This window comes from Mus musculus, chromosome 13 (genome assembly GCF_000001635.26).
Source record: "Mus musculus strain C57BL/6J chromosome 13, GRCm38.p6 C57BL/6J".
Classification (NCBI taxonomy): Eukaryota; Metazoa; Chordata; class Mammalia; order Rodentia; family Muridae; genus Mus; species Mus musculus.
The window spans coordinates 7,111,893-7,256,071 of NC_000079.6; the positions used below are offsets into that span (position 1 = coordinate 7,111,893).

General features: G+C 38.6%; 1 long non-coding RNA gene across 3 annotated transcripts; it reads right to left on the reverse strand.

The window, feature by feature from the left end:
• Nucleotides 1-25,957: 25,957 nt before the first annotated feature.
• Gm35925 lies at nt 25,958-63,858 on the reverse strand. 3 transcript variants are annotated; one of them, XR_003950581.1, is made up of 5 exons: nt 63,649-63,858; nt 52,267-52,316; nt 49,201-49,312; nt 48,329-48,437; nt 25,958-27,645 (listed from the first exon to the last, which is right to left on the reverse strand). It is a non-coding gene; the product is annotated as a predicted gene, 35925 (long non-coding RNA). The 3 variants fall into 3 exon arrangements; XR_873114.2 differs by lacking the exon at nt 63,649-63,858 and having other exon boundaries at nt 52,267-53,712; XR_382035.1 differs by lacking the exons at nt 25,958-27,645; nt 52,267-52,316; nt 63,649-63,858 and adding an exon at nt 42,211-42,902 and having other exon boundaries at nt 49,201-49,242.
• Between the last annotated feature and the right edge of the window lie 80,321 nt (nt 63,859-144,179).

Sequence of the window (144,179 nt, forward strand, 5' to 3'; positions counted from 1 at the left end):
ATTTTTTTTCTTTCTATTTCTGGTATTTCCCAAAGCCTAAGTCTGTTCCCTTTGGTACTTTGGGTTTCTCACTTAAAGTTGTGTTATTTCCCCACAGGCTTACTTGCCTACCATGTGGATATTTTCAGAACAGCATGACTTCTTATTTTCCAGCATTTACAGCTTGCCTGCCCTATTGTTTTTCTCTTAATCTGTAATAAAATTACTTTAACCTTTATTCTGAGTCTATTAAATTTTTTTTAAACAAAACTGAGAACCCCAAAAGAGAGGTTCCAATTTCCCTAGTAACATATTATGTCAAGTGTGGGCGTCTCAAAACTTCTAGTGACAATTTATTTCCTCTCATTTATTTTCTTTCTCATTTGTTCCTTTCGTTGAGAACAATGAGCAATGCGCATCTCAGATGCAAGTTTAAGATTTTCTTGAGGTCAGAGGATTTTGACCTTGTGGTTTACCGCAACAGATACTGTACACGTAATTGATTCATGGTTGTGGTGTTAGACCACAAGGGCTGGTCAATATTTTTCATCTCAGGCAACATTGGATTTTGTGGAAACTTTTAGCACATAGTAGTCATTTCTTGTAGTAGTCTTAAAATAAAATTGGGTTGGAGCTCCTATGCATGCTGATTGTAGACTATACAAGTTCTTCTTTGTTAAGCACGTTAATTGAGAAAGATTGGACCATGGTGAGTGAATGGGAGATAAAAGCTTTCTAACTACCCTTTGCAAAATTAACAGAAACGTACACATGGGATACCATAATTTTTTAATTAATTATTTTCTGCATTTACATTTCAAATGTTGTTCCCCTTCCCAGTCTCCCCTCTGACAACCCTTATCTTATCACCCCTCCCCTTTGCCTTTAGACAGTTCAACTCAGCCACCTATTTCTATTTCACCCCTCTAGCATCCCCCTTCATTGAGACAACAAGCCTCCACAGGAGCAAGCGCCTCCTTTTCCACTGATGCCAGACAAGGCAGTCCTGCGCTACATATGTATCTAGAGCCATGGACCTACTCATGTATATTTTTTGGTTGGTGGTTCCTGGGAGTTCTCAGGGGTCTAGTTAGTTGATATTGTTGCTCTTCCTATGGGGTTGCAATCCTTTCACCTCTTTCAGTCCTTCCCTTAATTCTTCCATTAAAGTCCCTGGAGTCAGTCCAATGGTTGGCTGTGAGTATCTGTATCTGTCTTAGTCAGGTAGTGGCAGAGCCTCTTAGAGGTCAGCCATGTCTGACTCCTGTCTGCAAGCACTTCTTGGCATAAGCAATAGTGTTGGGGTTTGTTGTCTGCAGATGGGATGGATCCCAAGTTGGGCCGTCTCTGGATGACCTTTCCTTCAGTCTATTCTCCATTTTTTTGTCCCTCTATTTTCATGTATGTCTTTTTGTGTCTGGGTTACCTCACTCAGGATGATATTTCCTAATTACATCCATTTACCTGCAAATTTGTGAAGTCATCATTTTTAATAGCTGAGTAGTATCCTATTGTGTAAGTTACCACATTTTCTGAATCCATTCTTCTGTTGAGGAACATCCACTTTACACCAATCAGAATGGCTAAGATCAAAAACTCAGGTGGCAGCAAATGCTGGCAAGGACGTGGAGAAAGAAGAACACTCCTCCATTGCTAGTGAGATTGTAAGTTGGTACAACCACTTTGGAAATCAATCTGTTGGTTCCTCAGAAAACTGGAAATAGTTCTACCTGAACACCCAGTTATACCACTACTGGGCATGATATATTCCCAAAAGATGCTCCAACATATAACAAGGACACATGCTCCACTATGTTTATAACAGCCTTAGTTATAATATCCAGAAGCTGGAAACAACCCAGATGTCCCTCAGTGGAAGAGATAGCACTTCTATATTGGTTCTATTAGTATTGAAATCATCTTCTAATTAGCTTATTGGACTCGGGTCACTGAATGTGAACAGAAAGTGGTTGACTTGAAGATGCTCTGGGATCTCTGCTGACACAACCTAGTTTATCCTTTTAAAAACATTCACTATACTGTTGCTTGTTAGGTTAATGTGTGCAGTGTGTTTTCTGGAGACATATGAAAATAGAAACCTTATATTATTAAGAATGGAAGCTATACTTATGGACTCTTATTCTAAGCTATATTTATGGACTCTTATTCATATATATATATATATATATATATATATATATATATATATGTGTGTGTGTGTGTGTGTGTGTGTGTGTGTGTGTGTGTGTGTGTGTGTGTGTATGTGTGTGTATGGCTAATAAGTTCACAAGATTTTTTGTGTAACAACTGTTGGAAGATTGTCAAGCAGAAACTGCCATTATTCTCATTTACATCTATGGAATTCCGTAGTCTGAGAGGTTAAATATAGTATCCAACTCATAGCAAGTGACAGAGTAGAGTCCAGTGACCACAGCATGACAATGAATAGATATTCAGTGCATCTCTTTTCCCTACAGCTCAAGTGGAATGCATTTAATGAATCTATAAATTAATATAAGTAGGTTAGAGGAAAGAGGGATTGACATAAAAGGGAAGTAAGAGAAGATGACAGTTCTGTGTTTTATACAGAGATAACCCCCTCCTTGTCAGTCTAATAAGAGACAATGCACAGACTGTATTGTTGAACTCAAAAGGACTTTGGTGTAATAGCAACTTTTATTCACCTGATGTAATTTTTGCCCTGGAAGTTTACTGTCTCTGTTTGCTAACCTATGCCTAGTCCTGGAAACTTCGAGTCTCTGTACAATCTTATCTGGGTCTAGAACGTTTTCAGCCTCTGAGATTTCCTGATGAATAAGCTCATCTTTCCCTGGTTCTATCTGATCTCTGACTAGCTAATTTGACTAAGCTGTTCTGGCTCAAACTCCCCTTCAAGCTTAATGATCTAGTCTGGCTTCTCTTGTCTTCTCCTGAATTGCTCTTCTTGGCCTAAAACTAACTCTGGCAATCTGTCCTAATCTTCTTTATTCTTCTTCTCATTTTCTGACTCTTTCTATCTTCATCTATGTCTAGCTTGTTCTCTCTCCTAAATCCATCTCTACTCAACTGTCCCTGTAAAACTGCCCTCTCTTCTCTGTACTGTTCTCTCTTAAGCCACCTCTGTTGCTTCTCTATTCTCATGAGAGTTCAGCGTAGCCTATTCTGTCAACTCTTTCTCTGATTTATCCCTTTGTCTGCCACTCAACCATAAATGGCCTTCTACAAACTAACTTTACCTTCATTGTTTGGGATTATAGATGTGTGATGATAAGGGTGTGTCTATAATTCCAGCCAGAGGGATTAAAGATGACTGCTATGGCTGAGCCACACCACAACCAGAAACAAATTTTTCTAGTAAGAAACAAAATCTCAGGGTTCACAGTGTGACAAAATATTGTGCAACACTTTGGAGGGTCTGAAAATATGATTCAGCAGTTAAGATCTGGAGCGAGCCGATAAGGTTCTGAGTATATAGTGTATTGTTGACATCAGAGCTGCTATTTCAAGGATCTAAAGGCTCAGATTCAAAGGAATGACAAAGCCTTCCCTGGGCTTTGTACAGAGATTTACAAGCAATTGATCTTTAGCTAAAATCACTGTATATAGAATTTATCAACCCCGGCTTCTTATGAATGACTGCAACCTGAGACTGCTCCTATGCAGAGACTTCCTACCAACATTAGCTACTCTGCTTCCCCCTCCTTCTTGCAAATAACTAACTAATGAACGAATGAACTAATTAACTAAATAAATAAATAAACAAAGGTGCTGAGTTTTCAAGTTCTTATTAGCACATCTCCATCAGAGTGTGCTGCCTATCCAGTCTCAGTTTTCTTTATATGTGTCTGTAATTCCTCTATTTCTCATCACCTCAGTCAGCTTAGTTCCAAAGCTGTGTGGATTGGGAAAAAGAACTCTCATGTTAGGCAGCTCTAACCTCAAGTGACTCCAGTTCCAGGAATCCCTCGTCTGGTCTTTTCAGGGACCTAGATACAAATGTGTGTGTGTGTGTGTGTGTGTGTGTGTGTGTGTGTATTTACTCACTCATGCAGATACAAATATACAAAAACAATATTTGGGGATGGGCAATTTCATAGTAGTGAGTGCTTCCCTTCCATCTATTAAACTAAATGCTATAAATTTTAATTGAAATCAAGAAAACAAAATGATATGACCTGTCTGAAAGAAATTTCTTGGGCTAGAGTCCTGAGGAAGGTTTGCCTTCTCAGCAGTTCAGCCGCAAGTGCAAGATGCAAAATGCATATGATCCTTGACTCTCCTGACATCCAGTGGGATGTTGCATGGGATGGAAAGAAAAGGCAGGGATATGGAGCAAGTCATTCCAAGGACAAAGTACTGACAGCAGTCCCCGAGACTGCATTATAGGAGACAGGTTTCCAGTGATTCCCGTTGTATCTGAAAACATCTGAATGAAAATAAAGGTAATTTCCTATCCATCTGCCTTGAGGCTTAGCACTCCAGGTTTTAGAGAACAAAATTTAAAGTATGACTTTCTTACTCCTTCTGTTAACTATCCATCTCATTTTGAGTTGCAGGGTCTGGAAGTATATAAGGTAGAGCTACTAATGTACAAAAAATATGATCTAGAATATTTAAATAAAAAAGACCAAATTCATGTTAACAAGAAAGTAGGTCATAGAAAAAAGGAGTCACAACGAGAGTCTGAACTGTACATGGGCAAGGTGTCCAAAGTTTAGCATCTGCAGCACCTGAGCTCTGGGGTGATTTAGTGAAATCGCCTCTACCTAGTTATTTTAAAGTTGCGTTCTGAAAGGAAATCAGTCACAGTCTATGGAAGCCTCACGGGTACACTTACTTGATGATCTCTAATGAGCCTTCTGCTCCAGTAATTTGGAGTCTGTCATATTGGTGCCAGTCCAATTGTTTTTACTCTTAAATGCTGTGTTATGCTTTAGTGCTTAAAGCAATCTTTCTAATATTGCTTACATTTAAATATTTGCTTATCTAACAGACATTCAGACAGATGCAATCCTCTCTCTGAATGTGCAGGCCCCTCAGGAGCTCAGCATCAGAAGAAAGCAACTCAAGTCTGTTTCTCTAATATGAAGTACATGCAGGCGTAGTGGCAGGTATGGGCACAGATACACGCACACACATGCACATATCAGACTAGAGGCACCTCTAAGCAATAACTTCCCCATCTGAAATGACTTGTAGGTTTGTTCTGGTAACTTCCATAACTGCTAATTTTCATAATAATTACCTGTAGAAGTTAGGAGGTGATGGACAACTGGTAGTTATATTGTAGCTTGTAGACAGGGCAAGTGTGAAGGGATTAATTACACCATGTTCAGCGGGCAAAGACATCTCTGTCTAAAGGGAGCTGTGAGTGTGTAGAGTGGGAGCTTTGCATTCTGATCATACTATTCAGGATTTCTAAAAGTAGATTATAAAGAGAAGAATTTTTTCAACTCAATGCTTATTAGAATCAACTATGTCTGCAATAGAACCCAAACAGGTAAATAAAATGTGATTATTTTAATATGCTGATTGTGCACATTATATTCCAAATTATGAGCTTTTAACTCAAGCATCACATTTTGCCTTAATCCTCTTTTGAATAGGTATAAAAGTTTTCAGGAGACATAAGGAAAGTATGTTCTTATTAGGCAACCTAGCAAAGTAGTAAAACTAAGTTCACGCTCTTGTACCCATGCCAATACTTCTTTACAGAGTCATTGTTTTTCAAAGCAAATAAATCATGTATGGTTGTATGTATTTCTTTTCCTGACATAAGCCTTATGTGTATTTAAGCTTTTCCTCGGTTACTATGAAACTTCTCCCTTCTCTGGGTGAGTATGCCAGGCATGCCTGGAAGAATCTCACAGCATGGAGAGGATGTAAGCTAAGGATGCGCCTGAGACATTGCGGCTTCTTCAATAAGTCAAGTGCTGTATTCAGAGTTTGAATTCCAATCTTTAGATTTGAGACACTAACTCATAATACTGTCATGGAAAAGGGCAGGAATATTATATATTTATTCTCCTGAGTTATAGTCACATTTGGTCATATGGTTGAGAAACTGAGCGATAGCCTCATACCCATATATATGGCCAGCATGAATAGGACCCAGTGGGTTATAAAAAGAAATGCACATGAAACTGAGGAGGAAAGAAGTTTGTGTGTGTGTGTGTGTGTGTGTGTGTGTGTGTGTGTGTGTGTGCTCAGGCTCTGAATGAAACTGGAGAAAACATGAGGAGTGTATGATCAAAATACATTCTGTGCAGGTGTCAGATGTTCAAATAATAATAAAAATCTGAAAAAAGTACTTTTGATACAGAATTATTTTTTAAAATAAAATAAAATCACTATGCCTTTAAAGTTGTCTGAAAGCTTTCAGAGTAATCCAGACAGGTTAATATGATTTAGAGGCTAAGACTTCAGGTTGGCCTTTTAAAAAATTATGACAAGCTGATAAAAAGAAATACACATGAAAATGTATGACATCTGCTGGCTACATTACTACTCCCATTAAAACAAATTTGAAGAATTTCATAAAATTATTTTTTAATAGCTGAGTAGTACTCCATTGTGTAAATGTACCACATTTTCTGTATCCATTCCTCTGTTGAGGGGCATCTGGGTTCTTTCCAGCTTCTGGCTATTATAAATAAGGCTGCTGTGAACATAATGGAGCATGTGTCCTTCTTACCGGTTGGAACATCTTCTGGGTATATGCCCAGGAGAGGTATTGCGGGATACTCCGGTAGTACTATGTCCAATTTTCTCAGGAACTGCCAGACTTATTTCCAGAGTGGTTGTACCAGCTTGCAATCCCACCAGCAATGGAGGAGTGTTCCTCTTTCACCACATCCTCGACAGCATCTGCTGTCACCTGAATTTTTTATCTTAACCATTCTGACTAGTGTGAAGTGGAATCTCAGGGTTGTTTTCACTTGAATTTCCCTGATGATTAAGGGCATTGAACATTTTTTTCAGGTGCCTCTCAGCCATTCGGTATTCCTCAGTTGAGAATTCTTTGTTTAGCTCTGTACCCCAGTTTTAAATGGGGCTATTTGATTTTTCTGGAGTCCAGCTTCTTGACTTCCTTGTATATATTGGATATTAGTCCCCTATCGGATTTAGGATTGGTAAAGATCCTTTCCCAATCTGTTGGTGGCCTTTGGGAAGAGAGGCCCTTGGTCTTGTGAAGATCATATGCCCCACTACAGGGGAATGCCAGGGCCAGAAAGAGGGAGTGGGTGGGTTGGGGAGCAGGGTGGGGGGGAGGGTATAGGGGACTTTTGGGATAGCATTTGAAATGCAAATGAAGAAAATATCTAATAAGAAATACATTTGAAAATAGTCTAAAGAATGCCAAGCACATATACTGTATGTCCAGAGCTCTATAACATTAAGAAGCAGACACCAAGTCCTCACTGTTTATTCCCTGCATATTTTTCTTTTATGCATCTCTATAGGATCCAACTTGCTTACAGTCTCCTGTTTCTCTTGTCATGCTGACCTACTGTCATTGAATGACTAGATAAATTAGCTAACTTTTATTTAAAATATGAATCCCATTAGCAGGTAGCAAAAAAAAAAATTAAAGTAGTGGAATTTTAAATATTGACAATTCTAAAGGGGGTGGGAACCACAGCCATAAAAGCAAACAGAAGTCATATCTTCTTATTTAAAACTTCACATACAGGATGGTTGCTTTAAATTATCTGTTTGATACAACCTAGAATAACCTCTGGAAGGATTATAGTTGGGGGATCACTACAACATGAGGAACTGTATTAAAGGGTAGCAGCATTGAGAAAGTTGAGAGCCACTGTTCTAGAAGATGACTTTCTAGGGTCTAGAATCTAAACTTATCTCATAAACTAACTATATTTTCTCTGTGGTTATTCAGCAGATATAATGCAAATATCTTATGTGCATGATATCTGATATGTGACTTCTATGAATGGGTCATTTGACCTTTGAAGACGTCTCAACCCATAATCTGAGAAACACTGTTCTAGAATGTAGAATCACCAAGCATTTTCTGGGATGAGTCTTGAAAATGTGCACTTTCAATGGCTAATTGCATCAACCAAAAATTTAATAGAGATTTTTCAAAGATAATGACTGTAATAATGGGTGGACATTTAAATGGGAAAATGAGCATTGTTGCTAATTGTGCCTTTGAGGGAGCAAAAGAAGAGAATTTTCCAAACTGAAATAGGAAGGAACTCGAGTTCTTTTGGAATGATAATCTGTGACTACAAGGATGGTGGTAGCCTAAGGCAGAAGTCCTTTTCTGGCCATAAGACCTGGCATGAGTATCAGTATTTTCTGCTCATGGGGATTACCTTCTGACCAGGTGCTCAGAGTTGCCACTCCACGTTAACAAGCATGAGATTCCCATGTTTTTAACCTCCAACTTTAATTATTGGATATTTTTATTAGATTTTGACAGAAAGCACTCCAGTTTGATTCTGACAAATGTCTGAGTTGCTAGATCTCCTAAGGAGGACTAGGGGAGGTGTTCTTATATTTTTGGTTGTGAGCCTAGGCTTTTACAGCTGAGCCATTTCTTCAGCCCAAGGGGAGTGTTCTTACTCATGGACTCACAGTAAACAATTCCACCATCCTATACACATACTTCACAGCTTCCAGCATTCTTTAACATTTATTAATTTTCTGAATGGAGCTAGTAACTCTACCACTTACTTCATTTAGTTTAAATTTTTCATGTCTCTAATCGCAGGATAGGGAAGTATTTTTCTTTGAAGCCACATTGGTCTGTGAAATGTTCATCTTTGAACCACAGTGTAGAACGTGCCTGTTCTGTGAGACCCTTCTCTGCTTTGGTTGCTCTTGACATCAAGTATAATTGAGTAGATAAATCATCCATGCTTCTGTATGAATACTTACTACACCTTTTATCTTCCTGGAGACGTTGCAGGAGAAAAAAAAAACTGACAAATGTGTGCTCGCCTTGGCTACTGTTCATAGACATTTTGTCTCCAATTCTTCTTTTGACAATGTGGTGAGAGATTTTTCTCCCCGACTCATACTGATGCAAAGAGAATTTGAGATTCTGCTCTTTTTTCTTCTGAGCTGAGTTTAATTTGTGATCACCATTCCCTCCCCCTGGAAGATGACTGGAAATTGGTCTTCTGAACATTGATGTTTGCTGACATTTTAAAAAGAAAAGCTGTCGAGACAGACAGAAATTTATTCACATTTAAAATAATCTCTCGATGATTCTGAACTTGACTTTTACTTTAAAAAAAATACTATAATGTTGAAGGCCAACTGGAGATCATTTTAAAGTGACAGGGTAGTCTCTAAATCAAGAACTCCTCACTGAGATCTTTTCCACAGTTCCTGTCATCTTGACAGGCCTACAGTGTTGAATGTCCGTTACAAGATTTGTAGGTATAGGTGATGATTTTCTTAGCAACTTTAATGTTCTTATAGGAATATTTGTTTTTCAAACAAGCAACCTACAATCCCTTCTGTCTTTTTTGTGCCTCTATTTCAGAAACCAATCGTGTACCTTTTTGCATTCATGAATATAGACATTTGAGCCTCTTTGGAAAGTTGAATATGCGAAAGTCTTGTAGAAAGTAGTAATGATTTGTTTTTGTTTTTTCCAGACAGGGTTTTCTCTGTGTAGCCCTGGCTGTCCTGGAACTCACTCTGTAGACCAGGCTGGCCTTGAACTCAGAAATCCACCTGCCTCTGCCTCCCAAGTGCTGGGATTAAAGGCGTGTGCGACCACTGGGGGACTTTTGGGATAGCACTGGAAATGTAAATGAAGAAAATACCTAATTAAAAAAAAAAAGAAAGTAGTAATGAGACAGAAACTGTGTGTCTTAATTACTTTTTCTGTTGCTTTGATAAAGTACCATGACAAAAGCAGCTTAATGATGAAGAGCTTACTGTGAATCCCAGTTAAAGAATCCTATCTCTCATGGAGGGAATGTCAAAGCAGCAGTATCTTAGACCATCTAGTCACATGCTATCAACAATCAAGAAGTGAAGCATGTGAATGAGTACTCCTACTCAGTGCCTACTCCACTAAGAGTAGGCAAAGTCCTACTCAGTGCCTACTCCACTAAGAGTAGACAAGGTCCTTCCTCAATTAATGCAATAAAGACAGTCTTCCAAAGACATGCTCACAGTGACTCTAGACTCTGCTTAGCTGACAATTATCATTAGCAATCACAGTGGGATATGTTGAATTTTTTATTTTCAGAGATTTAATAATTATGAACCAATTTAAACATTTGTTAACTGTCTACCAGTTTGGTAAAGTCTTCCTAAAAGTTCAAGGTGTGAGCTGATGGGTAAGAGCCACTGGGATGCCACAGATAAGAGCATGGTACATACATCAAAGACCAGTGTTGACACTACAGGGTAAACTAAGGCAGACAGCAAGGTGTGGCATCAATGGAGGTAGGGATCAATGCTAATAGCAGCTGACAGGGTCAGCACTAGAAGGGCTGACAAGGGTTGGTGCTGATAACACCTGACAGGGGCTGCTGCTGCTGCCAGCCAGTAATTAGAGAAACTCCTCTAATCACATATTTTTCTGAGAGAACAAACCTTGATTCAGTGGGGCAGGCATTCCCTATGGCCAGCAAAAAAACCGAGCTCTTTAACTCTTTAGGGGCTAGCGAGAAAGAAAAGGAAAGAGAAAAGTCACACATACACACACACACACACACACACACACACACACATTGAGTGGATGGAACAACGAAGGCTCTAATAACTTCACACATACATATAGGCAAACATAAATATATACATACTTGCAGAAAAACAGATGGATAGACATGCGTACATTCACACATTAAATGGGTGGAACAAAGTTCAAACAAGCAGGCTCCAAACATTTCACACATACACATATATACTTGTACACATATATACACATAACCACACATCTGGTAGATGGAGTCAGCTCCAACACCACTTTATTTTTTTCTTCCATAGCTTATATATCCCTGCAAAATCTTTCAAGCAGTACAAAATCACAATGTGATTGCATTTCTATTTTTTCTTCTAGTGAATGACTGAAAAAAACATTGTGTTCCCCAATGTCTTTACAAGAAATAACATTACATAGTACAGGTAAAGAAAACAAGTTTTTCCCAAGAACCCACATACATTTGTAACTAAGCAACTTTGTTAATAGATTGACAAAGTATGAGAAAGCAAGGTAGTTTTCTCAGCCAGTTTCTCTATTACTGGCAGGCAGCGATTTGTGATTACAAAGAAAGAATCAATTATTTTATTGTTTATCTTACAAGGTCATCTTAAAAGAATCTTAAAAGAATCTCAAACCTTTTATATAAAACTTTTATATAAAAGCAATTTTATCAGCTGGGCGGTGATGGTACACGCCTTTAATCCCAGCACTTGGGAGGCAGAGGCAGGTGGGTTTCTGAGTTCGAGGCCAGCCTGGTCTACAAAGTCAGTTTCAGGACAGTCAGGGCTATACAGAGAAACCCTGTCTCAAAAAAACCAATAAACAAACAAACAAACAAACAGATAAATAAATAAATAGATAAAATAAAAAATAAAAAGCAATCTTATCTACTTTAAATCCTCAGAATGCATATTTGCTCATCAGCAATTCTTATTAAATCATATCAAGAAGCTGAGGGCAAAATTGAGTACAAGAAGTCCAGCATCACCAGTCCAGCCTCACTGAGAGATATGCTGACCACTGTTGCCATAGATCTTGTTCCCTGACCATAAAAATACCATTGCTTAACTAATAAGAGAGTGCCTTTCTGAACTTCAAATCATTTCCTAAGGTTTTCTCAGAGCCAGTAGCAAAATTATCTTAACATACCTTCACTAAGAATTTTTTTCAAATGCTTTCAAAAGTTGGTGGTCATGGCTGACAATTAACATTTCTAAATTTTCCTAGGATAGTAATTGAATCATTAATCTGCTCCAGCAGCAACGCCTGAAATACATCAAACACTATAATTGTACCAGTGACACTGCCCAGAGAGGGGTTGGAAGTTCACTTAGAGTTTATGGGAGGGCAACAAACTAAGCAGAACTCCACAACAGCATGAAATCCTCAGGGCATTCATTCCTCGGGCCCATACATTGTGGCTGTGCTCAACAGCTGGCCACATTCCATGAGTTCTAAAGCTGTTTGTGTTTTCTTCTGCATGGCCCTCAGCACATGACTTAGCAGTTTATCTCTTTATGGCTTTCTTGAGTCCAAGTAGACTATTTCTATGTAGGAACACTTGTCTCTGGTTACATTCAATTCTATCACTTAGACAAGTGGGATGCTGTGCACAAGGACAATTGTATCTTAGTGTGATCATGTACTTTCTTTACACAGATCTAGGGACATGTAGTGTGTGTGTGTGCGTGAAAGATATGCTATTATGCAATCCACTTTTTATTTATTTATTTTTTAATTAGGTATTTAGCTAATTTACATTTCCAATGCTATACCAAAAGTCCCCCTTACCCACCCACCCCCACTCCCCTACCCACCCACTCCCCCCCTTTGGCCCTGGCGTTCCCCTGTACCGGGGCACACAAAGTCTGCGTGTCCAATGGGCCTCTCTTTCCAGTGATGGCCGACTAGGCCATCTTTTGATACATATGCAGCTAGAGTCAAGAGCTCAGGGGTACTGGTTAGTTCATAATGTTGTTCCACCTATAGGGTTGAAGATCCCTTTAGCTCCTTGGGTACTTTCTCTAGCTCCTCCATTGGGAGCCCTGTGATCCATCCATTAGCTGACTGTGAGCATCCACTTCTGTGTTTGCTAGGCCCCGGCATAGTCTCACAAGAGACAGCTACATCTGGGTCCTTTCAGTAAAATCTTGCTAGTGTATGCAATGGTGTCAGCATTTGGAAGCTGATTATGGGGTGGATCCCTGGATATGGCAGTCTCTACATGGTCCATCCTTTCATCTCAGCTCCATACTTTGTTTCTGTAACTCCTTCCATGGGTGTTTTGTTCCCACTTCTAAGGAGGGGCATAGTGTCCACACTTCAGTCTTCATTTTTCTTGAGTTTCATGTGTTTAGGAAATTGTATCTTATATCGTGGGTATCCTAGGTTTTGGGCTAGTATCCACTTATCAGTGAGTACATATTGTGTGAGTTCCTTTGTGATTGTGTTACCTCACTCAGGATGATGCTCTCCAGGTCCATCCATTTGGCTAGGAATTTCATAAATTCATTCTTTTTAATAGCTGAGTAGTACTCCATTGTGTAGATGTACCACATTTTCTGTATCCATTCCTCTGTTGAGGGGCATCTGGGTTCTTTCCAGTTTCTGGCTATTATAAATAAGGCTGCTATGAACATAGTGGAGCATGTGTCCTTCTTACCAGTTGGGGCTTCTTCTGGATATATGCCCAGGAGAGGTATTGCTGGATCCTCTGGTAGTACTATGTCCAATTTTCTGAGGAACCGCCAGACTGATTTCCAGAGTGGTTGTACAAGCCTGCAATCCCACCAACAATGGAGGAGTGTTCCTCTTTCTCCACATCCTCGCCAGCATCTGCTGTCACCTGAATTTTTGATCTTAGCCATTCTCACTGGTGTGAGGTGGAATCTCAGGGTTGTTTTGATTTGCATTTCCCTGATGATTAAGGATGTTGAACATTTTTTCAGGTGCTTCTCTGCCATTCGGTATTCCTCAGGTGAGAATTCTTTGTTCAGTTCTGAGCCCCATTTTTTAAGGGGGTTATTTGATTTTCTGAGGTCCACCTTCTTGAGTTCTTTATATATGTTGGATATTAGTCCCCTATCTGATTTAGGATAGGTAAAGATCCTTTCCCAGTCTGTTGGTGGTCTTTTTGTCTTATAGACAGTGTCTTTTGCCTTGCAGAAACTTTGGAGTTTCATTAGGTCCCATTTGTCAATTCTCGATCTTACAGCACAAGCCATTGCTGTTCTGTTCAGGAATTTTTCCCCTGTGCCCATATCTTCAAGGCTTTTCCCCACTTTCTCCTCTATAAGTTTCAGTGTCTCTGGTTTTATGTGAAGTTCCTTGATCCACTTAGATTTGACCTTAGTACAAGGAGATAAGTATGGATCGATTCGCATTCTTCTACATGATAACAACCAGTTGTGCCAGCACCAATTGTTGAAAATGCTGTCTTTCTTCCACTGGATGGTTTTGGCTCCCTTGTCGAAGATCAAGTGACCATAGGTGTGTGGGTTCATTTCTGGGTCTTCAATTCTATTCCATTGGTCCACTAGTCTGTCTCTATACCAGTACCATGCAGTTTTTATCACAATTGCTCTGTAGTAAAGCTTTAGGTCAGGCATGGTGATTCCACCAGAGGTTCTTTTATCCTTGAGAAGAGTTTTTGCTATCCTCGGTTTTTTGTTATTCCAGATGAATTTGCAAATTGCTTCTTCTAATTCGTTGAAGAATTGAGTTGGAATTTTAATGGGGATTGCATTGAATCTGTAGATTGCTTTTGGCAAGATAGCCATTTTTACAATGTTGGTCCTGCCAATCCATGAGCATGGGAGATCTTTCCATCTTCTGAGATCTTCTTTAATTTCTTTCTTCAGGGACTTGAAGTTTTTATCATACAGATCTTTTACTTCCTTCGTTAGAGTCACGCCGAGATATTTTATATTATTTGTGGCTATTGAGAAGGGTGTTGTTTCCCTAATTTCTTTCTCAGCCTGTTTATTCTTTGTGTAGAGAAAGGCCATTGACTTGTTTGAGTTAATTTTATATCCAGCTACTTCACCGAAGCTGTTTATCAGGTTTAGGAGTTCTCTGTTGGAATTTTTAGGGTCACTTATATATACTATCATATCATCTGCAAAAAGTGATATTTTGACTTCCTCTTTTCCAATTTGTATCCCCTTGATCTCCTTTTGTTGTCGAATTGCTCTGGCTAATACTTCAAGTACTATGTTGAAAAGGTAGGGAGAAAGTGGGCAGCCTTGTCTAGTCCCTGATTTTAGTGGGATTGCTTCCAGCTTCTCTCCATTTACTTTGATGTTGGCTACTGGTTTGCTGTAGATTGCTTTTATCATGTTTAGGTATTGGCCTTGAATTCCTGATCTTTCCAGAACTTTTATCATGAATGGGTGTTGGATCTTGTCAAATGCTTTTTCTGCATCTAACGAGATGATCATGTGGTTTTTGTCTTTGAGTTTGTTTATATAATGGATTACATTGATGGATTTTCGTATATTAAACCATCCCTGCATCCCTGGAATAAAACCTACTTGGTCAGGATGGATGATTGCTTTAATGTGTTCTTGGATTCGGTTAGCGAGAATTTTATTAAGAATTTTTGCATCGATGTTCATAAGAGAAATTGGTCTGAAGTTCTCTATCTTTGTTGGATCTTTCTGTGGTTTAGGTATCAGAGTAATAGTGGCTTCATAAAATGAGTTGGGTAGAATACCTTCTACTTCTATCTTGTGAAAAAGTTTGTGCAGAACTGGAGTTAGATCTTCTTTGAAGGTCTGATAGAACTCTGCACTAAACCCGTCTGGTCCTGGGCTTTTTTTGGCTGGGAGACTATTAATAACTGCTTCTATTTCTTTAGGGGATATGGGACTGTTTAGAAGGTCAACTTGATCCTGATTCAACTTTGGTACCTGGTATCTGTCCAGAAATTTGTCCATTTCGTCCAGGTTTTCCAGTTTTGTTGAGTATAGCCTTTTGTAGAAGGATCTGATGGTGTTTTGGATTTCTTCAGGATCTGTTGTTATGTCTCCCTTTTCATTTCTGATTTTGTTAATTAGGATTTTGTCCCTGTGCCCTCTAGTGAGTCTAGCTAAGGGTTTATCTATCTTGTTGATTTTCTCAAAGAACCAACTCCTCGTTTGGTTAATTCTTTGAATAGTTCTTCTTGTTTCCACTTGGTTGATTTCACCCCTGAGTTTGATTATTTCCTGCCGTCTACTCCTCTTGGGTGAATTTGCTTCCTTTTTTTCTAGAGCTTTTAGATGTGTTGTCAAGCTGCTAGTATGTGCTCTCTCCCGTTTTTTCTTGAAGGCACTCATAGCTATGAGTTTCCCTCTTAGAAATGCTTTCATTGTGTCCCAAAGGTTTGGGTACGTTGTGGCTTCATTTTCATTAAACTCTAAAAAGTCTTTAATTTCTTTCTTTATTCCTTCCTTGACCAAGGTATCATTGAGAAGAGTGTTGTTCAGTTTCCATGTGAATGTTGGCTTTCTGTTATTTATTTTGTTATTGAAGATCAGCCTTAGTGCATGGTGATCTGATAGGATACATGGGACAATTTCAATATTTTTGAATCTGTTGAGGCCTGATTTGTGACCTATTATGTGGTCAATTTTGGAGAAGGTACCATGAGGTGCTGAGAAGAAGGTATATCCTTTTGTTTTAGGATAAAATGTTCTGTAGATATCTGTCAGATCCATTTGTTTCATCACTTCTGTTAGTTTCAGTGTGTCCCTGTTTAGTTTCTGTTTCCATGATCTGTCCATTGGTGAAAGTGGTGTGTTGAAGTCTCCCACTATTATTGTGTGAGGCGCAATGTGTGCTTTGAGCTTTACTAAAGTTTCTTTAGTGAATGTGGCTGCTCTTGTATTTGGAGCATAGATATTCAGAATTGAGAGTTCCTCTTGGAGGATTTTACCTTTGATGAGAATGAAGTGTCCCTCCTTGTCTTTTTTGATGACTTTGGGTTGGAAGTCAATCTTATCAGATATTAGGATGGCTACTCCTGCTTGTTTCTTCATACCATTTGCTTGGAAAATTGTTTTCCAGCCTTTCATTCTGAGGTAGTGTCTATCTTTTTCTCTGAGATGAGTTTCCTGTAAGCAGCAAAATGTTGGGTCTTGTTTGTGTAGCCAGTTTGTTAGTCTATGTCTTTTTATTGGCGAGTTGAGACCATTGATGTTAAGAGATATTAAGGAAAAGTAATTGTTGCTTCCTGTTATTTTAGTTGTTAAAGGTGGCATTCTGTTCTTGTGGCTGTCTTCTTTTAGGTTTGTTGATGGATTACCTTCTTGTTTTTTCTAGGGCGTTGTTCCCGTTCTTGTATTGGTTTTTTTCTGTTATTATCCTTTGAAGGGCTGGATTCGTGGAGAGATAATGCGTGAATTTGGTTTTGTCGTGGAATACTTTGGTTTCTCCCTCTATGATAATTGAGAGTTTGGCTGGGTATAGTAGCCTGGGCTGCAGTTTGTGTTCTCTTAGTGTCTGTATAACATCTGTCCAGGCTCTTCTGGCTTTCATAGTCTCTGGTGAAAAATCTGGTGTAATTCTGATAGGCTTGCCTTTATATGTTACTTGACCTTTTTCCCTTACTGCTTTTAGTATTCTATCTTTATTTAGTGCATTTGATGTTCTGATTATTATGTGTCGGGAGGAATTTCTTTTCTGGTCCAGTCTATTTGGAGTTCTGTAGGCTTCTTGTATGTTCATATGCATCTCATTCTTTAGATTTGGGAAGTTTTCTTCAATAATTTTGTTGAAGATGTTTGCTGGACCTTTGAGTTGAAAATCTTCATTCTCATCCACTCCTATTATCCGTACGTTTGGTCTTCTTATTGTGTCCTGGATTTCCTGGATATTTTGAGTTAGGATCTTTTTGCATTTTCCATTTTCTTTGATTGTTGTGCCGATGTTCTCTATGGAATCTTCTGCACCTGAGATTCTCTCTTCCATCTCTTGTATTCTGTTGCTGATGCTCAAATCTATGGTTCCAGATTTCTTTCCTAGGGTTTCTATCTCTAGTGTTGCCTCGCTTTGAGTTTTCTTTATTGTGTCTACTTCCCTTTTTAGGTCTAGTATGGTTTTGTTCATTTCCATCACCTGTTTGTATGTTTTTTCCTCTTTTTCTGTAAGGACTTCTACCTGTTTGATTGTGTTTTCCTGTTTTTCTTTAAGGACTTGTAACTCTTTAGCAGTGTTCTCCTGTATTTCTTTAAGTGATTTATTAAAGTCCTTCTTGATGTCCTCTACCATCATCATGAGATATGCTTTTAAATCTAGGTCTAGGTTCTCAGGTGTGTTGGGGTTCCCTGGACTGGGCGAAGTGGGTGTGCTGGGTTCTGGTGATGGTGAGTGGTCTTGGTTCCTGTTAGTAAGATTCCTCCGTTTACCTTTCGCCATCTGGTAATCTCTGGAGTTAGTAGTTATAGTTGACTCTGTTTAGAGATTGTTCTTCTGGTGATTCTGTTACCGTCTATCAGCAGACCTGGGAGACAGATTCTCTCCTCTGAGTTTCAGTGCTCAGAGCACTCTCTGCTGGCAAGCTCTCTTACAGGGAAGGTGCGCAGATATCTTGTATTTGGACCTCCTCCTGGCCGAAGAAGAAGGCCCAAAACAGGACCTTTCTCAGACAGTGTGTTGCTTTGGCAGTTCCCAGGTGGTACAGACTCTCACCTAAGCAGACTAAATTCCTAAGTTCCTTGGAGTCCCGGGACCAAGATGGCGACCGCTGCTGCTGTGGCTTAGGCCGCCTCCCCAGCCGGGTGGGCACCTGTCCTCCGGTCCGGAAGGTGGCCGGCTGTCCCCGGCCCACACAGGGTGCTGTCTCAGCGCCTCTGTGCTTCCGCCTGTTCCAGAAGCTGTCAGGTTCTCTGGCGCACCCTCTCACCTGTTCAGACTAATTTCCTAAGTTCGGCGGGTCCCGGACCAAGATGGCGACCGCTGCTGCTGTGGCTTAGGTCGCCTCCCCAGCCGGGCGGGCACCTGTCCTCCGGTCCGGAAGGTGGCCGGCTGTCCCCGGCCCACACAGGGTGCTGCCTCAGCCCCTCTGTGCTTCTGCCTGTTCCAGAAGCTGTCAGGTTCTCTGGCGCACCCTCTCACCTGTTCAGACTAATTTCCTAAGTTCGGCGGGTCCCGGACCAAGATGGCGACCGCTGCTGCTGTGGCTTAGGCCGCCTCCCCAGCTGGGCGGGCACCTGTCCTCCGGTCCGGAAGGTGGCCGGCTGTCCCCGGCCCACACAGGGTGCTGTCTCAGCGCCTCTGTGCTTCTGCCTGTTCCAGAGGCTGTCAGGTTCTCTGGCGCACCCTCTCACCTGTTCAGACTAATCGCAATCCACTTTTTAAAACCTTTTATTCATTCATGTATTTATCCAAACTATCATATTCATCTGTGTGTGTGTTATCACACATGCTAGTATATGTATGAAGTTTAGAGGATGACTTTTGGAAGTTGGCTCCCAGCTAACACTTGTTGAAATAGGGTATGTCTTCTTCCTTCCTTCCTTCCTTCCTTCCTTCCTTCCTTCCTTCCTTCCTTCCTTCCTCCCTCCCTCCCTCCCTCCCTCCCTCCCTCCTTCCTTCCTTCCTTCCTTCCTTCCTTCCTTCCTTCCTCTATCTCTCTTCCTCTCTCTCCCCCTCCCTCCCTCCATCCGTCCCTCATTCCCTTCCTTCCTTCTTTTCTTTCTTTTTGTTGCTCTTTATACTTCAGACTAGTTGGCCTGTGTGGTAGTTTGATTACGCTTGGCCCAGAGAGTGGCACTATTTGGAGGTGTGTCCTTGTTGAGGAAGTATGTCACTGTGGGGGTTGGGCTTTAAGACCCTTGTCCTCGCTCTCTGGATGTCAGTCTTCTCAGCAACTCCAGCATCACATCTGCCCAGTGATGCCATGTTCCTGCCTTGATGAACCTCTGAACCCAAAAGCCAGCTCCAATTAAATGTTGCTCTTTATTAGAGTTGTCTTGGTTGTGGTGTCTGTTCACAGCAGTAAAACCCTACTAAGACAGCTGAAAGTTACCAGGTGACTATTCTCTCCTCTCCCATCACACAAGTAGGGGGACTGATATTACACATGGCGGCCACTGCATCTGACTTTTTTTTATGAGGGCTCCAGGGATCAAATTTGGGCTCTCAGCACTTTTACCTGCTGATCCATCTCTTTGGCTGGAGCTATATGATTCTTTGGTCAACATATCTTGGTGTCATTCCAGAATGCCAGGGATTTGTGTGGTAAAAATGATAATGAGATGTACAATAGACTCTGTATCTTTCCTCAACATTCTGATGCCATAGGTGCTCTGAATAATATAGAAGAGGAAGGCTTGCTTTCATGACAGCCTATAGCCTCATTTTGCATTCTGAGACCTATCTGTACAGTAATATAACCTCTAAAGTCCCCTACTATGAATTTTGCATATTCAGTAGGTAAGGAATATGGTGATTCCCAGTCCAAAGAGGTCTAGCAAATCCTCTGCCTCTTTTATTACAATGTAAAGTGCAAGTTTCAATGGTTTATTTTCTTATTCAGATAGGAAGTAAAAATAACTTGCTGATTTGGCAGACCCCAGGGTCTTTATAGGATTTAGTTGTCTCCCTCTGAAGCTCATGTGTTCAGTGAAGGGATTAGCAATGTCAGTTACTTTCTGGATACGTTGTCCAATTGTTACAATGTTATTGTAGTGGCGAGACATGATATAATGATGGGCAGGTGGGTGGTAAAGGATATTATATGAGACAAAACATTCTTAAGTGCAATGTGGGATGGTTACATGTCATCGTTTCAGACCCTTGTATAGAATAGAAATGAGTAACAAGATTTTCAGTCCGGCAGCAGCCATATGACCTTTAACAGGACTGTGATGAGTAACTCGAGAAGAAATGATCCTTTTGGCGTGCTAACAGCTGATGAGATTTGTCGCTTAACATTCGATTGTCTCTTTCCAAGATCAATGTGATTTTTGCAGAGGTGTGATGTTCTTGTATCTATGAACTCTTGGGTCAGGAATCAAGGTTGTTTTATTGGGGAGTCTGCTTAATAAGTCATTTGTCATCTTTTTGTTATTATTATTTTTGTTATTGTTGTTGTCACTGTTGTTGTTAAAAACTGTATGTTACCATTGGTGGATAGCCCTACTTTTTGCCCCTACTAGCACCTTATTCACGTAACTAGTCTCGTGCCCCCAGGTGGATTATCACTTCTCCTCCCTGGTTTTGCCATCTTTGTAATAATTTCACTCACCTGGATTCTAGCTGTTAAATGCCATAATCTATCCTTTAATCTTTTATTGCAAGAATTTATGCTTTCTGTCACTACTAATGATACATTTCAGCTTCACTCAAATATAGGAGAGCTTTCTCTTTTCAAGCACTTCTGGGAAGAAAAGTTTCAGTTTTGTCATTGTAGCTCCTCTGGCTCTTTCTCCTTTCCTTTCATTGTATTGAGAGACTAGCCTTGGAAAAGGGTTACCTTTGATTAATTTCCACATAATACCCTTTGTCTATACCTTTACATGAAATAATTTCCAGCAATAAATTAATTATGGGTACTTTTATAATTTATTTTTCTGGCTATTATTTATAACGTATTATCGTGTTTCCTGAAATATAACACAACTATAATATTAACATCATTAATGCATGACTACTAGTAATTAATACTTATTTATGTCAGGTTTTTACATTTACTTGTTTAGTTTGTGTAAATCATGTATATATAAATGCAGTTAACCCTCTTTCTACACTTAGTATGAGATATAAAGGGGACAAAGAGTCATGGAAACTTATCTAAAGATTCTGCAACTTATGTGAGTGTTTGGCAATATCCTAGATTGTGCACCAGTGCCTCCAATCCTCCTGTGCACCGTGTATATGGTTGAGAAAAATCTCTCTGTTGAAAATTTCCCTCTCTCGAAGTTATTACAAAAGGCAAGATCCAAATGCCAGTCAAATAATTGGCTCTATATTAAGTATCTTTCAGTGTTATTCTTTCCAGACGTACAGTCTTTTCACAGCTCATTACATCCTATCTTTTTCTTCTCTTTTTAAATTAATATTTTTCTGAGCCCAGAGTTGAACTCACTCAAGTCAAAAGTTATGAAAAAGCATAATGGGGTTTTCATTAGAAGCTGTGTTTCTAGCAAGTCATTTAAATGAACGAGTTGATCATTTAAAACATGAAAACGAATAGATCATTTTAAACAATAAAAAAGAATGAGTTGAGTTTAAATGATTTCCTTGATCTTTGTAGTCCTTCAAACTTCTATGAAGAGGCAGAGGCTGTTGGGCTACAACCAAGAGGTATAATTTCATAAGTGACCATTGTCTACCTCTGCTGCCCAGACCAGCATTAGAACTGCTCATGTGTAGTGACTTGTTCTAGAAAATGTCATTTATTCTAGTTGGCAAAGACATACTTTTTGTTTTCATTATCATTAAAAAATACTTAATATTAGTCCGAGAATACTTGGCAAAGCAAAGAAATTGGAATGACTCTGTTGTAATGTGCTTGGGCACAGGTCCAGATTATTAGGGTTGCCCTCTCTCTTTCAATCTCTCCATGCCCAAATCAAGATGAAAATTGCCACCTCTGGCTTCTACATACAAGAGGATATCCAAGGCTGCAACCAGAACTGCTGCTTCATAAATCCAAAGCATCCTGTTTTCTCCCTTCCTTCCTCTCCTGAGACTACTGCCACACATGCATATTCTTACACACCCATGCAATATCACACACATGCTCTTCTTTATACATGCACATGCTTGAAAAAGACAGTATGAATACATGCATGCGAGCACACATGATACATATGTTTAGAAACAAACATGTCAAAAAGAGCATGCATTTGTAAGATAGTATAGCATATTCATACATACATGCGCATGCTAAGAAAGCTCTCAGACTAGGAGAATGTAACCTCATTACAGAATGAGACCTTGACCTCTGATGCTGCTTCTTATGAGTTAAGCCTACAGCAGAAGCCCAGAGGATTTCATTGACGACTTGCATCCTTATCCTCATTAACCTTTTTTTTTCTCGTTTCCATGGAGGTAGAACACAGGACTCTCACTCACCCCACTGAAATCAGGATGAAGAATCCACAGGGAGGTGATTTCCCCAGAGACATCTTATTGTCATTATTCTTAATCGACACTTTGCTGCTGTTGTGTGGTGAAGCCTAGGACCTTACTGAAATCTCCCTTCATGACATTCAGAAGTCACCTCGTTAAAAGGAAGTCTTAAAAGAGCTGAACGTTTGCTTGTGTCTGGCATGATAGGAGCAACCCAGTTTGTGTAAGTTTTCATTATTGATGAATTAGATCTTGTTATAATCTTACTAGTAACAAGCCACGCTGAGCTGGGCAGTCGTCTGTGTACCTCTCCAGGAGTGTATCTGTTGCTAGTAGAGGGCTTTCTATGAAGATATATGCTGAGTCAGTCTGTATAGCCTTACATTTGTGGCAACACACAACAACTATTATAGCGCTGCTTTTGGTAGGAGGAAAAAAAAGTGCATTTTTGAACTATGTCCTAACCTGGGCTGGAATTTGAGATGTTTGTTATGCTTTTGTCTGCACTTATATTGTGTGTGTGTGTGTGTGTTTGTATGTGTGTGTGTGTGTTTCTTTACTTGTTGAATTTTATGGCAGTTTGTGGCTTCAAGAATAAGAGAAATTAGCATGAAGAATTCTCAAGTAACTTGCCATGTTACCTTCTCTTATGGTATTAGTAAAATATACTTGTTGAGGAGAGTGCACAGTTTTCATTTGTCTTATAAAACACTTGGTCTATCCAGATGCCTCTAGTCTCTCCATGACGTCCTTTTCATTTTCTGGAAACCCTGCTAGAAATCCTCCTGATTTTCAGTCAGAATGTCTCTGGCAGTTTCTTATACCTTGCTTGAATAACTTTTCGTTTATATCAATACAGTCACAATCATTACCTCTTTGCTGTTTATTTGTTTATTCAAAATATTCAGCTTTGTCTATTGAGAACCATTTCAACTTTCCTTCTTTGATATTGTGTGTGTCAATAAGGGAGTTGATGTTTGTAGTTTGAACACACCTTATTTTCTGAGTCTATAAAATGTCCCATCTTCCCCTGTGTATTTCTTGTCTCATTGCCAGAATTGGCCATATCTTCAAGGTGTCCAGTTCCCTACCTTGGAAAATAATATTAGAAAATACTGTATGGTTTCTGAGCAGGCTTGCTATTTTAGAGTGATATATCTTTCAGGTCCTCTGAGCTAACAGGGCATAGAAATTCACATATATGATCTCTCTCTGTCTCTCTCTTTCTGTCTCTGTCTCTGTCTCTGTCTCTCTCTTTCTTTCTCTCTCTCTCTCTCTCTCACACACACACACACACACACTAAATTTCCACATGTAGCCATATCTATGTGAGATAAACACTAATTCTTCCCTGTTCTTCCTAATGCTACCAATTCATATCTAGCAGTGTATGGAACAATTTCATCAGCCTTTTGCCTGTGCTGCTTTTCAGTCCTCTTCCCTGGTTCTCATTATATGACAAGGCAAACAAGGTTTTAAGCATTCTCAATACAAGGAAAATAATAACTATGGGAGATAGCCTACATGTTGTTTCATTCGATCCTTCTAAATTATGCACATTCTAAAACATTGTGCTATGTAAGCACAACATATACAATTTCTGTCAATTAAAATCAATTGACAAAAATTCTTGCTACCATCTTCCATCTACTAAATTTCCAGTTTGTAAATATACATGGACTGTCATGGGATATGTTCATCTACAGCTGAGAGTATAAATTTATGCATCAGAGCATCAAGTTACATGCAGTTTCATTGCATACAGACTCAATGAAATTTATAGTGCTCTATTAACAATTTAGGTAAGAAAACTTCTGTCTTATTGCTTAAATTGATTTTGGGTAAATTATTTGTCAATCTACTACACTGTTTTTACCCTTTATTGTCACATGTCCTTTGCTTTGCTGGTACTTAAATATCCTTTTCATTTTTTATTCATAAGTTGTTCTTTGCATAAGTGTTCACTGCATTTTTAAAATAAACTACAAATGGTATGTAGTTCATGTTTCCGTTTTATAATTATTGAGTTGATCAAGCATACAGCAAGTCAAAGTAAAAGAATAATTAGCAAATGACAGGTAGATGGATGATAAAAAATGTATATGACAGAGAATGTTAGATGATAGATAGATGATAGGCAGATGATAGCTAGCAGCTAGCTAATAGATAGCTAGATAGTGAAGAATTATCAAATTGAGTATTCACAACATTCAGCAAAAATTGACTGGGGAAGCCTGTTCAATGTGATACAAATATAGAAAATCATAAGTAGCCAGAATATACTATTTCATGAGGTTTCCAATTAAAAGAACAAACAAATACAGAAAGGTATCATCATTGAATCGAGGGCTTACAAACATCTAAATGTGTATCGAGAAGCTCTAGTAAGGCAGCTAGATTGAGCGTCCTGAGGGTCCCAGGCAGATAAGTGCCCCTTAGGGGAAGCTTCTGTGTTAAAGGACATACAACAAATAGAGGTAACTTCATGGATTCTAGAGCTCATAGCATTTTGCAGAAACCTGCTGGAGACAGAGAGAGTTGGCTGAAATTTCTGTTGAGCTTTCTTTTCATGGTTGAACTTCCAAGACTGAATGTTCTCTCTCTCTCTCTCTCTCTCCCCCCCTTTGTCTTTTTTTATTAGATATTTTCTTTATTTACATTTCAAATGCTATCCCGAAAGTTCTCTATATCCTCCCCCCGCCCTGCTCCCCTACCCACCCACTCCCAGTTCCTGGCCCTGGCATTCCCCTGTACTGAGGCATATAAAGTTTGCAATACCAAGGGGCCTCTCTTCCCAATGATGACCGACTAGGACATCTTCTGCTACATATGCAGCTAGAGACCTGAGCTCTGGGGGTGCTGTTTAGTTCATATCGTTGCTCCACCTATAGGGTTGCAGATGCCTTCAGCTCCTTGGGTGCTTTCTCTTTTAACAAGTATGTTCACATCACAAGATAAACACTAGCGATGCCCGTTGGAAATAGCTCATCTTCTAGCTATTTTTTAAAGATGAAGTGTTTTTGACTCAGATTGTTTTGCAAGTCCTTCCTCCCTGCCATGGAGGTGGCAGTGACTGCTTGTCCCCAGACACGAAATCTTGGAGGATACTTGACAAAAATTTTGGGGCCTGAAATAATGTGAACAATCTCACTTTTTGACCTGAATGATGTAGGGGACCAGTTTCTGAGTTGTTTACAAAACACATGACAATTTACTAATATACTCATTTTTATTTCAACTTACCATAATATCTGTATAGACTTTGCCATGTACAAATTATGTGATACTTTCTATATTACACAATTCTCCCAGTGTTATACAAACTGGTTAGTGGTGAGCCAAATCCAGAGTTTTTAATTTTTTGTCAAGAAACATTGAGTGTTTTATTTAAAATTTTCCAGAAAGATGCATACCTAAATATGTACAAAGATATACTCAAATTTTTGTAACTTCATGCACAGCAGATATCCAAATTTAGGTCAGTCCATTTGCTTCCCTAATTAAAAAGTTTTTTTAAACCTTTTATTTACTTTTTGCAAATTTCACAACATGTACCCCAAACCCACTCATATCCTTGCCCCTTCCTATCTGCCCACCACCCTTGTAACCTTCTCTCCAAAAGAAAATAAAAAGAAAAAATTAAATTAAGTTAAAAATACAAAACGAAAGAAAACACAATCTTATCACAGAAGCTGTCGTCTGTCACAGTGTCATAGTGTGTTCCACAGTACACACTGTTGTCCACATATCTTTACTTGCAAATGCTCCTTGAAATGAGTCATTAGTCTGGTTCAAAACCTCTGGCTTCTGCTACACTATTAACACTAGATCATCAAGGGGAATCAATCCTCTTGGTTATCTTGTTGCTGCTCTGTGTCATGGAGACCTTGCAGCTTTGGACTTGAAGGACCAGCTCCTTTGCTGGCTCAGCACTTCATATATGAGGTAGATGTTGGGGTGGGTCAATTCAAAGTCAATCTGGGTCTATGTGGCAGCTGAGTTGGTCAGCCTGCCAGCTCTCCTGTCCACACACCACCATTGTGAGCTCTCTAGAACTACTCTAGTTAGCTTACCCAGTGCCACAGCCATCAAGGGGAAAGGCCACTGTCTTGTCCTTAGGGCTGGCTCACCAGCACCCACACCACCAGGACCAACTCTACTTTGCTACCCAGGCAAGTCACAGGGTTCACTTTCTGAGTGCTGCCCCCAGCAAAACTCAGGGCCAGCTTTTGTGACCCAGAGACCAGCTCACTTGACTCCTGCAGATGGAAGGGGGCATCTTTCTCTCTCCAGTGCTACAGCTACCAAGGTCAGATATTCTGTGATGCCTAGGTGAGATGAAAGGTCCACTCTCTGAGTGCTGAATCAGTCGGGGGTGAGGTTACCTATACAGAGACAGTGAGAGTTGCCCAGTTCTGCACAGCCCTTGGACACAAACATGGTCTTAAGCAATAGCCTAGATCAAGGATGTCTACGTGGCCTTTAATGGTAATATGAACCACAGACATCAACACATACCCCTGCTGCTGCATGGCCACAGACCCAGACATGATGCTCAATGTCAACACAGGATAGTACTCCATCATTGCCTCAGGAGGCAGGGAAGGCTATTCACATCAAGCTGTTCCTCTCCATCTTTGATTCTCCAGTTCTGCCTTTCTTCATAGTGTTCAAATCATTCTGTTACTCTTTCTCTCTCATTTCTCCACTACAGACTCACACATCTTTGTGGCTCCTGCTGTGAGTGGCCCACACATCTGGCAGGTCTCTAGGTGATTCCAAACAATGGTAGCATGGTAGTGGGCTGGCCTCCAGGGTCTTCCATCTGCCTCTGAGTGTCTTCTGCCCACCTACACTGTGTGATGTCTAGAAATATTTTTTTATTCAGAGCAATTGATTGATTTTACATTCTGCAACACAAGAGTTGAATCATTATAACATACAGTAATTAACTATTACAACAATAGTTAATAACGATTAACATTTTTTCTAAATCCTAATGGACTCTTTGAGAACTAGTATAAATGACCATAGAAAATATTTATTATATTCTAGACACAAGAAGGATCCTAGGGACTGGGAAAACAGTTCAGTAGATAAGAGCACTTGTTGTGTAAGAACGAAGATCTGAGTTCAAATGCCTAACACACATATAAAAGTTTGACCTAGCCACGAGTCTGTTTGTAATGCTAGTGCTGTGGATAGAAATAGGAAGATTGCTGGGGCTTGATCATCACCAACCCAGTTACAGTGTCAATGAGAGACTTTGTCTCAAGGGAATAGAAAATGGAGATAGAAGACACACAAAGTCTTCCTCACAACCCTGGGCATGTATAATACTATATAGTTCATTTAGTTTCAGAACAAGTCAGTGTCAAAGGACAAATAACAAAAGATAGATGACAGATGGACACACACATGCACACACTATTTTTCTCTTAGAATCTAGTTTTTATTGCTCACAAATCTTTAATGTTTTATTGCTTTGAAGACTCAATGAGAGTCTATTACAAAGCATTGCTGTATGTGTATCCATTTTTTTGTGTGTTTATATGAGCATATATGTATTTCAAGATGTAGTGGCATGCAATCTTGAAGTTTGGGAAAAAATGTAAAACAGGAAGCCCTAAAATAACTAAAGTACTTATTATTAACTTTGATTAAAAATACAAAAATTCAAAATGCTTTATTAAAACTACTTGATAACTCTCATGTTCCCATATTTAATAAGATTTTAGTCTGCCAATAATCCTGTATTTGCTCTACTGTATCGAAACTTTTTATTAGTCTAATCTTTGGAAGATTTCTAAAAAGATTTCTTGTACACTTACTTTTAAAAAACAATGGTAAAATATTTTCTATAGTGTTGTATTTCATAAAATGGTATATATATATATATATATATATATATATATATATATATATGTATGTATGTATATATGTTCGAATAATTTATAAACCCATCCTTCAGAAAATCAAGTTACTCTTAGATTCTCTTTTGTTGTGTTTGGAGTAAGTAAATGACTCAAGTTTCCCATACTTACCTCTTAGATGAAATACCCTTAACTTCTTTCATAATCATATGCACATAGCTTTATTAAAGAATACATCCTCTGAGAAAAATGTGCAGTGAGGAAAGAGTGGAACTTGAAATTAAGATTACCCTCCACAACACTTACACCCATGCACACACACACTCACACAATAAACCTATTTTCTGCAATCATAATTAATTCTGAGTTCAGGCTCGTCTTGAACTCACTATCCAAGGAGAATCTTGAACTTCTAAACCTCCAATCTCCAGTACCCAAGTTATGGGATTACTGTGCACTTAACCTTAGCCGATGTATGCAGTGGGCGGGGATAGCTTCACGTATGCCTGGCAAAATCTCTAGAAACTGAGCTCTCTTCTCACTCCTAATCTTTTTTTTTAAAGATTTATTTATTATTATATGTAAGTACACTATAGCTGTCTTCAGACACACCAGAAGAGGGAGTCAGATCTTGTTAGGGATGGTTGTGAGCCACCATGTGGTTGCTGGGATTTGAACTCTGGACTTTCAGAAGAGCAGTCGGTGCTCTTACCCACTGAGCCATCTCACCAGCCCCGCCCCCACTCCTAATCTTGATCAACTTTTGTTGAACATTTTGACTCAGTCAGGCCCCATGGTTTTCAGGGATGATGGCTGGGAACTATGAAGGACAGTCAAGCAGAGGCCTTGCTGTGAGTTTACAAAGGGCTCCCAACTGAAACTTGGACAGACAGGTCCACCTTTTCCCTGTCTTTTCCTTTTTATAAATCTCAATCCACTTATGAAGTTAAGTGTCTATATTTGTTCACTATTTACTTAAAACTAATCACATCACAGTTTAAAATGCAAACTGGTGAACAGATAGCTTCAGGATTCAGTGATTATAATCAATGCATGTAGGTTAAAGCTGAATTCAACAGGAAGAATGTGCAGTGCCAACAGACCTTCAGAGGACAAGGCACCAGCATCTACTGGCTGTCATACCAGTACATACGAACAGTGGGCTTCTGTGCCAAGAGATGTCTGTTGAGTGTAATTTAGTTCTACTAGAGTTGCACAAATTTATTTTCCCACTAGCGTCATCTAAAATCTTATATTTAGCCTAATAAGATTTATTGATGTATTTATATGTGTATGTGTGTGTCTGTGTTACACCTGTGCCCATCCCCACACGTTTTGAGAGTTGGTTCTCTCTTTCCACCATCATGTGTCCAATCAAACTCAGGGGCTCTGTGTTGGTAAGAGGCTCCTTTACATACCAAGTCATCTTGCAGACAAAGAGTTACAATAAAATTAAGGATGATATAAACTGATGTAAAATGTATATTCTTAAAATGATAGCTTGGTTGAATTATTATTTATATCTAAAAGACAGCACTTAGAGATGACAAAATTTACATAAACAAATCAACTGAGCAACAAAAATATAAACTAATGGAATGGTTAACCTTAAGAAAAAAAATAAAATTGCATGTAAACTCACTCTGTACCAATAAAAATTATAAAATACAGTAAGAGAATCTGGAAGGATGTGAACAGTTCTCTACAGACAATTCTGAATCATTCTTGTAATACACAGTGACATTTGCAGACTCCTGCAAAAATGCCTTCTTTATGGACCGTTAACAAGCTATATGTTGATTTCCCCAATAAGATATGTTGCTAAATAGTCTTAATTAAGATAAAGTCAAATGATCTTTATCTTTCTTGAAAAAAAATCACCCATAAGTTCACGTAATTTATTTTTGCTCAGAACAAGATATTTAAAACATTCTCAAGGACATTATGTCTTCCGGCTTTAAAATATCAAGTAATTATCAAATCAATGATCGTTTGGGGGAAAGTAATGAAGTATGGAAAATAACCACTTCAAATTATATAAATCATTAAAGCTGATGTCATTAGGAAGGCGTTTTAAGAGTGAGAGTGTTAAATGTCTTCAAAGTTGGATAAAAAACTGAAGTTATATTCAAAAGTAAAATTAAGAAGATATATTTCTCTTTTTATAATTAATCTCTTACAGATTTATTTTTCTCTTAAAAATTACTTGATTAAATAGATAAACATCATAATGTAAACAGGACAGATTTCATCTCCATCATTTTTGTTTGACAAATGTGTATTTCAAGAATTATGAAGAACGCCGGGCGTGGTGGGGCATGCTTTTAATCCCAGCACTCGGGAGGCAGAGGCAGGTGAATTTCTGAGTTCAAGGCCAGCCTGGTCTACAAAGTGAGTTCCAGGACAGCCAGGGCTACACAGAGAAACCTTGTCTCGAAAAACCAAAAAAAAAAAAAAAAAAAAAAAAAAAAGAATTATGAAGAATAAATTCTTTCCAGCATGCTTACATAATTATAGAAGAACCTTTAAAATTAAATTTACACTTTCATCTTTTCACCCATGTCTTAAAATTATCTGAAAATTATTACTGACACTGTTTGATGAAGGAAAATATCTTAGTCTTCTTGTAATTTTTTTCCTTTGTAAATACATAAAGCAAATCTGCATGAGTTTATCTGGTACATTTTCAGCACAGAAACATCTGGATCTGGTAGATGGGTATTAACATTATTCAGCAGTTCTGGATCTGGTAGATGGGTATTAACATTATTCAGCAGTTCTGGATCTGGTAGATGGGTATTAACATTATTCAGCAGTTCTGTTTATTTTGTTCTGAGAGACAGAATGAGCTGGCCTTCAACTCAATATGTAGCAGGGAGTGGGTGGTCTTGAATTTAGGATCCTGTCACCTCCAACTCCTTTGTGCTGGGATTTCAGAAATGTGTTACTACCACACTTAGTTGTATGTATTATAGGAGATTAAACCCAAGGCTTCATGCATGCTATGTGAGCACTCTAGAATATGAACTACATCTTCAGTCCCATTTCTTTAATTTATTAAACTGTTTTAGTAATTTCCCAACCTCACACATTTATATGCATTCAAACACAGATCTAGGATTTCTCCAAGACATCGTTTCATTTTTCTGTGGTTCCTTTTTTCTGTTATCCAACCCATGGTACTTAGTCCTTGCACTATCTGCAGTGATACAACAAGCCCTTGAGAACCAAAAACTCCTTGTAGATCCTGAAGTGCTTAAGGAACACAGTAGCCTTGTACAAGATCAACCATGGTAACTTCTCACCAGTGTGTATAGTTTATATGTCAGCTCCTTTGGAAAGCTTCAAAGGAAGTCTTAAATTATTTTTTTAAATTTGTTTTTATTTAAATACATTGATGTTTTGCCTGTTTTACACATACATGTCTGTGAAAAGGTTTCAGATCTTGGAATTACAGATAGTTGAGAGCTGCCATGTGCGTTCTGGGAATTGAACCCAGAATAACATCCCATACCCTTAACCACTAAGCCATCTTTCCAACCCCCCCCCTTAAAAATTACTTTTATTTATATTAAATTCGTAGTTGTGTAGAAAGTACCAAATATCAAAGATAATAAACCATGAGCCCTATTGAGTACACACCACCTGTGCAATTCTCGTTAAGTTAGGGTTTAGAGCACTGATCCTCAATCTGTGGGTCTTGCATATTAAATATTTACATAACAATTCACAATTAGCAAAATGACAATTATGAAGTAGCAATAGAATGGTTTTAAAATTGAAGGTCACCATTGTGTGAATGAACCACATTTTCAGTATCCATCCTTCTGTGGTGGGACATCTGGGTTGTTTCCAGCTTCTGGCTATCACAAATAAGGCCTCTATGAACATAGTGGAACAAGTTCCATGTGGCATGGCAGGGCATCTTTTGGGTATATTCCCAAGAGTGGTATTGCTAAGTCTTCAGGCAGATCTATTTTCAATTTTCTGAGGAACCTCCAGATTGATTTCCAGAGTGGTTATACCAGTTTGCAAGCCCACCAGCAATGGAGGAGTTTCCTCTTTCTCCACATCCTCTCTAACGTGTTGTCACCTGAGGTAGAATCTCAGGATCGTTTTATTTGCATTTTTATGATCACTGAGGACTTTGAACATTTCTTTAGGTGCTTCTCAGCCATTCGAAATTCCTCAGTTGTGAAATCTGAGCTTAGTTTTATACTCCATTTTTAGATTGAATTGTTTGGTTTTTGGTGATTAGCTTTTTAAGTTCCTTATATATTGTGGATATTAGGCCTCTATCAGATGTGGGGTTCGTGAAGATTTTTTCCCCAATTTGTAGGCTGCTGATTTGTCTTATTGACTATGTCCTTTGCCTTACAGAAGCTTTCCAGTTTCATGAAGTCCCATTTATTAATTGTTGATCTTAGAGCATGAGCCATTGGAGTTCTGTTTAGGAAATTTCCTCATGTGCCAATTAGTTCAAGGCTCTTTCCCACTTTCTCTTCTATTAGATTCAGTGTATTTGGTTTTATGTTGAGGTCTTTGATCCACTTTGACTTGAGCTTTGCACAAGCTGACAAATATGGGTCTATTTTCATTCTTCTACATTCAGACAGCCAGTAAGACAAGCACGGCTTATTGAAGATGCTTTCTTTTTTTAATTATATATATTTGACATATTTGTCAAAGATCAAGTGACTGTAAGTGTGTGGAATACTACTTTGCTATTAAGAATGAGCACATGCTAAATTTTGCAGGCAAATGGATGGAACTAGAAAATATCATCCTGAGAGAGGTAACTCAGACCCAAAAGTACATGCATGGTATGATCTCACAGTTGGATGTTAGCCAAAAGAAAAAATAAAGTACAGAATACCCAAGACACAGTCCACAGAACTCAAAAAGGTAAACAAGCTGAAGGGCCCAAGTGAGAACGTCTCAGTCCTGTGGGGCAATGGGCTATAAACAGTCTGGTCTCCAGTTGAGCTGAGGTTTTGAACCCCGTAGGGCACGGTTGTGGTACTTTTCACCTACATAGGATGGAAGGCATTCTCTCATGTCCCCTAGACCTCTGGCTCCTGTTAAAGTTACCGCTCCCACAGCCCCTACAGGAGAGGCTCATGGCTAGCAGTCATGTACACAAAGTCTCAAGCTTCTGACCTTCAGGCTAGACTCCTTCCAGTTACCTAGCAACAGCAAGATAACAACCCCACTATAAGAGGGGCTGTTTGGCCCCTCCTCACTCTCTTAAGCTTTTACTTTTCTTACTTCCACTAAGCTTTTACCCCTCTCTCTCTAAGCCTTCACCTTTCTTACTCTCTAACTCTCTTTCTCTCTTTCCTTCCCCCTTTCTCCTCTTGGCCATGGCCAATCTCTCTCTCTCTCTCTCTCTCTCTCTCTCTCTCTCTCTCTCTCTCCCTCTCCCTCTCCCTCTCCCTCTCCCTCTCCCTCTCCCTCTCCCTCTCCCTCTCCCTCTCCCTCTCCCTCTCCCTCTCCCTCTCTCTCTCTCTCTCTCTCTCTCTCTCTCTCTCTCTCTTCTCTCTTTCCCCTGCCTTTCTACAATAAAGTTCTAAAACCATAGACTGTCTCTGTTTATCAAGGCCCTGTGCTTGGACTATGGAAGAGGCTTTCTTCTAATGATCCACTTCTAACCTCCTAATAGAAGGCCTTCCTGTTCTCCAGCCACTGAACGGATTTAGGACTCTAGCCTGCATGGGAACCTCTCTCTCTCTCTCTGCCCTCTTCCTGTATCTCTGGGGCTGAGAGTGTCACCCCAGTGCCCCTATTCTTTTCTCAGCTCCTCCACTGTATCCAGTGTGGGATGCTTGGGACTGAGAACCTCCTACCAGGGGTTGTCCCTTGTCCACCCCCCACTGTGTTTGGTCAATGGCTTCACACAGCCAGATGCCCACCCCGGGCTGTGTGGAAAGTCCACCAGTCCTCTCGCATCAGTCTGCCCAGAGCACAGGAACTCTGGCCAAACACGGGCTCTCTCCCTCCCTTCTCTTCCCCTATACTCACAGCCCTACACAGTCCCACTTCCTAGGGAAAAGAAAGCAACCACAAGTGGGTAGGGAGGGGGGACCTGAGAGGGAGAGTGGATGGGTGTGGGGGAGTGGAGGGGGAATGGGAACTTGATCTGGTATTGGGTGAGAGAAAAGGACTGAAACCCTGAGGGCTAGCAGAAAGAATGGAAACAGTCAACTTCGGGAGGTAGGAGGTTGGGGGACACTCCAGAATGCATCAGAGACCTGGGAGGTGAGAGACTCCCAGTACTCATAGGGAGGGACCTTAGATGAAATGTCCAACAGTAGGGAGATAGAACTTACAGAATCCACCTCCACCAGGAAAACAGGGCATTAATTGAGGAAGGAGTACTCTCATCCCACAGTCACAACATAATTGTTCCTATCTGAAAGTATTACAGAGGTGGAAATGGAGAGGAACCTGAGGAAAAGAAGGTCCAGGGACAGGCCCAAAGAGGGATACAGCACAAGGGAAGGTCCCAAGGCCTGACACTGTTCCTGAAGCTATGGACCTAGCATGACCACACTCCAGAAGGCCCAATAAGCAGCTGAAAGAGTCAGAGGCACCCAGCAAATGGACAAAAGCAGCTGACCCCTGTGGTTGAATTAGGGAAGAATGAGAGAAGCTGAGGAGGAGGGTGACTCTGTAGGAGGACCAGCAGCCTCAATTAATCTGGACCCCGGAGATCTCTCAAATACTGGACCACCAACCAAGTAGCATACACCAGCTGATATGAGACTACCAACATACATGCACCAGAGGACTGCCAGTCTGTGTTCATTCAGAGATGATGCACCTAACCCTCAAGAGACTGGAGGCCCCAGGGTGTTTAGAGGTCAGGTGGCATGGAGGGTGAGGACATGCACATGGAGACAGGAGGTGGGGAGGAGTTATGGGATATAGAGCAGTAGGAGGGTGTATGGGGGAGGATGGATGACATATGGAGTGAAAAATAAATAAATAAACTTAAGAAAAGAAATGATAGAAGGGGTAGTGGTGCTTTGCATATTTCATCTAGAAATAAGTAACTGTCAGGTTACCACTGTTAAAGGCAAAGATACATTTTTAATTTAAACAATAAAATAAATCTATTATTAAAATTCAAAAAAAAAATAAAGGTCACCACAACATAAGGAACTGTATTAAAAGGCTGCAGCATTAGGTAGGTTTGAGAACCACAGATCTAGAGGTTGACAGTTCTAGAAATGTTTTGTGCACACACATCAACATGAAGCTATATGTGCATATTCCTTTACTAAACTGTATTGACTGTATTTGTGTGTCTATGACTCATACATTAATACTAGTACTTATTTATGTATAATAAGTTTTTTGTCATATATGCATGTATATAGCCCCACACTAGTCTTTGTGTTAAATATATACACACAAATATACATATTGCTATAGCTATCTATCTATCTATCTATCTATCTATCTATCTATCTATCATCTATTTATCAATCTCTATCTATCTCCTGAAATTCCCTCTGTAGACAGGCTGGTCTCAAACTCAGAAATCCACATGCCTCTGCCTCCCAAGTTCTGGGAAAAAAAGGCACATGCCACCATGCCCTGCTATATATATATTGTGTGTGTGTGTGTGGTGTTGTTGTTGTTGATGAAACACGTTGAAATGAATGATGCAGCAACAACTAAGAACATAACTGTACTTAGAACTAAGAACATAGCTGTACTTTCAGCCATCTCTTTGCAAGCATTGTGAAAGTGCTTCACATAGACCCATTGTTATGATTATCATAAATTTCAGTCAAATAATCACAAATTTATGTTAAATTTCCAGAAGCAAACAAAATGCTCCTAGCTGGTCTTTGATGAGTTGATCAGGAGTTAAGTGGCAAGTCATCCTAGGTTTCTTTCCAACTTTTCTTTTTCAATTCAAAACTTATTAAACCTTTCAAAAACAACAACAAAACAAACAAACAAAAGCAAACAAACAAAACCCCGAAGTTCACCTTTAATTGTTAATGCTTCACTGTAATTATTGCATTGTTAGTTATTATATTACGTTATCAGTGGAAGTTTGATGTGCTTTTGTCTTGGCAAATAGAAGGATGTATCATACTCTGAAAGAGCCGCTCTGCCTCTACTGAAACAGTTGGCAAGGGGGAGCATGCATAGTTACATGGGCATGTGGAGTCAACAGGTCAGCTTCAGAGTTTTTTAGTGCTACTCCAACCTTTTTTTTTTTTTTTTGGCGGGGGGGGTATTTTATTTTATTTTTTAATTGGATATTTTCTTTATTTACATTTCAAATGTTATCCTCTTTCTAGGTCTACCCTCCGGAAACCCGCTATTACATCCCCCTTTCTCCTGCCTCTATGAGTGTGCTCCCCCACCCACCTACTCCTGCCTTCTCGCCCTAGCATTCCCCTACACTGGGGCACTGAACACCCTTAGGCACAAGGGCTGTTCTCCCACTGATGTCCAACAAGGCCATCCTCTGCTACATACGCAGCCAGAGCCCTGGGCCCCTCCATGTGTATTCTTTGATTGGTGGTCCAGACCCCCAGAGGTCCAGGGGTGAGGGTGGGGGTGGGGGTGGGTGACTGAAGGAGCTACTCCAACTTTTTACAATTGCTTTGTAATAGACTCTTTCACTAGACCCAGAGTTCATTGATTTGGATAGGATGTCTGGCCATCAAGTGCCTAGGATTCACCTATATCATCCACCTGATTCTTGCTATTAAGGAATACATCCTCACACCTAAATTTTTATATGGATGCTGGAGATCTGAATTTCTGTTATTTTATTGGCTAAATTATGTCTCCGACCTGCCTATCTTAGCCACAACAACATATGTCTAAGGGTGAACAAAACATGAGAACAGTATTTTGGAGTTCTTTCCTGTCTGTTTACATATTAGAAGTGAGTCAGGATCTTTGGGGAAGGATAATCACTGTCCAACAACTGGCTTAGCTGCCTAAGTCGCTTCCCAAGTATTTCAGCTTTATTCTGTTGGCTCCAAGCACCACCTGGGGAAATTGTTCTAAATCAGTCTCCTAGCTCCACTTTTAAGGTATCCCTGCATTCTTCATGCCTAGCTTAACCTTTGACCTGGGCTCAAGCCCTGCTCTCTATCCTTTTCTCAATGATAGGACTCTGCCTTGGCCTTTCCATGTCACTAATGGCAGGTCTGTTTTGTTTCTGATAATCTCTTTTGACAGGCTCATTCCATTTTTTTCCTGGTGGAGGGTCTCTCTCATCCCCTCCAAATCTGACATGCCTTATGTAATTCCCCCACAAGCATCCTCAGGGCAGGGACTAGAACTGGCATCTATTCCTAAGTAGAAGTGGAACAAATACATTCCACCACTTGCCACATATAGTGAATGGAAAGAGGAATGAACTCCTGAGTAAATGGATGTTACCCACAATGCTAAAATGGATCATCCATACATGGCTGCTAAATGTTAGGATTGTCTGAATAGCTATGAGCACTAGTCATTTTCTGAATGCAGGTAAGGATGTTGAAGCTCTTGGAGGTTAAGAACAGGAAAGTTGTGATAGCTCTGACATTCATCCTGGATGGGTTTCATTGGGTTCCGCCTTCAGAAGGTCAGTTTTTTTTTAATCTCTGTTTGATCTTTCTGTCACCAATTGGACACAAGCCAGCACTGTCTTTCCTAGCCTCCTTGTAAGCCCCCACCCCCCACCCCCGTTCCTATCTCCCGCATGCGCTCAGCCTGCCTTTTCCTGTGCTGCGGTTGAATTACCTAGGCGTTATTTTTAGAACATGAATTACAGCACTCTCTTGCCCAAAAGAATTCAATGAATTTACATCAAGCATGGGAAAAGACACAGCTTATAGTCCAATAACCATATAATTAATCATCTAACCCAAGACAACTCAGAGAACAAAAGAGAAAGTTATTTTAAAAAAGTATTGCCAAGACAAGACAAGCTGATGTTAACTAGGTGTTTTAGTCAACTGCACAGAATACCTAAGATGATCAAGAGTCAGTTTGTCTTGGGTCAGTGATTCAGACTGTGTTCAGTTAGTCTTACTGCCTTTGGATCTACTGTGTGGCAGCACTTCATGGTAGGATCATGTGGGGGACCAAGCTTCTCAACTTATAGAATGGAAGTGACAACAAAAAGCGACAGGAGTCCACAATCCCTTTGGAAGGCATTTTCCTCAATGACATAAATACCTCCTCCTAGACTGCATCACTAAAAGGAGCTATCACCTCTAAATAGCTTCATAGAATGAGGACCACACCTTTCATTTGTGGACCATTGGGAGACATATAAGATTCAAACTGTAACACTCAGGTTTCTTAGGGAAGACCAATATATTTGTTTTGGCCTTCTGTAGGCTCACCCAACTCCATTTCCATTGGTATTTTTTCTGTATCCTGAACATTTGATCATTTTCCTCACTGTGGCCTATATTAAAATTAAGATTGAAATAGCATGCTCACAAAGCCCTACCCTCACTATAATAGTTCATTTAAATCATCTTTCATTGCCTTTTTATGCTCTTACTGCCTGCATTCCCTGACAAATGTGAACTAGTACCTTCAACTTCCTGTGTCCAACTAGAGTGGTTTCAAATCCCTACCATGACCTGCAAATTCACTCCATCTTTATTCCAGATAATCTACACAACTCAAGTATTTAATTTTTCTGAGTGAAACACTAAGCTTCTCACCTTCTAATTATGTAATAATGATTTTCTCACACTTGTTCTCTTGCACATGTTGATGGTGAATTGTTTTTCTCCTTAGAACACCAGCTTGGCTGACATCTTCCCAATGATAGGGATTTTTTTAAGGCCACCATCAATGATGCCATGGTGGCTTACAGTGATTGCCAATTTTACAGGGTCCAGAATTACTTTGGAGACAAATCTCCAGGCATATCTATGAGAGAGATTTTGTTTAGTTTAATTGAAATAGGAAATTATAAGTGTAGACACCAAGTAACAAGCTGGCTTCCTACTCCTCTTGTCTTGTCCTTCCCATCTGTTGTCATGTCACTGCCACGAGAATGGAATGGCCCCTCAAATGTAAACTCTTCCATTGTTAAGTTGCTGCTTTTTAGGCATCTGTTCATAGTAACGATGAGAGTAACTAATGGACAAAATTGGACCTCTGAACTCCTAAAGAGATTGTCTCCACATTATATTTCATCATATGATGCAAAGTCCAACTTCCTTTACTCCTGTAATACTTACCTACTGAGGTTCTCATAACAGGTGATTAAAATAGTGTTTAAAATTTGTTTGGCTTAGTGCCAAGGAATATCAGTATTCAATTGATCAGTATTTTATTTTACTAAGTATCTGAAGAATGGATAAATAGAAGACATTGGTTACAAGTTTGTTTGAGTCTCAGCTGACTCATTTGAATTTTATATGCAACATAAAATTGACAGATTATGGTCCAGTTGTGTATAAAGACTTTGAGGTTTGAAGACAGTAAGGGAAATGCCACCGTGTGGTTCATCAATGGACTAATCATTTATAGAAATGCTGGAGAAGAATTAACCGTCAGTAGCCTATCATGCCACCTTTCCCTCATCTCTCCTCAGGGAAAAAAATACTAATTTAAATTCATATCACTCAGAATTTTTCTCTAAATAAATTATTTATTTACTATTCTTGACACTCACACAGAATAATTATATCTAGATGTAGAGAGACAAGGTGATGCACATCCATTTTGTTGTTGTTGTTCAGATGAGACTACTTTTCTGAATTTCCCTATACCATGCATAAATTTTGTCATCATTGTTAAACTTCTCTGAATTTAATTGAAATGATGAGAAAATAAAGATTACAATCATTATTTCATATACAGCAACTCAGTAGCAAGAGCTTTACTGGGATGGATGGATAGATGGATGAGAAAGTGGGTTGATAGATGGGTACATAGAAGGTAGATGGGACAATAGATAGAAACATGGATAACAGTATAAATGGGTGTACATTTAGATGAATGGGCAGGGTGTCTGTAAATGAAAATATGGGTAAGAAAGTGGATGTGCAGGATAGGTATATATGTATGTGTATGTATGTGTGTATGTATGTATGTATGTATGTATGTATCTGAACATTTTTCTGTAAGGGAGTAGATAAATGAAGATGAATTATAGCCTGTCTTGTTGACTTTCACATGACTACTATTTTAGCTATGGCTCCACCACTACTTTATTTTGAGTTTTACATCCTCACACAAATTCTTGAAAAGTTGGCAAGAACTAGAAAGCTGGCCATGCTTTTGAAAGTCAACAATGACATTGAGAAATATATGGTTCTTCTATTGTTAAGCCCTAGAATTGGAAATGAGAGCTGGAGTCACTTTATACACAGTGGTGTGCTCAAGAATTATTTTCCAGACTTGGTAGTGTTCTGGCAGTCATGACATTTGAGAGCTTCTATACCTGTTCTTCATATACTCTACTATGGAAGGTGGCTGTTAAGCTGGTCATGAAAAGATAAATAGTTTTTTGCAGGTGGCCATTAGCAAGCAGTCAGATAGTTGGAAGCATTTTCTTGCAATGGAACATGAGTAGTGACCCCATGGATGTTTAAAGGATTTCAAAGGATCCATTTCAGGGATCAGTGGCCACTCTATTATAGTTTTCATGGTTAATCAATGAAGCACACACTGTGACCATCCACACTTCCCAGACACATGCCTGCATCCTTCAATTGCAGTCCTCAGAAAGGGTATACCTTGGAGAAAAGATGGGTCAGAAAACCAACTGAATAAAAGGCACAGCAGTGCTCAGTAAATTCTGCAATGGAGAGGAAGTCAGAGCTCAGCATGTTTTACTTCAGTACCCAGGGAGATTAACACAGAATTGATGATATGCTTGGTACCCACTTATACTTGTCTTGGTGTGGCTGAACCATGCATATGTCATATTCAGGAATAAAAAGCCTTGTTTTAAAGAATAAAAAGCCAATGAAACCAAAACCAGGGTACATTTTGAATGTTACAGAGTGTGTAATTTTTAGAATTTCTCTTTGTCTTTGTATTCACTTGGAAAGTAAGTCCCAGTGTGAATTATGCTAAGGAACAAAGTAAAAGACACCATTTTAACAAATATGAACACACAGAATCTAGCTCTTTTTTTCCATCCCAGTTACTATATAATTTGCTGTAGTAACTAATATCCAATTTTCTATTACATAGAGAATGCCAAATTACTATCAGATAATGAGATTCACTATAGAATATTTTTTGGAAATTCTTAACTCTGTTTTCAAAATCTAACATAAAGCAATACTACACAATATTTTCTAATAATTTCAGTCTAGAACTTGTACGTATTTTCTGCAGCATTTCAAGCTTTATTCCCCTATTTTTACTTCTTGATTTCTCTTCTAATGAAATTAAACTCATGGATGATATTTGGATAAGTCAGGACAGAGCTATTCCTGACACCCTCACAGGCAGAGTTTAAAATTTTGATAACTTTATAATCTATTTAAAGAGATTTATTATTTGTGTCTATTAGATAAATAAGACAATATTTAAAATGTTTAGATATTGACTGCATACGAGCTCATATACAATGAATTATTCTAAAAAATTCCCAGAAGTATGAGGTGCTATTTCTATGATGCATGTGGATTATGTCCATTTTGTAGAATATAGTAGTATGTCTGGTCCAGGGGCTATAAAATCTAAATCTATGGGTTCTTTGGCATATTTATAGCATCAGTTATGAGTTTCCTCCAGTGGAGTAGGTCTTATCATCTGGAGCTCAATGGGTTCACAGCTGGATAAGACTATTGACAGCCACCACTATCTAGCATCCTGTATGCTACTATGCTACTAGCCAGTAGGGAGAAAGCTGGATCTCATGACTACTTCTATAAGAGCCAGTTTCATGAGTCTATAAATAAGACTTGTTTTAAAACTCATATTGCCCATGTGCTCTATTTAGTCATGCCTACTAAGGTGTGTGTGTGTGTGTGTGTATGTGTGTGTGTGTGTGTGTGTGTGTGTGTGTGTGTGAAATGCATGAAACCTAGAGACATTTTTAAAAATATGCAAGAACTGTCAGTAAAATCTTAGGCATATATTCACATATTCTCTATTCAAACATATTCTGAATTATTAGGAAGTGATATATTTGTCTTGAAACCGCAGTGACTTCACATCTCACTTCATTAGTTGGTCATTCTTGTGTCGCATTATTTCCTAACACAGCCATTATACTGGGCAAAGTCTGTGGCCTGCTGCTTTTTTCTTGATTCTCTGCCATGTTCACCTCCAGAAACGGTCAACTGCACAAGGAGGAAGATGTGAAAAGAGTCACATGGATTTGTGAGCTTCAATTGAAAGACATTGGCCTCTTGGCCTTGAGCTATACCTCCCTGGTTACTACTATACTATCTGCTCATCTGATCATTTTATATGAAGGCTGCAACATATTTCAGAACATGTGGATACTCTGTGAGCACTACCAATTGTCACATTCTAGAAATAGTTGATATTGATAAATTGTGTCTAATGACCTATGCAACTTTGCTGAATAAACACACCTAGAAGTCAGACCATAAAACATGGCACAAGATTCCATGGTACTGTTTCTCATTTATTGTACACCACCGACTTGCTCATTTACTTCTTCTGCCTTTCTTTGTTATAATAAAAATCATTCTTAACTGAGCAAGAATGCTACATTCCTGTAATCTTAGCACTCAGTAGGCTGACAACATACCATGATTTTCTACCAGCTTAGGATGCACAATAAGTTCCAGGCCAATCTTTACCACAAAGCAAGCTCTTATATCAATAAACAAACAAAAATTTGCAATTTTAATGAGTTCACGTAATTTGCTTTGGATATTTCTAAGTGATTATAAATAAAATCAAATGCATTGTTGGATTAATGAGAAACTGTAATTGGAAATGTCCAGGTGAGAAGACCCTGGAAAGCATGCAAAGCACCCAGATTAATTATGTCGTTTGAACCTCACTGAATTCTGTCCGCAATTTCTTGGTTTCACTTGAGGATTTCTGACCCTGCTACTGGAGCATTGTTTACACGAGACAGGTCAGACTCTCATCTGGAAGAGCTTCCAAGATCTCCATTACTAAGTTCTACATATGATCATACTATGCACATCTAATGCCTGTAACTGAGAAAGCTGCTCTTACAGAATAAACCTGTTCTGCTACTCAAGTTTATGGAGAAGGAGCCCCCAGAAGGAAGGGAAATGTCTATAAGAATTTATATTACAGATCAAAACCTTATTTGGCATCAGTGAAAGAGGATGTGCTTAGTCTTGCAATGAGTTGATGTGCCAGGGTATGTTGGCACCAAGAAGGAGGCCTCCCTATTACCAAAAGAGAAGGGGATGGGATACAGAGGGGCAATGTGAGAAGGGTACTGGGAGGAGGGGATGGGGCCTATGATCAGGATGTAAAGTGAATAAATAAGTTAATGAAATTAAAGAGCATCCATATTACTGATACATTTGGAGGAAATAACTTTTGCTTGTTTTATTTTGCCTTTGTCTCTGTTCTGTTTACCTCTTGGAAGAAAGCCTGCTCAGAGAAAATATGACAGAACGCTTAGCCAAAAATCTTACTTTGATGTGCCCTGGAGTATTTCTTCCTAAATAATGCCTGTACTCATTCTGTTCTCTTGGAGAGTTATAACTGTCCATATGGAAAGCATCAGTAGGCAGCTACTATGAAGGATGTTAGGCAGGGAGAAGAAACCTATATCTCCCTTCATCACTATTGGCTTATTGATCCTTTATCCACTTTGTTTCTTGCACAAAGATATGTTTGCAGTGAAGGCTGGTGGGGCGAGAGCATTGAGAGTTAATATAGGATCAGCAAGATGAAGTATAATTGAGTGGAACTGAAGTGTCCCCCTGTAGTGAGGTTCTATGATATAGATTTATATGTACAATTATTTCAGGGTGTGAATTTGGGAGAAAACCTTGCGAAGATTGTGTATTACAAAATGGTAGTTCATGTGTGAGGAGCATGCCTGCTCTGGGTTAGGTCAGCTCAAAGGTTTACTACCTCAAATCAGGACAGTAGCAACAACAAACCACGATTCTATTCTTAGTTCACACCTTTTTTTTTTTTTTTTTTTTTTTACTATTAGCATCAACAGATGAATTAAAGCAGAATCTCAGGGCAAGGACACTGATATTGATGTCATCTCCAAATGTCTCAGCTATTTTTAAAGCATGTGGTGGGAGTGTTCTCAGAGGAGTTTTGCTGGAATGAACAGCCTTGAGTTGAAAGACTTTCCTCCAGAGACCTCCCATCAGGTGGATTCTGACCTCCAGTGCATCGTTTGTCAGAAACATCTTTCCTTTGTCCTCTCTTGTCAGCAAGATTGCTTTTCTGACTTACTTTTAACATGCAAGAACAACATCTTAAGGTCCATAAACTAGCATGCTCTTTGAGGGTGAAAGTCTGGTAAACCTGTCTCAGGTCACAGAGTGATGTCATGTCCACTGTCCAACAAAGTCAGCCACCTACCTATAATTGTGTTGCTCAACTTCACTCAATTTTTTTTTATTTTTAAATTAATTAATTAGTCTATCTATCTATCTATCTATCTATCTATCTATCTATCTATCTATCTATCTATCCATCTATCTACCGATCTATGCTCTAAGCCATTTTGGGAAGAACTTGGAATGTTTTTATTCCTTTTGTCTCACACTGCTTCTATTTTATGAGTTGCTAACAGTATACAGATGTATAACGAAGTTCTTCTTACTATCATTTCCCACACCTACGCTCCTGTACCCCACTTTATATTTTGTGAGATGGTTGAACTCTAGAAATATATCTTCTTCCCCAAGTCTCTTCTATCAGCATGTAAGAAACCTTACAAAGTGTATGAAGCTACATTCCTTCACCTAGGCCCCTTTAAGAGGGAGTAGGGTTCCCCTAGCTTCCCTTTCTCTGCCCATGTTCTGATGAATATCACCTTTGTTACTCCAATAAGGATTAAGGTCCCAGTGGTTTCAACTGATTTAGTTTCATGTGGTCTTTTGTTATTGTGTTGTTTGGGTTTTTGTTGTTCTTGTTGTTGTTGTTGTTTTGGTTTTTTGGTTTTTTTGAGACAGGGTTTCTCTATATAGCTCTGGCTGTCCTGGAACTCACTTTGTATGCCAGGCTGTCCTCGAACTCAGAAATCCGCCTGCCTCTGCCTCCCGAGTGCTGGGATTAAAGGCGTGAATTGGACTTTGTTGTATTTTTTTCTGAACTTGTCTAGTTTGGGCAAATATTCACATTATTAGCAATTTTAGTTGTTCACATATTTTGTATAGTTGTTACTTCAGTGCAATCAGGTACACAAATATGAAATAAATAAAAAACATTCAAAGTAGTGCAGAAAATGAAAAAATACCATGGGTGTCACCTGTTCTTCTAAAATTCTCACCTGGGAACAATTCACTGGTTGGTGCCATTTGTAATAGGAGACAATGCTGTCAATAGGGCTGTAAATGTTTGTTTCCAATGCTTTCTTGGCTATTCAACAAATGTTTCCTATCTATTGAAGCATGGTGACAATTTATCATATTTCATACAGCAAATTATATAAGGCAATTAAAAGAAAGTGTGAATAATGTTAAGTGTAGATGCTAATGCTTTTATTTATTTATTCTCTTGTCCACTTATTGAGGTTTTGTGTACAGTTAAGATAAATAGAGTCTAAAACAGATGTAGAGCCTAGAGAGATGGCTTGTTAAGGTAAAACACATATTACTCTTGCAGAGGACAGGAATTGAGTTACCAGATCCCAACTCAATGACTCACAACTACCTATAACTTGAACTCTAGGAGGGCCAATGGATACTTCTGGCCTCTGTGAACACATCACTCACTGTTGCAAATACCTCTGTATAGACATGCATGTACACACATAATTAAAATAATAAGTTTTTCAAAAAGAATAGATTGAACTGTTTAACATTAGGATATAATATTTTTGTAGTTAGAGTGGTGGGCTGTTTTATAAGATAAAAAGTTGTGTTACAGTAAAGAGAGAACTCTCTTTAAGATAACTAAGCAATTCAGTGATGCCAGATTTCTCTATCACGAACAAAGTACTAGATATAGAAACTTATGATATATATTTAGCTTACACAGTTTTGGAGAATGGAATCCCAAATGGCACAGCAAAGATATTCTGGAAGAGATTATCCATGGCTACGTCATCTCAAAGCACGTGTAGCAACCATTGAAAGTGTTTGCAAGAGAGAGGTAGCAGGGACAGCATCAGGAGCATAAATTTGTGTTGTACCACTTACTCTAAAAACATCTTTCCAAAAGTCTATGTACCTGTCTCTAGGCCCATTACTTACAGGTATGATACCAAATAACAGTACGGTGGGAAAAACCTCTAGGATCCTTCAGTGAATACTTGGAGAGGTATCAACACATCTAAAACATAGCAGAAACTTAATCCACAAATCCACCCACACTGAGCATGGCTACACATGTACCGAAAACTCCAATTTTCCTGTGGGATGGAAGTAAAAGGATTGGTGAGACTTGCTAGGCCTGCGCCATGCTACAAGTTCAGACTGAGATCTTTTTCCCCAAGGAATGAAGTAGATAGTGTTAGAGCAAGAAACTCACCCTACTTCTCTGGCTTCATCTGTATGCATACCAAATACATACAACTCTCTCTGTCTCTCTCTCTCTCTCTCCCTCTCTCTCACTTTCTCATGCACCCATGCACGCACGCACATGCACAGAAATTGATACATTTTTCTATAATGATTTGAATATAAATTATTGTTACCAGCAAATTCATTTTGAGCAAAAAAAAAAAAAAAAAAACAAGAATCACATTTCCTTTTTCTGCAAGACATTACATATTTTTGCTGAAGGCTATGTTGTGTGGTTCCACACACTTGCTGAAATCAGCAAAACAAAATTCTAATAATTAATTTTACATGCATGATTAAAGAAATTGAGTTATACAAACCTATAGATTCCAAAAATTAATGAACTGAAGTAAAAGCATGCTTTGCAAGAATGAATAATTTAAAATAAAGGAGTAAAACATAAATATACTTTTCTCTAACAAGTTGTTAGAGAATTCCTAGAGGCTTTCAAGATACTATTCAATAATTCTATGAAAAAAATGAGGTCTACCATTTCATCAGGCTTTTCAATTATAGTCTCTTACTTCCATGTTAGCAGAAAATCTCTTACAACTGCTTGTCACTACTCTCAGCACTCTTACTGAAAATAAATTAAATACTTTTTATTTACAAAACAGTTACCTCATTTAATTACAATCACACACCAACATATTTATTCAAGTAAATTTTTTCTCTTCCTAATGATAAAAGTTACCTATGCCAGATTTGTTCACATAGTTTATTTACTTTTCCCCCTTATACATCTCTAGAGTGATAATGAATGTCTAATGAAATTTAAATTTTGTGTTGGTGTGTGGATATTTAATACAGAAATGTATTGCTGGTTTCAACTATGCTGGACGGCATTCAGATCAATAACTGACACCCATTACATTCTTATCTTATTATGTAAACCAATCTCTGATTCTTGCCCCTGCTATGAAAGCTCAGGTAAAATTGATTGCTTCCATCTTTGCACCCTGTGTTTGGCTGTGAGCTACCAAGATCAAGTCTTAATACTTTAAGCAGACATGGAAGTTATTGGTAAAGCCAGCTCGGCTTTTGTTATAACTTACCACTGATTTTTTTTCACTGTTGATTCTTGATCATCTGCCTACCACCAAGATCTCAGCTTTACAGAAGACATGGCAAGTCATTTTCTCAGTCTTGTTATGCCTTTAGTACCTGGGAAAAATGCCACCATTGGCTTACTTGGGATTAGACCCAATAGTGTAACCATTGATTCACAGAGAGAAGATGTAATTACTTTTGGGCTATATTGACTGTCTTTGCTTCTTATATATTAAAACAAACAAAAACCAAAAAAAAAAAAAAATGTGTATGGAGGATTGGAGTGCTCACTAGCCAATGGTGACACAAGTTCAAAATTTGCCCAACCTACATAACCTCCTTTATGAATGTAAACCACTGCTTTTTTCATTTACTTAGGTGGCCACACATTTCACACCTCTCCTAAGGGCAAATATAGTGTCGTGTCACCATGGATATTTATTATTTCTTGAGTGCCAGTAGGATCTTTTTGAAATGCATAAGACAAATTATCAGCAACATACTCTATGTAGAATGCCAACAGTCAGGCACAAACAAGTATGGTACACATTAGTAACATTGCATGAAAGTAATGAGAAAATTATTAACATTCTGAGTTTTATACCATGCTGTTAGATCATGGGATGTCCTAGTAATGTGCCTTTTCCATTATAACCCAACGATATACCTGCATTTGCTTTAAAGGCCTTCAAGATTTGGGAGATAATTTTTTCAGCAAAATAGCACAAATTTGCATTATTGATGATTTCAGTATTAATAGGATTATAAAATATCATCTTTTAGGAATGCTTTGAACACTGGACCTGTCTTACAAAGAAACACTTAGAAAAATCACTTGGAAATATGGAGACAAAGTGTGGAGCAGAGACTGCCTTACCTGGAGATCCATCCCATATATAGACACCAAACTCAGACACTATTATGGATGCCAAGAAGTGGTTGCAGATAGGAGCCTGATATAGCTGTCTCCTGAGAGGTTTTGCCAGAGCCTGACAAATAGAGAGGTAGATACTTGTAGCCATCAACCAACCAGACCTCCCAGAGCTCCCAGGACTAAACACCAGCCAGAGTACACGTGGAGGACCCATGGCTCCAGACACATATGGAGCAGAGGATGGCCTTGTCAGTCATCAATGGGAGGAGAGGCCCTTGGTCCTGTGAAGGCTTGATTCCCCAGTGTAGGGGAATGCCACGGTGGGGAGGCAGGAGTGGGTAGGTTGGTGAGGGAGTACCCTCATAGAAACATGGGGAGGAGGGATAGGATAGAGGTTTTCCAGAGGGGAAACTGGGAAATAGAATAGCATTTGAAATGTAAATAAATAAAATATCCAATAAAAAATACATGTTGAATTAATAAGAGATCATGATAATATATAACATGTATTATTTTGATTTGGCTCAAATATATGTAGGTGGGGCCAGAAAGGAGGAAGATGAGAGAGTGGCTAGGGAAAGAGCCTATGGTTATTATCTGGTCTTATAACTTTTCTGTATATTTTTAATTATTTCCAATGTTAAATGTTAAAGTGAATGAAAGTAAAATAAATTATTTTCATGCTCAAAAAAAAAAAAAAAAAGAAAAGAAAATCACTTGGATATCATCATTATTTTTCTTTTTTTTTCTGTGTGGTAGCAACATGCTTTGTCAATCCTTGCCCCAAATTTTAGTTTGTTTGGAACATTCATGCTACATCACAAGAGAAGAACAAAAAGTCTTCCCACAACTGTATGCAAGTCTACATATGGCTGATGGTCCAGTGCATGTGTAGCATCTACTCTCTGACATTCTTGAATCTGAGCAGGTCTCATGACTTGCTTTGACAAATACAATGCTGTGCATGTTACAGGCTGAGCGGGTTCTGACCACTTGCTCTCACTTTCTTACTTCAACAAATTGTCATATGGCATTTGAGCTGACCTCCAGGAGACCGTCGTTGGGAAATGGCAGGGGCTGGTGTCACCCACCAAGATGGTTGCGAATCCTATCAGAGCTGTCCGATGACTCATCAAGATGACTTGTGTGCTTGCGTTACCCACATGAGACAAGAGGAAGAACTAACAGCTAACTCAACCAAACTTTTAGAGTCAAGGTATTATCAGACTTTGTAAACTCCTGCACTGAAACAAAGCAAAGCCCTGTTCATTCAGCCATATTCATATTGCTGTTTTGTCCAGGGATAAGCAGCTGTTAGAGGCTTCCCCATAGCATAGGTTTCCTTCCTGTGACAAGCTTGAAATCAGTACATTACTAGATCTATGATTTTGCCTAGCTTATTTAAAACATGGAGAAGGTTATGACATATTAACTGGAACAGTATAAGACCAGGGGGAGGGAGTCCCCTAACTCAGGTCTCTTTTCTCTTGGTTCTGAAAAGGAGCAAAAATATACTTTGACTCCTCCAGCCTAGCAATTTTATTTCACTGACCACAAGTGCCAGCCCTGGTGGTCATTGCAGTCATGGAAGAGAAATGCAAGCAGTGTCCAGTTAGGTACCAAGGTAACCATACAGAGCTGCTATTAAAATCCATCCTGCACCCATACAGAAATTGTTGCTTCTTTCTCTGCTTATTCCTTTTGCTTCTCAGTTTGTTCAGAATGCAAGGAAAGTCTGTTGTAAGGTATTGGGACTTATTGAAGAACCCACTCAAGATGCTAGGCAACATTGTGAGTGAATGTTGGGACCAACTGAGCTTCCTTGTGACACTGGCACCAAGCTGGTTTCCCTTGCAAAGACAGTGCCTCTGTGTAGTAAGTGATATAGCCTGGTGTCAACTGTGGGCTTAGCACAGAACTGCAAGTAGTATGAGCCTGTCTGTGAATTGTTCCTTTTAACCATGCAAGAAGAATGTGAATATTCCTTCTTAATGAAATTGATTTATTTAGTTTTATGTGTATGAGTGTTTTGCATGCATGAATGTATGTATGTCAACCTCATACATATCTGGGTTCCAGAAGAGGGGATCAGATTGATCCTCTGAAATGAATTATGGATAGTGTCAACCACCATGTAGGTTCTGGGACTGTGTATCCACGTTCTACACAAGAACAACAGGTGCTTTTAACTACTGAGCCAGGTCTTCAGTCCTGATATTCTTATCAGTAATCCCTGGGTCAGGAAACAGGTGGCAATGGATTTTCTTGGAGGTCTGACAAATGATGGGAAGTTTTGCAAAAGGCTACAGATTTGTCTTTTTATTGCAGGCCAGCTATCCAGAGTCCCATGTGGGCAGGTGAAGGAGCATTACTGACCCCCCCCCCACTTTCCATTACCAGGGATTTCTTTAGCTTCAGGGGTCCCAACCTTATAAACTCTTAGAGCTCAAAACATCACACCATGTAGAACTGAGGAGTTCTTGCTCAGGCTTTAGAAAAGGACTGCTCCTACCTCCTGTATGTGAGCTGTAAATATGAAATAGTCAAGGCTGTGTGTGTGTGTGTGTGTGTGTGTGCGCGTGTCTGTGTGTGTGTATATCCAAGTTTCTAGGTGAGCTCTAACATCAGATGAGAACCTACTGGTATAATGTACTGTATGCAGGAGAAGAGCAGCCTCATGTTCTTTTGTGACACCTGCTTGGGCACCATAGGAGGCAGAGATGATATTTGTACAACTAAAACTGACCAAAAATATGACAGCTGACAATTATAAGAGAAAACTGGATTTCATTTAAGATTAATAATAGTCTTACCAAAAGAATTCCCTAAATATAAACTATGACTTTCTTGCTATACGCAGACAAATATTAGTGGTTCTTCAGTGTAGTACTAAATTTAACTTGACACCATTTTGAAATATTCAAATTTATGGAAAAAAAACATGTTAAGTATTCTTCTAAATCAAGCTGAGACTGAGAAAGATGTAGACAGGAGAGTCTAGGGCTACAGAACCAGATGTGGGGCAAGTCTATAATTAAAATGCTTAACCATTAAAAACAAGCCACTCACCTAAGTCAGAAGAGGGCAAACGAGGATTCTTCACAGGTTTTCCTTCTCATCTGTGGAGAATTGAAAAGACAAAGTTAATAAGTGGCTCCTTCAACCCACCTTGAAGTTGTTATTCTTGATGCTAAAATTAAAATTTGACAATTTCCTTTAGGCCAGCTAAGGAATCACCTCCACGACTTTCATTTGCCTGCCAAGCAATCGTAATAATTTGCTTATTTGTTTATTCTTAAACTGTGAGAAATACATAAGAGGGCCATTTCAAAGGGCTTCACATACATTGTATATGTGTTGGCCCTTTCTCTGCATCTGTGATGATGATTATATGCCTATCAAAAGTGAGAGAAATCGGCAGTGCAAATAGAACTGAGGGCTTAGAACACGGCTGTCAGCAAGTTAAGGAGAATTATTGAGCAGGCACAGTTGTCTGAATATATTAAACTGTAAGTGGATCAAAGTGGGGAACAGTTCACAAAGGTTGGATTCTTAAGAAGCTCATGTGAAAAGCTGAGTTATCTCCCCAACCTCCATAGAAACTGCTGTGTTTGCACGGAGAGTTTTCTTCTGCATTTGTTGAAAGTTGCAGGATAGCTCAGTCCAGGAGAGTCACAGGATGTGGCTTTCTACAGGAATTTCAGATTTGTGCTTAGACTCAAGACAGCACAATCATTTTATAAGACAACTAGACTAGTCCCTACTGTCTTGTATGACAGTTTCATCAACTGCAGTCGAATATACTTTCTTTTCTTTTTCCATTTTGTTTTGTTTTGTTTTGTTTTGTTGTTTTTAATAGGGTCTCATGTAATCCAAGTTAGCCTCAACTGCACTACGCAGCTTAGGTTGACTTTAAACTTCTGATTTATTTGCCACAATCTTTTGAATGTTGTGATTGCAGACACATGCCACCATGCTAAGTTTATGTGGTACCCTGCTAACTGGCTATATCACTAACCCTGTTATGCTTTAATAAGTAAATATAGAAACTTGAAAATTAGGATAGGAAGTTGCTTTGTTTCTTACAGTGGCTTGTCTAATATTCATTCATTCACTCGTTCATTAATTAACTCATTCATTTTTGTTGACCTTGTCCTCTCCCTCTTTCATTTTCTCCTTCTTACATTGTGGGGTAAAACTCCCTTTGATTTTTAAACTAGGTCATTTTATTCTCTCACCTTCATTGAAAACAGAAAGATTCATTAGCTTAACTGTGGCAGGGATGAAAGATAGAGAACTGTGAGGAATCCAGTTTCCCACAATGTCTGCTTTGGATAAACTTTCTATCTTGATTGACCAAAATACAACTAATAGAACATACAAAAAAGAATGCAGAAGTCATTTACTGTTTATGGATTAAGCCTGATTGTCTCATTGGTTTTTGTTTTTGTTTTTAATCTATATACACTCCAGATACCCCAAGCAGAATGCATATGTAGCTATTGTCTCTTTTGTTTCAGAAGGGAGAGTATTTTGGGGGTAGGTGTTATAAATTGATCCATCTTGTGACCCATTCAGCATCCAAATGTTCTGAATGAGATTTAAGATGCAGTGCTCAACTCTGCTCCTCTGGTGGGATTCTGAAGCAGTATGAACATAGAAGCAAGTAGAGTGAGCTGCAACAGTCATTGGGAGCAACAAACATGACAGCTCCCACCTACTGTATCAGTTCATTTCACTAGGCCTATATGAAGGTGATGGGGACAGTCTCTTTTTGGAGTGAAGGGGGGTTATGGGGGTGAAAATAACCTTTAAGTATATAGACAAAAATAGAATAAAAGGCCCCAGACTGAATACCATTCTTCCCTTAAACGAGCTGTTCACACATTTTACATCATAGATGTGCGCAGGCTAATCGACAAGCCTTGAAGGAAACATCCAGCCAAGCAGACTATAATTTATAATAAGAAACCCTATCAAAAATATTTTAATAAAAACCTGATGGAGTCAGAGTTGTGATTCAAGGTTCTGGGATCCATGTGTTTTGTTTATTGAAAAATTCACAAGAGATTTCTATTTTTGTTGTTGTTTTGGTTGTTTTTGTTTGTTTGTTTTATTTTGTTTTGTTTTTGGACAGGGTTTCTCTGTGTAACCCTGGCTGTCCTGAAAGTCACTCTGCAGACCAGGCTGGCCTGGAACTCAGAAATCCACCTGCCTCTGCCTCCTGAGTGCTGGGATTAAAGGCGTGCACCACCATGCCCGGCTCACAACAGATTTCTATTTTAATTTTCTTTTGTTTTCTAAATGTTCATATTATGATAAGCATTCATATTATTACCTTTAAAAAATTTTAAATATACTTATATCACCTCTTCTTTTTCCTCCCTCAAATCCTTCCTACAGTTCATCTTGACTGCCAAAATCATTGGGTTAAGAAACACCTAAAGTACAATCAGCTCTTCTCAGTTAAACAGAGGTGTAAAACCACCCTGAATACATCTTGCAGAACCAATGAAATGGGTACCTATGACGTTCATAGAAGAAAACTGATCCAGGCTCCAAGCACAGGTGTCCTTCTCTCTCTCTGCTTCCTGACAAGTGTGATACAAGCTGCTCTACTCTACTGTGTGCTCCCCACATATAGAACCTGCTCAGGCAAAAAATACTACTTAAAATTTTCTAGAATCTTTGGGAAAAAATGTAAGATTGACATTTACATTTATTATTATTATCATTATTGTGTGTTTGTGTGTTTACATAAATGTACATTTGTGTCTGTGCTCATGCATGTGCACATGTGTAAATACAGGGACACGTATTATACATTACCTCTATGGAGGTTAGAAGTTCAATTACAGAAGTCCATTCTTTCTTTCCACTATGGGATCTGGGGACTGAATTTAAGTCAAAGACATTTTTATTTCTATTCCTGACATTTTAAATTTTAAATATTTCTCTATTATTTACTGTGAGAAGCACATGCATTTTGTTTTGTCTTAGAAATAGAATCTCACTATGTAGCCCTGGTTAGCCTCGAACTCATGGTCTTCCTTCATTAGCTTCTGAGTGCTGGAGTCACAGACGTATGTCAGTAAGTTCTGATAACATGGAGATTTGAAAGGACTTTTTTCGTCACGGTTCAATGTATTCGAATGTTAACATGCAAACAAAGATTGTTTGGCATAAATTTGTTCAGTTTAATAAAAGAACATTGACAAATTCAGGCTGCATAACATCAAGGCATATATCAATACAGTGTGGTAAATATAGAGAGTGGTCTTAATTTCATATTTAAATAAAATGAATGAATAGACTTAGCCATACTGAGATGAGCATGAAGTACTGCAGCAATGTGAAAGACATAAAGAAATCATTAAAGTCTATTGTGGTCAGTGTCTTGCACAGATAAGATAAAGGAAAGAATTGCCGTGAGAAGAGATAATTGATTTTTAGCATGTCTTTGAAGTTGATAATACAGATAAATCTATGTTTTGACTTCTTTAATTGTAATAATGTATAGTCTGCTTTGTCTTGGGCAGTATAATCTAGTCTCATTCTAAATCATATTATTATATGAATGAAAATGCTACTCATAAATTTTAGATATCATTTTATATGATCATATCTGAAATTATGTTCTAGACTTTCAAAACTTGATTCATTAAATTTTTAAAATCTGAAATAAAGTAAAACAAAAGTACCATATATGCATACATATACAAACACCCGTTTGCATATATATGTATATATGTAAAAACAAATCCTTTCTTTGATACCACAGAAATATACTCTGGCAACATAGTGGCAAAAGTTAAATCTGAAAAGTAATTAAATACATCTTGTTTGCAGCAACCTGTACTTTTTAAATGCTATTCTAAAAAAACAAAACAAAAAAACCCAAAAACAAAACAGAAAAACCCCAAGAAACAAAAAACAAAACAAAACAAAGCTCTCCAGATTTATATTTAACAAAGAAAGGACAAAACTAAACTCTACATGGAAAATAACAGTTGATTATTTAAAACTCAACCCCACAAAAGTTTTTCTAACATATTCCAGACATGCAAATTCTAAATTATGATGACTTTAAACTGATAAATAGGAGCAACCAAATTTTCAAGCTAGCAATATAATGTAGTCCATAGTTTATTTTTGTCTCTAATGTCTATGTCTATTTTTTTTACAGAATAGTTCACATATTTATTTATGATATCATGAAACTAGTACTTTATTGCTATGATCACCAACCCTGTGATTATCATTTTATGATATTCTTCAGAATTTCCATGCTGTCTTCTATAATTACCAGTCTTTTATGAAACATAGCAGACATAAATAAAAATGGTACAGATCTAATGAAACAACCACCTGCTGGAGGCCACCTAGCTGTGCAATCTTCAAGGTGACCTAGTGCAATTATTCTGCCCACACAAAGGTTGTTATTAGTTCCCATATTATTAGCAAAGGTATAAATAATTATATGGTAAATATCAGCTCATCATAGATAACAATGGTCTAATAAAGTGCTTCAATGATTCATATGTCTTTCCAAAGAACTCATACTGTAAGAACAACTTCAGAAATTCTGAAGTAAAAGCTTTAGTATGCCCTTTAACACATCTGTAACTTAGGATAATTTCATGTACCTTTTCAAGACTCTCATTTTTCTTAGTGAAGAGTGAAACTGCACACACGCACACACACACACACACACACACACACACACACACACACACAATATATATATATGCATATATACACATATATACCTATATTTATAGATACACACACACACACACACACAACACACATATATACGCACATACACTGCTCTCTTATATTGGGCTCTGTTGTAAGCAGATCTTGATGTGAAAACATATGCTGACTTTTTAATGAGAAGTGCAGACCCTTTAATGAAAAGCAAGTCTGAATAAGCAAAATTCAGGTGCTAGGATAGTGAGTAGTTCTTAGCCTAAGTGTCTTGACTCCTTTGTGTCAGATACTTACATTATAATTCATAACAGTTGCAAAGTTACAGTTATGAAGTAAAAACAAAATAACTTTGTGGCTGGGGGTTACCACAATATGAGAAATTTTTCTTTAATATTGCTATAATTAATTATTTTTTTAATATAAGAAATTGCAGTTTCTACATGATATAAACTGCCAAATGTTGGAAGCTGTCCTGTGGCTCACATGGACCAGGTTTCACATGGGAAGCAATCTGGGGCTGAAAAGAGAGGGGAATTAGGCAATTGAGAGAAAATTGGAGCTAAGTCAAGGTTCCTGATCAAAGCTCAAATGTTTAATAGAAAACTGTGCTTATAAAGGGGGTGGGGGTGGGGGAAGGCCCATCCCCTGCTAATCCATTCTTGGAGCTTGGAACCAGCTGCAGGTGATGATGTGCAGGATAGGGTGTAGTCTCTGGAATAGCTCAGGGGCCTCTCAGCAGGTAGCAGTGTCTTGAAGGAGAACAGCAACAGCAGCAGTGGCTGAACAATAGAGTCATCTAGGCAGGAAGGCTCCACCCTAGGTAATCTCCTTAGTGGCAACAAGGTCAAGGTCTGGATAAGCCTGCTTTGAGGCTGGGGGAGGCTACATTTTCTCCCCTGTTTATAATATTAGAATTATATGGACTGAGGCATAAAATTTATTTATGCTATATAGTCCTGCTTGGGAGTTATGGTGGCTGGCAGCCGCCCCTGACTTAGGAAATCTAAGATCTTCCCAAACCATCCACTTCTGTCATGGAGGCTGTGTTCAGCTTGTTTGTGTATTATTTCACACAATACATGGCTCTGTTGTGTGTTATTAACAGCCACGGCCTCTTGGCACATACCTCTGTCTTTGATTGGTATGGTTCCGAGATCTGGGTGCCCATTTTTGACTGTCCAGCCCTCATAGCACACCTTATTCCCAATTCAGACCAAAGCCACAATATGTACTTAAAATGCTTCTCCATATAGATTAATAACTGCCACCTGCGCTGTTGGAGGTGAGTCTGCACACCTGCTGCAGTCAGGCTGAAGGGCCTGAGTAACCTGCTTGAAAAACAATGGGAGACAGTGAAAAGCAACAGTACAAAAGCTTCTTTGGGGAAGTCCTGGTACTCCATTCAATTGCAAATTAGCAACCATCAAGCTTAGACTATGAGTTCCGGGTGTGGGGGAGGTGGCTTTGAGGTGGCTTTGAGAATCACAGAAAGGGTATAACTCTTCTGTGAGAGGAGGCTGTGCTCCAAATTAACTTTTTAGTTAAAGAAGATTTTTAGCCATAATCAAGGTCAGAGTCATACTTACTGGGAGATTCAGGATCTGTGTCCAGTTGACGAACTAATCTCTCAGGCAGTCAACGTGCTCCATCTTCTTTTTGTGAAACAACACAGAAGGAACCCCTTCCCCAGATTAGGACCTGGTCTGGACCCTTTCATTCAATAGTTAATGGATCCCACAACTTTACCATGGCATAAGAACTAGAAGTAACTGGATGCCAGTGGCGATCCACTGCAGACTTACCTTTATCATCAGTTTGCAAAAAAATTAGAACAAATAAAGCAAAAGCAAGATGTGCCTTTTGTGACCTTGGGGGATATAACTGCCCCTGTTTTGTTTTTAAAAGCCAAATTTTAAAAATGGGATGAGCACATTCAACTATTTCTTGTCCCATGGGGTTATAAGGAATTCCAGTTTTATGTTTGATGCCAAATTCCTTACAAAATGAAGTAAAATTTTTGCTAGAATAGGATGGCCCGTTATCTGTCATAAGTTTAGGCAATTCCATAGCATTAAAGGCTCGTAGGCAATGATCAATTACATTTTTAGAGGCCTCTCCAGTATGCAGAGAAGCAAAAGGAAATCCTAAACAAGGGTAAATACAAACGTATATATTTTAATTTTCCAAATTCTGCATAATGAGTTACATCCATTTGCCAAATATGATTAGGCATAAGACCTCATGGATTAACTCCTAAATGTGGCACTGGAGATAATATAATACATTTAGGACACTGTTTTACAATCATTCTTGCCTGCTCCTTAGTGATCTTATGTCGGAGCCTTAAGATATGGCTAGAGAGATGAAATTTTTCATGATCACATTTGGCCAAAGCAACATGATCTGAAATTAAGGCCTCTCCTATTAGAGCTCTGTTGATGCAATCATTGCCCGCTGCTAAAGGTTCAGGAAGACCAGAATGAGATCGTATGTGGCCAATATAGAATGGATGTTTTCGGGCAAGAATGATGTTTTGCAATTGTGAAAACAGGGATCCTGCTGCCGTATTAAAGTTAAACGTACCACAGGTCTCCAATAAGGGCACCGATTGTGCAACATATAAACTATCAGTAAAAATATTAACAGCATCATTCACAGACTGAAAGACATTCAGTACTGCTGTTAATTCTGCTAACTGCTAATTGAGCTGAGAGGCCAGGAGTCTTTATGATTACCTGTTGATTATTTATAAGATATCCAGCTCGCCCTTTAGAGGAGCCACCAGTCAATACCAGAACAGCATTGTGTAAGGGTTGTAAAGAGGTCATATTAGGAAATATCACCTCATGTACATTTAAAAATTTTATCAACCTATCTTGAGTGTAGTGTCTGTTTATAGTTCCTTTAAACCCTTTTTGAGCAAGTAACCAATCTGTACTGTGCTGCTTCAGCCAAGTGTCTTGACCTACGCTGTAAGGCTGAACAATAATATCTGGCTCTTTGCCAAAATAAGTTAGTGCCTGCTTCCTCCCAAGGATAATCATCTGAGCTATTGCTTCATAATATGGCAAGATATTACATTTAGGAGAAATCCTCGAATGTATCCACATTAGAAGAGACTTTTGCCATAACAATCCTGTAGGCATATGAATTGTATGAAAAATTAACAGATGTAAAGGCAAAGAGTAATCTATATGTGACAAATTGTTCTTCAATAGCTTTTTCTACTAGTTGTAAGGCCAGCAATCCTTCTGAGGTTAAAGAAGGAGGGGGTAGGATCAGAACTCCCTTTAAGAATATCAAATAAAGGTTTCAACTCACCTGTAGTAAGCTTTAAATAGGGGTGAAGCCAATTAATATCAATTAACAATTTTTGAAAATCATTCAAAGTCCTAAAGTTGTCTCTGAGAATAACTATATTCTGGGGAAAAACAGCTTGATTAGTAAGTCTAAAATCCAAATAATTATAAGGACCCTGAGTTTGTATATTTTCAGGAGCTATCTGTAATCCTTTATCAGATAAAAGCTTTTTGTAAATCTCTATAACAGAAAAGCAAATCCTGGGGGTCTTTTCCAAGCAACCCAGGACAAATTTTTAACTGTCCAAAAACAGTCTTCTTAAAGGAACAGTATTTTTTCTTATGAGTTGCATAAGCAATTGCAAATTTGAGAGTTAATAGGATCTGAGGGATGAACAATTTTAAGCAATTGTAAGCTCTGAGGTATATATTGATAAATAAACAAAGTAAAGCTTGATTAATTAACATTTTAAAACACCATCTACAGCACACAATTTAATTATTTGTGATGAAGCAGAAGGAAACTCAAAAGAATAAGCGTGTGATCCAATTCACATATACTTTTCTCCCATAGAAAGGCTGTTTTTAAACATAGTAAATGGGATGCATGCATGCATGAATTTATAGAAGGTACAAAAGCATGCATAAAAACAATTTTTTAACTTATTTTTGGGATAACGATTGTCAATTTTATTTAAAATGATGGCATGCAATAGATCAAATATTAATATTCTGTAATAACCAAATCAATTGCTGTTTGGAACAAGGAACAGACACTTTGTCAGGTTCTTAAGACACAATTTTTGTTATAGGTTTTCTAAAATATACGAATTTGTCTTACAGTTCTTTATTAGCACCACCACAGCCTTAATAGGATGTTAAAACTGTGCTTTGAGGTGAATGTTACCTCGGCTTCACCTGCCTCTGGCCCTCCTCCCAGGCCTTAGAGGGTGAAACAGCCGAATCTGTTGTAGGCCAGGAAGCCCGAGCAAGGGCAATAGAGCACCCCGAGTCCTAGCGAGAAAAATACAACCACCCCCAGCAGGGACAGGCAGATGCTCATGGGGGCAACGGCAAGCGTGCGACTGGCGCTTCAGGCCCTCTTCTGAGATCACTACAAAGGCCCCCGCTTTCTGGTGGCTTCCCGCGCCACCACCACTCAGGGAAAGCTGCGTACCCCACGACCCTGCCCTGCAGCAGCCAGCAGCCGGCCGGCTCCACGTAGGCCAAAGGTCGGTTGGAAGGAGAAGAAAAATGACTTTACAATAATGTTTTCTCTTGCCAAAGAATTGCTGTGGGCACATTTAATAACCATAACTAAAATAGGCAGCTAATATTTAATTACCATTGATTATAATTGATAACAATTATAAAAGCTTTCTTTATTTTCTGCAAAGCCTTTTGTTCTTTGCCAGTCAAATTGCATCTCACTTAATAGCACGTAACAAAGGCTTAAGTTCTCCTGTGGTGAGTTTAAGGTGAGGTCTTGGCCAATTAACATCTCCTGGAAGCTTTTGAAAATAAAATTTTGAAGCAAATCAATTTTTTTGTTCTTAGATTTTCTGTGCCACAATTTTATAGTATAACTAAAACCCTATGTATTAAAAAGATATTGCCTCTGAATCTTTTCTGGAGCAACAGCTACTCTCCAGAACTTAAAAGCTTCTTGTGTGAGAGCAAGGATTTAAAGTAAACTTCCCTTAAGAGGCATTAGCTAATAAAATACTTTCCACTTAGGAAACAATATACACTGAAAGATTCAAACTCTTAGCTTCTTGTATTGAAGCAAAGACAATAAGAATTTTTCTTACATGAGGTAAAGCTATATAAGCCATACCTAGAGGCAAAATTTTCCAGTGATTACAAGCTCACCAGAAGCAAACTCTTTACAATTTTCTGGATGCAAAGGAAAAAACAAACTCTTAAAACTATAATAACTTTACATGAAGTAGGTAAGTCAAATCGCAATATCCTGATAAATTCTACAGCCTGATTGACCTTTTATAAACTTTGAATTTAAACTTTATTTAGAACAACATCTGAATAGATCTGCAACAGTGTTCTTTTAGCTAAAAGGAATTTTCCCTGAAGGCAAGGAGAGGCAAGTTTCAAGAGCTTCCTTAGGCACCATTTGCAAGACAAAAGGAAGTCACACAAGCCTCTCTGAGGCTGTTCTGAGATTTGTTCCTCTTGCCATGAGGACAGATTTTAGAATTTTTAAGTTTCTTTTGCACTATTAGACTATAACTACAACTTTGGGAAAGCAAAATCCAATTTCAAAGCAATTTATCACCTTAGAATCAACATTAAAACTTCACTATCACGTTACAAAATTTGGCTGCCAATTTATACCTGTGAATGCATGACAGTGCAAATTTTAATGCTTCATTAAAGAGACATTGCTTTAAATCTTACTTTTAATTCTACTTTCTAGGATAAGAATCACATTAAATATTATCCAAACTAGAAGTATCCTTAGAGGCCCAGCCTCTTGGCCTGCCTTATGCCACATGTTGGAAAGACTCCAAACCTAAGTTACCAATTTAAAGCTAACTTTCTAGTTACCAGTGTTACACCTATTTGATCATACCCAATAACTTATAAGCTAATACTCTATGATGAAGATACGCAGAGCATACTATACCTCTAAGAGCAGTAAAAAACAAATGAAGCAGCTACACGAGTCTAATAAATTTAGACCAATCAAAGAATTTCAATTTTTCTAGCTAAAATTATAAGATAAAAAAAGCACTTTGTCATTTGCCAAACACAATAATCACGATTGCCGAGAACCCTCCAGGAAAAAAAAAAAAAACATCTATTACCTTTTTTGTCCCAAAACTAGGAGGCTACAGACTCCCTTTCTTTGAGAGCAGCTTTTCCAGCAGTAGCTCCCCTGCTGTGCCTGATCCTTGGCTAAAGCGTGTGGCCACTCTTGGCTTTGCTGAACCAGCAGATAAAGTTTTAGCCATCTTTTATTTTCTAACATGAAACACAGAACATTCAGTCATTCAGACAACTAGACTCAAACACACATGGATTGACACGTGGTGCACCAGACATTAGACTAGACATTAGACAACACAAAAAGGGCAGAGAATTTCTGCTCTAAGGGCCAGAGAGTAAAAGGCAGGGCATCCCCCGATTTTTTTCTCTGCCTCTGGGAGAGTTTCAAAATCCATTTTCCTCTATATTATTTTATTATTACAAGCCCTGTTACTGCCACCTGATGCAGCTCCTGACTGCAGACATCTGCCTGATTATTTAATTTAAACCCTTATTCCTCTCACCTAAAGCAGTTTTTGAAAACTGTGGACAACAGCCTGATCAGTTCCTAGTTCTGAATAAAATCGCTGCTAAACTTAAGTGGAAACCAGCCCGCTGGTTAGCACTGTTCCAAACTTAGCCCGTTTCCTTTGCACCTCCAGAAACACTTTACCTGTTGTTTACCATGCCCCGATACGATTCTTTTCTCTGATTCTTTTCTTCCCGTGGAGCTCCACACCAAGCAGCATTCCTCCAGCGTTTTTCTGTGATTCTTCAGGTCCCTGGTCCAGGCGCCGACTGTTGGAAGCTGTCCCGAGGCTCACATAGACCAGCTTCACCTGGGAGGCAAGCTGGGGCTGAAAAAGAGAGGGGAACTAGGCAATCGAGAGAAAAATGGAGCTAAGCCAAGGTTCCTGATCAAAGCTCAAATGTTAATAGAAAACTGTGCTTATAAAGGGGGTGGGGGGATGGGGGGGAAGGCCCATCCTCTGCCAATCCATTCTTGGAGCCTGGAAACAGCTGCAGGTGACGACATGCAGGATAGGGTGTAGTCTCAGGAATAGCTCAGGAGCCTCTCAGCAGGTAGCAGTGTCTTGAAGGAGAAAAGCAACAGCAGCAGTGGCTGGACCATGCAGTCAACTAGGCAGGAAGGCTCCACCCTAGGTAATCTCCTTAGTGGCAGCAAGGTCAAGGTCTGGATCAGCCTGCTTCGAGACTGGGGGAGGCTACAGCCAAAGATCATTTAAAAGTGAAAAAACTTCAAGTTTGCCTTGTGGGATTATTCTAATCCTGATGTCACTATTGCTGAAATAGTAAACAGAAAAAAAAAATCACATTTTTAATTACATAGATGGATGGGAAATCAGGAAACACAAAAAGAACTAACTGAAATTCTCAGCTTATTCTGTTGCACTAATAACATGCTCAATGAAGTATTACTTCTATGTACAAGTAGATGAGGTAAAAGATGTAAAATCTATGGAAAATTGATTTATCAAATGAACTCATGGAATAGGGCATACCATGAGCCATTAAGACCGTGCAAAACAACAGTGTAAAATTTGTCAGTAGTATTTTCTCCATAGCTATTCTAATATATAAATTCATATCTCAGAGTATTTCTTTTCCCCCTATTTTTCATATTAAGAAGTAAAGAATGAGGAAGTAACAAAATTAGAAAATAAATAAAAATTTAACTTGGGTCTGAGAAATCGAATACTATTATTAAATTAAAAAAAATTGACTTGAAAAATGCTGACACATTATGATCACAGCCTTGTGAAAAAGAATAAATATTCTATAAGTATGGAGTTTCAATATTATGTGGAAGAAGATAAATTTTATTCAACATATATATTTAAACAGACACATACTACTTGCACACGTGTGTGTGTGTGTGTGTGTGTGTGTGTGTGTGTGTGTGTGTTATTGGTGCCTCAAAGGCATGTATATGTGTATGGATGCCACAGTGTGTCAGAGGAAAATTTTGTGAGTTAGTTTTCTCCACTATGTGTGTCAAGGTCAGATTTGGTGGCACACACTTTACCCAAAGAGCCATCTTGCTGGACTATCCTTAAACTGATAAGTAGGAGCAACCAATTTTTCAAGCTAGCAATATAATGTAGTCCATAGTTTATTTTTGTCTATAATGTCTATTTCTTTTAGAAAAAGTTTACATATTTATTTATTACACCATGAAACTGTCTAAGATTACTACATTATTTTGGAGTAAGCATAGATTTTCAATCATAGTCAACCTTTTTAAAGGAGGTATTTAGGGGGTGTCATAGTCAGGGTTTCTATTCCTGCACAAAGCATCATGACCAAGAAGCAAGTAGGGGAGGAAAGGGTTTATTCAGTTTATACTTCCACATTGCTGTTCACCACCAAAAAAAGTCAGGACAGGAACTCACACAGGGCAGGTACTTGGAGGCAGGATCTGATGCAGAGGCCATGGAGGAGTGCTGCTTACTGGCTTGCTTCCCCTGGCTTGCTCAGCCTGCTTTCTTACAGAATCCAAGCCCCGGCATGGCACCACCCACAATGGGCTAGGTCCTCCCTCCTTGATCACTAACTAAGAAAATGCCTTACAGCTGGATCTCATGGAGACATTTCCTCAAGGGAGGCTCCTTTCTGTTTGATAACTCCAGTGTGTGTCAAGTTGACAGAAAACCAGCCAGTACAGGGTGTTAGGCATTTAGAAACATTTATTTTCCTTTCTTTGCATTTGCTCCTATTCTGTCCCCCCTCTTCTTAATCCTTGCTCTGCTTCATATCTGTACTTTAATGGTCAAAGCGGTCTTCCTGATGGTTCAATCCTATACCCAACTTTCCATGATAGTTTTAATCTCTCTACAACATTCAATCGGACCTGGACCTCTTCTTAGTCTTTACTGCTGACTGAAAGTTTCCTCCTACGTTTCTTCTCAGAAAGACCTTATTCATCCCAGTGAAGTCAGTACCTGTTTGCATGAATATAATTTTGAAATTACTGCCTTTAGACCAAAGCTCCTCACCATAGATTTGGACACAGAAATGTGGGAAGACTCCACATGTCCTTTATATTAAATTGTATGTGTAGATTGATTTATTCCAGATAAATACTTTTCTGCCTTTAACACTCTCCAGAATTGTCAAGAGAACTATTGTTCATCCATTTACAACGCCCAAACAATGATTGCCCAAGTTGTGTTCATTTTAACTTATATGTCTCGTATTTTCCCTTCCTTCTGTAGACCGTAGTTCTATAATGTAGATAATAAAGGAGGGTTAAGGATACCTTTAGGCTTAGTTTTCTTTAGAACCTACTTTTTTGTTTATTGGATATTTTCTTTGTCTACATTTCGAATGTTATCCTCTTTCCTGGTTTCCCTTCCTCCTGGAAACACCCTATCACATCCTCCCTCCCCTGCTTCTATGAGGGTGTTGCTCCACCCACCCACACACTCCCACCTCCCTGCCCTCCATTCCCCTACATTGGGGCCTCTATCAAGCCACAAAGGACCAAGGACCTCTTCTTCCACTACTCTTAACAAGAGTTCTCAAATGTTTTGACCTCTTTAGACCTGTTTAGAAGTCGTTTTTTTGGGGGGGAGATTCTAATCTCTGTTTGTCAGGACCCAACAGTCTAAACCAACAATGTCAGGATACCAAACATAAATTAACAGCGGTGGCAGGATCCCACCATCCCTTTGCCAAATCGGCATGAGTCAACGGGAATACCCAGAACCAGCCCGGATGCCAAGAGATGTCCTCTGCCATGGCTCTCTCAATGAAGCAAAGAACAGCGAAGACTAAGATACAAGACCAACAAAGGTTGTAAAGCTAGCGATTGCCATATCCAGGGATACATCCCATGATCAGCTTCCAAACGCTGACACCATTGCATACACAAGCAAGATTTTGCTGAAAGGACCCAGATATAACTGTCTCTTGTGAGACTATGCCAGGGCCTAGCAAACACAGAAGTGGATGCTCACAGTCAGCAATTGAATGGATCACAGGGAGAAAGCACCCAAGGAACTAAAGGGAACTGCAACCCGATATGTGGAACAACAATATGAACTCACCAGTACCCCGGAGCTCTTGACTCTAGCTGCATATGTATCAACAAAAGATGGCCTAGTAGGCCATCACTGGAAAGAGAGGCCCATTGGACTTGCAAACTTTATATGCCCCAGTACAGGGGAACGCCAGGGCCAAAAAGGGGGAGTCGGTGGGTAGGGGAGTAGGGGGGTGGGTATGAGGGACTTTTGCGATAGCATTGGAAATGTAAATGAGGAAAATATCTAGTTAAAAAAAAAAGCTAGAGATGTAAGTGCACTGTCACTGTCCTGTGAGCCCTGTGTATACTCCCTCCAGACAGCATGTGTCCTTCCACAGGTCTTGTCTCAGCAAAAAAAAAACCCACAGGAGTCTATCTTAGTAAAACACTAAGTGAGTCTATATCATCTACAATATCCAAAACCTTCCACTTCAGCCAGCCACAAAGGAAAGATAATTTCTAAAGGAAAGTTCACATCAGGACTCAGAGAAGAAGGGGAGGGGAGCGTTGGGGGAAGGGTTATGGGAGGGTGTTACTGGGAGGGAGCGACTGGGAGGGGCAGTAAGTAGGATATAAACTGAATATTTTTTTTAAATTAAATTAATTAACGAAAAGAAAGGCCACTTAGTATTTTCCCAGAAAATAAAACAATAACTTTTTTTTACTATAACTTTCAAAACTTACCTCGCAGTCTTACTCAGCATTTCTGTTTTCATCATTGAAGTGCGTAACCCAAGGTTGCTATGAATATTTGTAGCTTTCTTCATCCTTACTACCCAAACTGCTTCAGTAGTAACAGGCACTTAGCAAACGTGGCAGAGGCTTGATGAATGAATAAGTTAGGAAGACAGAAATACATACTGGATTGCAGGGACTGATGACACAATACAAAGATATTAAGGCCAGCACAGGAAAGACATGAAGTTGCATTTTTGTGAACTATCATAAATAATAAGAGGAAAGGATGGTTTAGAATGCTGAATGTGGTGAACTGTCAGAACAATTTCTAAAACAGGCACACGGCAGAGAGAAGTGATGAGTAGAGAGATGGCATATGTCATCTCTCATTCTCTTTTCTTTTCTTTTCTTTTCTTTTCTTTTCTTTTCTTTTCTTTTCTTTTCCTTTCTTTTCCAGTGAAGCCCTTGTTAGTGGGACATTCATACTCTTGTAAGTAACCCCCACCCATGCTCTTCTGAGAAATTCCTCAGCCTCACTCCTGCCAGTAACCCCAATAAACTCAAAGATTCACTAAGCTGGACTTGGAAGAAATGATTCCTTGGATCTGTTGTTGACTTGTCTGGTATGTGTAGATCTTTGTCTATGTTTCCAGAAAATGGTAACCCAACAAGGAACCACAACTCATAATTTTAAATCTTCTCATTTAAAACAAAGTGGCAGTGTGATTTTCTTCATACCCCCAACGAGTTGGTGCTTTTCACGCTTCCAGAACACACAAGTTGGATATTATGTTTTACATGTTTTGATCTTAATGAGTATTTCTGTGAAAATGGGAAGTATACTTGAGACTTCCACATGAATTCCTATTTGTCTGCCAAAACGTTATTTAAAGTTTTCTAGTGTTTAGAATCTAAAACAACACAAATAAAACTGTGGAGTTACTAAGAAAAAAGAAACATAATATACAAACATTTCTTTAATCAGAGTAGATGTCCCTTTTCTCTATTATACAAATCTTTTTAGAAGCTTCATTTGATCATCATCATTCTTAACTGGCAATTAATATAAACAATTACTGAGAAAAAATTAATTTTATTTATGGCAGAAATTCACGTAAAGCCAGCTTTTTTCTTTTTCATATATTAACACAGACTTAGAACACTTTCATGACAGTGACATAAAAGGTATCAAATGCTTTGCTGGCTTAAACCAATAGAAGAAATGGATTTTGAGAACTCCGACTAAGAAGGAAGGAGAGCCACTGAAGATGTGAGCTTTCACATATTATGTGATACTCTTGGGTCATATTAGCTGCCCTGGGAGATTCTACTCACAATAAGCACAGTCTACAGTAATGCCAGTTAACTCAGGGTGGTTACATTCCTCCTTTGCTCCTATACTCCTTTATTCTTTCCTTTTTCTTCTCAACACACAAAATAACACACAGACCGATATTTATTTTGTTCACTTTCTTTGCAAAAATGGAACCCAGACAGGCATCTAATCTAGGCTGACTGTTGAATTCTTATGGAAAGGTCCACCTTCCCTCATAGCCCTACAGTAGCCACTTACTGGAATGTTGTTTTATTTTCTCTTTATTTACATACTATATTTCAAAACTATGGAACTGAAGTCATCTGGACATCGAGGGAAAGGTTAACTAGTAATTTATGAGTAACTCTTAACATTTCGGTCTAGGCAGCTTGTTCTACAGGGCCTCGGGATGCCTGGGCAGCAGAGGTTCTCTGTGGAGGCCTGGTGGAGGTATGCATTACTTCTGATTTGTCTTAGATTAAAAAAAAAAAACCAAAAAACAAACCAAACAAACAAACAAAAACCAAAACAAACAAACAAACAAAAAACAACCAAACAAGAAACAACAAACTTTATGGCCCGTGCAGATGACTCTATCAGCAGAGTACACGGATGACATTTGAACAACCATGTGGACCCAAGTTTAGATCTCCAGTAAATATGTAGAAAGCTAGGGTGTGCACCTGTGATCCCAGCATCAAGGAGGTGGACACAAGGAGGTTCTTGTCTAGTCTAGAAAATTAGCAAAAGATCTGGAGATACACTTTCTGGAAACAACCACAATCAAAACCACAACCACAACAAAAACCTTTGACAACAGTGAAAGACATTTAGTGTTGTTGACCTCTGGCCTCTACATGCACCAACATTCATCATACAGAGGCACATACACAAACACATAAACAAATACAAAGCCATACCAAACACATGAGAGAGAGAGGGGGAGAGAGAGAGAGAGAGAGAGAGAATTTTTCTAATTTGGGCCCCTTGTTTCTGTTAATCTTACTACTTAAGATCCTTCAGAAAAAGTCAGGCCTTATGCAGTATGGAATGGCTTTTAAAGTTTTATTTTCCTGTTTCTGTTGCTGCACCTTAACTGCATTCAGAAGCAAATTATCATATCAAGAAGTGAATGGCTTAAATAAATGTTTTTATTGAAGTGACATGCAGTTGAAAATGGTGTCATTTATGGAATATAGCTGCGTAATTTGCTGCTTTGTAGAAGAAGGTGACTGTCTTGGAAAAAAATCAAGATGGCAGGAAAGGGATGCAAACATATTTACAGAAAACAAAGAAGCTGCCAGGTTTGCGGGGCTCACTGACGACCAGGCAACATTGCTGGTGCACTGCAAATTTGATCATTGGGGGTTAACTTGGTTGTCTTCCTGTTGATTTCCCAAACAGTCCTCTTTTCTTCTTCTTCCTTTCAGATACCTTGTCGGTTATTGCCCACCAATTGCGCTCCTTTTGGAGCCAACTGCAGGTAATGAGATGCTGATTGGGGATTCTAGAATTCACTTGCCGATGATTATGTGTTATTTTAACAGGAGAATGACAATAATTTCCTGTAATGCCACTTGTTAAGGTAATTATGCTATAATTGCCCTATCAAGGTGTCATAGAGGAGAGGGGAGAAATTCCAGGATTTCACAGCTCCTGTCAGGCTCCTTTAAGATTTGTCTTGAAACTGCATTGTCAGCCATGAAGATAAATCCCCTTTAAACCTGAGCATAGTTGCTCTGAGTAAGGGAGATGATCTGAACTGAAGTTTTTCAAGATACAATTTTGAAAGTTCTAGTATTACAGCTGCATGATGAATGCACAAATACACACACACACACATACACACACACATATGTTTGAATGAATTTGAATGAAATATCATATATTATGTATTTCATTCAAATTCTTTCATATATATACTTGTAATATATATTTAAATGTTACATTCAATGTTTTAATTTCAATAGAACATAAAGTTATTTTATTTAAAAAGTATGCTTGTTTTTCCAATAATTTTTTATTCACCTTATATCCCAATCACAGGCCCCCTCCTTTCTTTCTTCCCATAAAATGTATGTTTAAGAAAAAGTTAATGTAATAGGATGTATTACAGGAAACAAAACAATCCATTCCAGGAGACAAAAAACTATATGATTGAAGCTAAAAATTTAATAGAAGACAATGTTCTAGACTAAGAGATAATTTAGCAGCTGTGGGACTGTAATGGCTCAGGATACAGAGAAAGGGTTGAGGGAGTGTTTCCATCAAACATGAGGATGACAAGAGTTGGCTACCTACCTCTTTCCAGCCTGGAACCATAAATCCAGATCCCCCACCATCAACTCTAGTAAGAATTTATTACCATGAGAGTTATCAGGCTTCATTTATTGTTTGACCTTATAAAACATACACACACACACACACACACACACAAACACACACTCCAACTCTACAAGTCTCTGAATATAAAGAAGAAGCATCTTCCAACATCTCTGCCCTGGTCATTGTACATGGCCATACAAACCTTTCCCCAGAGACCCTGAACACCTCCTCAGGGGCATAAATACCTCCTTCCCCGCAACAATCAAATAAACCAGTTCTTCAAAAATGTTCCCAAGTATGTTCATTGCCTGTGCACCCACTACTAACAGGGATCCTGCCCTGCACACATCAGAGGACCCCAATAAGAGAAGCTTCCCTCCCTTCAGGCCAGCTGGGTGACTGATGGGCCTGACTACCCCGAGGAGGAAGCAAACATGGGGCAGCAGCAACATGTTTGCCACCAGAGGAGGATTGATTAGTAATTCATGAATAACTCCGAGGTGCTGCTAAGGGTGAGTATTATGGAGAGACTCAGGAGACGTGGACAGCTGATGTCCATCTGTGTGAATGATGGGTCTCTAACATTGTTTGAAGATAAGTTTATTAGTTCTAACTTTCATAAATAAGTGAAAGTTTAGGGGCTGGACAGGTGACTCATGTACCATATCGTGTAAGAACAATAAGTTCCTGTAGATATTTATTAAGTAAATAATGGGTCCCACTATAAAATATTGTGAAATTCTGTTCCCAAACAGGACATTTGAATGTTTCCTTTGTACACTTTGAGCTTGGATTCTATTTGTAAGAACATGCAGCTGCATGTGCTAAAACAAAATTCATTGACATACAAGAGCGAGCAGGAACTATGAAGAAGATGGGAAAGGAGACAGACTGAGTGACAGTGGGTTGGTAACATGGCATATGGGAAGGCATTTTTTGTATTTGGGCTGTCAAAAGAGAACACAAGCACCCAAGGAGCCACACACCCTTTATGCACAAAGTGTACCTCCTGGAAGATACACACAGCAATGATGGCAGATTCATCGGCAGAGTTAACAGTTTCCTGTGTGATAAATTGGTAGAAAGATTTGTGATGGTTATTATTAAGAAACAAGTGGTTGTCAATTGAATATATTTTCTGGGATAGGGATGGAGACGCATGTCTACTTCTTTTAGCTCTAGGATGTCACCTAGTGCAGACCTTTGCAGGCCCTGTGCATGCTGCCACAGTCCTTGTGAGTTCATATATACACTAATTTTGTTGATTAGGAAAGCCTTGCTTCCTTCCAGTCTTCCACCCTTGCTGGCTCTTATACTGTCTGCCTCCACTTCTGGAGGGTCCCCTGGGCCCATAATGGTTCATGACTTGATGAAGACATCCCATTTAGAGTGGAGTGTTCCATAGTTTCTCACTTTCTGTAAAATGTCTGACTGTGGGTCTTTGTCTTTGTTCCCATCTGAGGCAGGAGGAAGCTTCTGTGATGATAGCTGAGTATAGAGGAATATCATTTAGATGTAATTTTGTTTCTACTTTAACAAAAATGTTTGTAGTAGTATTTAGTTTTACCCTAGGTCCTTGTGCTATGTAGTCTCAGGTACTTGGTCACCTATGCAGTGTCAGGAATGTGGAGTTGGCCTTAAATCAATTCAGATATTGTGTTATTCACTTCAGCTTGGTGCCAACACTGCCTTACCATATCTTACACTTGGTACACCATTGTGCATAAAGGGTTTGTAGTTGACTGGTGCTTTTGTTTCTTTTCTGATAGAATGTGGAATATCTTTCTGTATGTACCAAAGATGCTAGAATGGAGGGGTAATGTCTCTATGTAGGCATCAGCTCAACTTCTCCATATTCAAGATGTTGTATAAGTGTTGTCCTCAGGAACGGGGCCTTGAAATTTCTGTGGAGATAAACTTATAGTCTGGGTTATTTAGAGGTTCCTATGGGACACCTTTGGCCAGCAACTCAATTAGATCTAATGCAATTCTAGTGTTGGAAGCTTCAATGGGTTACGAGATATCAAGTTTGGGCTCTGTCCCCTTCATTATTTGGGGATTTCATTTAGATCACCTTCATATATTTATATATTTTAGAAAACTCCTATTGTATTTCTAGACTATTCCTCAAATTGTGCCCCTATCTGTAAGATTTATATTGGGTTGTAAAGAATGAATCTCTGAGTATCACAGAGCAGAAGAACATAACCACACTTCCTTTTCAGGCTAATTTCACCTTGCATAGTCCACTATTCTCATACATTCACACTTGGGCATCCTTACTTTACATGTACTTATTGAAATACTCTGTCCAGAACATTCTGTCACGATAATATATGCTTTAAAACAACAGAAATGAAGAGTAGAGAAGCAAAGAGCTAAGACTGATGTCTCATAACTGATTTGAATATGTTCAGTACTTTGCTACACAATTAAAGATTGAAGATGCTGTGGTTATAAAGACACAAAGGTGCTTGATTGTCAAACAATTTCCCAGTGAATGAGGGAAAATTAATTTATCAGCATAACATGTAGCAATAAATATTAAATGGAATATTCTTTCTGAACACATTACTCCAACACATTTTCCCAGGCTTGGCTTATCACTTATCTAGCAATGATATTTCTCGCTTAATTTTTTTTCTTTGGAGTTGGGGGTCATTTTGGTTTGTTAAGATTTTACTGAATAAAGATATTTCTTTTGGTACTGACTTACTTTACACTTCATGAATGTATATCTTATAGCATTTTTAATTGTCTTAATTCAAAGACCTTGAACAATTGAAATAATAATTGAAATAATTATCTATTTTAAACCTAGTTTCATCTCATATTATCTTTACAAATATTTTCTGAATTTAACATCTCTTCTACTATGTAAGTTGAAAGCATGTTGTTTTGGGGTTACATATTTTCTAAGGGCTCTTTTGTTTCTTTAATTTATCTTATATATTTTACTTTGGGGTAATGTGTGGTAGACAGAAGACAACATGTGGCAATAAGTTCTGTTTTCACAGGTTAACAGGTTAGATGGTAAGCTCTTCAACTCAGTAGGTCATCTCACTAGCCCAAGTTTATCTTTGTATATATGAAAGAGAAATATGACATAATTTGGGCCATTTTCTGTAATAAAAATATCTTCGTAATAAAAATTTACAATAATGTTTTAATGTATGCTTTGTGAAATTGTGGATTAGCACTGGACCAGGTAGGCTCTTTGCTTGTTACATACCAACTTTCTTGCAAAAGGTTGACTGCAAGAGGTTGCAAATATTTTCAAATATCCTTTAGTTGATTCTACGATGCCTCTGACTGAAAGGCAGAGTTTCTAATTATGTTACTAGAAAATCCACAGTATTCATTTGGAAATAGTGTTGTCATAAAGGTTTCTCTTTCATGGCATAAAGCACAGTAAGTGAAATAAAACCCACTTTTAAAACTTATATTCTAAATAAACTCTTACCAGATTATCAATTCCTTATATTCTTTAGCAACATTGGCATTTTACAGTAGTATATCACAATATTTTACATTCCACTTCTTACTAATAATTTATTTCCAAATCACTGATATTCAGCCTGGAAGTTTTAGTGCTCATGTACAGGGAATAAAAATATCTCTAGCAATGGGGAAAGGCATCTCTTTCAAATACCAGTGAAATAATATAATCATTACACGTCTTTCCTTATTTGAAATAAAGATAATACTTGTCTGGTTATCTTTTTAATGTCTTTGGCTTCAACCCAGTGTCCAATTGAACTAAGTGGATATTTAAGTTACAAAACGACAGTTTCAATGTTCTCTTAAACTTTCCCATGCTTGTTTATCATCCACTGTGAGTGAAGTGAAGGCACAGGATCTTCCTTGGAAGATTTGGATATATTTGGGGATATTATTATGGGGATATTGTTATATTGTGTGGATGACATAATCTGTGAATTTTGATTATTTCATTGATTTTTAAGATTACGATCACATCATTTTCCTTTTATTTTTCACCCTCCAAACCTTCTCACATAACATTTCTTCTGCATACATACCTCTTTTTTCAAATCATGGCCTTTTCCTTTAGTTGTTGATACATGAATATATGTATATGTATATAATATATATAGTCTTAAATATAACATTCCCAATCTGTGTAATGTTACTTGTATGTATATGTTCAGTGCTGATCATTTGATGTTAGATAACAAATTGATGAGCTCTTCTCTGGGGAATTCTATTTCTCATACTTTCAGCATTCCTTAGTTGTCTGTAGTTCTTTGTGTAAGAGTGAGAAATTGTGCGATTCCCCACACCCACTTCAGTATGTCTACTTTTTTTGTGTTTGAACAGCTCCTATTTGGGTATTAGTGAGACTTTATGTGTGCAGTTTCTAACATGACTAGGAAACAATCTCACAGAACACTCTCTGATCCTTTGGCTCTTATAATCTCTCCACTTCCTCTTCTGCCACCTTTCCTGAATCTTAGGTGTGGGAGTTTTTTAGTAGAAATAGCCATTGGAACTGGGCTCCACAATTCTGCATTTTGACTGGTTGTGGTTTTCTGTTAATGGTCCTCACCTCTTGCAAAGAGAATTTCTCTTAATAAAGGGGTAAGGGTTAAATTTATCAGTGGGTATTAGGACAAATATTAAGAATGCAATTAAGAAGTATGCTGGTTTAGTAAAGTGGTAGATATATTTTTTTTTCTACAGGATCCATGACATTTTTAGCCTTGGGTAGTTTGAAATGTGCATTCTTGTTTTAATTTAGATGGAAAACTAAAGAGTTTTCAGTTATTTGAAGGAATAAAATAGATTAGAAATAGCTAGAAACTACCCTAATAAATGCCTGTTGTCTTACCTTATTCTTGACTTTGTAAATTTTAATTTTATTTGTTTCTTCTTATGCAATGTTGTTTGCAAGTTGCAGCATGTTCTCAAGGCAAGGAAGGTTATCAGTTACAAATAAAATACCTTCAAATTCTACCTAATAATTATCCTGTAAGGAAATCAATGTGTTTGAAGAATTCTATTCTAGTTCAAGTGACATGTTGATTAGACATACAGACTGTTCCATACTTCACCCCTGCAACTCCTGTGAAACTTGCTTTTAATTAACTAGACAGTGACCTAGGTATAAAATTGGAAGCACTGCACTTATGCATGACATTGTGAATACACATTTTTATAATGTTTGAATTTTTAGCCAAGGGCTAGAGATGTGACTCAGAGTGTCCTCCTAGAATATGTGGACCCTGTTTTCTTCTCCAGAAATGAAATGGGTGGAAAAGAAATGAAGGAAAAAGAAAGGAAAGCAAAACTTATCAAATGCTTCCAAATATTTGAAGGCATAAAAGCTTTTATGTTGCGGTAATTCTCCAACCCAAATAAGTCCAGGCAAAGAAAACATAATTCAATTAATATGAATACAAGCTGCATGCCTAGATTGGGCAGATCTACCACTACACTACCATCTTCCCCATCTATGAGACCCCTTATAACTTGCAGATTCTCCAGGCCACATCCTTCTGCTAAACTTTCATTCCATTACCACCATCTTCTCCTCCTCTTCCACCTCCTTCTCCTCCTCCTCTTCCTCCTTCTCTTCCTCACCCCGCTCCTCTCTTCTGCCCCTCCTCTCAGGAGAACAGAATTAGCATCAAAATGAAAGTAGCCCCAGGGCTATCCACACCACATTTACATCATTTTATTGTTAATTTATATGAAAAATTGACTTTGAAAAAGAAGGGGGTCTTGAATTTTCAAGTTTTATTAGTAAGTATTGTCAATAGTGGGATATGAAGCTGAGGTACCATCATGTTGCTTTATGCAGCAGCTTCAAGAGTTCTGTTTAGAGAGTTCTCTTATAAGGGACAGGCCAGTATAAATCAAAATTGAAATTTACTAAGGAGAAATTTTAATCTGTAAAATTAAATCTGCTGCACTTGTTAGTCAAGAGTTCAAAGCCAAGTTCAGCTACATAATGAGTTTGAGGACAGTGTAGAGTACATTAGATTTGGTCTTTAAAAAAGTTTCATTTAACATTTTATTTATGAGGATGATGATAATGGAGGTAGCATATGTGTGCATGCATGCATGTGTGTGTGTGTTTGAGTATGTGTCATAGCATATATGTGTTCTGAGAATGGAATCTGAGATACTTAGACTGTTGCTGTTGCAAGTTTTTTGTCTGCTGAACTGTCTAGCTAGCACCACCCCCACAAACTGTTTCAATATAGATTTAAGCACAAGAGTTAATAAAAAGAGAAAATTTTAAAGATAGGATAAAGGCACATCCAGGAATGGGTTGGGGATCCTCATGATTTTTGGTGGTGACTTAAGTTCCATTCTGAAGGCTGATAAATAACTTAAATAAGATCCTATTGGGGTTCCTGGTGTGCATTTGATAGGAGGACAGCTGATAAGGAAAAACCCTAGGACCCAAGCTTTTCAGAGGAATTTAAGACATGTTCTTTATGAACCAAGCTCATACCACTGTTTTTGAGATCCCAAAACACTGTATATTTATAACAAGACCATATATGCTTAGGTGTCTAGCATGCTTCATCGTGAGTTTATCATTCTTGTTGTAAATTTCTCTACATAAAAGAATATTATCTCAGCACAGACGGCCTTCACACACATCTGTGAATGGTGTTGGAATTCTTGACTCTCAGCTGGTGGGAGGTTTTAAACAGAATCCAGAGAGAAGGATGTATTTCATTTCCCACTTCCCCTAAGCTTCCCAGTCTCCTATACTGCCTCAGTAGCAAGTGTGTTCAAAGGGTTCTATTAAATAATATACTTGAGTGACTTAAGGATAGAAATTTGGAGTGTGGATCATTATGTATCCAGGGTCACAGGTCCAAATGAGTAAACAAAAGTGTCTACCTGTCCTGGAGAAACTGGAAACAACTGAAGGAACACAATCTTTATCATCAACCTCACAACAATCACCAAAATGTTAGAAATAGAAGCAGATGGTTTGCTTTCAGTGGAGTCTCCAGCTAGGTTGTGCCAGACACAAATCAACAGAAAGCTAACATCTGCTGTCTAGCTATTCCTTTGCCTAAACACTGCTAAACTAACCCACCGTCCCAAACTAGATGTTTAGTGTAGAAAAGAATCAACAGGCAAGCTTGCCTGTGGGAGACTATGTTTTAAAATAAGCACAATGCCAAATGGAGAGAGGAAGCCATGCACAGGTTTTATTGAGAAAAAGACAAATGTAAGAAGCAGAGGGACCGATGACATCTGGGTGGTATGGAAGGTTTCACCCTCCGGATAATATTCAAACAGGGAGGATATGCCAGGTGCTGAGGTTTGCAAAGTTTGTTCTCCGCTTCAATATGCTCACGTTCCTTATGCCCCAGTCTCTTTAATCTTACAAAAGGAGGGCCAGTTTCTCACACCAACAAACAAATAGAGTTCCAGACATCGAACTCCAAAGTCCCAATCTTTGATCTTTTTACTTCCTCATTCTTGCTCCACCTTGGAACCTTTGGGTAACTTTGTCTCAGGATTTTTTGGGGTGGGGGGAGAGGGAGCTCTTTCTGAGACTTCACTTTTGTACCCTAGTACTTGATCAACTATTATCCCCTTTGCACTTACCTGTTAATTAAGAAATCAGGCTCACCTCAACTCGGTGCTAAATCACAAATGGATTGTAACTCACTCCCAGGATGTAAAAATCTTGATTCATATCACTTCCTGACAACTCACTTTTTGAGTCATCCTGTCCTGTGTGATCTTAGTGTCTAGTCCCTGTCCCAGTCCGTGCCCATCCTCTCCCACCCCATTCCCTTTCTCCAGCATCAAGGATCTGTCACTTAACTTCTCAGTGCAATCTGTCTTGTTTGCACTTCTGGATCACTAGTAAAATAATGAACTTGACTGATACAGTAAAACCCTACAACATCCCTTAGCATGAACTTATCCACCAATCAAAGCACACAAAGATTATTTTGCCTGCAGAAGCCTGGATTCTTGGGTCTGTATAGTCCCTTAGATTTACTGCTGTGAGGTCTAGCTTTTACACTCTACATTCCTCTGCAGCCTGTCTGGAATTTTTTAAAAATCATCTTAAATTTCTGTCTGCTATTTGAAACAAAAAAGAAGCAGAGGCTAGGAGAAGCATATACACAGAGTAAATGAATGTAACCACACTCATCTTCCCCCTCCCCTGGACCCCTAGTAGGATGGCTTGCATTTCCTCTAAAAACCATAAATAGCTCTATTTCTCATTAATGGAGTAATTTATATGGACCCTAGTATCTTCATCGACAGCACTTTTTATCCAGGAGCAAATGTGCCCCATTTACGGAATCAATTACATGAGTTACGAAGAGGAGCCCTAGCTTCATCGCGTTCCATTCTTCTCAATAACAAAGGAGAAAACACATTAAAAACTAGCATTGATGGGTTGTTGTGAGATCCGGTCAATGCGCTCTTCCAGAGTTGAAATTAAAAGGCAGTTAGGAGAAAATTGTTTGCTCTGGTCATCAGTCACAATGTGAAAGGCCTTTTCCCCACAATGATTAATTAAAAGCCCCAAAGAGTGAGAATAAGAGAGGAAACTTTAATAAAGAAGCTGGCTGGTTCCCGGTACCATCTTGAGTTAATAGACGATGCTTTCGCTTGGCTAAGTGTTATTGCTGCAGTCCATAATTTCATCTTGAAAATGGGCAAGGGAGTGAATCTTCCTCCTCGTAATTGAGTATTGATTTGAAAATAAATGGTGGTGAAACTCCCACTGAACTGTCAGGATATATTCCGGACAGCGCTGACAATAAATGATTTCTGGCTCTTGTGAAAGGTATGGATCAGCTTGATACTTAAACACAGAGAGAGCCCGGGCAATCTGTCTTCCGTTTTATCAAGTTTCCCAGGGTCAATACATGACACAACATGGGGAGGTGGCATTCACATCCCGAGGCCCAGCTCAGACTCCATTATCATCCTCCTTTGTAAAATGTTTCCTTAAATTTGGAAAGCAATTTTAAAACAGCAGGTTCCGACATTTGCCTGCTCTTCCAAATAATAGCTTCCTTCTAAATGCCGCACTTAGAAAATACTTTCCAATGCATTTTCAATGGAAGGGAGTTAAAATGTCATTATAAATGTTTCAACGAACTCGATAGATTTCCTTTACAAGTGGTAAGTAGCAAAAATTGGGTGTGATATAACCAGGCACAAAAAAAAAAAAAAAATTACAAAGGACACTTTTCACCCTGTAGTTTAGTGTCATTCAAAGTGTTTATAGATTGCCCAACTTCATCAATGGGCAGCTACACTCAATAGTAAAAGTGATTTCTGGGGAAAAACATCGAAGGAGATTTAAAGGGATATAATAGGATTCTAAAACAGGAATGCTCTTTTGAAAATAGTATTCCGCTGGCAAATCCTCTGGGCGGGGTGGGGTGGGGGGAACCACACCTGAGCTCATTATACCTTAAAAGAGTCATTTTATTTCTTTTTCTGATACGTAGGTCTTTCAAAACTTCACATTTCATTCATATAATGCAAGCTTGTTGAATTTAACTTTCATTCATTAGCAACTGTATATTGTATAAAATAAGAACAAAATAGCCTTCACAGAAGGGAGGAGGGAGGTTCTTGTAGCCTCCTTTCTAATTACCAAGTTGTGTATGGCTGAGAATGTCTTGTTCAGGACACAGGAAACTGAGTGTGCCAACCAGGAAGAGTCAGTTGATTTTTCCACATTAAAGTGGAAGAGGTCCTATTTCCTGTATTTCTTTTTCCTAGAAGACTCTTTTCGTTTGTTTGCTTGTTTGCTTGGCTTTTGTTTGTTTGTTTGCTTTATAGAAAACCTGTAAAATAATTTAAAACTCAAATAACCACAAGGCTCTGTGGACCTCTATGGAAGTTGTGAAATATCTGTCTTCCCTATTTCACATCAATATATAGAATCTGTTAGGCATTATTGTCTGGTTAGTACTAATTGAAACAATTAAAGAGAACTTTATAAATTGTACTGAATTGGCATTGAACAATTGTGGGTGGCTATTAAGGAGCTTTAATGTCATTCCATTATTCTGTGTCTCCACCCAAAATTATCTAAGAGAAGAAATAACTGCATTTCCATCCCACAGTGCTTTATTGGTTGGCTCTTTTATAGCAGTATGCTCTTTCAAAAAGCAGCAAAAGTCATCAGAGTTTTTTTTATACATGTGGATTTTGAACAAAACACACTGTATCAAAAATATTTTAAGGAATTTTACATTATCAATGCCTATCTGCCAAGGTATATTAACTCCACAAATTAGATTTAGTATTTTATTATAAGTATGGGCTAAAATGCTTCAAATGTATCATGGAGAATAAATGCAGCCTGAAGTAATTATCTTCTTTGTTCCTTGATTGCATTTTTGGATTGCCATGGGATCACTTTTAAAATATCTCTGAACATTGAGCATATATCCTTAAATGTTTATAAGAACAGATGCTTATAAACAGATGTTTATAAGAAAGATGTATACCTTCTGTTTAGTGACTAAAAGATTGAAACTCAGGACTAACACTGAAGTGTCAGCTGAAAAGTATCTGTACTGCAAATGGAAATGTATGCTTAGAAGGCATAAACGTGGGGACCAGTGGAATGGCTTGGTGTGCAAAGGCACATGTGGCCGAGCCTGACAAGTTAAGCCCTGTCCCTGAGACCCACACAGCAGCCAGCTCCTGGAGGAAGTTCGCTGACCTTGAGCTACGTAGCACCAGCTTGCCCCATCTCACCACAGAAGTAAGAATAAAGAAATGGAGAAAATGTTTTGCAAGTTGTGAACATGACACCATAATCCTGTCCACCAAAGCAGGGCTAGTATGTTTCATTATTCTCACAGGAAGTTCCCCTCCAATGAGGTGCTCATTAGCTGCAGTCAATCTGTTATCTAACCAGGAGGAGGCACCCTTTCTCAAAGTTCAGGTCAGCTTGACCACTACTTAAATCCCCACATTAATTATTAACTTAACATAAACACTCCTCTAGGAGTGGCTGAGAAGCACCTGAAAAAAATGTTCAGCATCCTTAATTATCAGAGAAATGCAAATCAAAACAACCCTGAGATTCCACCTCACACCAGTCAGAATGGCTAACATCAAAAATTCAGGTGACAGCAGATGCTGGCAAGGATGTGGAGAAAGAGGAACACTCCTCCATTGTTGGTGGGGTTGCGAGCTTGTACAACCACTCTGGAAACCAGTCTGGCAGTTCCTGAGAAAATTGGACATAGTACTACCGGAAGATTCTGCAATACCTCTCCTGGGCATATATCCAGAAGATGTTCCAACTGGTAAGAAGGACACATGCTCCACTATGTTCATAGCAGCCTTATTTATAATAGCCAGAAGCTGGAAAGAACCCAGATGTCCCTCAACAGAGGAATGGATACAGAAAATATGGTACATTTACACAATGGAGTACTATTCAGCTATTAAAAAGAATGAATTTATGAAATTCCTAGGCAAATGGATGGACCTGGAGGGTATCGTTCTGAGTGAGGTAACCCAATTACAAAAGAACTCACATCATATGGGCACACTGATAAGTGGATATTAGCCCAGAAACTTAGAATACCCAAGTTACAAGTTGCAAAACACATGAAACTCAAGAAGAATGAAGACCAAAGTGTAGTCACTTTGCCCCTTCTTAGAATTGGGAACAAAACACCCATGGAAGGAGTTACAGAGACAAAGTTTCGAGCTGAGACAAAAGAATGGGCCATCTAGAGACTGCTGCACCTGGGGATCCATCCCATAATCAGCCTCCAAACGCAGACACCATCGCATATGCCAGCAAGATTTTGCTGAAAGGACCCTGATATAGCTGTCTCTTGTGAGACTATGCCAGGGCCTAGCAAACACAGAAGAGGATGCTCACAGTCAGCTATTGGATGGAACACAGGGCCCCAAATGGAGAAGCTAGAGAAAGTACCCAAGGAGCTAAAGGGGTCTGCAGCCCTATAGGCAGAACAACAATATGAACTAACTAGTATCCCCAGAGCTCATGTCTCTAGATGCATATGTAGCAGAAGATGGCCTAGTCGGCCATCATTGGAAAGAGAGGCCCATTGGTCTTGCAAACTTTATATGCCTCAGTACAGGGGAACACCAGGGCCAAGAAGTGGGAGTGGGTGGGTAGGGGAGTAGGGGGGTGGTATGGGGGACTTTTGGGATAGCGTTTGAAATGTAAATGAAGAAAATACCTAATAAAAATGTAAAAAAAACCACTCCTCTAGAATTGAAATTTTCATGTCAGTGATGAGGCATCGTTTTATTCTAATTGAGATCGTCTCCAACATTATTTTAAATTAATGGATATCCTTAGCATATTAAAAAAAACAGCTAAAGAAATTGAACCAAATCTTTAACATTTATTTTTTACTACTTTTTATTGTGTGTTTGTGCATCTGTCTGTGAATGAGTTTGAGTATAGATGTCCATGGAGACCAGAGATAGGGTTCTCTTGGATCTGAAATTCCAGACAATGGTGAAGCACTGGATGTGGTTGTTAGGAATTGAATTAACAGCTACTGTAAGAGCAGCATATGGTCCTAACCACTGAGCCATCTCTCTGGCCTTCGATACTACTCTTAACCAAAATGATAAACTTTCCAAAATATAAAGCAAGATGAAGAACACAATGTAGTTTAGAAATGTAAGCAGGTAACATGTTAACAAAGTGAGGAAGGTTGTTATACCTATAAAATTGCACAATGCAATGTAAAATATAAACTGAACAACAGTTTTCCTAGGCAGTGTCCTTATATGCTAAGCTCTTGCTATTGTGACCCATTAGGAAGCCCAAAGGTGAGATCTTTCTTTGCTGAGTACTGAAATGCACTCTACACAAGGCCGGCCAGCTGCATGCACTGTCTGCCTCAAGTGTCCCAGTAGAAAATCTACAGCAACAGCAGTAGCTTGAGCTTCTTTGTACATCAGCCATGATTGATTGGTCGTGGTTGTGTGGGCATGGGTGGAGAAGAATGCGAGGTCGTTACTTTGCTAGGTTGAGAACTGCCACGTTAGATTAATGTTGCCTGTGATAGACTTCAGAGGGAATATACAGACGCAAGCTCATCTTGTCTAGTATTTAGGGCATGGCTGATGATGGAGTGTGCTGCAAAGGGGGGTTCTCTCTCTCTCCCTCTCTCTCTCTCTCTCTCTCTCTCTCTCTCTCTCTCTCTCTCTCTCTCTCTCGTGTGTGTATGTGTGTGTGTGTGTGCACTCAAGTATCAAGTTACAATTTCTCAAAAGAAACTTAAGTTAGCTTCATGGCCTCTATCCTGGCATTAATTATTTAATCATTTTCTCAGGATTAATACTCTTATAGGTGCATAGTTCACATGTTAGTGATATGGCACATATGCGAATGTTTGGGCTCATGGAAACCACATTAATTCTGGTGACCTCCACCATTGTGCTTTTTCCCAGTTTTTTTTTGAGAAATATAGTTTCTTGCCGATCCTGCATCTTAGACATTTGGCTGGGCAAGCTGGTCGGCAAGCCCGGGAACACAAGGACTGCAGATACACACCAGCCAGTCCTCATGTAAATGGTGCTGTAGAAGAAACTAAGTCCTCCCATTCCTGAGTGGCAACAGTTCACCAACAGAGCGATTTCCCCACACCCCGTCTTTGTCTTTTCAGTCTTACAAAGTCAACTTTATTTTATCTGTCTCTGAACTCTGGTCCAACTGAAACAACCATATAGCCATGTAGTGAAACATTTGAAACTTTCAGTTCAGATCATCAAGTACTCCAATTTACCTTAGATAGCCCTCAGATAGATTGGGGGAAAATTCTTGAATTAAATTATTTAGATATTTTAAATAAAGTTCTCTTTATTTTAGGCACATTTTCAAAACTCTGGGCTCATAGCTTCCATTACATTGTTTTTCTTTTTGTTGCCTTCTTTCTCCACATTGTTAGCTTTAAGAGGTCAAGAACAGAGATACAAAGGAAAAAAAAAAAAACCTTCAACAATGTAAAGCACAAAATGCATGAAGAAAACAGACAAGAGAGCTCTCTGCTACACCAATGCCCTTCCAAAGAGGACTGCTAAGAGGAAGCTGGGCTTGCCTGGGAACTTGTACATGCTCCTTCCCTTTCTGGGGAAAGATCACTTCGTGAGCTGGAAGCACACACATATCCAAGCAAGAGTGAAGGGCTGTCTTGAGCCTTGTGAGTGCCAGAGTGCAGCAACTATCAGATTTGGTAAACATCTAAGCAGGAAAAGGTTTCAAACATACAGGGATTTTTGGTGATTGTAGCTTTTCATAAATGCATTTTATCCCATAGCCTTTATAAATCTGAAAAAAAAAAGTTTATGTGCTCAAAAATCATAACTGAGTGAATGTGTTAGTAATAGTGTCAAAAACTCCTAAAGTCAGAAATGACCTCTATATATAGCTAATCTAAACCATTTCTTGACTTCTGAGCTTATTGATGAATAATAATAGTCTACAAAGAAAGCATTTCTGTGTAAAATCTCTTAAAGGTTTTAAAAAGCGTTTGACAATGTTTGTTTTTCTATTTATCAGAATAAGTTGATCCATTTAAAACACCATTTATAGATTAAAGAATTTTTGGGCAAAGCTTTAGGTAATTTTGTGTGTGTGTGTGTGTGTGTGTGTGTGTGTGTGTGTATGTGTGGGTGGGGGGAGAGAGAGAGAGAGAGAGAGAGAGAGAGAGAGAGAGAGAGAGAGAGAGAAAGAGAGAGAATTTAATGTGCTCATTGTAAGCATTTGAGGTATAACAATCAAATTCCAATGATCCTGGTCTATTTCCATTTCTGTATCCTAATGTGTGTTCAACTGATAATTTTGTACTTTAAAGCAAGTTTGGTATAAAAACAAAAACAAAAACCACAGAGTTGTTGGTTTCAAAGCTTGCCAAAAACCATGTTCTTATTTATAACTGGTTGCTGATTGTGAGGTGGTAATGCATGCAGATTGTGTCAGAAACACGCTGCTTGCACATGCAGGGCCAATCCATAGCAACACTCACTCACACCCTCATATTCAAGGCCTGTGGCCTTCATTATCACTAATTAATTCAATATCTATACTGTTTCCATGTAAGGTCGACCCTAAATCTACATAGAAGTCTTTGACCATAGCTTGATAACATTCAATGCATTCAATACCATCGTCCCACCCCTTATTCTCAGGACAAAACATGTCTTAGCTTTTGTTTCCCAAGGAAATGTTTTAAGATTTCTACCTTCTGGTTGACCATACATTTCTGTATTAAATTTTCCATATCAAGTATGCCTGGGTATACAGTCAATGATCTTTTTATGATTTTTTTCCCTTCCATGTCCCACAGGAAATGAAGGCTTTGATGTGGTCTACTTGGCTGAAGAAGGCAGGTGGCAGACACTGTGTTCTTGTTACATAGTAAACAAATGCTGAAAAAAAGTCAATGCACAGTGTGTTCAAGAAAAGATGACAAAATGATATTCAGCATTTTTGAGTAGACCCTCATTGTTGCATAGGCTTTAAATATCCAGGAAGACATTCCAAAGGACAATTCCTAGAATTTAATTGGCAACGTTCCTTTTCTGGCTCTGCCTCTGTTTCTCTCTCTGTGTCTGTGTGTGGGGTGTGTGTGTGTGTGTGTGAGTGTGGGTGGAGTGAGTCTGAGTGTGGAATCTGAGTGTGTGTAAGTGTGTGAGTCTTTGTGTGTGTGAGAATATGTATGTGTGAATATGTGAGTGAGTCTCTGTAAGTTTGTATGTGAGTGTCTGTGTATGTGTGTGAGAGAGTATGTATGTGTGAATGTGTGAGTGTGTATGTGAGTGTATATGTTTTGTGAGTGTAAATGAGAGAGAATATGTGTGTGTATGTGAGAGTGTGTGTATAAGTGTGGTTGTGGGTGAGTCTCTGTGTATGTGTCTGTCTCTGAGTGTGTGTGAGAGAGAATGTGTGTGTAAGAAAGCATGTGTGTATTTGTGTGTGTGTTATATGTATGTTCCTGTGCACATGTGGAAGTCCCAGGATGATACTTGGTTCCCACTGCTATCATTTTCTGCCTTATTCTTTCCACATGGAATCTTTCAGCCAGCCTGGAAGCAGGTCAGAGCCAGAAAGACTCAGTGATACTCCTGTGTCTTCTCCATGACTACACTGAGTTAGAGGACTCTTCCTGAGTGCCAGAGCCTGACTTTTCACATGTGTGCTAGAGGTTTGACCACAGGTCCTCATGCCTGTGTAGTAAGCACTTTCACCCACTTACCTAGTGGTCTTTTCATTATATCAGTTTGAATGATTTGGTGGTCCAAATCTAGAGCAGCATTCTGCATGGCAAATTTTGGTGCATTTTTGCTTTCCCCGTGGTAGGGAACTCTCAGTGGCTGTGATGGTTTGTATATGCTCTGCCCAGTGAGTGGCACTATTAGAAGATGTGGCCCTGTTGGAGTAGGTTTGTCAATGTGGGTGTGGGCTATAAGACCCTCATCTCAGCTGCCTGGATGACAGTATTCTGCTAGCAGCCTTCAGAATAATATGTAGAACTCTCAGCTCCTCCTGTACCATGCATAACTAGATACTGCCATGTTCCCTCCTTGATTATATTGAACTGAACCTCTGAACCTGTAAGCCAGCCCCAATTAAATGTCCTTTAATAGATTTGCCTTGGTCATAGTGTCTATTCACAACAGTAAAACCCTAACTAAGACAGAAGTTGGTACCAGTGACTGGGGTATTGCTGTGATAGGCCTGACCATGTTTTTGTTTGAAAGAATGTGCATTTGGGGACTTTGGATTTGGAAAGCCATAGTGTGTTTTAAGTGGGTGTTAGTGAGCCATTCTAGTAGGAATATGGAAGACTTTGTTGCTGTGAGTGACTTGAATTGTGCAGACATGGCCCAAGAGGTTTCAGTGAAGAAGAACTTCAGTATGTGGTCTAGAGACTGTTTTTGTAATTTTTCAGTGAAGAACATATCTGCTTTTTGCCCTTGTTTGAAGAGTGTACCTGGGGCTAAGGTAAAGAGATTATATTAATTGCATTGACAAAAGAAGTCTCTAAAAAGCCCAGTAGAACTTTGTTCTCTGGCTAAGTCTCATGAAGTGCATTTTGAACAACTGTAGCAAGCTTAGAAAGGAAAAATATAAAGGGGCACCAGGGAGTGAAATGGAGCAGAATCCTGTGTTCACAGTTATTAAATTGAGTTAAGGGAGTGGTGACCTTAGGGGATGATCTCTCCTGGCTAAATTTAGGTCCAGTGGTAGTATAAATCTTTAATCCCAGGAGGCAAAGGCAAGCAGTTCTCTGAGTTCAAGCCCAGCCTAGGACACCGCAGGTTCTAGGTGAAGAAAAGCTTTAAGTCCAGGTGTGGTGCTGCATACCTTTATCCAAGTATTCAGGAGATAGAGCCATGCAGACCTCTGAGTTCAAAGTCAATCTACAGAGCAAGTTCCAAGACAGCCAAGCGTAAGCAGTGAAGGAGTTGGGAAACAGACAATTATAATGGACTAGGATAAGGGGGGGGGGGAGCAGGTTCCAGCCCAGCAAGCAGCAGAACTCAGCAACTTTGACCATTTGGCTCTAGAGGCAAGAATAGAACGGACTACTGGGACAACTGATGCTGGCTGGCTGGAGCTAAGAAATTAGTGGTGATTAATAAGAGACCAGCATCACTGAGGTGAACACTTCTGGGAAGTGTTTTCTGAGATGACAAAGAAGCTGTGTTCCAGAGGTAGTCAAGGTTGTACTTCATGCCACAGCTGAACTTGGTAATGTGTAAGAGTTATCCAGGTGGTACTGGTTTTGAAGGCATGAAGGAGCCATGAAGAACAGCTGAGGCTCAGCACTGTGAGAGGCCTTGGAAGGCCATTGGTGAAGGTGCAGCCTCAGTTGCAATTGATGGTCCAGAACTGAAGGGGTCGTACAAAGGAGTTGAGGCTTGGTACCATGAAGAGAGCCTATTGTTGAAGCCTAGTTGCAGTGGAAGACTCCAGCATATTGGAAGATGCCAGTACCATGGGATTATCACCAAGAACGGCAGCTGCAAGGGATCAATCTGAGCTACAGAGGGCTAATATCCACTTATCAGTGAGTACATATTGTGCGAGTTCCTTTGTGATTGGGTTACCTCACTCAGGATGATGCCCTCCAGGTCCATCCATTTGCCTAGGAATTTCATAAATTCATTCTTTTTAATAGCTGAGTAGTACTCCATTGTGTAAATGTACCACATTTTCTGTATCCATTCCTCTGTTGAGGGGCATCTGTGTTCTTTCCAGCTTCTGGCTATTATAAATAAGGCTGCTATGAACATAGTGGAGCATGTGTCCTTCTTACCGGTTGGGACAACTTCTGGATATATGCCCAGGAGAGGTATTGCAGGATCCTCCGGTAGTACTATGTCCAATTTTCTGAGGAACCGCCAGACTGATTTCCAGAGTGGTTGTACAAGCTTGCAATCCCACCAACAACAATCTTTCTCCACATCCTTGCCAGCATCTGCTGTTACCTGAATTTTTGATATTAGCCATTCTGACTGGTGTGAGGTGGAATCCCAGGGTTGTTTTGATTTGCATTTCCCTGATGATTAAGGATGTTGAACATTTTTTCAGGTGCTTCTCTGCCATTCGGTATTCCTCAGGTGAGAATTCTTTGTTCAGCTCTGAGGCCCATTTTTTAATGGGGTTATTTGATTTTCTGGAGCCCACCTTCTTCAGTTCTTTATATATATTGGATATTAGTCCCCTATCCGATTTGGGATAGGTAAAGATCCTTTCCCAATCTGTTGGTGGTCTTTTTGTCTTATTGATGGTGTCTTTTGCCTTGCAGAAGCTTTGCAGTTTTATGAGGACCCATTTATCGATTCTCGATCTTACAGCACAAGCCATTGCTGTTCTATTCAGGAATTTTTCCCCTGTACCCATATCTTCGAGGCTTTTCCCTACTTTCTCCTCTATAAGTTTCAGTGTCTCTGGTTTTATGTGGAGTTCCTTAATCCACTTAGATTTGACCTTAGTACAAGGAGATAGAAATGGATCAATTCTCATTCTTCTACATGATAACCACCAGTTGTGCCAGCACCATTTGTTGAAAATGCTGTCTTTTTTCCACTGGGTGGTTTTAGCTCCCTTGTCAAAGATCAAGTGACCATAGGTGTGTGGGTTCATCTCTGGGCCTTCAATTCTATTCCATTGGTCTACTTGTCTGTCACTATACCAGTACCATGCAGTTTTTATCACAATTGCTCTGTAGTACAGCTTTAGGTCAGGCATGGTGATTCCACCAGAGGTTCTTTTATCCTTGAGAAGAGTTTTTGCTATCCTAGGTTTTTTGTTATTCCAGATGAATCTGCCAATTGCCCTTTCTAATTCGTTGAAGAATTGAGTTGGAATTTTGATGGGGATTGCATTGAATCTGTAGATTGCTTTTGGCAAGATAGCCATTTTTACTATTTTGATCCTGCCAATCCATGAGCATGGGAGAACTTTCCGTCTTCTGAGATCTTCTTTAATTTCTTTCTTCAGAGACTTGAAGTTCTTATCATACAGGTTTTTCACTTTCTTAGTTAGAGTCACGCCAAGGTATTTTATATTATTTGTGTCTATTGAGAAGTGTGTTGTTTCCCTAATTTCTTTCTCAGCCTGTTTATCCTTTGTGTACAGAAAGGCCATTGACTTGTTTGAGTTAATTTTATATCCAGCCACTTTATTGAAGCTGTTTATCAGGCTTAGTAGTTCTCTGGTGGAATTTTTAGGGTCACTTTTATATACTATCATATCATCTACACAAAGTGATATTTTGACTTCTTCCTTTTCAATTTGTATCCCCTTGATCTCCTTTTGTTGTCGAATTGCTCTGGCTAGGACTTCAAGTACAATGTTGAATAGGTAGGGAGAGAGTGGACAGCCTTGTCTAGTCCCTGATTTTAGTGGGATTGCTTCAAGCTTCTCACCATTTACTTTGATGTTGGCTACTGGTTTGCTGTAGATTGCTTTTATCATGTTTAGGTATGGGCCTTGAATTCCTGATCTTTCTAAGACTTTTATCATGAATGGGTGTTGGATTTTGTCAAATGCTTTTTCTGCATCTAATGAGATGATCATGTGGTTTTTGTCTTTGAGTTTGTTTATATACTGGATTACGTTGATGGATTTCCGTATATTGAACCATCCCTGTATCCCTGGGATGAAACCTACTTGGTCAGGATGGATGATTGTTTTGATGTGTTCTTGGATTTGATTAGCAAGAACTTTATTGAGGATTTTTGCATCGATATTCATAAGGGAAATTGGTCTGAAGTAGATAGAGATCTTTGTTGGGTCTTTTTGTGGTTTAGGTATCAGAGTAATTGTGGCTTCATAGAATGAGTTGGGTAGAGTACCTTCTATTTCTATTTTGTGGAATAGTTTGTGAAGAACTGGGACCAGAAACTTAGGATACACAAGATATAAGATACAATTTGCTAAATGCATGAAACTCAAGATGAACGAGGACCAAAATGTGGACACTTTGCCCCTTTCTAGAAATGGGAACAAAACACCCATGGAAGGAGTTACAGAGACAAAATTTGGAGCTGTGACAAAAGGATGGACCATCTAGTGATTGCCATATCCAGGGATCCATCCCATAATCAGCTTCCAAATGCTGACACCATTGCATACACTAGCAAGATTTTGCTGTAAGGACCCAGATATAGCTGTCTCTTGTGAGACTATGCCGGGGCCTAGCAAACACATAAGTGGATGCTAAAAGTCAACTATTGGATGGGTCACACGGCCCCCAATGGAGGAGCTAGAGAAAGTACCCAAGGAGCTAAAGGGAACTGCAACCCTATTTGTGGAATAACAATATGAACTAACCAGTACCCCGGAGCTCTTGTCTCTAGCTGCATATGTATCAAAAGATGGCCTACTCAGTCATTACTGGAAAGAGAGGCCCTTTGGACTTGCAAACTTTATATGCTCCAGTACAGGGGAACGCCAGGGCCAAAAAGGGGGAGTGGGTGGGTAGGGGATTGGGGGGGGGTGGATATGGGGGACTTTTGGGATAGCATTGGAAATGTAAACGAGGAAAATACCAAAAATAAAAATCTAATCACGAAATTATCAGAATTCTGTGAGGCTGTATAATTAAACCGTGAAGCTTTGTAAACTCACTCTTTCCTTGTAACTTTGAAGGGACTCAATTTCACAGCATATGACATAAAATTGTAACTAGGTGAAATGTAGAGATTGTAAAATTATTAGATTAATTATTAGATCATAAAGAACAAGTTGTAGCCCTATATAAACCATGTTCCAATAGTTAACAAAGTAAAATCATCATGAAGTCAAGAAAAAAAAAAGAATACTACAGAGGGCAGAGCTAGAGAAGTGATGTTAAAGGAGGAGCCCAGAAGATCATGTGTGCTTCCCAGATACAGAAAAAAGAAGTGGTAATACTGAAGTTTTCTTGAAGAATCCAAGATGTTTGAGATGCCAGAGCCATAGGATACCTGCTGTGAAAAGTGGCTAACAGGGAATAGAACCATCCAAGGAGAGAGGAGTTTGTTGCAGTCAACAAAGATAAAAAAGAAGGAGATTTTTAAGATTGCTTTGACATCAGATATAGAAATGCAGAGTTTGGACTTTGCCTAACTGGTTTCCTGTCTTGCTTTGGGGATTAAATTTAAGTGATTGTATGAATCTCAAAAGAGACTTTGAACTTTGGACTTTTAACACTGTTGAGACTGCTATAGACTACAGGGACTTTTGAAGTTGGACTAAATATATTTTGCATCATGCTATGTTTAGGTATGGCCCCTATATACTCATATGTTTGGACAAGCCTGTGGTGGCTAGGGAGTGGAATGTGATCGTTTGTATATGCTCAACCCAGGGAGTGGCATTATTAGAAAGTATAGCCCTGTTGGAGTATGTGTATCACTGTGGATGTTTGCTTTAAGACCCTCATCTCAGCTACCTGGAAGCCAGTATTCTACCAGCAGCCTTCTGAAGATGTAGAACTCTCAGCTCATCCTGTACTATGCTTGCCTTGATGCTGCCATGTTCCCGCCTTGATGATAATGGACTGAACCTCTGAACCTGTAAGCCAGCCCCAGTTAAACGTTGTCCTTTATAAGACTTACCTGGGTCCTGATGTCTGTTCATGACAGTAAAGTCCTAAGATCGTAGCCATTCGGGTGTGGGAATAGAAATAAGAATATAGTAATGAGTCTTTGTTCACAACTTGTTTTAATGTACAACCTTTCAAGTGGTCAGAGCTACCTTGGGATACCTTCCTTCGCTCTTAGTCTTCCAAACGTGTTTTCTGGTTTTAGTTTCTACTGATAAAAATATTGAATATGAGGACAGCAAAGAATATATTCTCCCCAAACAAATCCAATAGGTTGAGCTAGAGAGATGGCAGTTAAGAGCTATAGGAACTTTCACAATGGACCAGGGTTTGACTCCCACCACCTAAACATTGGCTCACAACTGCCTATAACTCCAATTTCAGTTCCAAGGTATCCATACTGAATGTGGTATACACACATACATGCATGCCAAATACCCATACATGAAATAAAGAATTATAGATTATAGTTCTGCTGCTATTACAGTGTCAGACTTGTAATTATTGTAGTTTCAGAAGAATTCAACCCAGATGTTACATGTGTTCTTACTGTTGGTGTGATGGTTAAGTAATGGTTGTCAATCTGACAGGATCTAGAATCATCTAGGAAATAAGCCCCTGGCCATGGTTGGGAGCCAGTATCTAGGTTATGTTGAATGTTTCATGGATTCACACAAGAGTAAGTAGACATGTAATGCTTTTCATAGCATTCAGAATTTTTCTGTTTCAAAAGTGAGTTTAGAAGAAATAATGATTACTTAATGTTTTACAAATCATTTGATGTTTCAGTACTACACAAAAATTAATGTGATACTGCCATGATTTAGCTATGAAAATTGCAGTTTAACCAGTTATGTAAGTAAATACAAAATATTTAATACTAAGCCCCAAGGTTTGTGTTCTTGTTTTTATCTCTTCTTTGATGTTAGTGCTGGGAATTGAGTTAAGTGTTCTGTGCAGGTTAAAAAAGGTTTATATGTCTGAGATACACCACTGTTTACCTTATATTTTAAGACAGGATCTCCCTTAGTTGCCCAAGTATTTTGAGCTCATGCTTGCCTCTGACTATTGGTTCTCTCCATTCTGCATCCGTGTAGCTGGGAATGCGGGCCTGTACCACCACGTGTGACTCTGCTGCAAAATATTGGAGCATAGCCATATGCGTTTCAGAAGAAAGGACATATTCAATGATATGTCCTTCCAATACGCAGCTTGCTTGTGCATCCCAGGAAAGCTATATATTAGGAAGCTGGTATTAATTCTATTTTTACCGAGGACTAAAATTTAGTTTCTAAATTACCCACCCTTCATTGTGCACAAATAGATATGAATCTGGACTACCTCTGGCCTCTTGCCTCCAAACACAATATACACCCACACTGTTATTTAAGGAATTTGCAGGCATCATGCACTTCACAGCAATTTAGGGTCTGAATCTCTCCCCATCCTGGCAGAGGTTCTGGTTGGCAGCCCTCTGCTGCAGCCGTCTCTCTCCAAGCTGGCAGGGCTATTTAGGGTGGTGGCATTTATGCAAAGATAATGCAGAACTGCAATTACCTGCTCATCTGTTCTCCAGGCTGATTGTCAATCACAGGCAAGCAGTTGTTTAAAAGCCTTGTCAATCAGAAAGTTCATCTCTCATAAAGGTCTGCCTTTCTCCTCATCGAGCATCTGGCCTCATCCGTGTCTCTTAAACGAAATGTCTCATTCTGGATTCTTTGCTGTGCTGTGTGGGCCTGTATCCTCAGACTATTTGCATTTACTGTTTCCAAAGGCTGAAGTAGTGTGATTTATCTACTTACAAGATACACAGTGACAATAGCTGGACACGGCAATGTGACAGAAACTGGAGCATCTCTCTGCTAATATGCCCATCTGCATGTCTAACTCAGACTGAAACAAGTACATTTTATTCTTCACCTGGCTCCTCCAAGAAGCAGAATTCCCCTCCAGCTCCACGAATACTTAGTGACTTTGCCTGTGCAATTGGTCTCAGTTTTGTCATTAGCCACCCCTTCCCCCCTAAATGCAACACTTTCCTCTCACACTGCCTTCTGCTTAACAAAAATGAAGCATGTGCTTTGCAGTCGGGGCTTCAGGTCAACGGTTAAATTGTTCTTCCTTCAGAAGCTCCGTTTCATGTGTTGAATCACATCCATGAGATTAGCACCATTTGCACCTGTAATAACGATACAGGTGGAACAGGGGCACGGAGCCAGGAGAAATGCTCAGATTCTCTGTTTCCTGTCTAGAATTCACTGCTGTAAATTATCTAATTTTCATTTATTTGGAGACTAGTATTAGCAGAAGTAATTTAACATTTTTTGCTTTTTTTTTCTTTTGAGAACATAGAAAGAAGCTTGAAGCATGGCTCACAAGGCAGCTATGATACTAGCCTGGGGTGCAGGGGAAAAGTCCTGGAAGTTAAACCCCAGGTATTTAACAGTCACAGATATATGGATTATATTTGTAAAATAAATGGGTATACAGTACGTTTTTCAGATGTATTGCTTTTTTCTTAAAAAAGGAAAAAAACCCACAATTTTTCTACTTCACAGAAAGTGACAAACACTATAATAATTTAATTATTAATATAAAGCCGACCAATCCAGAGAACTTTGGCTCTTACCACCACCACCACCACCGCCACCACCAAAAAACAACAGGGAGACACTTTCTAGGGCGAGGAGAGAGCTAAAGCATGACAGGGGTGAAAAGAAAAAAGAAAACTTGAGGCATGCCTGGGGGGTGGGGAGAGGGCGAAACCATCTCAGAGGAAAAGGGAAGGAGAAATGGGATGAGGAACTGTGTGTAGGGGGAGTGGTGGTAACATCTGGAATGTAAATAAATAAAATAATTTAAAAAAAGATCCCCAATGAAAGTGTCTCAAGGCAGGAGGATGCTGCTCTGTAGTATGTGTAGCCCAGGAGGCTGATGAAAAATTCCTTCTCCCCACAATACCTGATCTTGAGGGGAAACTGTGCTCTGGATACCATTGCCTCAGTGTGGACAGAGCCCTGCAAGGCAAGACAGCATATAGAACCATGTGCACATAAAATTGCTGGAAACAGATAGTAACAGGAGTGCTAGGCAGGAGCTAGCTTTCATGTCTAATTTCCACGGTGCCTTTCTAGGCAAAGGCAACCTTTCCTTGATTTTTACTTGTAACAAGAACACACGCAATATCCATTCTGTAGACAATCATCTCCTTAAGCATTTTCAACCCAGTTCACAGAGCCATCATTTGCTCCCCTTGCTTTGGCCAGTGTCGATATTAAATTATCTTCTGTACAAATGACATTTTTATACCATAATTGTTTTCATTGGCTGAGACTTTGTTAATAGGATAACAATGGAAACACATCACACAGGTTTGTTCTCCTTGATGGGAACTGTTTTGGGGAACAAAATCACTTGGTAACTCAGACTGTGTTTTAGAATTTTTAAAGAACACAGTGTATGTGTGCATGTGTACGTGTGTGTGTGTACATTATTTGACAACTTACATAAGGGGAGACAGTTGCTTGATAAATAGAATGTCGTCTATGATATTAGGAAAAGAGGGGATTTGATAACTGGGTGTGAGGAATGGGCTTTAGTGACAACTTAGGAGTGAGGTGGGGAGTTATATGCCATCCAGATCATAATTAGAGCAATTGTTTCACAAGACAGATATTCAAAAAGGAGTTACCCAAGAGCATGGCTAGATGTAAGTCATTGAGCTGATGATCTCAGTTGCCATTTTTCTAGATTCATCATTCTATTGACAACAATACTTTGCTTTCTATAGGTTGCTCAACCTACAGATCAGCATTGTGTGGGTACCAAGTTTCATATCGTTGTGAGTTATGCTATTATACCAAAGGGTGACTTAATAAAAAGACTCCTTCTCTGGAATGGAATATTTCCTTAATTTATGGTAAAGTTTGAGATTCTTTCTGCTCTAAATCAAGTATGGGGAGACCTTCTGCAATTTTTTCCTTGTTCAGTATTGTTTTAGCTATGCTTGGTTTTTGTTTATCCACATGAAGCTGAATACTATTTTTTTTTTAATGTCTGTGAGGAATTGTGTTGGACATTTGATGGGTATTGCATTGAATCTATAGATTGCTTGTGGTAGAATGGCCATTTTCCCTCTGTTAATCCTATCAATTCACAAGCATGAGGGAATCTTTCCATGTTCTGATATCTTCTTCAGTTTCCTTTTTCAATGAATAAAGGTTATATTATACAAGTCTTTCACTTGTTTGGCTAGGGTTGTCTTAAGATATTTTATATTATTTGAAGCTATTTTGAAAGGCATTGTTTTTTTTTTTTAACATCTCGACCATATAGTTTCTCCTTACCATGTTTGCAATTGTTAAAAAAAAAAAAAAAAAGGAAAGAAGGAAGGCACCACAAAATTAATGAAAGAAATCTCATAAAACTGAAAACTAAAAAGCTTCTGTACACTGAAATTTGGACAAAACTTCAGCTTATGGAATGGTAAAAGATTTTTACCAACTACACAGCTACTATTTAAAATATATAAAGAACTCAAAAATGTATATATCAAGAAAACAAATAACCCAATTAAAAATGGGGTACAGAATTCTCAGTAGAGAAAACTCAAATGGATAAGAAACAATTAAGGAGATGTTCAACATCCTTAGCCATTAATGAAATGCAAATCATAACTTCTCACAGATTCCAACTTACACCTGCCACAATGGCTAAGATCAATATCCCAAGTGGCAGACCATGCTGGAGAAGATGTGGATCACTTTCCCCCTTGCTGGTACAGTGCAGCCTTTATGTATCAGTGTAGTTTCCTCAGAAAGATAGGATTGCATCTACCTCAAGATCCAGATATACCATTCTTCAATATATATGCAATTATGCTTCATCCTACCACGGATACACTTGCTCAACCATATCCATTGTGGCTTTATTCATAAAAGCCAGAAATTGAAACAATCCAATGTCCTTCTATATAAGAATGAATAAGGAAAATCTAGTAATCTACATGATGAAATATTACTCAGCTGTTAAAAATAATGGTATCATGAAATTTGCAAGTAAATGGATAAAACTACAAAAAATCATCCTGAGTGAGGTATCACAGACCCAGAAATACAGACATCCTTATTGTGGGTTCAGCATTATCAGAGACTCTCCTTATCTTGTGCTCCTTCCTCTGTGATTACCTTTCAAGTAGACTGAGATCCAAAAGTATTCAGTGTTAAATTGGATTATACATCTTTGCATTTAACTGGCATTCCCCAATAGACACCATATATGTTAGTCTTTCTTTGACATTTGTTTGCTAATAGATCGTATCAAGAATATACTTTTTTAAAAAAAAAATTAGGTATTTTCTTCATTTACATTTCCAATGATATCCCAAAAGTCTCCTATACCCTCCCCCTCCACTTCCCTACCCACCCACTCCCACTTCTTGGCCCTGGTGTTTCCATGTACTGAGGCACATAAAGTTTGCAAGACCAAGGGGCCTCTCTTCCCAATGATGGCTGACTAGGCCATCTTCTGATACATATGCAGCTAGAAACACGAACTCTGGGGGGTACTGGTTAGTTCATATTGTTGTTCCACCTATAGAGTTGCAGACCCCTTTAGCTCCTGTCTTTCTTTGACATTTGTTTGCTAATAGATCATATCAAGAATATTCTGTGACACATGCATTGTGATGAAACCTGAGGACTGACCAAATGAGCACTCACTGAAAACAGGCACCAAGCAGACTCATAACATCAGTCTTGTTCACCATACATGCTCAGAAATATACACATCATGAAACAATGGGCAAAAAAGAAGTATTTACTGTGGAGATGAAAATGTGTGTGTTCAGGGCTTGCTCATTGACCATGACATCAAGGAGGTAAAATAGTTAAGATGGTGGTCTAGAGTCAAATAATTAAATTAATGAAGTGTGGATCTCTTAAATGATTTATGTTAATGTCTTGGAATGAGTTTATTCTCAGAATAATAGATTGTTATAGAGAAAGGCAGGTCTCTGGCTATCTCACTATGTGAACTTTTTGCATATGCTCCCACCATTGTGATGAGACTATTATCAGATACCAAATTAGCAAGTCTGTCTGTCCTGGACATTAACATTCAACATTGTGACCTAAATTATTGTCTTCCCTTTAGGACTAACCAGCTTCAGTTATTTTCTTAAGTTAATAGATCAACAATTAAAAAAGTTAATTCAAACTAATTCAAAAGATGCCATCATTGTCTAGGGAGCAAAGAGATCAGCTCCCAGTAGATTTTCCTCATAGTTCTTCTGCTCACACATTGATTCTTTGTTATTAAAAATGTAATAATCACATGTTGAGTGCTTTTGAAGATTTTCATAATTTTCTTCCGAAAGGAATTCTGATTATATTCAATAATGAGCATATTGATTGTTTTTCAGTATGTACTAAATATCATGTAGAGGCTGCAGAGTATAAAAAGAAGTCTACTTGAGCAGTTCATGCTTAGGTGGGTATTATAATCTTGGAGAGACAACACGTATGATATAACTATTGCCACATAGGAAAGCTTATTCTTAGGTATTTTTGAGCTATGCAGTTTTTACCTTACTCAGAAAAGGAACTAATCAGTACATGCACTGAAGCAACCATAGGCCGAGAATCTAAAGAGTAGGGGGCTTCAGAAGGTGTCATTATTACTCTGGAGAATTACATGTTTATGCATGTTTGTATTCTAAGAAAGTCTGTATATAAGTTAACAAAAACAACATATACACACAAAATGGTAGCTTCTTCAAATGAAAATTTCTTAGCCCCTCTTCCTTTATTATTATCATTGTGACCAAAGGAAGTAATTGATACAATACTTCTCCTTCTAAAATTTTTATTTTTATATAAATATACAGGCTTTTTTCCTAAAACAAGTAGAATCAAACTGCACACATAATTTTATATCTCACAATATTTATTGTTGTCTTTCTGACTAGTGCATCTAAAACTATCTTATTCTGGTTCAAGGTATTTCATTTTATTGATTAGGTATGATATATTTTAATTAGTTTCTTATCAGTTTAGGCATTTTAGATTTTAATGAAGTGAAAATTTGATGTGGTCTCTCTTGCCCATGTTTATCTATCTATCTATCTATCTATCTATCTATCTATCTATCTATCTATCTATGTATCGATATATACACATATATATATGATACACAAATGTATTGGGTATGAATTTTGTAGTGTTTATGTAAATTGGATCTTTGTTCTCAGAAACTAAGGGCACCTATCTTTTCAAAATATAGTGAAAGCAGATTTCAGAATAATAAGAAATCAGATTAGTCTCCAGTGAGTCAAGCTATTTCCTCTTGGATCTCTCTGTCTTCCTTCCTACCCCATGCTTGCAAACGATGTGTGCTGAATGTTCCCACTTACCGTGATCCCAGTGTATTCCTTTCCTCTTGGGAGCAGACATAGAAGAATCGGCTCACAGCTACTGAGATGCACTAAAAACATTCTGTCAGTAAAGAGTATTTCACAATGACTTCATCTTTTCTCAGAAACAAAGAATGCAATAGTATATATGATTATATGCCTTTAATTTCAGGCCAGAAGAATGTTAAAAAAATATCTGGTAATAGAGAATATACTTTTATCAAATAGAAAAGGGCAAGTTACCCTTAACTTATTTTATAGGCATATTAAGATAATGTGTGGGTTATCAGTCAAAGAACAATGTTAATCTACAGGTGGTATCAAGCTATGGGGAAAGCTCTTAGTCCTTTGTATAGCCTGTTAACTGCAAATATCACACAGTAAGAGCTTATTAATCTTCTGTAAGAGGAGAGAATTGCCACATGCTAATATGAGAAATACTCAGGAAAGATGTAGGGATATTTTTCTCCCATCTTTCTGAGGTTTTATTAATAATGGTAAATTCTTATTAATGAAATTAAGATGTTAAGAATGTGGCATGTTGATTTTGAAAGATATTTTAAATTAGCTTCTAAATTATGCTTATTACTTGTAGATTTTTTTGTAAATTTTTGAAAAGAGGATACCATGAAGCAAAAATAGTTCTTACCACCACTATGTAGTCATCAGTATGAACAAGGCACTTTATTGTTGATACTTATTGCTGAGAAATGAACTCAAAGTAGCTGAACAGTTTCAGTAGTAATTGCCCAATTGAGGTCTTTGTCCTTGTGCTTAGTAAATTCTGCATTGCTCACTGGGTCTTTAACGGATAATTCCCGGCCATTCCTGGATTCCAGTGATGATTCCAATTGTGTGTCTTTTATCTGTGAAGATTGAACTTTTTTTTTCCATTTTTTATTAGGTATTTAGCACATTTACATTTCCAATGCTATACCAAAAGTCCCCCATACCCACCCACCCCCACTCCCCTAACCACCCACCCCCCCCTTTTGGCCCTGGCGATCCCCTGTACTGGGGCATATAAAGTTTGCGTGTCCAATGGGCCTCTCTTTCCAGTGATGGCCGAGTAGGCCATCTTTTGATACATATGCAGCTAGAGTCAAGAGCTCCGGGATACTGGTTAGTTCATAATGTTGTTCCACCTGTAGGGTTGCAGATCCCTTTAGCTCCTTGGGTACTTTCTCTAGCTCCTTCATTGGGAGCCCTGTGATCCATCCATTAGCTGACTGTGAGTATCCACTTCTGTGTTTGCTAGGCCCCAGCACAGTCTCACAAGAGACAGCTACATCTGGGTCCTTTCGATAAAATCTTGCTAGTGTATGCAATGGTGTCAGGGTTTGGATGCTGATTAAGGGGTGGATCCCTGGATATGGCAGTCTCTACATGGTCTATCCTTTCATCTCAGCTCCAAACTTTGTCTCTGTAACTCCTTCCATGGGTGTTTTGTTCCCACTTCTAAGGAGGGGCATAGTGTCCACACTTCAGTCTTCATTTTTCTTGAGTTTCATGTGTTTAGGAAATTGTATCTTATAACTTGGGTATCCTAGGTTTTGGGCTAATATCCACTTATCAGTGAGTACATATTGTGTGAGTTCCTTTGTGAATGTGTTACCTCACTCAGGATGAAGCCCTCCAGGTCCATCCATTTGGCTAGGAATTTCATAGATTCATTCTTTTTAATAGCTGAGTAGTACTCCATTGTATAGATGTACTACATTTTCTGTATCCATTCCTCTGTTGAGGGGCATCTGGGTTCTTTCCAGCTTCTGGCTATTATAAATAAGGCTGCTATGAACATAGTGGAGCATGTGTCCTTCTTACCAGTTGGGGCATCTTCTGGATATATGCCCAGGAGAGGTATTGCTGGATCCTCCGGTAGTACTATGTCCAATTATCTGAGGAACCACCAGACTGATTTCCAGAGTGGTTGTATAAGCCTGCAATCCCACCAACAATGGAGGAGTATTCCTCTTTCTTCACATCCACGCCAGCATCTGCTGTCACCTGAATTTTTGATCTTAGCCATTCTGACTGGTGTGAGGTGGAATATCAGGGTTGTTTTGATTTGCATTTCCCTGATGATTAAGGATGTTGAACATTTTTTCAGGTGCTTCTCTGCCATTCGGTATTCCTCAGGTGAGAATTCTTTGTTCAGTTCTGAGCCCCATTTTTTAATGGGGTTATTTGATTTTCTGAAGTCCACCTTCTTGAGTTCTTTATATATGTTGGATATTAGTCCCCTATCTGATTTGGGATAGGTAAAGATCCTTTCCCAATCTGTTGGTGGTCTTTTTGTCTTATTGACGGTGTCTTTTGCCTTGCAGAAACTTTGGAGTTTCATTAGGTCCCATTTGTCAATTCTCTATCTTACAGCACAAGCCATTGCTGTTCTGTTCAGGAATTTTTCGCCTGTGCCCATATCTTCAAGGCTTTTCCCCACTTTCTCCTCTATAAGTTTCAGTGTCTCTGGTTTTATGTGAAGTTCCTTGATCGACTTAGATTTGACCTTAGTACAAGGAGATAAGTATGGATCGATTTGCATTCTTCTACATGATAACAACCAGTTGTGCCAGCACCATTTGTTAAAAATGCTGTCTTTCTTCCACTGGATGGTTTTAGCTCCCTTGTCGAAGACCAAGTGACCATACGTGTGTGGGTTCATTTCTGGGTCTTCAATTCTATTCCATTGGTCTACTTGTCTGTCTCTATACCAGTACCATGCAGTTTTTATCACAAATGCTCTGTAGTACAGCTTTAGGTCAGGCATGGTGATTCCACCAGAGGTTCTTTTATCCTTGAAAAGAGTTTTTGCTATCCTAGGTTTTTTTGTTATTCCAGATGAATTTGCAAATTTCTCCTTCTAAGAATTGAGTTGGAATTTTGATGGAGATTGCATTGAATCTGTAGATTGCTTTTGGCAAGATAGCCATTTTTACAATGTTGATCTTGCCAATCCATGAGCATGGGAGATCTTTCCATCTTCTGAGATCTTCTTTAATTTCTTTCTTCAGAGACTTGAAGTTTTTATCATACAGATCTTTCACTTCCTTAGTTAGAGTCACGCCAAGGTATTTTATATTATTTGTGACTATTGAGAAGGGTGTTGTTTCCCTAATTTCTTTCTCAGCCTGTTTATTCTTTGTGTAGAAAAAGGCCATTGACTTGATTGAGTTAATTTTATATCCAGGTACTTCACCGAAGCTATTTATCAGGTTTAGGAGTTCTCTGGTGGAATTTTTAGGGTCACTTATATATACTATCATATCATCTGCAAAAAGTGATATTTTGACTTCCTCTTTTCCAATTTGTATCCCCTTGATCTCCTTTTGTCGTCAAATTGCTCTGGCTAATACTTCAAGTACTATGTTGAAGAGGTAGGGAGAAAGTGGGCAGCCTTGTCTAGTCCCTGATTTTAGTGGGATTGCTTCCAGCTTCTCTCCATTTACTTTGATGTTGGCTACTGGTTTGCTGTAGATTGCTTTTATCATGTTTAGGTATGGGCCTTGAATTCCTGATCTTTCCAAGACTTTTATCATGAATGGGTGTTGGATCTTGTCAAATGCTTTTTCTGCATCTAACGAGATGATCATGTGGTTTTTGTCTTTGAGTTTGTTTATATAATGGATTACATTGATGGATTTTCGTATATTAAACCATCCCTGCATCCCTGGAATAAAACCTACTTGGTCAGGATGGATGATTGCTTTAATGTGTTCTTGGATTCGGTTAGCGAGAATTTTATTGAGGATTTTTGCATCGATATTCATAAGAGAAATTGGTCTGAAGTTCTCTATCTTTGTTGGATCTTTCTGTGGTTTAGGTATCAGAGTAATAGTGGCTTCATAAAATGAGTTAGGTAGAGTACCTTCTACTTCTATTTTGTGAAATAGTTTGTGCAGAAGTGGAATTAGATCTTCTTTGAAGGTCTGATAGAACTCTGCACTAAACCCGTCTGGTCCTGGGCTTTTTTTTGGCTGGGAGATTATTAATTACTGCTTCTATTTCTTTAGGGGATATGGAACTGTTTAGATGGTCAACTTGATCCTGATTCAACTTTGGTACCTGGTATCTGTCCAGAAATTTGTCCATTTCGTTCATGTTTTCCAGTTTTGTTGAGTATAGCCTTTTGTAGAAGGATCTGATGGTGTTTTGGATTTCTTCAGGATCTGTTGTTATGTCTCCCTTTTCATTTCTGATTTTGTTAATTAGGATTTTGTCCCTGTGCCCTCTAGTGAGTCTAGCTAAGGATTTATCTATCTTGTTGATTTTCTCAAAGAACCAACTCCTCGTTTGGTTAATTCTTTGAATAGTTCTTGTTTCCACTTGGTTGATTTCAGCCCTGAGTTTGATTATTTCCTGCCGTCTACTCCTCTTGGGTGAATTTGCTTCCTTTTTTTCTAGAGCTTTTAGATGTGTTGTCAAGCTGCTAGTATGTGCTCTCTCCCATTTCTTCTTGGAGGCACTCAGAGCTATGAGTTTCCCTCTTAGAAATGCTTTCATTGTGTCCCATAGGTTTGGGTACGTTGTGGCTTCATTTTCATTAAACTCTAAAACGTCTTTAATTTCTTTCTTTATTCCTCCTTGACCAAGGTATCATTGGGAAGAGTGTTGTTCAGTTTCCACGTGAATGTTGGCTTTCCATTATTTACGTTGTTATTGAAGATCAGTCTTAGGACATGGTGGTCTGATAGGATACATGGGACAATTTCAATATTTATGTATCTGTTGAGGCCTCTTTTGTGACCAATTATATGGTTAATTTTGGAGAAGGTCCCATGAGGTGCTGAGAAGAAGGTATATCCTTTTGTTTTAGGATAAAATGTTCTGTAGATATCTGTCAGGTTCATTTGTTTCATAACTTCTGTTAGTTTCACTGTGTCCATGTTTAGTTTCTGTTTCCACGATCTGTCCATTGATGAAAGTGGTGTGCTGAAGTCTCCCACTATTATTGTGTGAGGTGCAATGTGTGCTTTGAGCTTTACTAAGGTATCTTTAATGAATGTGGCTGCCCTTGTATTTGGAGCGTAGATATTCAGAATTGAGAGTTTCTCTTGGAGGATTTTACCTTTGATGAGTATGAAGTGTCCCTCCTTGTCTTTTTTGATAACTTTGGGTTGGAAGTCAATTTTATCTGATATTAGGATGGCTACTCCAGCTTGTTTCTTCAGACCATTTGTTTGGAAAATTGTTTTCCAGCCTTTCACTCTGAGGTAGTGTCTGTCTTTTTCCCTGAGATGGGTTTCCTGTAAGCAGCAGAATGTTGGGTCCTGTTTGTGTAGCCAGTCTGTTAGTCTATGTCTTTTTATTGGGGAATTGAGTCCATTGATATTAAGAGATATTAAGGAAAAGTAATTGTTGCTTCCTTCTATTTTTGTTATTAGAGTTGGCATTCTGTTCTTGTGGCTGTCTTCTTTTTGGTTTGTTGAGGGATTACTTTCTTGCTTGTTCTAGGGCTTGATATCCGTCCTTGTATTGCTTCTTTTTTGTTATTATCCTTTGAAGGGCTTGATTCGTGGAAAATTATTGTGTGAATTTGTTTTTGTCGTGGAATACTTTGGTTTCTCCATCTATGGTAATTGAGAGTTTGGCCGGGTATAGTAGCCTGGGCTGGCATTTGTGTTCTCTTAGTGTCTGTATAACATCTGTCCAGGCTCTCCTGGCTTTCATAGTCTCTGGTGAAAAATCTGGTGTAATTCTGATAGGCCTTCCTTTATACGTTCCTTGACCTTTCTCCCTTACTGCTTTTAATATTCTATCTTTATTTAGTGCATTTGTTGTTCTGATTATTATGTGTCAGAAGGAATTTCTTTTCTGGTCCAGTCTATTTGGAGTTCTGTAGGCTTCTTGTATGATCATGGGCATCTCTTTCTTTATGTTTGGGAAGTTTTCTTCTATTATTTTGTTGAAGATATTAGCTGGCCCTTTAAGTTGAAAATCTTCATTCTCATCAATTCCTATTATCCGTAGGTTTGGTCTTCTCATTGTGTCCTGGATTTCCTGGATGTTTTGAGTTAGGATCCTTTTGCATTTTGTATTTTCTTTGACTGTTGTGTCGATGTTCTCTATGGAATCTTCTGCACCTGATATTCTTTCTTCCATTTCTTGTATTCTGTTGCTGATGCTCGCATCTATGGTTCCAGATCTCTTTCCTAGGGTTTCTATCTCCAGTGTTGCCTCACTTTGGGTTTTCTTTATTGTGTCTACTTCCCTTTTTAGTTCTAGTATGGTTTTGTTCATTTCCATCACCTGTTTGGATGTGTTTTCCTGTTTTTCTTTAAGGACTTCTACCTGTTTGGTTGTGTTTTCCTGCTTTTCTTTTAGGGCCTGTAACTCTTTAGCAGTGCTCCCCTGTAATTCTTTAAGTGACTTATGAAAGTCCTTCTTGATGTCCTCTATCATCATCATGAGAAATGGTTTTAAATCTGGGTCTAGATTTTCGGTTGTGTTGGGGTGCCCAGGACTAGGTGGGGTGGGAGTGCTGTGTTCTGATGATGGTGAGTAGTCTTGATTACTGTTAGTAGGATTCTTACGTTTGCCTTTCGCCATCTGGTAATCTCTGAAGCTAGCTGTTATAGTTGTCTCTGTTAAGAACTTGTTCTTCAGGTGACTCTGTTAGCCTCTATAAGCAGACCTGGGAGAGTAGCTCTCTCCTTAGTTTCAGTGGGCAGAGTATTCTCTGCAGGCAAGCTCTCTTCTTGCAGGGAAGGTAACCAGATATCTGGTGTTCGAACCAGACTCCTGGCAGAAGTTGTGTTCCACTCGCTAGAGGTCTTAGAATCCCATGTGGAATCCTGTGTGGGCCCTTGCGGGTGTCAGGAGACTCCACTGGCAAGGTACCCCGGGGATAGAGTCCACATGTGATTTTTTAAACAGTGACGGTAACCGTAACAGGGAGTTAGGGCACTGTTTTTAATTTTTCTCCTCTTTATTCGCACAGCCCTTTGAATCAAACAAGGCAAGAATTATATCACTGGATGTCTGACTTGTGGATTTCTCAGGACGGAACTCCAAATCCCTCAACACAAGCTGCATTCTCAGAGTCTCAAGATTGAACTTTTAATACCAAACCAAATGTACTCAAAATATTTGTAGGATTATTAAGTTTAATTATCAAATTGACACAATCTAGAATTACCTTGTAAAAAGTCTCAACAATGGAATGCCTGGTTTTAAGTGCGCCTATGAGCATATCTGTAGGATATTTTTTGGTTTACTATGTTTATTGATGTAACAAGACCTGGCACATTGTGGGCAGGGAATTCTGGATTATACAAGAGCAGAGGAGGCAAGGTAAGCACTAGCAAGCAAGGATTAATTTTCTGTTCTCAGTTCTTGTCTGTAGAGGTAAGGTGACTCACTGCTGAAGGTTTCTGCTGCCTGACTTTCCCAAAGTGGTGAACTAGAACCTGGAATTGTAAACCAAATAGATGTTTTCTTCTATAACTTGCTTTAATCAGAGTATTTTATCATAGCAACTGGAGAAAAAGATATGATAGTTCTTTGGTGTTCTCTTTGTAGATTAAACATGATTTATATAAAATATTTCTTCCCAGTTCAGTTGAAAGCTGCCATATCATGTTGAAAAATATTAATTATCATTGTAAAAGTAACCTGTACTTGTTTTATCAAAGTTTACATGACAACTGAGGAGGAAAGATAAGATGCTACAATACAATACTACTTAATTTTGTAACTACAAAATACTGTGCATATTATATTTGCAAAGACATTTTACAGCCATATTTAAAACACAAATATTGTCAATATGTGTCTTCTTCCACATACTACTACATTGTTGTAAAACATCATTATCCTAGGGGTTCTGCCAAATTCTAACACCTGAATTGGGACACTCTTTTTTTTTTTTTTTTTTCCTGACAAACTCAGTGCTAATTGTTTTTGGCACCTCTTAGCTCTTACAATGAATAGCTGTTGTACACCATGCTACTCTCAAATAGAGTGACACCAAACAGTTATTGTTAGGAAAGAACAGGTGAAACTCCAGCCATTTCATGCGTTAGTGAAGACAATGTTGTTTGATTGAGCATCCTGGATCCTATGCCCTTGTTTTATTATGGTTCACTGATTCAGCTCATGCTAGCTCCACCACCACACACACCCCTACAAGAATACATATTTATAATAGCAAACACATTCCCCAACCTGTCAGGCTCAAAATAACTGAATCTTTCTCTTTCAGTGTTCTAGGATATATATTTTCAAAATCAGGTTGCGATCAAGATAGACTATTTGAAGAGGTTTAGAGGGAAAGTCTGTCACTCCACCAGCTTCCGGTGACTTCTAGAAATCATTTGTTTTTCCTGGTGACTCCAGTTCAGTCTTCCTCCATGTTTCCACTGCCTTATCTTTGTCTCTGATTCTCTTCTCTCTCACAAGGTGTCTAGTAGGATTTACAGTCCAGACTAGTTTAGAATGGGTCATGTTCAAGGTCCTGGCATTCATAACTATGGAGGTAGATTACAACAAATGAGATCATAGTCTGAGATCTTGGGCATACTTATTTTTGAGGCTACATTCATTCTTTATGGACTCCTGGTATCCTATTCCAGAATGTAAGAGCTAAATCTCTTCCTTCCTGTCTCTTTCTCTCCCTTTCCCTACCCCGCCTTACTTCCTCCCTTCTTTTTCCCAAGATGAGACTTATTTTTGTAGTTTTGCTTTGTTGTTGGTAATGTAGGCTGGGCTGAGTCTCACTGGTTGAGCCAGGCTGGCTTCAGACTTGGAGGTATCCTACTGTCTAAGCCTTTCACAAAATTTTTGGTTACCAAGAAAGTATTTTTATTTGCTTTTATGAATTTCTCTATCATCCTATTCATATTTTCTGAGATCGCTTCATCTTCTTGTTCTTGTTCATACTACCAAATCAAATAAGCAGGGCTCACATGGGGTCACAGAGACTGAGGCAGCTAACATCAGACTTGCTTGGGTCTGCTCCGGGTTCTCTGCATATATGTTATGGCTATTAGTTTGGTGTTTTGGGGACTTCCTACAGAAGGAGCAGGTGTTTCTTTGACTGTTTTGCTTTCTCTTGAGACTACTTCCAATGGGTTCCACACTTCAGCCTCCATATGAGTGCTTCTGCTTTGTCTTTTTGTATCTAGTTTTGTCTTATCATTTACTTGCTCTTTTTCTGAAGAAAAAATGAAGAAGGAGTGGGTCTGGGGGAGAGAAGAGGTCAGGGGAAGGTATGAGGAGTAGAGAGAGAGAGAACTGTTGCTAGGATGTATTATAGAATAATCTATGTTTAACAAAAAATAAAATAAAATGCCATGCTTCCCAAATTTTAGTGCATGAAAAATTAGTTAGCCAAAGTGTTCCTAAAATAGTATTCACTTTCTTTTTTTTCCATTTTTTATTAGGTATTTAGCTCATTTACATTTCCAATGCTATACCAAAAGTCCCCCATACCCACCCCCTCCAATCCCCTACCTACCCACTCTCCCTTTTTCGCCCTGGCGTTCCCTTGTACTGGGGCATACAAAGTTTGCAAGTCCAATGGGCCTCTCTTTCCAGTGATGGCCGACTAGGCCATCTTTTGATACATATGCAGCTAGAGACAAGAGCTCCGGGGTACTGCTTAGTTCATATTGTTGTTCCACCTATAGGGTTGCAGTTCCCTTTAGTTCCTTGGGTGCTTTCTCTAGTTCCTCCATTGGGGGCCCTGTGGTCCATTCAATAGCTGACTGTGAGCATCCACTTCTGTGTTTGCTAGGCCCCGGCATAGTCTCACAAGAGACAGCTATATCTGGGTCCTTTCAGCAAAATCTTGCTGGTGTATGCAATGGTGTCAGCGTTTGGAAGCTGATCATGGGATGGATCTCTGGATATGGCAATCACTAGATGGTCCAACCTTTCATCACACTTCCAAATTTTGTCTCTGTAACTCCTTCCATGGGTGTTTTGTTTCCGAATCTAAGAAGGGGCAAAGTGTCCACACTTTGGTCTTCGTTCTCTTGAGTTTAATGTGTTTAGCAAATTGTATCTTATATCTTGGGTATCCTAAGTTTCTGGGCTAATATCCACTTATGAGTGAGTAAATATTGTGTGAGTTCTTTGTGATTGGGTTACCTCACTCAGGATGATGCCCTCCAGGTCCATCCATTTGCCTAGGAATTTCATAAATTCATTCTTTTTAATAGCTGAGTAGTACTCCATTGTGTAAATGTACCACATTTTCTGTATCCATTCCTCTGTTGAGGGGCATCTGGGTTCTTTACAGCTTCTGGCTATTATAAATAAGGCTGCTATGAACATAGTGGAGCATGTGTCCTTCTTACCGGTTGGGGTATCTTCTGGATATATGCCCAGAGGAGGTATTGCTGGATCTTCCGGTAGTATTATGTTCACTTTTCTGAGGAACTGCCAGACTGATTTCCAGAGTGGTTGTACAAGCTTGCAATCCCACCAACAATGGAGGAGTGTTCCTCTTTCTCCACATCCTTGCCAGCATCTGCTGTCACCTGAATTTTTGATCTTAGCCATTCTGACTGGTGTGAGGTGGAATCTCAGGGTTGTTTTGATTTGCATTTCCCTGATGATTAAGGATGTTGAACATTTTTTCAGGTGCTTCTCTGCCATTCGTATTCCTCGGGTGAGAAATCTTTGTTCAGGTCTGAGTCCCATTTTTTAATGGGGTTATTTGAATTTATGGAGTCTACCTTCTTGAGTTCTTTATATATATTGGATATTAGTCCCCTGTCCAATTTGGGATAGGTAAAGATCCTTTCCCAATCTGTTGGTGGTCTTTTTGTCTTATTGACGGTGTCTTTTGCCTTGCAGAAACTTTGGAGTTTCATTAGGTCCCATTTGTCAATTCTCTATCTTACAGCACAAGCCATTGCTGTTCTATTCAGGAATTTTTCCCCTGTACCCATATCTTCGAGGCTTTTCCCTACTTTCTCCTCTATAAGTTTCAGTGTCTCTGGTTTTATGTGGAGTTCCTTAATCCACTTAGATTTGTCCTTAGTACAAGGAGGTAGTAATGGATCAATTCACAATCTTCTACATGATAACAGCCAGTTGTGCCAGCACCATTTGTTGAAAATGCTGTCTTTTTTCCACTGGGTGGTTTTAGCTCCCTTGTCAAAGATCAAGTGACCATAGGTGTGTGGGTTCATGTCTGGGTCTTCATTTCTGTTCCATTGGTCTACTTGTCTGTCACTCTACCAGTACCATGCAGTTTTGATCACAATTGCTCTGTAGTACAGCTTTAGGTCAGGCATGGTGATTCCACCAGAGGTTCTTTTATCCTTGAGAAGAGTTTTTGCTATCCTAGGTTTTTTGTTATTCCAGATGAATCTGCCGATTGCCCTTTCTAATTCATTGAAGAATTGAGTTGGAATTTTGATGGGGATTGCATTGAATCTGTAGATTGCTTTTCGCAAGATAGCCATGTTTACTATATTGATCCTGCCAATCCATGAGCATGGGAGAACTTTCCATCTTCTGAGATCTTCTTTAATTTCTTTCTTCAGAGACTTGAAGTACTTATCATACAGATTTTTCACTTCCTTAGTTAGAGTCATGCCAAGGTTTTTTATATTATTTGTGACTATTGAGAAGGGTGTTGTTTCTCTAATTTCTTTCTTAGCCTGTCTATCCTTTGTGTAGAGAAAGGCCATTGACTTGTTTGAGTTAATTTTATATCCAGCTACTTCACTGAAGCTGTTTATCAGGCTTAGGAGTTCTCTGGTGGAATTTGTAGGGTCACTTATATATACTATCATATCATCTGCAAAAAGTGATATTTTGTCTTCTTCCTTTCCAATTTGTATCCCCTTGATCTCCTTTTGTTGTCCAATTGCTCTGGCTAGGACTTCAAGTACAATGTTGACTAGGTAGAGAGAGAGTGGACAGTGTCTAGTCCCTGATTTTAGTGGGATTGCTTCAAGCTTCTCACAATTTACTTTGATGTTGGCTACTGGTTTGCTGTAGATTGCTTTTAACATGTTTAGGTATGAGCCTTGAACTCCTGATATTTCCAAGACTTTTATCATGAATGGGTGTTGGATTTTGTCAAATGCTTTCTCAGCATCTAATGAGATGATCATGTGGTTTTTGTCTTTAGGTTTGTTTATATACTGGATTACGTTGATGGATTTCAATATATTGAACCATCCCTGCATCCCTGGGATGAAACCTACTTGGTCAGGATGGATGATTGTTTTGATGTGTTCTTGGATTCGGTTAGCAAGAACTTTATTGAGGATTTTTGCATCAATATTCATAAGGGATATAGGTCTGAAGTTCTCTATCTTTGTGGGGTCTTTTTGTGGTTTAGGTATCAGAGTAAATGTGGCTTCATCGAATGAGTTGGGTAAAGTACCTTCTGTTTCTATTTTGTGGAATAGTTTGTGAAGAACTGGGATTAGATCTTCTTTGAAGGTCTGATAGAACTCTGCACTAAACCCATCTGGTCCTGGGCTTTTTTTGTTGGGAGACTATTAATGACTGCTTCTATTTTTGGGGGGATATCGGGCTGTTTAGATCATTAACCTGATCTTGATTCAACTTTGGTACCTGGTATCTGTCTAGAAACTTCTCCATTTCATCCAGGTTCTCCAGTTTTGATGAGTATAGCCTTTTGTAGAAGGACCTGATGGTCTTTTGGATTTCTTCTGCATCTGTTGTTATGTCTCCCTTTTCATTTCTGATTTTGTTAATTAGAATGCTTTCCCTGTGCCCTCTAGTGAGTCTGGCTAAGTGTTTGTCTATCTTGTTGATTTTCTCAAAGAACCAGCTCCTCGATTGGTTGATTCTCTGAATAGTTCTTCTTGTTTCCACTTGATCAATATCGCCCCTGAGTTTGATTATTTCCTGCCGTCTACTCCTCTTAGGTGAATTTGCTTCCTTTTCTTCCAGAGCTTTTAGGTATGTTGCCAAGTTGCTAATGTATGCTCTCTCTAGTTTCTTTTTGGAGGCACTCAGAGCTATGGGTTTTCCTCTTAGAAATGCTTTCGTTGTGTCCCATAAGTTTGGGTATGAAGTGGCTTCATTTTCATTGAACTCTAAGAAGTCCTTAATTTCTTTCTTTATTCCTTCCTTGACCAAGGTATCATTGAGAAGAGTGTTGTTCAGTTTCCACGTGAATGTTGGCTTTCTATTATTTATTTTGTTATTGAAGATCAGCCTTAGTGCATGGTGATCTGATAGGATGCATGGGACAATTTCAATATATTTGTATATGTTGAGGCCTGTTTTGTGACCTATTATGTGGTCAATTTTGGAGAAGGTACCATGAGGTGCTGAGAAGAAGGTATATCCTTTTGTTTTAGGATAAAATGTTCTGTAGATATCTGTCAGATCCATTTGTTTCATAACTTCTGTTAGTTTCACTGTGTCCCTGTTTAGTTTCTGTTTCCATGATCTGTCCATTGGTGAAAGTGGTGTGTTGAAGTCTCCCACTATTATTGTGTGAGGTGCAATGTGTGCTTTGAGTTTTACTAAAGTTTCTTTAATGAATGTGGCTGCCCTTGTATTTGGAGCATAGATATTCAGATTTGATAGTTCCTCTTGGAGGATTTTACCTTTGATGAGAATGAAGTGCCCCTCCTTGTCTTTTTTGATGACTTTGGGTTGGAAGTCAATCTTATCAGATATTAGGATGGCTACTCCAGCTTGTTTCTTCATACCATTTGCTTGGAAAATTGTTTTCCAGCCTTTCATTCTGAGGTAGTGTCTATCTTTTTCTCTGAGATGAGTTTCCTGTAAGCAGCAAAATGTTGGGTCTTGTTTGTGTAGCTGGTTTGTTAGTCCATGTCTTTTTATTGGGGAGTTGAGACCATTGATATTAAGAGATATTAAGGAAAAGTAATTGTTGGTTCCTCTTATTTTTGTTGTTAAAGTTGGCATTCTGTTTTTGTGCCTGTCTTCTTTTATGTTTGTTGAGGGGTTACCTTCTTGTTTTTTCTAGGGCGAGGTTCCCGTCCTTGTATTGTTTTTTTTTTTTTTTTTTTTTTTTCTGTTATTATCCTTTGAAGGGCTGGATTCATGGAAAGGTAATGTGTGAATTTGGTTTTGTCGTGGAATACTTTGGTTTCTCCATCTATGGTAATTGAGAGTTTGGCTGGGTATAGTAGCCTTGGCTGGAATTTGTGTTCTCTAGTGTCTGTATAACATCTGTCCAGGCTCTTCTGGCTTTCATAGTCTCTGGTGAAAAATCTGGTGTAATTCTGATTGGCTTGCCTTTATAAGTTACTTGACCTTTTTCCCTTACTGCTTTTAGTATTCTATCTTTATTTAGTGCATTTGTTGTTCTGATTATTATGTGTCAGAAGGAATTTCTTTTCTGGTCCAGTCTATTTGGAGTTCTGTAGGCTTCTTGTATGTTCATGGGCATCTCTTTCTTTAGATTTGGGAAGTTTTCTTCTATATTTTTGTTGAAGATATTTGCCCATCCTTTGAGTTGAAAATCTTCATTCTCATCAATTCCTATTATCTGTAGGTTTGGTCTTCTCATTGTGTCCTGGATTTCCTGGATGTTTTGAGTTAGGATCTTTTTGCATTTTCCATTTTCTTTGATTGTTGTGCCGATGTTCTCTATGGAATCTTCTGCACCTGATATTCTTTCTTCCACCTCTTGTATTCTGTTGCTGATGCTCGAATCTATGGTTCCAGATTTCTTTCCTAGGGTTTCTATCTCCAGTGTTGCCTCACTTTGAGTTTTCTTTATTGTGTCTGCTTCCCTTTTTAGATATAGTATGGTTTTGTTCATTTCCATCACCTGTTTGGATGTGTTTTCCTCTTTTTCTGTAAGGACTTCTACCTGTTTGATTGGGTTTTCCTGTTTTTCTTTAAGGACTTGTAACTCTTTAGCAATGTTCTCCTGTATTTCTTTAATGAGTTATTAAAGTCCTTCTCTACCATCATCATGAGATATGCTTTTAAATCTGGGTTTAGGTTTTCGGGTGTGTTGGGTTACCCTGGACTGGGCAAAGTGGGAGTGCTGGGTTCTGATGATGGTGAGTGGTCTTAGTTCCTGTTAGTAAGATTCCTATGTTTACCTTTGCCATCTGGTAATCTCTGGAGTTAGTTGTTATAGTTGACTCTGTTTAGAGATTGTTCTTCTGGTGATTCTGTTACCGTCTTTCAGCAGACCTGGGAGACAGACTATCTCCTCTGAGTTTCAGTGCTCAGAGCACTCTCTGCTGGCAAGCTCTCCTCTTACAGGGAAGGCGCACAGATATCTTGTGTTTGGACCTCCTCCTGGCCGAAGAAGAAGGCCCAAAACAGGACCTTTCCCAGAAGCTGTGTTGCTTTGGCAGGTCCCAGAAGCTGTCAGCTTCTGTGGTGCACACTCTCACCTGTGTAGACTAAATTCCTAAGTTCGGTGGAGTCCCAGAACCAAGGTGGCGTCCTCTGCTCCTGAGGCTGAGGGCTTCCGAGCCAGGCGGACACCTGTCCTCTGGTCGGGAAGGTGCCCGGCTGTCTGCTGCCCGAAAAGGGTGCTGCCTCAGCGGCTCTGTGGCTCTGCCTGTCCCAGAAGCTGTCCAGTTCTGTGGTGCACCCTCTCACCTGTTCAGACTAATTTCCTAAGGTCGGCGGAGTCCCGGAACCAAGATCAGTATTCACTTTAGATGTTATGTTAACAGATCATAGCCACAGCTCTCACATGTCTAGCATGTTTATGCTGTTACCCTTGTTTAAGACAGGGTCTTCCTGTGTATGACAGTTGTATATTGAACTCATTATATATTTCAAATAGGTCTTGAGTTCATGAGCATTCTGACTGTGCTTCCCAGGTGCTGGCATGGTAGGCATGATTCATTACATTGTGCCAGAAAGGAGAACAACAACCCTTCATTTTGGGTGATTTGTTTAAGGATACCTGTGTAGTGAGATGTCAGGGAGATAGGAATAGTGTCCATCTGTGGAAGCCAGGACAGGCTTGCTCACTGTCCATAAGAAAATATTTGGGTTCCAAAAATACAAATTATTCCAATATACAAGCCACCATGGGCAACACTCCCTCAAAGGTAGTCCTTTGTGTTTTTGCAGAAAAGAACTAGTGCTTATGCTATGCTATAAATGGAGAGTCCTCTTCTGACTGTGGACTTTGAAGCCTAACCTTGAAGTTGTCATATGCTAATCAAACTAGAGTCAAACTTCAGACCCATCATAACTATAAACTTGGTCCATATTCCTGTTACCCTTTGTCCTTCTTTACGGACAAGTGATTTATATTAAGGTGTGGGTCAATGAGAATGAAGTAGCATGTCGACACTTAGAAAATTTCAAAATACCTTGAAAATTGTATTTGCATTTCTATGGTGATATTTACAGTGAGCAGTGTATGCAGGATCGTTTAATTATATATATGTGTGTGTGTGTGTGTGTGTGTGTGTGTGTATTTCTTGTTTCTTCATGGAATTTTTGTACTCTTGGACTCTTTAGCATGTTTTTCTAGACAGAATTATGTTTGTAGGACAACCTTCTCTCTAGGACTGGAAATGCTATCTGCAATTCATTTGGTACTGGTAGTCAAATAGACTGCTACAGTCTATGACCATCCTGTCCCCAGACCTTCACATGCCATTCATTTTCATTACAAAATACTCATTTTGCTCTGTTAACCCAATGCTTATTATGATTTTAGCCTCTCCACCATTCACTTTGGACTCCTGTCAGTAGCACATATGCTCTCTTTGAATAAAATGTTAGACAATTTATAGTTCTTAATTAAATACAGCATTTGTATGTTGTTTATGATTAATCTAGAACCTTTGGGCTTAGAGTAAAATCTGAATACTTTGTGTATAACCGTAAGTTTAATGATCATTAAATTGCACACTTTCATCATCCATCTGAACTAAAGATTGGAGATAAGGTTATTCATGTAATTTGGGAATTGATGATGAACATTTCTTGTTTTAATTAAGCATTTAAACTTCAGTATTCTTTACGTAAAATCCCATTCTTTTTGTCTACTCATATCAGAAAATGCTGAGTCAATTAGAGAATCACAAATATTCTTACATTCATTTCTTTCTTTTACTTATATTGTTGACCATGGCACATCATTCATTGTTAATCATTTTCTTATTCCATTTATATAATTACAGATTTTCAAAAGAAATTTAGAACAACATTTTAAAGGGAAATTCATTTTCTGAAGAAGATTCTAGAATGCTGGTTATCCATTTGTTGTGGCAAGTTTCAATTGACATAAAATAAAATTACAGATTTTTCTGATTTGTTTTGCAGTATTTTGTATAATTACATTTATATTGTTTCTTTGTGTAAAAGATCACTTGTATGATGTCCATCATTCTAAAGCTTTCCTTTTAATAGAAAGTATGTGGAGGCATGGAGATTTTCATTCTCTTAGGATCTATGTGGCCATGGCTCTGTCAGGTATCTGCATGATTTTGGTAGACGTGTTTTTGGTAGATCTCTATTCCAGTCAGTCCCAGGAAACTCCTTGCTACCAAGCTCTCCTAATGAGACTTTCTGTTCAGTTGTCAGTGGTGACTTTCAGATACTTCTTAAATAATGTTCATCTGTGGTTCTTTACATCTTTACAGAATTTGTCCTGTAGATATGACTACATCACTTTTGAATCATATGCTGGGTTGCTTAATGCCTATTTGTGCAATGAGTGTTTATCAGAACTAACTGAGCTGTAATAGAGTCAGAAATTTAGTCTCTGATTTTAACATACTCTCTCTCCCTCGTTACCTCCTTGATTTCTCCCCTCTGCCACTCTACCTCCCTCTTCCCTCCCTTTCTCCCTCTTTCCCCCTCTCCCTCTGTCCCTCTCCCACTATCCCTCTATATACTGATCTTCCTGTATTGCATTTGCTTCCATTTCTTTTCTGGGATGCATCACAGATGAAGAATGGGTGCCAAAATCTGCCTCTCACAATGAGACCTTACATTAGGAATTTAAAATTATGGAGCTTATTTCCCCATATTCATCATTTGTAAGCTAACCATACCTCCATGCCCCTGTGGTAAACAATATGAGAGGAAGGCTGGTTCCTTACTTTGTGCTAAGCACATTCATGATAAAGCAAAGACACATGTTGGCTGTATCTTCTAGGAAACACTGCATCAAGAACCAAAGACTAAAACACTCCAAGCTCTTACTTACCAAGAGTAATATTTTAGTCATCACTCTTCCTTCTATAGATCTACTCTGGCCATCAATCCAATGTTCTTGTTATAAACACTCTGGAAACTGATCCAGTTCTGAATTTTGAGTAATTTGTGTTTAAGTCATCCAAGCTAGCCTCTTATAAACAGTGTTTCATGACATTTCCCTTGATGTGGTACTCCTAAAACAGTCAGAAGGTAAGTTTTCCTGAAAGCAAGAAGCTCAATACCTTCGACTGTGTTTGATCCACACTTTTGTATGATGGTTTCTTTGAAGGGGTCAAATACTTACGTTTCATATCCTGGAAACTGGATTAACATGCTCTGATCAGCCTCTTTTCTTTCATGGCAGGGTTTCCCTCTCTTCTATCATAAATACATAAATAGATGTTTCCATCCTTAACCAGTTGCTATTTTCCTATTCTAGCTTTTGAGGCTTTCTGGACAGTTGGACCCCTTTCTGTCTGTCTTTTGTCTTCAGTTTCTCATGAATATTTTCACGGAATTTATTTTCTTGATAATTATATTCTCAGAAAATCCAATCATCTCAGCAAGCTTGCTGACTTAAATGTGAACTGTCTTTTCTGGCCCGTAAACTGTGCCTATGAACCCAACTTACTGCAGCCTACAGTGTTTGGGGAACTGCATAAACTATAACATTAACTATTTCTTAATTGTAAATTCGAGGAATCCTTTACAAAACTTTCTAAATTCTCTTTAGGTGTCCAACTAACCTTCCAGTCTATACTTTCTGTATAGATTTTCAGATGGTATTTATATTGCAATAAGTTGCATCTGTGTCCAATGGCCTACTCGTTCATTTGTCTATTGAGGAGAAAAGTGCTTTATCCCCATCAAAATATTCTAGAAACTTCCATCCCAGTCATCCCACAGAAAAAAAAACCAGACATTATTGTTTTAAACAAGAGGAGTTAAAGGATATAGACTATTTTCATAGCATTTCCTTAATTATTGTCATTTGATTCAGTTGTAGATTCTAGCAATAGATGTTTTATTATATTTAATATGGTATTTTTATTTTCTGTCACTATTTCTGTGTACCTCTTCAAAATAATTTCTAATATTTTCTAGTATACCTAGAACTCATGTCTTGTCTATACAAAGTATGTTTAAAGTGTTGATATTGTAAATGACTACCTTTAAAATTATTTTTCAACTTGAAATATGAGTATACACCTAGGAAAATTATAACTTGTAAACTATAAATGATTATCACTTATTATTCAAGTACCAAAAGTTCACTAATATTTTATCATTGTGTTGTTTAAAACATTAGAAATATAAAGAATCTAAATTAAGAGTGTTTTATAAATTCCTACCACTTTTCAAATTTATAGACACATTGAAAGTAAATGCCAGCTTAAATACAATCAAAGGCAATGTTTTGAGATATTTCATATCTGAAGAAATAACTTGTTTTGACATAGGAATTCAAAATTTGCTTTTATTGGAATTTGCAAGCATGAAAAAGAGTGTGCTCCCCAATCCGTAGTACTGTGAGTGCTGGCCTCACTGTGGACTGCCTCCATCGTACTAATGTTTACATTGATTTGAACATGATAGAACAAACTGACTGAAGTGCTCACGTTGTAGTTAAAGTGTACATTGTTTTGTTATGAACACCAAGGTTTGTTATTTGTACAGTCGCTGTTAAAACAAATATTAGTAGCAGTTTAATAATGAACTTTGCTTTAGGACTGTACAATTTCAAACATTATTTGAGGGAGTCTTTGGGACATTATTTCAAATATAGAAGGGAAAAACCACAGTGGCTTAAGGTGTGAATTTTTTCAACAGCAAGTTTAGGGATGTCTCACATTGATCATGGAACCAGCGTTTTCCTCTTCCTATTTAACTTGCCTACTCTATCCATTTACATCTTTAAGGAAATCTACTGATTAAAAACTAAACTTCTGAAAAAATTTAAATTTTTATCTCTGGGCTTGAGCTCTTATCTTCACTCATACAAAAATGCAACAATTAAGGAAATGTTCTGGAAAAGAGTCTACATGTTTAACTCCTCATGTTTGTGAGGTGATTGGGTTGAGAGGTTCTTGAATATTGTGATGGAGATAGAAGTAATCTTTCTTTTCTTCCTTTCTAAAAATTGGTTACTTTATTGATTTACATTTCAAATGCTATCCCTTTTTCTGGTTTCCCCTCCAGAAACCCTGTATCTCATCCTCCCCCCTGCTTCTATGAGGGTGCTCACCCACCTGCCCACCCACTCCTGCCTACCCATCCTGGCATTCCCCTATACTGGGGCATGGAGCCTCCCCAGGACCAAGGTCCTCTCCTCCCATTGATGTCCAACAAGGCCATCCTTTGTTACATATGCGGCTGGAGTCATGGAAGCTTCCATGTGTACTCTTTGTTGGTGGTTTAGTTCCTGGGAGCTCTGAGGAGAATCTGGTTGATTGATATTGTTGCTCTTCCTATGGGGTTGCAAACCCTTTCAGCTCCTCAAGGAAATATTGATGTAAATGAGGTCTCCCTTCAGTTTAGAAGCGTTTACAATCCAGCATCAAACTCAGGAACTGGAGCTAAACTTATTTTGCAGTTGGTAAGAGTGAAAACGAGCATTTTTACAGTTGGCAACCACTGTAAAGTGCTAATCTTAATATATCAGTGCTAATGATGACATAACATACCCCAGGGACCCACAGCAGCAAAGAAACAATTAACTTGCCATTTAGTGCCTCCAGTTCGCCTGCAGTGAAACAGGAAGCAGCAGCCTTTTCATGTGCCTCCTCCTGCTTCTGTGGTTGGTTATCCAGGTACAGTAGCTGAAAATAATGGCAAACTAGACTACCTCTGCAAAGCAGGTATTTGAACAGCCTCCAAACACTTAAGAGCCATCTGTGGGGCACTAAAATCTCCTCATTAATTTGTATCAGAATTTTCTAGCCCATAAAATACCTAGAGGAGAGGGAGGGAGAGATTAGGGAGGCTATTGAAAAACTTTATTTGAGAGAACTCTTTCAACATTCAGCATCCAACACAGGCATCCATTCATTTCCAGCCTTTAAGAGGTAGAGGAATTAGGTAAAGGGTCATTTCAGGTTCATCATACTTAGGAAAAAGAACCCAGAACAAAAGAACCACTGAGATAAAATTGTTTGAATGATCACTTTCTTTTGTGGGTTTCTCATGGGCTGGGATATTTTAACAGCCATTGTTTTGGTCTTATAAAGTTTATTTGGTTAAGTATTTTACAAACCATTTTATAACAGGTCAATTCATTTTGTTTGGAGTATGTGCTGGTAATTGATATTTTAAGGTTTTGTTTACTTTGAATTTCTTTTCTTGTTTTAAATACTTGTTTGTATCTTGATGAAAGTTCTCTCTTTTAAACTGTAACATCGTTTTTAAAAAATGTTTTGCTGTCAATCACAAGTATATTTTATTATGTATTTTACATCCTTGTTACCCATTACAAGCACTAAAAAAAAATCACAGCTCTTATATCTTATTTATGAATTGTATATGCCACAATTAAACATGATACCTTTATTTTTCTTTACTTTATTTTTAGGGAATGCTGACAGTGAGAGAAAGGCTTCCCAGGGAAGAACCCTCCAATTGGTTATTCAGTCCACAGTGGTCAACTCTGCAAACATGCAGACAAGTCATACAGTGGCTTATATATTTTGGAATATTAAAAAACTAGAGTCTGTGAATTTGACAGGGAAGGGGGCATAAATGGTAGTGTTTGAAGGGAGGAAACTACATTTAAATTTAAAAATTTAGTAGTGGCAAAGGAGGAAAGATATCAAATAAGCTCCTGAAGTGTGAAACATAGCTCCTAAATTGCTATGATTATCAGTTAAGGTCCTAAACCAAACAGGCATCAAAAATGCTTGTGTGCTTCTTCTAGTTAACTGGTGCCCAGCCTAGACAGTGTAATTTAAAGTGCTTCTGGTTAAAAAGTCAAGTCAATAAAATGGTTGTAAAAGAACAATTTGGTCTCTAAGGGACATGACTTTGAGTACCTTTGAACATAGAACATTTTAATAAGGCCTAAAACGAGCTAAATAATATTAACATAGTTTCCTAAGACTTCTATTGTGATTTTCTTATAAAGATAATTTTGATAGCTGGTCTTGAACCTCCATTTTAGTGGAATGAGTGCTCACTCCCTACCAAAGTGCCTCTGTTCTTTCGCTTGACTTCATGGCCTGTGATCTAGACTACTGGAATTTTATTCTTTGTTAAGTTTATATGTGAGTCTTGCTCTTGTGTATATTAAAGAATAGTCATTTTGTGAGTGTGCCTGTGTGTACTCCATGTGGAAGCTAGATGTCACCATTAAGTACTGCTCCCCAGTAGCCCTCACCTAGGATTTCTAACTGGCCTAGAACTTGGCAATTCAAATTCAGCTAGACTTGCTGATGGGTGGGACTCAGAGCTCCATCTGTCTAGCTTTGCTCTCCCATTCTGACATTGTAAGTGTGCATTACTTTGCCCGGATTTTAGACGTTAGTCCCAAGACGTGAACTCTGTTCTTTATGATGTATAGCAAGCACTTCAGCCACTGAGATATCTCCTCTACATACAGAGAATTACTGATTTGGTATTCAAGCTATGAATAGGTACAATGCTCTTTTAGGGAAACTTTGGTAGAGATATATTATATGAGAGAAAAATCTATTTTCAATAACAACAAAACATAATAACCCCCCCCCCCCACACACACACACAAAACCAACCCCAAAACAATATGTTATCTTCTGGCAATGTTGCCAAAGAGGGTTTACTTGAGAGACAGCTTGGTTTTTTTTTTTCCCCCAAGAAGGTTATGTGCTATTAGAATGATGAGCAAACATGTTTCAGTTATAGATGAGACTTTTCCATTTGTCTAAAGATAGTATATTCATTTGTAAGCCCAGGTCATCCTAACTACTTTTCACTAATTTGGGGGATGGGAAAATTTGCTTTTCATCTTTGTGTTTAGCCAGTGTCTTAGTCAGGGTTTCTATTCCTGCAACAAACATCATGACCAAGAAGCAAGTTGGGGAGGAAAGGGTTTATTCGGCTTACACTTCCATACTGTTGTTCATCACCAAGGAAGTCAGAACTGGAACTCAAGCAGGTCAGGAAGCAGAAGCTGATGCAGAGGCCATGGAGGGATGTTCATTACTGGCTTGCCTCCCCTGGCTTCCTTAGCCTGCTCTCTTATAGAACCAAGACTATCAGCCCAGAGATGGTCCCACCCACAAGGGGCCTTTCCCCCTTGATCACTAATTGAGAAAATTCCTTACAGTTGGTTCTCATGGAGGCATCTCCTCAACTGAAGCTCCTTTCTCTGTCATAACTCTAGCTGTGTCAAGTTGACACAAAACTAGCCAGTACAGCTGGCTACATTACTAAGGTTTGTTGGAGACACAGAGTATGGTCCACCTCAGACTGGAAGATCACTAAAACACATCTTTATATTATATGTGAGAAAAACTTTGTGATTTCCATTGTTGGTTTCTTGAAATGTCTTACTCTTTTTTATTTATTCATTTATGTTTTTAAATCATGGTATACTAAGATCATTTAAATATCAGGATTTCTGGGTTGGCCAGGCTATGCATTAATTGGCTAATTGTCTACTAGCCCACCTAGTAATTAATTATCTGAGCATTTACATTTTTAATATATTATAAGCACCACCAAAATCCGAGAACACCTCTCTCTCTCTTTTTTTTTTTTTATCTTTCTTACAATATTTAGCAATTGTTAGGGACTAAAATGTAGTTATTTTTAAAATGGGGGCAGCTCTTATAATCTCTGAAATTTCAAGTGATAAAATTTACTGCATTATGGATTATTCTCCAGTTACTTTAGATCATTTATTACTTAGAACAGATCGTCTTGTGACAATAGCAGTAAGAATGCATGCTCATATAATCACAAATGATCATCATGGACTGTACCTCTTTGCAAGCACTTTTTTTTTTTTTTGCCTTTGTAATGTTGCTGTTGATAGGATCAGAAGGATTAAACTGAGAAGTGAGCTCATTTAACTTATTATAGGAACCAACAGCTAATGAATAGGCGAATAGACTATGTTTATTGGGGTCTTGACTACGAAAGTGCATGCTCATTCCGGCAGGGAGAATGACTCTTTTAGTTTAGTATCCATGGGCATGCTCCACATTCTTGACATTTCTCTGTTTTGTAGACACACTGACACTTGATTTAAGGCACTGGGCATACATTAATGAATAACCACCATATGATATTTGATTAGTTATCCCAAAAGTTAGTATCATTTAAACATATTTTCTTTTTATTTTAGTTGTGCATATTGGTGCGTGCAGTACATAGCCATATGTATATTTGTGCATGTTAATGTCATATCCGCAGAGACCTGGAAAGGGCATTAATGTATCTAGGAGCTGCCTCGTGAGTTGCAAGAATCTAGTCCTCTGCAATAGCTGTGCATATTCTTCACTACTAAACCATCTCTGGAACCTAATAGTAGTAGCCTCTTTTTGTTTTTTTTTGTTTTGTTTGGTTTGGTTTGGTTTATGCTTGTTGTATTTTAGATTTACCAGCTTCCTCATTTGTTTTCCTAAAACTGGACAACCACTGGAGATGTCCTATTGAACAATGCAACCCAGATGTCCTTCAATGGAAGAATGGATTCAGAAAATGTGGTACATTTATACAATGGGATACTACTCACCATTAAAAATGAGAACATCATGAATTTTGCAGACAAATGGATGGAACTATAGAATATCATCCTAAGTGACGTAAACTAGATCCGAAAGGACATACATGGTATGCATTCACTGATACTGGATATTGGCCAAGAAGCTCAGAATACCCATGATACAATTGAAGCTTAACAAGAAGGAGGGCCCAAGTGTGGATGCTTCCATCCCACTTAGAAGGGAGAACAAAATAATCCTAGGAGGCAGAGGGAGGGAGGGATCTAGGTAGAAAAGGGGGGAGGACAAAAAAGGTGGCCGGTTTCAGATATTAGGGGACAGAAGAGAAGACCAGATGGCCAAGAGAATGAATAGAAATGAGTAGCAGTATGGGGTGGGGAATGGGCTGGAATCACTAGAAAATCCCAGACACCATGGATATGAAAGGCTCCCAGGGCTCAATGGGGATGACCTTAGCTGAAATGCCCCACAACAGAGAGATAGAACCTGAAGAGACCACCTCTAGTACATAGACATGGCCCCCAGTTGAGGGATGGGCCCACCAACGTATTTCAAAAAAATTTAATTCAGAATTGTTCATGTCTGAAGGCAATGCAAGGATAAAAGTGGAGGAGAGACTCTGAAAGAAAGGTCATCTAGAAACCACCCCACCTCAGGATCCATCCCATGCACATACATCAGACCCTGAAACTATTGGTAATTCCAAGATGATCTTTCAGACAGGAGCCTCGCTTGGCTGTCTTCTGGGAAACTCAACCAGCACCTAAGACAGATACAGATCCTTATAGTGAGCCATTGGGACCCCAATGGAAGTGTTAGGGGAGGACTAAAGCAGCTGAAGGGGATTGCAACCCCACAGGGAGAATAGTATCAATTAAACGGACCCCTCACAGCTCCCAGGGACTAACCCACCAACCAAAGCATATACACAGGTTGGTGCATGTCCCTCACCACATATGCAGCAGAGAACTGCCTTGTCTGGCCTCAGTGGCGGGTGGGGATTCACTTGGTCCTGTGGAAACTTGATGCCCCAGGGAAGGGGGATGCTAGAGAGGTGAAGTGAGAGTGAGTAGGTAGGTGGGGGAGCATCCTCTTAGAGGCAAAGGGGATAGAGGATGGGATGGAGGGTTTGTGGTGGGGGGACCAGGAGGCGGGCAACCTTAGAAATATAAATAAATAAAATAAGTAAAAAAGGATAAAACATGCACCCATAATCTTTTCTCTTTTTTTCAATTATTTATTAGATATTTTCTTTATTTACATTTCAAATGCTATCCCAAAAGTCCCCTATACCCTCCCCTCCCCCCCACTCCCCTACCCACCCACTCCCACTTCTTGGCCCTGGCGTTCCCTTGTACTGGGGCATATAAAGTTTGGAAGACCAAGGGGCCTCTTTTCCCAATGATGGTCGACTAGGCCATCTTCTGCTACATATGCAGAAGCTCTGGGGGTACTGGTTAGTTCATATTGTTGTTTCACCTTTCTTTTCTGAGAATTATATTTTCAACATTGTAAATAAAGGATGTATTTTGCATCCTTTAAAAATGTGTATATTCTTATTATAATAAGTAATAAATTATTTACTTCATAACACTAGATTTCATTATAGTTCATTGTAAATATGAATGTTATTTTAAATTTAATTCAGTTTATTTAATAATTTTGGATTTTTTGTTTTGTTGGTTTTATTATTTTGTACTTTTGGGGATGATTTAGCTTTATTTTCAGGCCTTTCAATACAATATTCACCTTGAACACATAAAGTTACAACTTTTGAAATTGCAGGAATGTGTGGGATCTTTGCTTGTGGGAACACAAAAAATACCTGAATCTTGAACATACCTGTGCCAAAATCTGAAGACTGGTTGGTCACTGTGGGGCACACATCTGATCTCAGTATTTATGAGTCGAAAACATGTGGATCTCTATGTGTCTGAGGCCAGCCTGGCTTAAATAGTGAATTCACAGTTTTGGGGTTGCCTGATAACCACCAAACCCCAGCAATCTCCTGTCTCCTTCTCTCTTCCCTGGGATAGAGGCATGCCATAGGGAGACACCTACCACGCATGTGAGTTCAGGAATCTGAACTGCCGTCCCTGTGTTTGTGCTCTTAACCACAGAGCCATCTCTCTAGCTCTAAGACCTACAGTTTCTATCTGATGTTCTGAAAGGAAATGCGGCACTAGATGACTATACAAAATCAATGAGACACTTCTAGTCATGCACAGAGAATACAGCTTACCTTTTGTGCACCACTTTGAAGTAAATGAGAACATCCCAGCAAAGCAATAAAATTAATTAGTAGGAATTTTCAGGTTACCAGCCAAATGAGGATCCAACAGAATTGCTGTGTATCTGATGGACTAGACACTGTCAGTGGACCTAGAATGGAAGGCTCCCAGTTGTCAAATGGGATTGATTGAATGTAACAGAAGCAGGACAGTACTGATCTTCTACATTCAACAGGAGTCCTTTCCCAAATACAACAACATATTCCTATACCATGTTGTTACAATTTAAAGGGAGAAACTTGTTTTAAGAAAAGGAATCCATATTAACAAGGAGCTAAAGTAAGCAGTGTTTGGAGATAACCAGGGCTCTTGAGATGTTATGGATATCATTCTCTCTGGAATTTGTAGGGTTCTTGACACCTAAAGAGCCACTGAAGAAAACAATATAGAACTTGATCACACTTTGAACTATAACTGAAGATTATAATGAATTGTAAAACTGTATCTTTCAGAATTAAAGAATATGTCAGTGCAGAAGATGTAAAAGCGAATGTGGGTTTGAATATGAATTCAATATTGGGTCTCATAACATGAAGATATACAACTCTAATTGGCTGAAAAATATAATTAAAAGCCAAATAAAACATCAACTCAGATAGACATAAATAAGCTTAGGGAAAGAAGTTGGTGTGTGTAGAAAAAAAAAATTCGAGAAGAAGATCTGTTACTTCCAATGCAAATGTTAAAAAAAAATATAATGTGTTAAAAATGTAAAAAGGAGTAAGAAATAGCATATTTGAATTTAATCCTTATGTTTTATGGTGGAACATCTATAAATATTTTTACAAGTGCAAGTATATGAAGTAGTGCTATGTTCTCATTATTTGCTTCTGTTATAAACTTCTGGAGGTACGAAGAAACAAGTTTTTTGTTTGGTTGGTTTTTTGTTTGTTTTTTTCTCTCTCTCTCTCTCTCTCTCTCTCTCTTTTTTTTTTTTGCAACAGTGTTGTAGAACCAGGAAGGAATGATCTGAAGCAAGGATCTTGCTCTAATTTTGTTCCTGTAACCTTGATAATATATATTCATATAAAGTAATTTACAGGAGAAAATGTCTTATCTTAACTCACAGTTTTAAGGTATACCCCATGATAGTGGCAAAGCAGGAACTTAAAAGAGCTGGTTATAGCATGTCCATGGTCAGAGCACAGAGAAGTGAATCCACCTGTGTCCACTTATTTTCTTGTTTGTGGTCAGCTTGATTTATTCACTCTCCTATAGTCCAGGAGTCGTTCTCTAAGTGATGGTACCACCCACAGTGGGTTGGACCTTCCTTTACCAATTAACTTAATTAAGACAATATCCCACAAAATTGTCTACAGGCCACCCCAATGTAGACAATTTCCTGGTAAAACTTTCTTCTGTGTTGTGTTAAGACGACATTCCTAAACATCGCATGTCTGTTGTTCCTGTCTGCAAACATAACAGTATCATTCACTGTGTCAGGGTTAGGATATTTACCCTCTGTTAGATGTCGGGTTGGTGAAGATTCTGTCCCAATCTGTAGGCTGCTGTTTTGTACAAATGACAGTGTCCTTTGCATTACAGAGCTTTTCAGTTTCAAGAGGTTCCATTTATCAAGTGTTGATATTAGAGTCTGAGTCATTGTTTAGGAAGTTGTCTCCCATAACAATGAGTTCAAGGCTATTCCCTAATTTTTGTTCTATTAGATTTAGTGTATTTGTTTTTACATTAAGGTCTTTGGTCCACTTGAAGTTGGATTTTGGGCAGAGTAATAAATGTGGCTCTATTTGCATTTTCTACCTGCTGACATCTAGTTAGACCAGTACCATTTGTTGAAAATTCTTTCCTTTTTACATTGTATGGTTTTGCCTTGTTCATCAAAAATCAAATGTCCTTAGGTGTGTAGGTTTATTTCAGCATCTTTGATTCAATTCCACTAATCAACCTGTCTGTTCCTATACCAATAACTTTCAGTTTTATTACTATTGCTCTGTGGTCAGCTTCAGGTCAGGGATCCTGATATGTCTCGAAGTTCTTTTATTGTTCAGTATTATTTGGCCTATCCTGGGGTTTTTATTTCTCCAAATAAAGCTTAGAATTGCTCCTTCAAGGTCTGTCAGGAATTGTGTTGATATTTTGATGGGGATTGTATTGAATCTGTAGATTGCTTTTGGTAAGATGGCCATTTTCACTATGTTAATCCTACTGATCCATGAGCATGGGAGAGCTTTCTATCTTCTGATATCTTCCTTAATTTATCTCTTCAGAGACTTGAAGTTCTTGTCATATTTTTCTCACTTGCTTGGTTAGAGTTACACCAATATATTCTATATTATTCATGGCCATTGTAAAGAATGTTGGGTTTCCCTATTTTTTTTCTTGACCCATTTATCATTTGTATAAAGAAGGGATACTGATTTTTAAGTTAATCTTGTGTCCAGCCACTTTGCTGGGGTGTTTATCAGATGTAGGAGTTCTCTACTAGAATTTTTAGTGCTGTTAATGTATACAACTGTATCCTCTGCAAATAGCAAGACCTTGACTTGTTCGTTCCAATTTATATCCCCTTAATCTCCTTTAGTCGTCTTATCGTTCTTGCTAGAACTTCAAGTTTACACGTGCTAGATAGGGAGAGATTGAGCAGCCCTATCTTGTCCCTGATTTTACTAGAGTTGCTTTAAGATTCTCTCCATTTAATTTGATGTTGGCTATTGGCTTGCTGTATATTGCTTTTATTATCCCTGATTTCTCTAAGACTTTTAACATGAAGGGTGTGTGGATTTTGCCAAAGGCTTTTACAACATCTAGTAAGATGAACATTTTTTTCTTTCAGTTTGCTTTTATGATGTATTACATTGATGGTTTTTCATAAATTGAACCATCAGTGGGTCCCTGGGATGAAGCCTACTGGGTCATGGTGGATGATGTTTTTGATGTGTCCTAGATTCAGTTTGTATTTTATTGAGTAATTTTGCATCAATGTTCATAGGTGGAATCAGTCTGAAACTCTCTTTGTTGAATCTTTGTGTGGTTTAGGTGTCAAGGTGACTGAGACCTCAGAGAACGAGTTTGGCAGTGTCCCTTCTTTTTCTATTTCATGGAATATTTTGAGTATTGGTATTAGCTCTTCTTTGAAACTCTGGTAGAATTTCACACTAAAATTATCTGGCACTGACCTTTTTTGGTTGGGAGACTTTTAATGACTGCTTCTATTTCCTTAGGAGTTACAGGGATGGTTAAAGAGTATACCTGATCTTGATTTAACTTTTATGAATGGAATCTGCTAGAAAAGCATTTATTTCATTAAAAATTTCCAATCTTGTGCTTTTGAATTAAGACGTAATGACTCTGAATTTCCTCATTGTCTGTTGTTATGTCTCCCTTTTCATTTCAGATTTTGTTTATTTGGATACTGTGTCTTCGTTTTTTAGTTAATTTGTATAAGGTTTGTCTATCCATTGATTTTCTCAGTAAACCAGCTCTTCCTTTTGTTGATTCTTTGTACTCGTTTCTTTTCTTTTTTGTTCTAATTGATTGATTTCAGCCCTTGTTTTTGATCCTACTTTCTACTCCTCTGCACTGTGTTTGCTTCATTTTTGTTTTCTGATTTTTTGTTTTATTTGTTTTCATTTTTGTTATTGTCGTTTGCTTGTTTGTGTGCTTTTTGTTTTCTAGAGATTTCAGATCTCCTGTTAAATTGCTGGAATGAAAACATTCTAGTTTGTTTATGGAGGCACTTAGTGCTATGAAATTTTCTCTTAGTACCACTTTTATTGAATCCCATAAATAAGATTATGTTATGCCTTCATTTTTATTGAATTCTAGAAGGTCTTTAATTTCTTTCTTTGTTTCTTCTCTGACTCAGACATAATTGAATAGAGGTGTTCAGTTTCCTTGAGTGTGAAGGCTTTCTGGTACTTCTGTTGTTGGAGTCCAGTTTTAATCCACAGTGATCTAATAAGACACAAAGTGTTCAATTTTCTTCTATCTGTTGAGGCTTTCTCTGTGACTGACTATATGGTAATTTTTGGAGGTACTGAAAAGAAGGTATCTCCTTTCGTGATGGGTAAAATATTATATAGATGTCTATTGGGTCCATTTGATTCATCGCATCCATTAGTTTTAATATTTTTCTGCTTAGTTTTTGTCTGGATGACCTGTCCATTGATAAGAGTGGGGTGTTGAAGTCTCCCACTTATTAATGCAATGTAAACTTTAGCAATGTTTTCAACTGTGTATGCCTATGTCTTTAGGGCACAGGTGTTCAAAACTGAGACATCATCTTAGTAGATTTTTCCTTTGTTGGGACGAAGTGTCCGTCCCTTTCTCTTTCGATTAGTTTGGTTGAAAGTATGTCTTAATTAGATACTATAATGGCTACTACAACTTTTTTCTTGGGCTTGTTTCCTTGGAAATCTTTTTTTCCAGCCCCTTACTCTGAGGTAACATCTGTCTTTATGCTGAGGTATGTTTCTTGTGTGTAGAAGAATGATGGATCCTGTTTTCACATGATTTCTGTTAGCCTGTGTCTTTTTGTTGGGGAAGGGAGTCTATTGATGTTGAGAGATGATAATGATCAGTGAGTATTAATTCCTGTTATCTTGATGTTGCTCTTGTTGCTGTTGTTTGTGGTGTGCTTGTATCCTTTATTTTTGCTGGTATAAAATTACTTATTTCTTTTGTTTTCTTGGATATAGTTATATTCTTTCCTTAGTTTGGAGTTTCCCTTCTAGTTTGTTGTTATTTTTGTTGTTTGTTTTTTTGTAGGTCTCTTTTTGTAAATAGATATTGTTCAAATTTTCTTTGTCTTCAAATATCTTGCTTTCTCCATCTATAGTGATTGAACGTTTTTGCTGGGTATAATAATATAAATTGGCAACTATGGTTTTTGTTGTTGTTGTTGTTGTTTTGTTTTTGTTGTTTTTGTTTGTTTGTTTGTTTTGAGGTTGCAAGGTATTTGTCCAGGTTCTTTTAGCTTTTAAAGTCTCTGTTGAGAAGTCATATGTAATTTTTTTTAAAGCTGAGATTACAAATGACTTTTTATTAGATATTTTATTTATTTACATTTCAAATGTTATTCCCTTTCCTGTTTTCTCCTCTGAAAATCCCCTACCCCCCCCCCCCCCCCACCAACCCACTACTCTCACTTCCTGGCCCTAGCATTCCCCTACACTGGGACATAGAGCCTTCACAGGACCAAGGGTCTCTCCTCCCATTCATAGGTCTGTTGGTCTGTTTTTATGTGTTACCTGGACCTGTCCCCTTGCTGCTTTTATTATTCTCTGTTCTGTAGGTTTTTGTTTTGATTATTATGTGGCATGAGAATTTTCTTTTCTACTATAGTCTAATTGGTGTTCCATAAGCTTCTTGCATGTTTATAGGCATCTCTCCTTTAGGTTAGTAGAGTTTTCTTCTATAATTTTATTGAAAATATTTTCTGGTCCTTGAAACTAGAACTCTTTATCTTATATCTTTTATTCTTACATTAGATCTTTCCATGTTATCCCAGGTTTCCTGGTTGTTTTGTGTGAGAATTTTTTTAGATTTCACAACTTCTTTGACTGATGTATCAATTTCTTCTATTATATATTCTATGGCTGAGATTTTCCTTTCCATCTTCTGTATTCTGTTGGTGATGCTTGCATCTGTTGTTTCCATTCTCTTCTCTAGGTTTCCTATCTCTAGGATTCTCTCAGTTTGTGTTTTCTTTATTGTTTCTATTTCCATTTTCATATCTTGAATAGTTTTATTTATTTCCTTCACATGTTTTATTGTATTTTCCTGTATTTCTTTAAGAGATTAATTCATATCTTCTTTAAAGGACTCTATTATCTTTAAAAGATAAGATTTAAGGTCATTTTCTTGATCTTCAGTTGTGTCAGGATATCAAGGGCTTGCTGAAGTAGGATAGCTGTACTCTGAAGGTGTCATATTGCCTTGTTTGGTTGTGTGTGTTCTTTATTGGGACTTTAGCCATCCTGTTGGCCTTGGTTATCCTGTTGTATTAAGAGGGGGTTAACCTCTATGATTCTGAAGTGGCAGGCAGCTGGTAGGTAGGTATCCTTCAGCCTGACAAAGGTACTCTGATTACTGTGCAAGCAGTTGGGAATGCCCCTGGGAACACCTTGGGCAGGTGGTTGGGAGGGAGACAGGTTTTGAAGTGGCCTGGCAATGGAGGTCTTAGGGATCAGAGCTCACTCAGGGCAGCTGGGCATGCCCCAGAGAACTTCCTGAAAGGCTGGTAAAATGGGTGCAGGAAGGAAATCTTATGTGTATCATATTATATCAGCAGGTCTGATGAAGGTGGGTAGAGAATTGGCAGGACAATGGAGATGGGCATGTGGGCAGGTGGGTGAGCTGGTTGCTCAGAGCAGCTTGGTGTGCCCCAGAGCACTCAGTGGCAGACCTGGGAAATCCACCATTTTATTTTTTGACACCTTAACAAAAACAATAGAGTTACTACTATATCCTGCAGCAATAATTCCTCGTCAGAAGTGAAGAGCTTGCTGAGAAACTTCCAGTCATCGCATCTACTCTTGTGGTACATACCTTCTCTTTGAATTGAGATGTGATGTGCTACCTTACCTGACTCTCTTTCAACTAGTCTTGACTATGCACATGTCTTCATGTTTCTTGGCCCAAGTAATTTTTGTTGAACATGAAATTCAAAAGGAAATTGTGTAAGATTTGTAGTAACTCCACCATTTCTACAGGAAGAAACACTCTTTTTTAAAGCTGGTTCATCTGAGTCAGTCGTGGATCCCAAATTAAAAAAAAAAAAGTGTATTGGCACACATCTATAATCTTAGCACTTCAGTATTATGGGATGCAAACACAAAAGGATCAGCCTGAACTTGAGAGATAGCTGTCCTGGAGTACCCGGAAAAGTATCAAAACCAGGAGAAATCCTACTTCAAAAGTGGCAGGTAAGAAGTGATTATGTAATGCTATCATCTGCCTTCTACATGTCTGTATAGCACATGTGTGCTCATACACATTCAAAATGCAATGCAACAATATTAAAAGATGAGGTAAATTGAAAAAGAAAGAATGATTAAGTTCAAGGCTGTTTATTATTATTTCTACCATCCACTGTAGTGAACAGCTTAAATCTTCCTAACAAAAGTAACTCACTTTGTGATGTACATATATTTTAAATACTGCATTTCTTTTGTTGCAATAATCATTTTATTGAAAATAATGAATCATGAAAATATTTCCATTAAAACCCATTAATATAAAGATTTATTTTCTATTAATGATCAACTTATGGAAAAATTAGCTCCAAATATGTTGAGTAAGATTTCAAATCATATCACGTTTAAGTCATAATGGGATGCTGGAGGGGTAGCTTAGCTGTTAAGAACACATCCTGCTCTTGTAGGACTCAGGAATGGTTTCCAGCACCCAAATTTGGGGGCTCACAACTGCCTGTAATTCTAGCTCTAGGAGCTCTGATAGCCTCTCTGGCCTCCTTGAGTCCTTGCATGCACACAGTGGACATAGAGAAATTCAGGAACACACACATAAAATAAAGATGAATAAAATCATTAGATCACAATGGATACCAGATATCAATTTGTATTCATAATTTCTTCTACTATTCCACTTTATAAAATATTTATATAATTCTCTTAAAATCTTTATTATTCATCTAAATACACTTTAGTTCATCTATTTCCAGTTAATCCAAGCCTCAAACTCAGTTATGACTCGGTTAAGAATAATGTGTCTGTCATTACTTCTGACAGAAATAATGACACTTGTGCCATTGAGTTGGCTCAGACTAAGTCTTAAAGGACAAGTGGAGAGAACTGTTACCTTTATTTTTCCCTGCTAAACTTTAGGAAATGGTCTGACATCCGTTTCTTCTATTTCCACCAACTAATAAACAAAGTTGATTATGTTTAAGAATTTTTTCATGCTCTATGGACTGTCTACTCTAGAAAACTATTTTCCATTATCATCTTATCTACCATGGATGTGTGTTTTGTACTCAAGCTACATCCAGTTAATGATGTGTTGTATTTAACATGCAGTTTTTAGTATGATGTACAATTTACTTGCAGAAATTTAAAATTCTTGCAACACAGGTCTTAGTATCAAATGTGATATTATTCATGAGCCACATTTGAGCTCCATACCATTCTTCCTTACAAGTGATACCAAAGGAAGCTATATGTTCTATTTATTGATAGTTATGTCATAACATCTTTTTCAGTTTTGGCTGCCTAATCTTCCATTTCCTTCGGGCCCATATGAATAGTAATTGCACTCCTCTAATGACTAGATGAGCTTCTTGACTGTTCAATATTTACCTTCCAAATAATCAACAGTGATTTCATGTTGTAAGAAGCAGATGGCTTACTAACACCATAAAAACACACCTGAGTGTTAGGGTAACAAAAAGATGATTAAACTTTGTTTTCTCTCTAATCTAAAAATCTCATACTCTTAAGGTGTTAGAGGAGGCTGTCTAGTAGATGATGACTTCTTAGTTCTGAAAGTTAAAGTGTAATACTTCATATTTTTTTTGTTTTTAGCTTTTTTATTGGGTATTTTCTTTATTTACACATGTTATACCCTTTCTCAGTCCCCCACCCCAGGAACCCCTTATCCCATCCTCTCTCCCCCTGATTCTATAAGGGTATTCCTCTACCAACCCACCCACTCCTACCTCCCAATCCTCTATTTCCCTACACTGGGACAAAGGGCCAAGGACCTCTCCTCCAATTGATACCTGACAAGGCCTTCCTCTGGTATATATGCAGCTAGAGCCATGTGTACACCTTGGTTGATGGCTTAGTCCCTGGGAGCTCTGGGGTGTCTCATTGCTTGATATTGTTGTTCTTCCTATAGGGTTGCAAACCCCTTTAATTCCTGTAGTCCTTTCTCTATCTCCTCTATTGGAGACTCTGCACTTAAACCAATGGTTGGCTGCGAGCATCTGCCTCTATATTTGTAAGGCTCTGGCAAGGCCTCTCAGAAGACAGCCATGTCAGACTCCTTTCAGCATGTACTTCTTGGCATCCACAATAGTGTCTGGATTTGGTAATTGTATACTGGATAAATCCCCAGGTAGGGCAGTTTCTGGATAGCCTTTCCTTTAGTCTCTGCTCTACACTTTATCTCCATCTTTACTCCTGTGAATATTTTGTTCCCCTTCTAAGAAGTCCCTATACACCCACACTTTGGTCTTCCTTCTTCTTGAGCTTCATGTGGTCTCTGAATTGTATCTTGGATGTTTGGAGCTTTTGGGCTAATATCCACTTATCAGTAAGGGCATACCATGTATGTTCTTTTGTGACTGGGTTACCTCACTCAGGATGATATTTTCTAGTTCCACCCATGTGCCTCAGAATTTCATGAATTCATCATTTTTAATAGCTGAACAGTACTCCATTGTGTAAATGTACCACATTTTCTGTATATGTAAGACCCCCTTTCAGGAATCCCCACTCTAGTCTTGGGAGTGAGAGAGCACCCAAAGAAACATGAGAATCCATTGCTGTAATCATATGAGGCAGTTTAATGACGGAGCCCCAGACCGACATGCATCTCACACAGGAGATAACAGATGTCGACCACGAGGCATGAAAGCTAGGGGTTTTTATGGGGTGAGGGGCTTAGGGGTATGGAATTCAGCATAGCGACACACTAGACACACTATTGGCTTATTCAAACATTAACAGAAAGATTACATGTCAGCAAAAGGGCATCAGGACTTTGTTCCTGTGGGCTGGGGGCTTATCTTGTTCTCATAGCAACAAGTTTATGTATGACTTTACCAGGCGTCAAGGGGCAGTAGACAGAGGGGAGGTTCCGGCCAGGTGGTGTTGACCCAGACAAGATAGCCCTGCTTGTCCTTGTATTTTTTTCATTTTTACAGTCAAGCTGTTCTTAGGAATGTCTTAACAGCAGCCTTGTCTGTTCTGCTTTGTTCTTGGCCCCAGGCTGCGGGCTCATAGACAACTCTTTTACATGAATCACAAGTTACAAAATCTCATTTTCCTTCATGTACATTCCTCTGTTGAAGGACATCTGGGTTCTTTCCAGCATCTGGCTGTTATAAATAAGGCTGCTATGAACATAGTGGATTATGTGTCCTTATTACAAATTGGAGCTTCTTCTGGTTATATGCCTAGAAGTGGTATAGCTGAGTCATCAGTTAGTTCTTTGCCCAATTTTATGAGCAACTGCCAAACTGATCTCCAGAGTGGTTGTACCAGCTTGCAATCCCACCAGCAATGGAGGAATGTTCCTCTTTCTTCACATCCTTGCCAGCATCTGCTGTCACATGGTGTGAGGTACAATCTCAGGGTTGTTTTGATTTGTATTTGACTGATGACTAAGGATGTTGAACATTTCTTTTGGTGCTTCTCAATCATTCAATATTGTTCAGTTGAAAATTCTTTGTTTAGCTTTGTACACCATTTTTAATAGGATTATTTGATTCTTGGAAAAGATCCTTTCCCAATCTGTTGGTTGCCTTTTTATCTTATTGACAGTGTCTTTTGCCTTACAGAAGCTTTGCAATTTTATGAGGTCCCATTTGTCAATTCTTGATCTTACAGCACAAGCCATTGGTTCAGGAAAATTTCCCCTATATCCATGTGTTCAAGGCTCTTCCCCACTTTCTCCTCTAAGTTTCAGTGTCTCTGATTTTATGTGGAGTTCCTTGATCCACTTAGACTTAAGCTTTGAACAAGGAGAAGAGGATGGATCAATTTGCATTTTTCTATGTGCTGACTGCCAGTTGAACCAGCATCATTTGCATTTTCAACAAATCCTATATCCAATAGAGGGCTAATATCCAATATACACAAAGAACTCAAGAAGGTAGACTCCAGAAAACCAAATAACCTTATCCAGAAAATCAAATAATCCTTAATCATCAGGGAAATGCAAATCAAAACAGCTCTGAGATTCCACCTCACACCAGTCAGAATGGCTACGATCAAAAATTCAAGTGACAGCAGATGTTGGCAAGGATGTGGAGAAAGAGGAACACTCCTCTATTATTGGCAGATTGCAAGCTGGTACAACCTCTCTGGAAATTAGTCTGGCGGATCCTCAGAAAATTGGACATAATTCTACCAGAAGATCCAGGAACGACACTCCTGGTCATATACCCAGAAAATGCTCCAATTTGTAACAAGGACACATGATTCACTATGTTCATAGCATCCTTACTTATAATAGGTAGAAGCTAGAAAGGACCCAGATGTCCCCCAACAGAGAAATGGATATAGAAAATGTGGTACATTTACACAACAGAGTACTGTGCAGCTGTTAAAAACAATGAATTTATGAAATCCTTAGACAAATGGATGGATCTGGACGATATCATCCTAAGTGAGGTAACCCAATCACAAAAGATTACACATGATATGCACTCACTGACGAATGGATTATTAGCCCAGAAGCTCAGAATACTCAACATACATTTTGCAAAACTTATGAAACTCAAGAAGGAAGACCAAAGTGTGGATACTTTGATCCTTCTTAGAAGGGGGAACAAAATACCCATAATATTCATGGAAGGAGTTACAGAGACAAAGTTTGGAACAGAGACAGAAGGAATGCCCATCCAGAGTATGCCCCACTTTGGGATCCATCCCATAAACAACCTCCAAACCCATACACTATTGCAGATGCCAACAAGAGCTTGCTGACAGGAGCCTGATATAGCTGTTTCATGACAGGCTATGCCAGCCTGACAAATATAGAAGTGGATGCTCACAGTCACCTATTGGATGGAGCACAGGGTCCCCAATGAAGGAGCTAAAAAAAATACCCAAACAGCTGAAAGGTGTTTGCAGCTCCATAGGAGGAACAACAATATGAACTAACCAGTTCTCCCTGGGACTAAACCACCAATCAAAGAAAACACATGGTGGGACTCATGTCTCTTGCTGCAAATGTAGCATAGGATGGCCTAGTAGGTCATCAATAAGAGGAGAGGCCCTTGGCCTGTGAAAGTTTTATGCCCCAGGGTAGGCGAATGCCAGGGCCAGGAAGCAGGAGTAGGGTTGGGAGGCAGGGGAAGAGGGGAGTGGATAGGGAATTTTCATAGGGGAAACTAGAAAAAGGGAATAACATTTGAAATGTAAATAAAATAAAATATATAATAGGAAAAAATGCTGTCTTTTCTGCACTGGATGGTTTTATCTCATTTGTCAGATATCAAATGACCATATGTATGTGGGCTTATTTCTGGGTCTTTAATTCGATTCCATTGATCTTTCTGCAGTTTTTATCACTATTGCTCAGTAATACAGCTTGAGGTCAGGAATTGTGATTCCCTCAGAAGTTCTTTTATTGTTGAGTATAGTTTTTGCTCTCCTTGTTTTTCTTTTTTGTTTTTTGTTTTTGTTTGTTTTTTGTAATTCCAAATGAATTTGAGAATTGCTATTTCTCAGTCTATGAAAAATTAATTTGGATTTTTGATGGGGAGTACCTTGATTCTGTAGATGGCTTTCAGCAAGATAGCCATTTTTAAAATATTAATTCTGCCAACCATGAGCATGAGAGTTCTTTCCAACTTCTGAGATCTTCTTCAACTTCTTTTTTCAGAGACTTGAAGTTCTTGCCATACAGATCTTTAACTTGCTTGGTTAGAGTCACACCAAGGTATATAATATTATTTCTGACTATTGTGAAGGGTGTTGTTTTCCCAATTTCTTTCTCAGACTCTTTATCCTTTGAGTAGAGGAAGACTACTGATTTGCTGAGGTAATTTTATATCCAGCCACTTTGCTAAAGTTGTTTATCAGGTTTAGGAGTTCTCTGGGTCACTTAAGGGTACTATCAAATCATCTGCAATGATGATGACTTCTTCCTTTCCAATTTGTATCTGTTTGAGCTCCTTTTGTTGTTGAATTACTATAGCTAGAACTTCAAGTACTATATTGAATAGATAGGAAGAAAGTGGACAGCCTTGTCTAGTCCCTGATTTGAGTGGAATTGCTTCAAGTTTTTTTTCATTTCATTTAGTGTTGGCTACTGTTTTTCTTTATATTGCTTTCATTATGTTTAGGTATAGGCCTTGAATTCCTAATATTTCCAAGACTTTTATCATGAAGGAATGCTGAATTTTGTTGAATGCTTTTTCAGCATCTAATGAAATGATCATGTGGTTTTTTTTTCTTTGACTTTGTTTATGTAGTGGATTTCATTGATGGATTTCTGTATACTGAACCATCCCTCCATCCCTGGTTGAAGCCTACTTGATCGTGGTGAATGATCATTTTGATGTGTTCTTGTATTCAGTTGGCAAGAATTTTATTGAATATTTTTGCATCAACGTTCATAAGGGAGATTGGCCTGAAGTCCTGTCTCTTTGCTGGGTCTTTGTGTGGTTTAGGTATAAGCATAATTGTGGCTTCATAGAATGAATTGGGTAGTGTTCCTTCTGTTTCCATTTTGTGGAATAGTTTGAAGAGTATAAGACTTGATAGAATTTTCCACTAAACCCGTCTCATCCTAGGCTTGTTTTTGGTTGGGACACTACTGATGAATGATTGCTTCTATTTCTGTAGGGGGTATAGGACTGTTGAGATGGTTTATCTGATCCTGTTTTAACTTTGGCACCTGGTATGTGTTTAGAAAACTTTCCATTTAATCCAGATTTTCCAATTTTGTTGAGTATAAGCTTTTGTAATAGGATCTGATGATTTTTTGAATTTCCAAGCTTTCTGTTGATATGTCTTCCTTTTCATTTCTTTTTGTTTGTTTGAATAAAGATTTATTGATCTTAGTGATTTTTTTCAAAGAACCAACTCTTTGTTTCATCGATTCTTTGTATTGTTTTCTCTCTCTCTTTTTAAATTTTTAAAATATTTTTTCATTTTTTGTACTCCATAATTTATTCCCCACACCCTCTGACTGTTCCATGTTCCATACCTCCTCCCCACCCTCCTGTCTGCACGTGGATATCCCCTGCCTCACCACCTGACCTTGAAATTCTCTGGGGCCTCCAGTCTCTTGAGAGTTAAGTGCACTAACTCTGAATGAACACAGACATGAAAGTCCTCTACTATATATGTGTTGGGGACCTCATATCAGCGGGTGTATGCTGATTCTTTGATGTTCCAGTGTTTGAAAGATCTCAGGGGTCCAGACTAATTGAGACTGCTGGTACTCCTACAGGATTTCCCTTCTTCTTAGCTTCTTTAAGCCTTCTCTAATTCAACAACAGGTGTTAGATACTTCTGTCTATTGTTTGGGTGCTTATATCTCCATCTGACTCTTTCAGCTGCTTGGGACTTTTGGAGGGCAGTCATGAAAGCTCCCCTTTTGTGAGAGCTCCATAGCCTCAATAATAGTTGTCAGGCCTTGGGACTTCCCCTTGAGCTGTATCCCATTTTGGGCCAAGCTTCCTCTGGGACCCTGAGATCCTGGTGTGACCATGCTCCTAGGATCCTGGGTATGTTAGAGGGCCTGGGAATGAAGCTTCCTCTAGGTGTTGTGGGACTGGCTGTGGAGTTTACTCAGGGCATCTGCTCAGACCAGAAGAAAACTGAGCCACTTGTCGGGTGGGGTTCCTATGTCTCTGGATCCTGCTGGTCCTAGTTACTCCTGGTCCCAGTAATTCCTGGTGATGTTGGTACAGATGTTGTGTCCTCCTTACCTCTGGTCCTATGATCCTGGGCATGTTAGAGTGCCTGGGAGTGGAGTTTTCTTTTGGTGTTTTGAGATTGGCTGTGGAATTCATGCTTAAGGTCATTTTTTTTTAACTTTTCTTGTTTCTGTGGCAGAATATCTGGCAAAACAACTCTGAAAGAAAATGCTTATATTGGATCACTCTTTAAGGGAGGAAATCCTGACAGAAGGAGCTGGTCACAGTGTGTCCACAGTCAGGAAAAAAGAAGAAAAACATAAGTATAAATGCATTCTCTTTATTAATCCAATCAGTACCCCAGCCTATGTGATAGGCACAAACACAGGATAAGTCTCCCCTTCAACTAACTTAATCTAGAAACTTCATTATAGACATGCCCAGACCTTTGTCTCCTGGGTCATTTTAGATCCTGTCAAACTGACAATATTACCTATGATACTGTTCTTTACAATTCCATCTGTTTATCCCACATCCACAAAATAGTACTGGTAAACTCCAAATGCCATTGATATAAAAGACAGTTACTACTTCCTCTGCTCATCCTATCCCATTTTTCCTGGTATCAAATGCAATTTTTTTTTGTGGTAGAGAGCAATATTTTAACATGAGTTTGAGTTTTCATTGACGAGGTATAATATAATATTAAGCTGTCTGTCTATTAGTGAGAATTCTAGTTTTAGGTACAGTGAGATAAGATCGAGATACAAACCTTGAGTTTCTTTTCTCTCCCTCACTCCTTTTTTGCCAATTTGTTTTGTTCTTTTTACTTCTATCTCTTCTTCTTTCATGTTGTCTTTTAAAGTTACATGTATTTATGTATTTTGTGTATATGTGTGACCATATGTGAGCATTGGAGGACCACCTATGTGAATTGGTTTTCTTCTTATACCATATAGGTCCAGGGTTTGAACTCAGCATCTCAGGCATGGCATTAGCTGGTGAGCTATCTAGCTGTTCTATCTTACTAACTTTCTTTCTTCCCTCTCATTTTTCTTAATGCCTCTCTTCCTTTTCCATTCTTATCTTCCTCCCCCCTTTTCTTTCTTATTATCACAACATTTTAAACATGTAAACTAAACCATGAAAGTCAAGCTATGGATAGGATTTAGTGGACCATCAACAGTTTGAAGATCTTATATTTAGACACATCCCACAATAGAAGGCATGCTCTGTGCATTGATTAAAGCCCAGAGGCACCATTGAAACTCAAGATCACATAAGAAGGTAGGTTTTGAATGAATGGGGATGTTAATTGTAAAAAAAGCATCCAGAGGAAACAACACATTAGTATCCTACTAACTTGGCGATTTGCCCAGTATTTTTCCTGTTTTTTTCCCAGTTGTTTTGTGTTTTGTTCCAGAGTGATTCCCTACACTGTGAAGAGATTGCTACCATAAAATGCCTAGGCTGCTAAAAACTGAGAAGGCCGGCCAGTTTATCACACATCCGTCAGTTTCTTTTATGGTGGCTCTAGTGGTGATGGCAATGTTCTGTGTGATGCCTGATTTAAGGAATATCTACCTACGCTATTCCATTGCCAAACAGGATGACTTTTAAGACCATAGGTTTATAGGCAATTCAAGTTTTTTTTTTTAAGGTTATTGCTTTCATGTCTAATAGCCATCATCACAGACTGGAGAGATTTACTTTAGGTATTATTAAGTGGA